Here is a 144,179-nt window from a genome sequence, read left to right as displayed (position 1 = left end):
CTGATGATTTTTGATGAAGAAGAAGAATCGAGTGGTTCTCAACACTCCACCTCCAAACCGAAAACAAAGAAGAAGAAGAAGAAGAAGAATGCAGTGACCAGAAAGGAATTTTTAAGTCCGCAAGCTAAAGTCGACCAAATCCTTGCTGCGGTAAAGCCCACTCAACCGCAACCAGAAGACATTCCCGGACTGCAGTCCTTAATCGAAAGAATTGAAAGACTGGAAACCCGTGAAAGATTGGCTGCTGAGCGCATCTCTCTGAAGGTTGAAATGGGAATCCGTGTCACACCCCTGAATCGTCAGAACGAACGGCAGAAACGTCTGGGGGCGGGCGACGTCATATGTAGTATCACAACAATCGTATCATAGCAATCAAAGTAAACACAACCATTAGATTAGAATATGAATATTTACATCTGTTTGAAAGCATAGTTTGTACATATCAGTATATTCAAAAGCAACAAAAGATAAAGACGAGACTTCAAGAATGCTCCGTCTTCTCCAAAAGCTGACATATGTACCTGTCTATAGTTGCCCTGAGAATACAAGCGATTTTAAAAACGTATAAGCATAAAGCTGCTGAGTTCATAAGCATGTTTTTGTATTGAAAACTAGTCACTGACTTTGTAAAATTGATTCCTTTTCGTTATAAGTAAATATCGTTTGTAACGAAAACCTTCGTTATCGAGTTCTGAAATATGTATGCATGCTTCCCAAGAAAATCCAATATTTTCTAACATGTTCGTTGAGTACTATATGAAAAGTATGTTTCGTTTGAAAATCCTAGCTACCGCCAGTAAGTAAGGTATGTTTCGTTTGAAAACCCTAGCTACCGCCAGTAAGTAAGGTATGTTTCGTTTGAAAACCCTGGCTACCGCCAGTAAGTAAGTAGTTTTATTACTCAAATAAAACCAAGAGTTAAATCCCTGGAATACACTCCAGTAAGTAGATAGGTAGTTTCATTAGTTAAAACAAAACTATTGAAGAAGAAATCCCGTAAACAAAGGTTAGTTTATACTTATTATGAGTCGTATAACCATGCTAATATGACCCGTGACCTCCTTGACGTTTCTTCAGGCGTCGTACGATTACAAAATTTGTCACCCCAGGCGTGCCCTCCTAACTGTAGCTAACAGTTCAGGTGTGGGATTGTCAATCCCGAATAGATCTATTCACAAATTCCACGCTCTCCCTCCAGGAGACTCTGGTTACACTTCCGGTGAGGATTTATTGGTACCCCGAAGGGCATAACGAAGATAGGTCTCACAATCCGATATTAACTAGTTTACGTGTAGTTTGGTTGTTCTCGAGTTTGAAATCGTTGTATACGTTGTAGAGTATAAATAATTATACACAAAATAATTATTTAGTAAGATACTCTTGTTATTTGTATGGATAAACTAAATCTGCCATAGTTTATATGTTTGACTTTGCATGGAGTTTGATTCTGTAAAACCGATAATGAAATCCCCAAACTATACCTATTATAGTTTGATTGATAAGTTGTGTTCATGTACTGTTCTGAAAACTATGCAATTATGTTTAGAAAACGTCCCTTATGCTCTGCATATTACAAAAGGGATAAAGTGTCTAAATGTTTAACGTAAAACCATTGTAATTGCATCAGTTTTTAAGTTGTGAAAACCTTTATGTTTGGCTTGTATTCCCCCCTGAAAACGTTATAAAAACTTATAAAAGCGTAGGGGTATGAACTCACAGTTTAACGTAGGATTCTGGTGCACGATCAGTTACGAGAGCTGAGTGTCAACTGAAGTTTCGTACGCAAGTGGATCCTATTAACATATAATAACAGATATATGTATTAGATTAAGGTATTCCATGACAAAACATGACGGGAAAACCACCCTCAATACTTGGAAATGCTTGAACTAAGTGTCGGAGCCATAAATGATCTAACGAGGGAGATGTATGGCCATTAGAGTGTGTGTGCGGACGGGGTGTGCGACCAGCATGTGTGTGCAGTTGAACACAGGAGTGTGCGGCCGTACAGAGGGTGTGTGCGGCCGTACACAAGGGTGTGCGGCCGTACACTCCTCATTTGTACCCTAAATGTCGATTTGAGGTGTTTCTATGCTAATACCAAGTCCAACTAGCAGATGGAGGCCAAACTCTCACTTTGGAGAGTCTTTAAGGTGTGTATGGCCACCTTATGAAGGTGTGCGGCCGTACACCTTCAAGTGATGAAGAACACGAAGAACATGAAGAGTTTTAGGCTCAGATCAAGGTGTCTTACCAGTATAACAAGCTGAATGATGGAGTAATTCATGTTTTTGAGGCCCTTAGAGTGTTCTTGGATGAAATTTCTAGAGAGAGAAAGTAGAGAGGGAAAGTAGAGTGCAGCCAAAAGGGGGTCACTCCATACATATATGGATGAGTGTGCGGCTGGAAGATGGGTGTGCGGCCGCACACTCTTGTGGAAGGCCCTGAGGCTGCTAAATGGAAAGAGGCTATGGACAGCGAGATACAGTACATGTATGCCAATCAAGTTTGGAACATGGTTGACAATGTACAGGTCGTAAGACATTCGGGTGCAAATGGATCTTCAAGAAGAAGACCGACATGGATGGTAATGTACACACTTATTGTTGCATATAGTGTCTAAGTCCATAACTTTATTTGGTATGTACTTGACTCGACCCGGCATGGTCCATTTGGGTTGCATGGCATTGCAATACTTGGATAGACTAAATGAGAGAAAGGACACTTGTGATTATTAATATATTATAAGTTCTAATATATTAATAATAGTATTATTTAATTACTGTTGATCAAGTATTAATTTAGAATTAATTTGGTGATCAAAATGAGACTAATTAAATATATAGGGTTGATTATGAAAATCATCTAATCTTTTATGGTGGATTTATGATCCATGGTTTATGGTGTTGGGTTATAACCATTTGGAGCTCCATGGATATGGGAGTTACAAACCCATGGATCATTAGAAATGAAGAGTCATGACAATTAAGGGCATTCATGTGTAAACCCTAATTGTGACAACACTATAAAAGGAACCCTATAGCTAGCAAAATCTGCCACTAGTTGATTCTAAGAGGGCATAACCGATTTTTGAGTGCAAGTATATTCTCTCAAGTTATTCCAAGTCTTGTAGTGTTGTGTGAAGCATTTGAGGCACAACATTTGGGGTGCTAGGCTCACAAAGTCTTCAAGGAATCCAGGCAACAAGAAAGGTATGTACTTCTACTAGTTTTATATTACATATTCCCCATGCCATGCTAGTTAGGGAGTAAACCTTGAAAAATCAAAATTACATGTATATTAGAGAAAACATATATTTAAAGTTTATAGGGTTGCATGTACACCATAGGAGTGTTAGAATGCTCAAAACCCATCAGTGGTATCAGAGCCTAGGATTGTTTTTTGTATATTTGATGCAAACTGCTTGAAAAATCGAAAAACTGTTCACTGTTCGACTGGACTCGCCGAGTGTAAGGGGAGAACTCGACGAGTCCAAGACAAAATTCATCCTACTCGTCGAGTAGGATAATGCACTCGACGAGTAGGTGCGTGCTGGGCAGTTTTCCGAATTTTGTTGCTGGAAATGGGCTAGAATCATTATCCCAAACTGTTTTGGACTTGTAAAATCTGTTTTTTAAAGTGGTAATGATTATGTTAACCCATTTCAAATGACTATTATCAATTTTCAAGTTTTATATGTGTTAATATGATTTCTTGAAATTGTTTGATATTAATATTTGTTCTTATGAGTTTTAGAAGATCATAGGAATTGTGTGTAACCTACATGCTTGTTTAATTCATGATCTTAATGTTAATGATGGTGTCCATAACTTGTCCTCAAGTTATGGATAACCAAAAGTCACTTCTTTAAAAGTTGTCATTAAAGAATAGGAGGTTTCATAAAATGAAGAGTCTTCAACTTTATGAACCATTAAAACTCATAAGTTACAAATTGAAGAGTCTTGAAATAGTTTCAAAAAACTTGCCCTGAAGTTTTGGAATTTGTAAAGTTTTACACTTAAATACTTTAGTTCCAAATTAATCCTTTTTTTTTAAAAGGTTAAAAATTCAAACATTATGGACTTCATTAAATTAATTAAAGTGTTTAATTAAAAGAGTTAATAATTCCATAAAGACATGGTTTAAGTTTAATTAAATTAAGAGCATAGTTTAATTAATAGATTAAACCACCAAGTATTTTAAATGTTTAAAATACACCCTTATACTATTATTATAATTTTAATTATATAGATATGTATAAGAATAAGTCAATCTTACCATTAGTAGGCCTCATTCACGAAGCCGGTCTATAAGGGGGGTATAAGGTTATTGCCTATAAAATGACGTTTAATGGGTGTCCACTCTCACCACCGCTTCCTTGACTGGTGGAGGGTCGTTAGCCGAAAAAGGTAGGATAGGACCTTAATCCTCATTAAAAGTATAATGAAATTATAAAGTAATTATACCTTAATAATTCCCAATCTTAGTTACTTTAGGAAAATGTGAAATTGGTGCTAACCCATAAAATTACACTTTGTACCTTACGAAGTCGTTAGTGGAGCGTGTGTGGTTAACCGGCACACTAACAAGGACTAGTAAGTGTGGCAAGGGGTAACTTGACCTTATTATAGATCGGTGGAGCTGTGTGGCTAACCGGAACATCGATTAGGTGATAAAGTTAAGGGTACCAAGTCAATTTGTATGGTTATTCACACCTTGTTTGTGATCCTCGGCATCCCAGTCACAAACTTGAGAGGGCACAATCGATATTCAAACATGCCATTGAAAGTTAAATGTATCTCAAAAGATCTAGGAGTTTCAAATCCAATTAAAACTTAATTATATTTCGTTTTTTATGGTGGAAATTGGTAAATCGTCATTTACCTACCTACAACTATTTTATAACTCGGATTACGGCATCCCTCTTCCAGTTATAAATAGGTTGTTAGATCCTAGCCTTAATATTTCATATTGGGTGTTATACTAAGGACTTTAAATCAACTAACTTGAATTTCTCCCTTATAGATGTCTCCTTCAGACAACTATGGTCTTCCCAAATCTCAAGGAAATGATTTCCTACAATTGATTCGTGGAAATCATACTTCTCTTCCTCCACCTCCTTCAATTATTCTCCCTGACCCACAAGCTCAAAGACTTGAAAAGTTCAAAATCAATCAAACCCTGCTTGCAATGAAACATAAAGATGGAAGTCCTGTGTGCACTCATGTCTTAGGGATGAAGTCAAAGATTGACAGGTTGAGAATGTTGGGTGTCGATGTCCCAAGGAAGTTGGCTATTGACTGGGTTCTTCAGTCTCTTCCTGAGTCATATAATTAGTTTATTAATGACTACTACGTGACAGATCACGACATGACCCTTATAGATCTTTCTTATTTGCTTATTGTTGTTGAATCAGAAACGATGTGGTGCAATAGTCAAGCAAATATGGAAGGAAGGTCTATTTCTCAAACCTGCATGGACATGGGCAATGGTAACATTGGATGTCCAGAAAACCTTTCTCTTCCCAATCCAAAGGGATAGACCTTGGTCAACCCGGTTGACCGGAAGGTAAGGAGAAGGTTTAAGTTTGGGATAGCTTAAGGAATATGCTGAGTCTGATTGCGAAGATGGATTTCTACCGCATGGTTGAAGATCAGATTCTTGAGCTACTATTTAGAGTTATGATAGATTGCTAGAAGATATGTAATAGCATAGTTTCATTAAAGTTGCATTGTAAGGAAAAGTTTATTCCACATTTATAAATAAATAAAATTTTTGTTTTATTTTATATTTCCTTGCAATGATATTTATGAAAATGATGTTTGTATGTTTCTAGCAATAATGGAAAGGTAAATTTGATTCTTTCGTTTGTGGTAGTGTCATAATTTATCAAATAAGGAAAGATTCTCATCACCCAAGTTTCAGTTGGATAGAAACTTGGAATCATGCAAGTTGTATTGTGTGATGAATGAGATTTTTCATCTTTGGTAAATTAAGACTAATTCCTTGTTCACATTCGCATGTGAGTCAAGCGAAGGACTAAAGGATCGGGTACATTAGGTTGTGCACTAGTCAGGTCCACCACAAAGGTTGATAAGATTATTCGTTATGATTTACTAAAGTTTAGTAAATATGATTATGCTTACAAGTTTAAGTGTAATTTTGAAATATTAGAAGAATCAAATAAGGCAGAAAGATAAAAGTTTCTCCAATCTGAAGAGATGGGAGAGTACTTGTGTATCTTGTTTTATGATTATCTTAGTGATTATGGAACCATATTACAATTGATCCTCTAAGGACACCTTAGTGCATTTGTTGGCTAAGGAGAGGAATCATGAATTGTGGAAATGGTTAAATCAAAAGATAAATCATACTTCGTTCCAAAATCAAATCTTAGAGTCATACTCCAAGATTGATCCTTGAGTGACATAATCTTAAGAAAGGTTTAAACACTTGTCAAATGTAGAGTAAAATGTTTTCTTACTCTTATACATTTGAAATTGGTAAGTTGTGATGTTTTGGATAAAACAAAGACCAACTAAGGCCAATTGTGTGAAGTGTTTGTAAAAGATTCCGCACTATCTCTTGAATATTTGGCAAGAGAGTCTTATATGTCAAGAGGACAGTGGGAGTCTAAAAGATCTTAAGATAGGTTCAAGAACTAATCAAGAGTTTTGGTAATCACTAGCCCACGACTTGAGGTTTGTAACCTATCGTGTTGACATATTCTTATTTCTGTGTCTATTCCAGTTAAAAGTTGACTATGTTTGTGAGTTCTATGAGTTCTCAATTGTTTGCATGACAACCTGGAAGCAGTGGTAGGCCCTTGTGCTGCCGGGTGGCAAGAAATTAAGATTGAACAAGTTCAGTCCACATGTGTTGGGATTTGCCACTAACCTTGTCTTATGATTATGGTTTTGACAAATTCACATGGATAGGAACACATACACCATAAAAAAATCTAAGTGTCATAAGGTTTCTCTTCGATTCATGGAAATGATGGTGAGGAAACGCTTTCACTAAATGGATTTTAAGTAGATAGCAGTTGTGAGAATGACAAAAGGTCTAAACATTATGATTACGGCATCCCTCTTCATAATTGTTTAGACACACAAGTGAGCTATCTAAGGAAAGGTGTATGATTTTGATAGAGTCTTATCAAAGCAATTGCGTATCAGAAATCTGAACTTTGGTAAGAAAGTCAATAAAGTGTTGGTTTCTAAAAGTCCAGCTGATCTTTGGATACATGTCAAAGCTAATGGGAGCATAAGTGTTATGCTAGTAAGATAATAATCATTGTGCTAGTGGGAGCATGATTATTATGTTAAGTGTTTCCAGTCAGCAATATTAATTATAGAAAACAAAAGTTTCAATTTGCCTTGAAAAAGATGTTTTGCTATAATTAAGGGAGAGGATTTTATACTTCATTCCAATTCTACAAGCTTAGATTGATATTTTAATCTACTTTAGTCAAGAATATATATGAATGTTATGCTGGAATGGTTCAACATAAGGAAATTCTATATATGTTGCGTTCTCAAAATTCGTTTATGATTACGACATCCCTCTTCATAGTTCGAATTGTGAGAACATGGAAAATAAAAAAAATTTATAGCATGAATCATGTCCCATATGCTTCAGGTATAGGATCGATTACATGAGATATAATAGTTATCCTTTCTAAATTTTCCTAATGCTTAGGGCATTAAGAGGGGAAAAGGGATTAGAACTGGATATGACTAAAATGACTAAGCAATTGTCGAGGACAATTTGAGGTTTACCAAAGATTGGTTACTCATGGACAATTGGAAGTATAGAGTAAGGACCATATTGACATATTTTGAAAAGAGGCTACTCTTGTTCAAAAGTGATGGCCAAAATAGGAATGTGGAATTGTTTCCATAGGTGGAAGTTATTCTTTGAATCTGTGTAAGATTAGAGAACTTAATGCAAGAAGGATGTTCAAAGGAATGTACTTTGAATTTGAGACTTTGTTTCCTTGGAATTGATCTCCATTGGAATACTTTGTAATGTCTATTGCCAAGTCTTTGTGACTTGTGTGCATATTCATTACAAGAGGACCATTGCATATAAGTTTAGAATCTAACAAGATTATGGTAAATGACAAGAGGGTTGGGATTATGAAATGAGCATCATTGAAATGCTGTCAATCGATCTGTTTCACAAAGAGAGGACCACATGTAAACATAGTGTGCATACTTGGAGTATGGCATAGCTATTGTTTGGACGAACATAGTGTGCATGCTTGGGGCATGACATGACTATTGTTTCAATTCAAGTATTAAGTTGATTAATCGAAACATGAATAATGAGTAATCAATATGGTGCTTAGACAAAAGGTGTTTTTATTTACCCTCAAAGTGTTGGGGCCTTACAAGATTAATATTATTTTTGTGTTTCACTTTGCATTTTTTGACTTCCAGAATAACTAGGTCATTCTTCCCGACTGACTAAGTTATTCAAACCATCCACAGTCGGTCATATGTTGGAAGTAGATATGAATCAAGACTGTCATGAATTTGGTTTGTATGATATGTCTGAAGGGTATTAGACATAGCAATAGTTGATGCAACATTCATAAGTACTCATAAGTTCTGAGTATTGGATTCAACCCATGCTCACTTGCATCACTTCATGGAATTTATCTCGAGTGATCGTGAGACGGTAATATCATATAAATCTTCAAACCTAGAGATATGAGTTGTTGACTATGAGTTGGTTATCCATTGATTGTACGAAAACACATTGGTAACTCGATGTTATAAAACGTGCTTTTGTGCATAATTCAACAAGTAGTCAGTACAAGCATATGAGTCGAAGTTTATCTGTTCCTTCTAGAAATAGAAGCGATATCTGGGCCCCTCGATGATTTGGTTTTGACTTATGTACCGGGCCCGGTCAGAACCTAATTGATGTGTTCAATTTAGTTCTATGTCGAAGCAAATCAGAGATCGAGAAACAAATGCTTGAAAATAAGTAAGACCATGTTCCATGTGTTTGTCCGACTGATATCTTGAGAGCAGAGGATTATATGATCACTTATCTTAAATGGCGTATCATTATTATCTCAGTTCCGAGAGACTTTGAAAGAGCTATGATTGCTAGTCGGATTCTGAAGTCATATTTTCAAATATAGTTATTAGACTTATCCAAGTGGGAGACTGTTGGATATAGTGTCTAAGTCCATAACTTTATTTGGTATGTACTTGACCCGACCCGGCATGGTCCATTTGGGTTGCATGGCATTGCAATACTTGGATAGACTAAATGAGAGAGAGGACACTTGTGATTAATAATATATTATAAGTTCTAATATATTAATAATAGTATTATTTAATTAGTGTTGATCAAGTATTAATTTAGAATTAATTTGGTGATCAAAATGAGACTAATTAAATATATAGGGTTGATTATGACAATCATCTAATCTTTTATGGTGGATTTATGATCCATGGTTTATGGTGTTGGGTTATAACCATTTGGAGCTCCATGGATATGGGAGTTACAAACCCATGGATCATTAGAAATGAAGAGTCATGACAATTAAGGGCATTCATGTGTAAACCCTAATTGTGACAACACTATAAAAGGAACCCTATAGCTAGCAAAATCTGCCACTAGTTGATTCTAAGAGGGCATAACCGATTTTTGAGTGCAAGTGTATTCTCTCAAGTTATTCCAAGTCTTGTAGTTTTGTGTGAAGCATTTGAAGCACAACATTTGGGGTGCTAGGCTCACAAAGTCTTCAAGGAATCCAAGCAACAAGAAAGGTATGTACTTCTACTAGGTTTATATTACATATTCCCTATGCCATGCTAGTTAGGGAGTAAACCTTGAAAAATCAAAATTACATGTATATTAGAGAAAACATAGATTCAAGGTTTATAGGGTTGCATGTACACCATAGGAGTGTTAGAATGCTCAAAACCCATCACTTATAAGGCGCGACTGTTTGCAAAAGGCTTTTCTCAAACTTCGGGAGTTGATTATGATGAGACCTTTTCACCAGTAGCAAATATTAAGTCTATTAGGGTTATGTTAGCCATTGCTGCATTTTAATGACTATGAAATATGACAAATGGATGTGAAAACCGCTTTCCTTAATAGGAAGTTGGCTGAGGATGTTTACATAAGTCAGCCAGAGGGTTTTGTCAGTATAGAGTACCCTGTTAGAGTGTGTAAGCTTGAGAAATCCATCTATGGATTAAAGCAAGCACCTCGCAGATGGAATCTTTGTTTCGATGAGAAAGTCAAAGTGTTTGGGTTCTCGAGGAGCGAAGATGAGTCCTGTGTATATGTCAAGGCTAGTGGGAGTATAGTTAGCTTTTTGGTATTATATGTAGATGACATACTACTCATAGGAAATGAGATCCCAACTCTGCAGGAAGTGAAGTCCTGGCTTGGGAAGTGTTTCGCTATGAAGGACGTTGGAGAAGCTGCCTATATCCTAGGGATAAGGATTTTGAGAGACATGAGTAAAAGACTAATTAGATTTAGTCAGAGTACCTACTTGGATAAGGTGCTGAATAGGAAGAATTCCAAGAAAGGAGAGTTACCTATCCAGAGTAACGCCAGACTGAGTAAGACTCAGAGCCCGAGTACAGAGGCTGAGATAGCAGAGATAAGTCGAGTGATGTATGCTTCCGCTGTTGGCTCGATCATGTATTCTATGACTTGTACTCGTCCCGATGTGGCCTTTGCGGTGAGCCTGGTCAGCAGATATCTGGGGAACCCGGGCAAGGCTCACTGGACGGCGGTAGAGAACATTCTCAAGTACCTGCAGAGGACTAAGGACTGGGTCCTTACCCTCGGTGGGAGTGATGGCTTGAAAGTATTAGGGTATAGCGATGCCAGCTTCCAGACTGATAAGGATAATTTCCGCTCTCAGTCAGGCTGGGTCTTTACCTTAAACGGAGGTGCAATTTCTTGGAAAAGTTCCAAGCAGGAGACAGTGGCTGATTCAACTTGCGAATCAGAGTATATAGTGGCAAGCGAGGCAGCAAAGGAGGCTATATGGCTAAAGAACTTTGTTGGAGACCTTGGAGTTTTACCATATATAAAGGAGCCTATAGAGATTTTCTGTGATAGTGAAAGTGCAGTTTCCTTAGCCAAGGAACCAAGGGATCACGGGAGATCCAGACACATCGACAGAAAATACCATTTCATCAGACATCGAATAGAAGAAGGACTCCTCGTGGCAAAGAGGGTATATTCGGATGAAAACCCGACAGATCCCCTCACGAAGGGACTGGGCAGGGTTAAGCATCTCCAGCATGCGAGGTGCATAGGGCTGAAGGATGATATTAGTTTTAGTAGTTAGATAGCTTTGAAATGTGTAAAATGTAATTGACATTTGATGATGAATAAAAGTTGTTGTTTCTTTATGAGTAAAGTGTTGCTATCTTTTGTCAACCATTTACTATCGTTTCATTTTGCATGTTTTGACTTCCAGAATAATTATGTTACGGTATTTCATATTATTCAAATTCTCCACAGTCGGTCATATGTTGGAAGTAGATATGAATCAAGATTGTCATGTAGTTGGTGGTAGATGTCTAAGATGTTGGACATAGCAAAGTGTTTCTACAACACTCATGAGTGCTCATAAGTTCTGAGTAATAGATTCAACCCACGCTCACTGGTATCACTTCATGGAATTTAATTCGAGTGATCGTAAGACGGTAATATCATATAAGTCTTCAAACCTATAGATATGAGTTGTTGCCTATGAGTTGGTTGTAGATTGATTGTACGAAAACGCATTGGTAACTCGATGTTATAAAACGTGCATTTGTGTATAATTCAACAAGTAGTAGAACAAGCATATGATTCGAAGTTTATCTGTTCCTTCTTGGATTAGAAGCGATATCTAGGCCCCTCGATGATTTCGTGTTGACCCATGTACCGGGCCCGGTCAGAACTAAATTGATGTGTTCGATTAAGTTCTATGTCAAACAAATCAGAAATTGGGAAACAAACTGCTGGACAATAAGTAAGACATTGTTCCATGTATTTGTCTGGCTGATATCTAGAACAAAGGATTATATGATCACTTATCTTAAATGGCATATCATCATCATCTCAGTTCTGCGAGACCTTGAAAGAGCTACGATTGCTGATCGGTTCCTGAAGTCATACTTGCAATTATAGTTATTAGACTTATCCAAGTGGGAGATTGTTGGATAAGGTGTCTAAGTCCATAACTATTTCTGGTATGTACTTGACCCGGTTGGCATGATCCATTTGGGTTGCATGGCATTGCAACACTTGGATAAACTAAATGAGAGAAAGGAGACTTAAGGATTATTAATATATTATAAGTTCTAATATATTAATAATATTATTTAATTAGTATTGATCAAAGAATTAATTTGGTGATAAAAAAGAGACTAATTAAATATATAGGGTTGATTGTGTAAATCATCTATTCTTATATAGTGGGCTAATGATCCATGGTTTGTATAGATTGGGCTAAAACCCATAAGGTGCTCCATGGATAGTCCATGGAGGTTACAAACCCATGGATCAAGGAATATGAAAAGCCATGAGAATTAGGGTTTACATGGTGTAACAACTATATAAAGACCCCTTGTCTAGCAAAATTGCACTACTAAAAACAAGTAAAGAGGGCTATCCGATTTTGAGGTGTTAGTGAACTTCTCTCAAGGTTATTCCAAGTATTGTGGTGTTGTGTGAGACATTTGAGGCATCACGCTGGAGGTGCTAGGCTCACAAGGTTCTCAAGGAATCCAAACAACAAAAGGTATATTATTCTTCTAGCATTTATGTTTAAAAGTTCCCCCATGCTATGCTAGATAGGTTAAGAACCTTGGACCATTTAGCTACGACCAAGGATATTGTTGTCCACTTAAATTCAACAGCGAGATCTACAGACAACCTTTTAAATTGTTCAATTTTAGATGTACTAGAATGTGTTCCCCACTTCCCGATATATCCCGATAATCAAGAAGTCCTTTTTAGGTGAGTATTCAATCATTTAGAGAGAAGTCAGATATAGAAATGCATATGTTGTATCCCTGGTCGGATGTCTTCCAATCACGCAGAGGGAACAACATATGACTAACATAGACAAAGGGTTATAGAGATAGTCGGGTGCATATGTTGTGTCCCAGGTCGGATCTTCCGATCACGCAGATGGGACAACATATGGCTAACAGATAGAAAGAATTGCATAGATAAGAAGATGCATAGAGATAGAGTTGCATATGTTGCATTCGAGGTCGTATATGTTCCAATCACGCAGAGGATGCAACATATGACTGACAGATACAAAGCAAGAAAATAATTTCGTACAGACCTACCTTATCAGAACCCCCCAGTCGCGCTATCAATACCAGAATTAATGACATAAGTCCATACATCGAGGAAATGTTAAGCCATAATTCTAGATATATATGACTTTTAGTGTATCCTGCAGGTTCCCATGTTTTTCTCACTACTCAATCTACCCAAGCGTCATATGTCAGTCCAAATAGAACTATCTAAGTCCATATTGTCAAGTCCTTGCATTGTCAATCAATGTCTAGTCCTTTTTAATCCTTGGTGCCTACCAACACATTGAACACAGAGTCTAGACAATCCAGTTTCAGTGCCTTACACTTGTTTAAACTGCCCGCTATCACTCAATCTTGATATCACTTCCCAAATAATACTTAAAAACAAAAAAACTATAAGGTCATATTTTTGTATTTTTGATTTTATATATATTTTTTTGTATTTTGATTTCTCCCCCTTAATTTGGGCATGGGGAAGAAAGAAAATAAAATAAATGCGCAAAACCAAAAAAAAATGTCTTTGAAACGAATCACTTTAAGAAAAAAACTCAGGAGTATCGAGCAGAAAACTCAAACCATAATTCACCAATGGAAGTTGCAACTAGATGATATGAGAACAACACACATATTTCAATCTCAGAACAGATCCAAAAAATTCTTCACATCGTTAAGTACAAACCCCATTTGTGATCCTTTCCTTTTTTTTCTTTTCCCGCAAAGAACACATAGTCTCAAACAAAGTTTTGAATGTTGTACAGTTGAGAGATGTCTCCTATCATGTGCCTAGAACAACCATTATGAACAAACCAAAGTCTGATGATATATCTCCATAGCTGGTCCAACACAGAGTGCAGGATTAGTTGGTCTTTGGAACCTAGTCCATTTTTTAAATTTGTTTGACCTTTGTCATCTTTGCAAGGTACTCTCTCCTATGACATATCCTGTTTGTAACACACAAAAGATGAAGAAATGTTAGAATCATTAGGTGATTTGGTACCCATCTGTAGTCAGGTTTAACCGATTTCTTGTTCGATCGGATGGATGCCTTAGCACTTGCTTTTAAATTTGAAGCTCATTGATGAGATGACTTTGACCTAACCGATCTTGGTTTCACTGGAGCATCTCTTGAATTGGACGTCTTGGCAAACATTCCCTTCTTGTCGTAGAAATTTTGATGCTTGGCCTTCTTGGCATTCCAGTCACCGTTATTTGAACGTGGCCTCGAAAGGTTTCTTTTGGAAAATCTCCCTCTTGGCGCATTCTGCCATCCTTGTACATACTAGGGAACATATGTGTGATTTGGAAAATTTATGGCAATGTGTCCAGGTGTTCCACAGTGAAAACATGTATGTTTCTTCACGTATGAGTTGTTTCTTCCTGCCCCTGGTGGCGTGTACTTGCCTTGTCACTGATTGTTCCCAAAAGCACACTTGCAGCAAGCAGTCTGTTTCGATTGTTTTAGTGGCCTGTATTTACCAACAGCAGGTTGATTAGAGGTGACATAATTACAAGCAACATATTCAGAATTCAAGGAGACATTTGTTTGATAGTCAACAGAATCAACAGAACAAGAATTAATTTTGTTCTCCTTGTTCTCATCTTCCACTACTTGACCTGCACATGAAGTAGAATCATTAGTATCCTTCATCTCAACACCCTCAGTTGGCCCTGATTGTTCAGTCTTAACTAAAATTGGTTCTGGGGTTTGGCCACACTGAGTATGTGTCCCTTCCTCATTGATTTCAAAGGGTGGGGTATAGTTGTCATTGAAGGGAGGTAGAACACTATGATACCCTAGACCCTTAGTTTGATTATCTTTAAATGTTAATTTTTTTCTATCATGGATGCAACTACCTCACTTGACACGTCAAATTTCTTAAAGTTGAATTCAAAATCTTTATATTTAGGTTTTAATGCATCAAGTACGACAGTCAAGTTAGCAAGCTGTTCTTTAACATATTTATAATTCACACATTTGTTGCTATATTCCTCTTAAAGTTTTCTAAAGTCCTTGGTTTTGGCCTCTATTTGTGATTTTAAGAGTTTTTGGGCCTTCATAAGAGTATATCCTTCATATTTAAGGCCCTCAACTTCCCTTTTTAGTAAATCATGTTGATCACAAACAAACTTAATTGTAGCTTCACAAGATTGAGAACATGAAACTTCATCGACTTTGGTGTTTGAGGAACTCATTGTTTACAAAAATAGCCTTTGACTATAAACCTCAAAAGTCAACCTTAAAAGTCAAATTTAAAAAGTCAAACTTAAAAGTCAAACTTGAAAAGTCAGACTTGAAAGTCAAATCGAAAAGCCAAACGTGAAAACTTGAAAGTTAAACGAGAAAGTCAAAGTTTAAAGTCAAAGGTAAAACTTGAATGTCAAAGACAATTTTTAAGGTCAAAAGTCAAAATTGATAGTCAAAAGTCAAACTTGAAAGTCAACAATTGAAAGTCAAAACCTTTGATTGAAAACGAGACTTTAAAATTCGAAATATCAATTTTTAGGCTAAATTTACAAGGCTTCTCATGTGGACTGAGAAGCCTCGCACCAAGAAGGTTCTAACCGAAAATGAAACTGAAAACCGTGGACCGAAAATGCGAGACCGAACACCGAGACCGAAAATGTCTGAAGTCGAAAACCTGCAAAGCCACGCTCCACCGAAAGCCTCGCACCCCGCTCCACCGCAAACCGTTTCCGACCGCAAACTTGCTTCGGACCGCAAACTTCACTTTCGGCCATGAACTCCTTGGAAACGCTAACTGCTGACCGAAATTAGCCGCCACACCCTCGCAAATTACGTCAGAAAAACACAAATTTTCACCTTTTTGAAGCTAAAATCGATCTAAAACATCCCAAAAATACAACCCAAAATTTTTTTCGTTTCAAAACTTAACTAAACCATAATATTAAATATTAAAAGATAAATCCATGGATCATACGTCTCAAAATGTCATAATAAGTTAATCAATTCAACTGATGTCAAAACATATCAAAATGTCTGAATAAAACTCCCAGGATAAACTGAAGCTGTGGTGTGTGCCATGCCATCATCCCGAGCTCTTCCCCTTACTAGCGGAAGTACCTGAAACCAAAACTGAAACTGTAAGCACAAAGCAACTACTGGGCCTTACCCACTGCATCAGACCGAAGTCCAGAAACTGCATCGGATCAAAGTCCGGAACTAACCAGGGCATTGCCCTCTGCATCGGACCGAAGTCCGGAAACTGCATCGGACCGAAGTCCGGAAACTGCATCGGACCGAAGTCTGGAACTAACCAGGGCCTTGCCCTCTGCATCGGACCGAAGTCTGGAAACTGCATCGGACCGAAGTCCGGAACTAACCAGGGCCTTGCCCTCTGCATCGGACCGATGTCCAGAAACTGACTGAACATAGCATAGCATAATCATAACTACTAGCATAAACACATATACTGTATACTGCATCGGACCGAAGTCCGGAACACATAACACAAAGACATGCTTGAATCACAAAGACATCAAGCACAATGAACTACTGCATCGGTGTCACACCCCAAAACCAGAACGGCGGAAACGTTCAGGGATGGAGGACCTCATGTACAGTATCACAACAATGCATAATAGTAAACAAGCAACAACATCATCCATTGCATTAATAATATAATTTAATACAAGTGTGTTCTGTGAAGTTTAAAAGACACCAAAAATGTAAATCAAAATAAAAGAAGAGCCTTGAATGAGCTCCATCTTCTCAAAACCTGGCACCGGTACCTGTCTACTGGTGACCTGAGAATACAAGTTATTTTGAAAGAGTTTATCAGCTTTAAAGCTGGTGAGATCATAAGTATTTTAGTGTCATTTCTTGTATGAAAGTGTTTGTAGGTATATGATGTATAAGTTTGTAAATGTTTGTATTTGTTTGTAAATGTTTGCACTCTCCTAGAAAACCCTATGTTTTCTACTAAAGGTAGCCTTCTACCAAGGCATCAAATGTTTGTATGTGTGTCTCTTGTAAAGTGTGTATTTTCCCAAGTATGACTATCATTAACCAAAAATATAGTTTTACATTACCGTTCATTGTGTGAAGATCACAAAGTGAATGCAATGGGGAAATAATAAAGTATTGTAGTGTTGTATTAAGTAACTACTGCTGTACTAATTACCTTAAACCGATATGTTATTTAAAGTAACATGTGATCAGCCTGTACCATACTACCGACTAAAAACACGACGATGAAAGACGTCGGAAGAAATGACATTTGGCACACGTAGACTTGCAAGTCCCACTGTAGCGAGCAGCAAGGTGTAGGATAGTCAATCCAGTATAGATCTATACACAAATTCAACGCTCCCCATTTAAGGAGATTCTGGATACAAAACGAGCCATGACAGTTGATGTCATGCCCCGTTACGTGGCTCACATAACTGTTGTAATGTTCTTGTATATGTATTGTATGTACTAGCTGTATTGTATGTTCTCTCTGTCTACTATGTATGTATGTTCCCTCTGTATGTTATTGTTTGTTTCTCGTTATAGTGTTCTCTATCTATATGTTATGTTTGTTTCTCATCATAGTGTGTATTGACTCGTGTATGAACTGACTCATTGTATGTTTCACTGTTCTAGTAATAGTACTGTATCTTCCTAAACTATACCTATTATAGTTTACTAGTAATGTTGTTTGTATACATGAACATGTTTGTGTACCTTTGCTACCTAAAGGTATTGAAATGAAAGAAGGAACTTTAATATCTATATACATATACATAATATATAACTAGGATTCAAACGACCTTCGGACAAACAACCGATACCCTAAGTCCACAACCAAACAAGGAACAGGAGGTAAGGTGAGCTATCAGTCGTAAGTCCTTTCAATCCCATTTATATAACTATATCTATATAGATACATATTTGACATAGTATAAGTTTAAAAGAGTTTGATAATAGTATTTAACATGCAAAAGAGTTTGTAAAACAGTTTGAAGTAGTTTGTTTGATAACACAGTTTGAAAAGTAAGAAATCCACTTGTTTGGTAGTTATTAATCACATGTGATTGATATAATAACTATAATAGTTCAACTTGTATTCCCCCCCCCCCGTAAAAGCATTTAAAATCATTTAAAAGGTTGATTAAGGGGTATGAACTCACCTGTAGTGAGTGGTTTGGATGAACGGATGGTATAGGATGTTAAGTGTCAAGTGAGGACTTGAGCGCACACACGGATCCTATTTAACATATAATGACACATATATGTATCCAATTAGTCAATTAATAACTAATTAATCAAGTAAAGACACCTAAAACCTAGATAACACTTTGATTCAAGTGCTAGTAGTACCAAAGGGTTGTATCTAATGGGAGTATGGCCTTACATTTGAGCTTATGGCCATTATGGTCATAACACTTGAGTTTACGACCATTGGTCATTTACCCATGAGTTTACGATCGTAAACACATGGTATAATGTACAATTTTGTGCTTAAAGATCTTACAAGTCATGCATTAGCATCTTATAGTCAAGTCCAAGCCTTAGGAAGTCATAGTGGCACAATTTCACCACCTTATGGAGTTTACGGCCCATGGTCATTTCCCCATGGGTTTACGGCCGTAAACTCCATATGTTCTTGATCTTTTGTTGTTTAAGGTCCTAAACACTTCAAGGAAGTGATCTAGGTTAGTATCCAAGGCTTAGGAAGGGACTAGGTCTCACTATGCCCCATCTACTAGGGTTTACGGCTCAAGAACATGTCTTGGCCGTAAACACCTTTTGATCTTGTGTTTCTTTGTGTTTTCTTGTAGGATAAGAAGTGAATCAAGCCTTATAACAAGCTAGGGTAAGAATACTTACAATATAAGAGCTTGTAAGGGTGTTCACGGCCCAAGAACACTAGTGTGTGTTCTTGGTGAAGTGAAGAACTCTTGAAGATCTAAGCAAATGGAATGATTTCATGGGTGAAATCATGTAAGATCACTAGATTAAGGAACTGATAAACTAAACAAGGAAGGAAACACTTACAATCTTGAAGATTTTGACAAAAATTCGGATGATACTTGAGAGAGAATTGTTCTTGGCTTGGAAATGGGGAAAAAGACTAAAAATGACTAAGTGTCACTTTTATACCCTTTAGGGTTTACGACCCTAACACTATTTGGGCCATAAACTCCAAACTCTTGGAGTTTTGGAACTTAAATGTTGCACACTTCTACCCTAAAGTATACTCCCTCCAATTATCTCTTGAAGTACTAGGCTTTAGAACACTCAAACTGACACCAAACAGCTTAAAAATTAGCAGAAATGAATCGGACTTCTATTGAAGTGAATGGTTGTACAAGATAGAAATTTCGGGTTGTCACATCATCCCCCCGTTAGAAGGAATTTCGTCCCGAAATTAGAGTTTAAGCAAATAAGTAGTTAAAAATAACTAAGTAAAAAGAAGAGGATATTTCAGTTTCATCTGATCCTCGCGCTCCGAAGTGAATTCAGGTCCTCGCTTGGCGTTCCAGCGAACCTTCACTATCGGGATACGGCTTTGTTTCGTTTGCTTGACCTCCCGGTCCATGATCTCTACAGGTTCTTCCACGAAGTTGAGGCTCTCGTTGATCTCGATCTCGTCGAGTGGGATTACAAGAGTCTCGTCGGACAGACACTTTTTCAAGTTCGAGACGTGGAAGGTAGAATATATGTTACTGAGTTCGCGAGGTAAGTTAAGTTTGTAAGCTACAGGGCCGATTCTAGAGAGAATCTCGAAAGGCCCTATGTACCTTGGATTTAGCTTTCCACCCTTTCCGAAGCATAACAAGCCTTTCCAGGGTAAGACCTTCAATAGAACACGGTCGCCCACCTGGAATTCCAACGGTCTCCTTCGTTTATCTGCGTAGCTTTTCTGTCGGTCTCTAAATGCTTTCAATCCTTCACGAATCTGAACGATCTTCTCTGTCGTTTCCCGAATGATCTCCGGGCCCGTGAGAGTGCTGTCAGGAACTCGTCCTTTAGCTAACTGAGTATCACCCACCTCAGCCCAGCACAGAGGGGATCTGCACTTTCGGCCATAGAGGGCCTCGAATGGAGCAGCCTTTATGCTCGTGTGATAACTGTTGTTGTAGGAAAGTTCGAAAAGGGGCAAATGAGTATCCCATGCCTTCCCAAATTCGATCACACAGGCTCACAACATATCTTCCAAGGTTTGGATAGTCCTCTCACTTTGTCCGTCGGTCTGTGGATGGTAGGTTGTACTCGAAGTGAATCTACTATCTCTGTCCGAGATAATGGATATGGGAACACCGTGCAGTCGTACAATCTCCTGTATGTGGGTTCTTGTAAGCTTCTCCATCTTACCGGTCTCTTTGATAGGCAGGAAGTGTGCGGACTTGATCAATCTGTCGACGATGACCCATATGGTATCAAGTCCGCCCGTTGTCTTGGGCAACTTGGTTATGAAGTCCATAGTGATCCGCTCCCACTTCCCTTCTAGTATCTCCGGTTGTTGTAGTAGACCTGAGGGTTTCTGGTATTCGACCTTGACCTTGGAGCAAGTAAGGAATTTACTTACGAAGGTAGCAATCTCTGCTTTCATGTTAGGCCACCAGTATAGCTTTTTAAGATCCAGATACTGTTTGGTTTTGAGCATTCTAACACTCCTATGGTATACATGCAACCCTATAAACCTTGGATCTATGTTTTCTCTAATATACATGTAAATACTTAATATTCCAAGGTTTCACCCCACCTAGCATATTATGACGTACCTATGCTACAAAGTTCTAGTTAGATGACATACCTTTTGATGTAGCTTGATGTCTTCAAGCTTTAAGAGCTTAGCCCCAATAGTGTGGAAGCCTCAAGTGGAATCACAAATCACCAAAACACCTTGGAAGAACTTGAGAGAATATGTATGCACACTAAAATCAGCCCACTCTTAATTCCATACACTAGTGCACCCTTTGTGAGCCAAGGACCCCATTATATATATTATGGAGGATTAGGGTTACATCCATGTAAACCCTAATACCCATGACCTTTCATTTACATAGGATCCATGGGTTAAAAGCTCCATGGACTATCCATGAAAGCTTAGCCCAACCTAAATGAGCTTGGCCCATTCCATATGTATAAGATTCCATACTTAATTAGTTACATTTGATCACTTAATTAATTCCAAATTAATTCGTGATCAATACTAATTAAATAATATGATTCCATATTAATATATTAGAACTTATAATATATTAATATTAATCATAAATATACTATTCTCAAAAGACTATCCATATAAATTGTGCCGGTGAAGTGCAACCCAAATGGACAATGCCGGGTCGGGTCAAGTACATACCAAATATAGTTATGGACTTAGACATTAATCCAACAGTCTCCCACTTGGATAAGTCTAAAACTATTATTGAGTATGACTTCAAAACCTAACTGGCAATTGTAGCTCTTAAAGCCGCTGTAGAACTCTGACCTTGTCAATGACTTGTCCATTAGATAAGGGATCGTATAGTCCTCCATTCTAGATATCATATGGACTGAGACATGGATTATAATCATTCTCTTTGTCCATTTGTTGTTTCCCGATTTCCGATTTATGAGGACTGACTGATTGAACAAATCAAATCAGTCCTAGCTTGGCCAAGCACTCACATGTGTCATCACTGAATCATCGAGGGGCCCACAGATATCGCTTTTATCCTGAAGGTAAAAGGAATGGATAAACTTCGACTCATATAGCTTGTTCTGCTACTTGTTGAATCATACATAAAGGCACGTTTTATAACATCGAGTTACCAATGCGTTTTCGTGCAATCAATGTACTATCAACTCATAGTAACAAGTCATATCTCTAGGTTTGAAGAATATAAGATATTATCGTCTCATGACCACTCGTGATAAAATCCATGAAGTGATTCAAATGAGCGCGGGTTGAATCCAATACTCAGAACTTATGAGCACTCATGATTGTTGTAGCACCACTTTGTCCACCAGCTTGGACCTCTACAAGCCAACTCATGACAGTCTTGATTCATATCTACTTCCAACATATGACCGACTGTGGATGGTTTGAATAACTTAATCATTCAGGAAGAGCGACTTAGTTATTCTGGAAGTCAAAACATGCAAAGTGAAACACAAGAATAAATGAATCAAATATGGTATCAAACCATATGAATATAAACAAAACACTTTTATTTATCACCATACTGATTACTCATTATTCATTGTTTCGGCTTTATCAACTTTATACTTGAATTAAAAACACTAGTTGTTCCATGCTCCAAGCATGTACACTATGGTTTTCTTAAACAATATGTCACACCCCAAAACCGAGAACGGCGGAAACGTTCTGGGGCGGAGGACGTCATGTAAAGTATCACAACAATGCAAAGTAGTAAACAAGCAACAACATCATCCATTGCATTAATAGTATAATTTTAAATACAAGTGTGTTCTTTCATAGAATAAATCAATATAACGAATATTCAAAATAAAAGACGAGTCTTGACAGCTCCGTCTTCACAAAACCTGGTCGTCGTACCTGTCTACTGGTGACCTGAGAATACAAGTTGTTTTGAAAGCGAGTATCAGCTTTAAAGCTGGTGAGAACATAAGTAATTTTAGTGTCATTGCTTTGTAAAACTGTAAAGAAAAGCTTTGTAATTGTTTTATGAAAACTTGGTATAAGTATGAAAAACCCTAGAAAATCCCATATTTCCTACTAGTAATAAAAAGTAGTCTTCTACCAAGACCCGACTGTTTTGAAGATTTGCACCTCTGTAAAAATCAAGGTTTTTCCCCTAGTCTAGCTATTATTATCTAAATATAGCTATACATAAACGTGTGTGTGATAAATTCACAAAGTAATTGTAATAGGGAAAATAATATTTTACCTCAGCAGTAATACTGCTGGCTATAAAGTGAATAAGAAACATAGACTCCAGGTGGTATTGAATGGACAATACGCCTCGAAAAGTCTGAGTGAAAGAAGGGTAGACTCCAGGTGGTATCGAATGGACAATACGCCTCGAAAAGTCTGAGTGAAAGAAGGGTAGACTCCAGGTGGTATCGAATGGACAATAAGCCTCGAAAAGTTTGAGTGAAAGAAGAGTAGACTCCAGGTGCTATCGAATGGACACTACGCCTCGAAAAGTCTGAGTGAAAGAAGGGTAGACTCCAGGTGGTATCGATTGAACAATACGCCTCGAAAAGTCTAAATTAACATTTAATTCTTAATTGGATAAATAAAGGGTTGAATGTGAACTCGTATGTAACCATGCTGATTGACGATCGAATAACTGATGACCCTCCAGGTCACACGTAGTATGGTGACATTTTGTCACCCCTAGGCCTAGTCGGCTCGGACTGTAGCTAGCAGTCGGGATGTGGGAGTGTCTGTCCCGTATAGATCTATACACATAATGCCCGCTCTCCCTCCAGGAGACTCTGGTTACAAGGTGATACCACTAAGAAGTGTCGTATCGAGAAGTAGTATGTCACATTCTATTTATAGTATTTAAAATAATTGTATAGACTCATGAATGAACTGACTCTGGTGCGATTCCTTGTAGTAGGAATAGTAATTAGTATCTCCTTAACTATACTTATTATAGTTACTATTAATGTACGTGCATAACCGAAGGTATACCTTTGTTATGACTATATACGTATGCAAGATATATAACTAATATTTAGACGACCTTCGGACGGATAACCGATACCCTAAAGCCACATCCAAACAAAGAAAAGGAATTAAAGCGAGCTAGCCTTCCTAAGTCCTTTAAACATTACTTATATAACTATACATATATAGGCATGCATTTGACAATATAAAAGTATAAAAGGAGTTTGTAAAACCTTTGAAAAGTTTAATAAATAAGCATCGATGACTTGATGTCAGTTTATAAAAATGATTTGAAAGCAGTTTGTTTGATAAGAACATTTTAAAGTATAAGAAATCATTTGTTTGAAACACAATTGTAACAGAAATCATTTTGAAGTAGTTTACTTGGTAAAACAGCTAAAAGTGTAGAAAATCCATTTGTGTACTAGTTATTAATCACATGTGATAGATATAATAACTAGTATGATTCAACTTGTATTCCCCCCATAAAAGCATTCAAAAACATTTAAAAGGTTAATTAAGAGGTATGAACTCACCTGTAGTGAGTGGACCGGATGGAAGTGTCGGACAAGTGCTTGGTGTCAAGTGAAGACTTGAACACACACAAAGATCCTAATAACATATAAAGACATATGTATGTAAACAATTAGTGATTATAACACTAGTTGGACAAGTATAAACACCCTAATGTGTGGAAAACACTTTGGTCAAAGTGTTAGGAGGCCATTGGGTTGCAACAAAAGATTGCAAGGCATTGTAAGTGAGTTTATGGTCAATGGACCATACTTAATGGAGTTTATGGCCCAGGGGAGTTTACTCCTGGCCGTAAACTCTCTAATGGGTCTCCATTTGAGGCTTAAAGGTATGATATCTTAAGTGGTTAAGTGTTCCAAGGCTAAACAAGAGGCTAGGTGAGTTTAAGGTCCAAGAATTGACCTTAACATGAGTTTACGGCCAAAGGACCATTCCTTCATGAGTTTACGGCCGTAAACTCATGGTACTAAGTGCCATGTGGTGTTTTGAGGTCTTATAAGTCATAAAGAAGCATCCTTACTTCAATCTAAGCCTTAGGAAGTCATGGAGGAACAATTTCACCCCTTTATAGAGTTTACGGCCCATGGACCATTCCTCATGGGTTTACGGCCGTAAACTCTATATGTTCATGGCCTTTGATGTTTAACATCACTAGTTCATGTAAGATATCAACTAGTTAGGGAAAGAAACTCACGAGTTTTGAAGATCGGGGACGAAGATCGGGATGATAGTCGAGAGGATTTGGGAGGAAATCAGCCAAGGGAAAGAAAGAAATGAACAAATGGCCTTCACTTGATCATATAAGGTGGAGTTTACGGCCCACATGGAGTTTACGGCCGTAAACTTCCATGTGGTGGCCGTGAACTCCAGGTCAAGGTCTTTCAGGCTCGTTCTTTGTACTATAGATCCAGCAGATAAACCCCGACACTTATCCCTTAAGTGTACAAGGCTCAGGACATTCAAACAGGTTCCAAATTGTGCTAAAAGTTAGCAGGAATGAGTTTGACTTCCAATGAAGTGTTTGACTGTACAAGATAGAAAATTTCGGGTTGTCACATCATCCCCCCGTTAGGGGGAATTTCGTCCCGAAATTAGAGTTTAGGTAATGAAGTAGGTATGAGTAATCGAGCAAAGAGATGGGGATACTTCCTAATCGATTGAGTCCTCACGCTCCCAAGTAAGTTTAGGTCCTCGCTTGGCATTCCAGTGAACCTTCACTAATGGGATGCGGCGTTGCTTCGTTCGTCTGATCTCTCAGTCTATGGTCACTACGGTTCTTTCACGAAGGTGAGGCTCTCGTTGGACTCGATCTCGGCGAGTGGGATTACAAGAGTCCTGACGGAAAGGTACTTTTTCAAGTTCGAGACGTGGAGGGTAAAATGTACGTTACTGAGTTCGCGAGTAGGTTGAATTTGTGAGTTACAGGGCCGATTCTGGCAAGAATCTCGGAGGTCCTAACTATCTTGGATTTAGCTTTCCACGCTTTCCGAAGCGTATTAAGCCTTCCCAGGGTGAGACTTCCAAAAGAATTTGGTCTCTCACTTGGAATTCCAAAGGTTTCTTCCTCTTGCTTCTCTTCCCAGTCAAGGGCCGCTCCCTTCTGGGTCAAAGTCGTAAGAGGTTCCGTAATTTGCGAGGAGTTCTAATTGAACTACGACAGTAGGTTAGCGAGACCTAGAATTTGGCGAATTCCCGTCGGCGTCTTCGGTGCTGACAAATTCTCAACGGTTTTGATTATTTGAAGGGTCCTCAAGAATTCCCACATTACTAATAGTGTGCCTTAGAAATTCGACTCTTCAATTCCAAAACTCGTATTTAGAGAACTTCGCGTAAAGCTTCTCTGGTCGTATTGTTTCCATGGTTTGTTGTAGATGCTCTTTATGATTTCCTTCTTACTACGAGAGTAGATAAGTAAGTCATTTACAAGGACAATGACGAACTGATCCAAGTAAGAATGGCGTACCCTATTCATTAAGTTCATGAATACTACGGGCGTATTCGTCCTATCCGAGGGGTATCACTACGGACTCGTAGCGTCCGCATCGAGTTTGGAAGATTGTCCTCGGGACATCCTTCTCTAATACTCACAACTGGTGATATTCGGATCTCAGGTCCATTTGTTAAGGGTACGTCTTTCCTTGCGGTTGATCGGCCAATTCATCTATGCGAGGCAGATAGTAATGATTTCTACTGGAGATCTTGTCGAGGTCTCTGAAGTCGATGGACCTACGAAACAATTCGTTTTTCTTCTTGAAGAACAAGACCGGAGCTCTCCATGGTGAGGAGCTTGGTCTTTCAATTCCATTGTTGAGTAGTTCGTTAGGTTTGACCTGACAGTTCTTGCAGCTCTGTGACACCCAAAATTTTTTTTTTTTTTTTTTTTTTTTTTTTTTTTTGCAACAATTTTAAACTTTTAAAACCCATCTTAAATTAAATTAAAACAACTGAAATAGTCATAACATAATCCATCAGCTTAATAACCATATAAAATAAGTGCGGAAGTAATAATAATAATAAGGTCCCAACAAAATAACTAGTAGCGATGTCCCGATGCTCCATGTCAAGCCTTAGCCTCTTTAATCTTAACACCTGAAAAGTTATAAGGGAAAAACGTAAGCACAAAGCTTAGTGAATTCAAACACAGACATTGTACCAACGTTCATATTTACTAGCCCTAATCCATTTTCCAATTATAACGATAAAGACAAAGAACGAATCAATGTCTATATTACGAGAAGGACTTGTAGGTTTGAACCGCACCGGGAAGATCCCGTATCATTTGGCCCTAATCACCGCACCTCACGAAGAGTATTACGTTGGTGATCTTACCTACCCACCGCACCGGTAAATCCGTATCCTTTGGTGGTGTCCCCATATCCATAATTAGTTACATACAGTGCACATGTACGAATTAAAACAATACTTATATAGCATGCTTTTATAATAAATTCAAATAATCACACACGAGCTAACTAGCAACCACAATCATCAATACAACGGTGTGAGAGAACTCACCTTGAGTGAGTATTAAGGATGGCTAACAATCAAATAATGCTACCAAGCTTGAGCAAACTTCAAAACCTCGCCTAAGAAGGACTAAAGGTTAGAAACGAGAAGTAATGAAGCTATGAGTTGAGAAAAGAGTAATCACAGCAAGGTCTCTAAAACAGACCTGCTGTTCAAAACGGATTTACTCCAAAATCTAAAATAGAAACATAGCTTTAACTAAATTTTATAGGAAACTATGATTGCTCAGGATTCCATAACTATAAAGAACTCATTCTAACTCCAAAAGATGAATTAAATATGAATTTTACAAAATGGTGTATCACTTCTGTCTCCAACAATACAGTCAAGTGATGTTGGCCAATTCTACCCAACTTGTGAGTAGAATTCGTCCAAAAGAAAATTAAGAGAAGTAAAGGACATACAAGTGAAAGTCTCAGAGTTGGAATTGAATGAAAAGTATCTCTCAAACTCCAGATATAAAATTCACATTGTGGACAATCACAGCACTAGCAAAAGCTGGTGACTGCCCACTGACCTGGAGTGTGGATCAATTCTAACCAATTTATAATTGGAAATAACACCCCATATTCTCCAGATCTTAAATTCATAATATAAGGAACATATAGAAACTTGGAATCACTCTGGATCCTTTTCCAAGCCTTAGAAATGATGAAAACAAAATGACATATTAGAACAGACCCGGATCAGACCTAACAGAAACGATGCCATTCTTTCACATAGATAAAGCCCTTATCAGTGAGGTTGGCCTTCTTAAGAAAGTTAGCCAACTCAATGTGTGAACTTTTGGAACTGGTTTGGGGTCCGTTTGAGTTCTAGAGCTCCAGATATGATTTTTACAAAATGACTACAGATCTGATGGAAAACAGAATCGTAGCCACCCGTGATTCCTTTTTGGCTTATCCATCCTTCTCCTTTTGAAACACATTTTAAGATGTGTTCATCATCCCAATTCAGTCCCCATGATAATGGTGGTACTAAAAAGGGTTAGGGATCATTAGGATTTCATTTAGCCTCAAGGATGTAATAATAATCAACATGAAAATAAACATAAGCACATAAAATCATCATTCTCCCTTTTAGGGTTTCCATGATCTTTTGCCACATGTAATCCCCTAGATCCATCATCCACCATATATGGGGTGAAGATAGGATCTTGAGATGATGTATAACATATAATTACAAATAAAATAAGAAGGAGAAGAGGTGAAGATGAAATCATAAAACTAGAACAAGGTTATGAATCAAGTTGTAAGAAAGGATAAGGAGGTTCATACCAATACGAATCAAGGGTGGAAATGAACAAGAATTAAGCTCCAAACAACAGCCCTTTGGCTGCTCTTGATCCCAAAGAGAGAGAGAAGGATGGCGTGAGGGCAGTGGCGGAGCCAGGATCAAAGTAAATGGGTATCCCAATTTTATTTTTAAGGTAACCCAAAAACTTTTTCCGGGGTACTTGGGCTTCCCCGATTCAAATTCGGTTTTCTAAACCCAAACCTTAATCGAATCTTTAGATAACCTCAAGTCTTGTTATATAAACATGAAGTTGAAGTATATTTTGATACTTGAATCGATGTGGGATTCAAAGTAGATATCAAATGAAGTATGAGGATAACAAGCTTATATAATAGACAAAAATGGTTGAGTTTACATATGTTTGGCGATGTGGGATAGAATAGGCCCATAGCCTATGGACTTCAATAAAAGGAGTTTACAAGATGATCAAAAGAGTCCAATAACATAAGAAAATCAGACATTGGTTAAATAAATTAACCCAAGGTTACAAGAATAATTGAATTAAAATAACTAAACGTATCGAGAAAAATCGGGGCGTTACAACTCTCCCCCACTAAGAACGGACTTCGTCCTCGAAGTCAACACCTAAAAACAGATCCAGATAGTGAGCCCTCATCTCGCCTTCCGGTTCCCAAGTCCATTCCGAACCCTTCCTATGTTGCCACTGCACCTTAACCAGGTTTATAGTCTTGTTGCGGAGAGCTTTCGTCTTTCGTTCTAAAATAGCGATTGGTTTCTCAACATAATTGAGACGCTCGTCAACCTGTATGTCCTCCAGTGGTATCACAGTGGTCTCATCAACAAGGCATTTTCATAACTGATACACGTGAAACTTATTATGAATTAGACTAAGCTCTTCAGGCAGCTCTAAACGGTAAGCCACCTTTCCCACACGGGCTATGACCTTGTAGGGTCCAATGAGTCGGGGTCCGAGCTTTCCCCGTTTTCGAAATCGAATCACACCTTTCCAGGGGGAGACTTTGAGCAACACATAATCTCCCACCTGGAACTCAAGATCGGAGCATCTTTTGTCGGCATAACTTTTCTGACGACTTCTCGCTGTAACCAAATGATCCCGAATCACGTGGATTTTCTCTGTAGTCCGAAGCACGATATCGGTACTCCCAAGTACCCTCTGCCAAACCTCACCCCAACAAACGGGCGCCACGAATCATATCTAACAAAGACGACACCATCGTCATCCGGAGACACTTAGATCGAATCGGTTCGGCAAATTGTTTACGACTGAGAGCATCAGCTACAACATTAGATTTACCGGGGTGGTAGTGAATTTCACAATCATAATCTTTTACCACATCCAACCATCGGATCTGCCTCATGTTCAAATCCTGCTACTCGAACAAATATTTCAGACTCTTATGGTCAGTGTATATGATACACTTCACTCCATAGAGATAGTGTCTCCAAATCTTAAGAGCGAACACAATAGCCCCAAGCTCCAAATCATGAGTGGGGTAGTTTCGTTCGTGGGGTTTCAGCTGTCGGGAGGCATAGGCTATCACCCTGTCCCGTTGCATTAACACAACACCAAGACCCTGAAGCGATGCATCACAGTAAACCACCATATCCTCAACCTTATCAGGTAAGGCCAAAATCGGAGCATCACACAATCGCTTCCTCAGCTCATCAAACGCAAATTGTTGCTCCGGGCCCCAAACGAATTTCACTGATTTCTTGGTCAATCGGGTGAGTGGCAAGGCGATTTTAGAGAAATTTTCAATGAACCTACGATAATAACCGGCTAAACCCAAGAAACTGCGAATTTCAGAAGGTGTTTTTGGAATCTCCCATTGTTTAACCGCATCAACCTTGGCTTGATCGACCTTAATACCGTGTTTGTTTACCACATGCCCCAAGAACTGAACTTCTTCTAACCAAAATTCACATTTTGAGAATTTCGCATAAAGCCTTTCTCTTGCCAGAGTTTCCAGAATCTCCCGAAGGTGTTGCTCATGCTCCTCTTTGGTCTTAGAATAGACCAAGATGTCATCAATGAACACTATGACCGAACGGTTAAGCATCGGGCTACACACCCGGTTCACGAGATCCATAAACGCCGCGGGTGCATTGGTGAGCCCAAAAGGCATCACCACGAACTCAAAATGCCCATAACGAGTACAGAATGCTTTTTCTCAATGTCTTCTTCACGAACCCGCATCTGATGGTAACCGCAACGTAAATCAATCTTGGAGAACCAAGACGCTCCCTGAAGTTGATCGAAAAGATCGTTAATACGTGGAAACGGGTACCTATTCTTTATCGTGTACTTGTTTAGCTCCCTATAATCAATACACATTCGCTGGGATCCATCTTTCTTCTTCACAAAGAGAATAGGAACACCCCATGGCGAGCAGCTTGGCCATATAAACCCTTTATCACTTAGTTCCTAAAGTTGATCTTGGAGCTCTTTCATCTCAGGTGGTGCCAAGCGGTAAGGAGATTTAGCTACCGGAGTCGCACCCAACACCAAATCAATGCGAAACTCCACTTGCCGAATAGGTGGCAAACCAGGGAGTTCCTCCGGAAAGACATCACTAAAGTCGGAAACGATAGGAACGTCGTCTAGTGCTATAGTAGAAGAGCAAGAAGCGATGGCCACGCGGGGAATGTCCCCCTGAATGATAAGTTCTCCACCTCTAGGGTTTTGAACACGAACTTGCTTCTTACGACAGTGGATTTCCACATCACACGCATCAAGCCAATCCATGCCTATGATAACGCAGAGCTCTCGCATCGCAATAGGGATAAGATCAATGGGGAATTCAACTCCAGAAAACTCGAGATTGCAACCCCGATAAACATCGGTGACATAAATAGTGCGGTTGTCGGCAACTTCGACAACCATTGGGTGAGCCAATTTTCCGATACTACGCCCCAAACAATTAATAAACATGCGAGATACAAAAGGATGGGTAGCACTGCTATCAAACATAACAACATCGAGCTCGGAATCTAGCAAATAAGTGCCTGCCACTGTCGCTGTAATCACCGACTCCTCCGCAGTCATCTGGTGAGCACGACCTCGTGTCACCATAGTGGGTCCCTTAGAGGACGATGCAATTGCAGGATTTGTACCCCCGTCTCCTTTACCAGTCTTCAACTTCGGGCATTCGGGCTTCTTGTGTCCCGTCTCGTTGCAGTGATAGCAGACGGGAACAGCAGAAGTAATATGAGGTGCTGCACTCGCAGGGGGATCCCTACAATTCTTCCAATGATGCCCTGGCTTTTTGCAGTTGTAGCATATCAATGGATTTTTCTCGCCCTGAAGACGTCCTATACTCATACCTTGACTTACTACCCTGCTTTCGCTTTTTCTGGGCATCTCTGGATGTCTTGGAAGAGGTGTCATTGGCCTCCCTCTTGGACTGGGTCTGCAACTCGATTTCCCTCCTCCTCGCTGCATTCATGATCGCGGATAAGGTCGAGAACTCCTGCATGCTAACAAATTCCCGAATCTCGGTACGTAGGATGGCCATGTACCGGCTGACCAACCAGGCCTCGTTCCCAGCAAACAAGGGGCAAAAAGATAGCATCTCCAAGAACTTGGAGTTCAGTTCGCTAACGGACTCGGTAGTCTGCTGTAAGGCCATGAACTCTTGCTGCATCCACTGCTGCTCCACCTTAGGCACCTATTGTGCCTCGAACCTCTCCACAAATTGGGCCCAAGACATGGTCCTCACTTCTTCTTCGCTTAATAGAGCGGTGATGGTGTTCCACCATGTCTTTCCCCTTTTCTGCAGCTGATTCATGGCGATCACAACTTTGTACTGGTCCGGACACCCAACAGTCATGAAGGCGCCCTCACCATCTGACACCCAGTGCTTAGCAGCAACTGGGTCGGATTCACCGTTCCAAAGAGGAGGGCTACACTTGCTGAACTTCTCGAAGTAGTATGTCGAATCCCGAACGGGCGGAGCCGGTAACGCTCCCCCGGGAATAGCTGCGAGGCGCTCATCCAGAAGAGTACCGACTTGGTTGATTATGTCATTGGTCACACCCGGGATTAGTTCGTTGAAAGCGTTATTGAATTCCTCAACGACAATATCCCTAACTTGCTCCATTTGGAGCTGATTAAGTCGAGCAGGCGGAGCCATTGGTATCCACAGAAGAAGGAAAATCTTAGAAACAATTCAGCCTAGATATTTCTAGGAAGACAAAACACTCAGCTTGCCGAAAATTTTTCAACCTTGCCCCGACCCGAAACCGGCACCGATGTTTCAAATAGTAGGGGCCCTTCTACTACCTTCCACACAAGTTCCAATTTCGCATTCGCGTCTAGTTTCAAAATTTCCAGCTCGCTCTAGCCGTTAATTTTACATCTCTCTCACATGTTAACATTAAATAAGTGTGTAATCTAGCATTTTAAGACTAGTAGAATCCAATTCATAGTCAACAATTTAACATAAACATTTAACATAAGAAATAAGGCTTACTTGGCTGGCCGACTGGCACACCGCGACATCTTTCACTACTAGTCTTCAGAAAATTTGAAAAATCTTTTAAAAAAAAGAGAATAAACTATTATAGAGCCTCAAATTTGAGTCTAGAACATCCACAAGAATGCCTAGTTCCCTCAAACTGTGGCTCTGATACCAACTTGTGACACCCAAAATTTTTTTTTTTTTTTTTTTTTTTTTTTTTTGCAACAATTTTAAACTTTTAAAACCCATCTTAAATTAAATTAAAACAACTGAAATAGTCATAACATAATCCATCAGCTTAATAACCATATAAAATAAGTGCGGAAGTAATAATAATAATAAGGTCCCAACAAAATAACTAGTAGCGATGTCCCGATGCTCCATGTCAAGCCTTAGCCTCTTTAATCTTAACACCTGAAAAGTTATAAGGGAAAAACGTAAGCACAAAGCTTAGTGAATTCAAACACAGACATTGTACCAACGTTCATATTTACTAGCCCTAATCCATTTTCCAATTATAACGATAAAGACAAAGAACGAATCAATGTCTATATTACGAGAAGGACTTGTAGGTTTGAACCGCACCGGGAAGATCCCGTATCATTTGGCCCTAATCACCGCACCTCACGAAGAGTATTACGTTGGTGATCTTACCTACCCACCGCACCGGTAAATCCGTATCCTTTGGTGGTGTCCCCATATCCATAATTAGTTACATACAGTGCACATGTACGAATTAAAACAATACTTATATAGCATGCTTTTATAATAAATTCAAATAATCACACACGAGCTAACTAGCAAACACAATCATCAATACAACGGTGTGAGAGAACTCACCTTGAGTGAGTATTAAGGATGGCTAACAATCAAATAATGCTACCAAGCTTGAGCAAACTTCAAAACCTCGCCTAAGAAGGACTAAAGGTTAGAAACGAGAAGTAATGAAGCTATGAGTTGAGAAAAGAGTAATCACAGCAAGGTCTCTAAAACAGACCTGCTGTTCAAAACGGATTTACTCCAAAATCTAAAATAGAAACATAGCTTTAACTAAATTTTATAGGAAACTATGATTGCTCAGGATTCCATAACTATAAAGAACTCATTCTAACTCCAAAAGATGAATTAAATATGAATTTTACAAAATGGTGTATCACTTCTGTCTCCAACAATACAGTCAAGTGATGTTGGCCAATTCTACCCAACTTGTGAGTAGAATTCGTCCAAAAGAAAATTAAGAGAAGTAAAGGACATACAAGTGAAAGTCTCAGAGTTGGAATTGAATGAAAAGTATCTCTCAAACTCCAGATATAAAATTCACATTGTGGACAATCACAGCACTAGCAAAAGCTGGTGACTGCCCACTGACCTGGAGTGTGGATCAATTCTAACCAATTTATAATTGGAAATAACACCCCATATTCTCCAGATCTTAAATTCATAATATAAGGAACATATAGAAACTTGGAATCACTCTGGATCCTTTTCCAAGCCTTAGAAATGATGAAAACAAAATGACATATCAGAACAGACCCGGATCAGACCTAACAGAAAAGATGCCATTCTTTCACATAGATAAAGCCCTTATCAGTGAGGTTGGCCTTCTTAAGAAAGTTAGCCAACTCAATGTGTGAACTTTTGGAACTGGTTTGGGGTCCGTTTGAGTTCTAGAGCTCCAGATATGATTTTTACAAAATGACTACAGATCTGATGGAAAACAGAATCGTAGCCACCCGTGATTCCTTTTTGGCTTATCCATCCTTCTCCTTTTGAAACACATTTTAAGATGTGTTCATCATCCCAATTCAGTCCCCATGATAATGGTGGTACTAAAAAGGGTTAGGGATCATTAGGATTTCATTTAGCCTCAAGGATGTAATAATAATCAACATGAAAATAAACATAAGCACATAAAATCATCATTCTCCCTTTTAGGGTTTCCATGATCTTTTGCCACATGTAATCCCCTAGATCCATCATCCACCATATATGGGGTGAAGATAGGATCTTGAGATGATGTATAACATATAATTACAAATAAAATAAGAAGGAGAAGAGGTGAAGATGAAATCATAAAACTAGAACAAGGTTATGAATCAAGTTGTAAGAAAGGATAAGGAGGTTCATACCAATACGAATCAAGGGTGGAAATGAACAAGAATTAAGCTCCAAACAACAGCCCTTTGGCTGCTCTTGATCCCAAAGAGAGAGAGAAGGATGGCGTGAGGGCAGTGGCGGAGCCAGGATCAAAGTAAATGGGTATCCCAATTTTATTTTTAAGGTAACCCAAAAACTTTTTCCGGGGTACTTGGGCTTCCCCGATTCAATTTCGGTTTTCTAAACCCAAACCTTAATCGAATCTTTAGATAACCTCAAGTCTTGTTATATAAACATGAAGTTGAAGTATATTTTGATACTTGAATCGATGTGGGATTCAAAGTAGATATCAAATGAAGTATGAGGATAACAAGCTTATATAATAGACAAAAATGGTTGAGTTTACATATGTTTGGCGATGTGGGATAGAATAGGCCCATAGCCTATGGACTTCAATAAAAGGAGTTTACAAGATGATCAAAAGAGTCCAATAACATAAGAAAATCAGACATTGGTTAAATAAATTAACCCAAGGTTACAAGAATAATTGAATTAAAATAACTAAACGTATCGAGAAAAATCGGGGCGTTACAAGGTCGGTGGGTGTTAGACTGTAGGGCGATCTGGTTACGGGAGTCGTACTGGGTTCTAAGTTTGTTCGCATGATGATGCAATTACTCGTAGTCTTGGGCAGTCTCCATCCTGAAGTTCATATTAGAAATCATACATGGTTCATCAATCACAGTCTCGTGTATACGAGTCAGATATATAATTAAGATTGAAAAGGTAGTCGAATAAATGATTCTTCTTTAAGCTCACATCCAAACAAGGAAAAGAAGTTAAAGCGGAATCATCAATTCTAAACCTTTAGAACCTTGATTATATACCACCCTTGTGTATACATTCTTCAGCGATGGATCAACCGTAAGGGTCTTTGGATTGAACTTGACGTACAGTACGAGTGGTATCCCGGGGAGGTTTGCTGAGGTTTCTTCGGGAAGGATACGAAACATAAGGTACTCTATGCATGAGTACCTCGGAGTTCCGGAATGAAGGCTTTGCTAGAAAGGCGATTACGGAGAAAGAGATGTACGCACGAACTGGTATTGTGAGGGTCGAATTGACTCAAGTTATCTGATAGTATCGGACTCACTTGGAAAATAAAGGCATTAGATTAGATCATAAAGGCGTTACAGACAAAAGATAATAGTGCAACGTTTAACAGAGTTTCAATACTTCAGATTAACTACAAGAATACTAATGCGAAGAAGTTATACTATAAGAGGCAAGTATACACAGCACGAGGGTCCCTTTGACTGACGGGATCTCGTAAAAGATAAGACTCGAGTTGCACTAGTTTTAAACAGTTTAGGAGTCTGTTACAACGAAACGCCTTAATTACTTTAACGTGGGTCCGGAGTAGTCTCTCCTGCGGCAGTGATCCTTAGTATCTTCCCGTCTGCGCCGGAGTTCTTTGTTATTGGACAATCCTTCTTGAGGTGTCCAATCTCAACGCATTGGTCACATATCTAGCTAGCACCAACATCGGTGGTGGAGGTGATGTGTCGGGTAGGAGTTATGTGGACATGGTTGCTTTCGTTGTTCCTCCTTTTCGAACAATTCCTCTTAAAGTGTCCGATTTCGCCGCAACTATAGCAAGCCTGGTTGACTCCGATGTCAGGGACTTGAGTGATGGGTCGTGCCGGTGCTCTACAGCTACGAGCATGGTGCCCTATTTTGTGGCAATTGCAGCATTACATTTCATGGAAAGCCCCATTATGATGAAAGCTACACTTGTCACACTTTGGAAGTTTTCCTTCGTATGGTCTGATCGGTGCTGGGATGGCAGGCGTTGCTACCTGTTGCTACTGCATGGCAAGCCTTTGGGATCGCTTGCACTCCTTTTGGGCTTGGCGCTTTCGTTTCCTACTCTCAGTTTTATGACTTTGCAATGGGACTGTTATCATTTGTTGGCTTCCCGGATCGATACAACAATCGGAATTGTCAACTCCTTTGCCAGTCATGTTTGCGTTGCCAGAGTTGAGGTTTGCAAAGACAGCTGTCACAGCAGTTGTTACCGCGGCTTGGAATGTAGCGGCGTCGATATGAAGGATAGGGGTTTCGTTGTTCGGCTGACTATTTCTGGATGACGACATGGTTCTATTATATGAAAGAAAAGGAGTTCGTGAGCGATTATGGTTGAACCTAGATGTATTCCGATCATTCATGTAAAGAGTAAAAATATGTTCTCGAGGGTTTAACCTACATCCCTATGATACAGTCTTAATAAAGAATAGAGTTAAGTTCATAGAATGGTTACAAGACGTTTGTCGTCCAAACCGGGGTGCCATTGGTTGGTGGATAACATGATCCAACATTTGAAAGAGAATTAGGAATGATCCCTGAGCTAAATTTCCCTAGTCCAATAACTTGACTAGAGTGAGTTTCAAATAGACTCCAACGACAGTATGACGAAAGTATTTGAACAAAGGGTGACACAGAAATTTGCCGACTGTCAATATCATTGATATTTATGATGTAATAAGTTAAGGAAAATTGACCTTGTAGTAGGTCTTACATCATTTCCGGAGTAGAAAAACCTTTGACAGCATAAAGGCCTACTAAAAGTACTTGCAGTACAAGGTAGTTACATAGAAAAATGCCACATAGGATATAGACAGGAACACGGTCCTTTAAAACGAAGAAGGAAAGTAAAGCATCTCTTACTGGCGGCGGTCACCCCTATGGTGAACCCTTAGTTCAGCTAGTTGACGTTCCATATCGAGCACGTATCTTTCGTACACCCTCTGGCGTACTCGGAGCTCTATGACTTCTGCTCGTGTTTCAGTTAGTGCTTGCAGCAGGGTCTCATGGTCTCTCTCAGATCTCTCATGAGTGTTTTCAAGGCAATTGGTGTGAATGGTATGCATTCTTGCATTGGCATCAACTTCTGCGATATGATGGAGAGCTGTCTTGCCCTAAATTTCGTTTCGGGCAACTCTACGGACAAGGATTGGCAGAACTATGTCTGCTGATTCCCCTTCGCTTAAGTTGTAGAAGCTTCGGTCTCCATTAAACGGCATAGGTTGATCTTGCTCTTCGCTCCATGTATCCAAACATTCTACCCAAGGAGGCGTCGGGCCTTGAGGAGTCGGACGAGGGTTGGGATTTGGGACAGGAGTCATCGGGGGTAGGTTCTCAACCTCAGGTTCGGAGTAAGAACCATTTGCAAAGCCTTCAGCCTGGTGATCACCCACAGGGATTAGGTGATCATTTTCTGGCTCTGCTTCAAACCCTCCTTCATTACCTTGGTTAGGGAAGTACAAATTGTCGTGGGGATGGAATCCAGCCATATTATCTATGCGAGAAAAAGGATATAAGAAATAATCACATAAGTAATTTATAGTAACACAAAATACTCCTATAGTATTTTAGGTTTATGTTTTATTGTTCTCATTGTGGTATTGTGGCTAAGTTTTTAGACTTGTTGCAACCCTACAACCACACTTAGGCACATGCTAGTCAACCCTCGGATAATATAGTTGATCAGGCTATATCTTCCCAGTTTTGACTATATGTCTCTAAGTCTACTTGTGCTGCCCAACAATCGTAATACTTTTCTTCTGTCCTAGTGACATGGATTTTAGTATGAATGCAGGCATGTATACTTAACTAAATATTTTATTATTTAAAAGTATAAACTCTTGGTCAGAGTATTTTAATCCCATTGTATTTATAGTCTGTATATCTTTTATGGGTTGATATACTCAATTCACTATAAACAATGCTTTGATACCAATCTGTCACACCCCAAAACCGAGAACGGCGGAAACGTTCTGGGGCGGAGGACGTCACGTAAAGTATCACAACAATGCAAAGTAGTAAACAAGCAACAACATCATCCATTGCATTAATAGTATAATTTTAAATATAAGTGTGTTATTTCATAGAATAAATCAATATAACGAATATTCAAAATAAAAGACGAGTCTTGACTGCTCCGTCTTCACAAAACCTGGTCGTCGTACCTGTCTACTGGTGACCTGAGAATACAAGTTATTTTGAAAGCGAGTATCAGCTTTAAAGCTGGTGAGAACATAAGTAATTTTAGTGTCATTGCTTTGTAAAAATGTAAAGAAAAGCTTTGTGATTGTTTTATGAAAACTTGGTATAAGTATGAAAAACCCTAGAAAATCCCATATTTCCTACTAGTATTAAAAAGCAGTCTTCTACCAAGACCCGACTGTTTTGAAGATTTGCACCTCTGTAAAAATGAAGGTTTTTCCCCTAGTATAGCTATTATTATCTAAATATAGCTATACATAAACGTGTGTGTGATAAATTCACAAAGTAACTGTAATAGGGAAAATAATATTTTACCTCAGCAGTAATACTGCTGGCTATAAAGTGAATAAGAAACATAGACTCTAGGTGGTATCGAATGGACAATACGCCTCGAAAAGTCTGAGTGAAAGAAGGGTAGACTCCAGGTGGTATCGAATGGACAATACGCCTCGAAAAGTCTGAGTGAAAGAAGGGTAGACTCCAGGTGGTATCGAATGGACAATACGCCTCGAAAAGTCTGAGTGAAAGAAGGGTAGACTCCAGGTGGTATCGAATGGACAATACGCCTCGAAAAGTCTGAGTGAAAGAAGGGTAGACTCCAGGTGGTATCGATTGAACAACACGCCTCGAAAAGTCTAAATTAACCTTAATTCTTAATTGGATAAATAAAGGGTTGAATGTGAACTCGTATGTAACCATGCTGATTGACTATCGAATAACTGATGACCCTCCAGGTCCCACGTAGTATGGTGTCATTTTGTCACCCCTGGGCCTAGTCGGCTCGGACTGTAGGTAGCAGTCGGGATGTGGGAGTGTCTGTCCCGTATAGATCTATACACATAATGCCCGCTCTCCCTCCAGGAGACTCTGGTTACAAGGTGATACCACTAAGAAGTGTCGTATCGAGAACTAGTATGTCACATTCTATTTATAGTATTTAAAATAATTGTATAGACTCATGAATGAACTGACTCTGGTGCGATTCCTTGTACTAGGAATAATAATTAGTATCTCCTTAACTATACCTATTATAGTTACTATTAATGTACGTGTATACCCGAAGGTATACCTTTGCTACCCAAAGGTACTGAATTGACCGATAGAACGTTTATGACTATATACGTATGCAAGATATATAACTAATATTTAGACGGCTTTCGGACGGATAACCGATACCCTAAAGCCACACCCAAACAAGGAAAAGGAATTAAAGCGAGCTAGCCTTCCTAAGTCCTTTAAACATTACTTATATAACTATACATATATAGGCATGCATTTGACAATATAAAAGTATAAAAGGAGTTTGTAAAACCTTTGAAAAATTTAATAAATAAGCATCGACGACTTGATGTCAGTTTATAAAAATGATTTGAAAGCAGTTTGTTTGATAAGAACATTTTAAAGTATAAGAAATCATTTGTTTGAAACACAATTCTAACAGAATTTGAAAGGAAAGATTTAGTAAATAAAACAAGTTTGATAACGAGTTCAACATGTAAAAACGTTTGAGAAATCATTTTGAAGTAGTTTACATGGTAAAACAGCTAAAAGTGTAGAAAATCCATTTGTGTACTAGTTATTAATCACATGTGATAGATATAATAACTAGTATGATTCAACTTGTATTCCCCCCATAAAAGCATTCAAAAACATTTAAAAGGTTAATTAAGAGGTATGAACTCACCTGTAGTGAGTGGATCAGATGGAAGTGTTGGACAAGTGCTTGGTGTCAAGTGAAGACTTGAACACACACAAAGATCCTAATAACATATAAAGAGATATGTATGTAAACAATTAGTGATTATAACACTAGTTGGACAAGTATAAACACCCTAATGTGTGGAAAACACTTTGGTCAAAGTGTTAGGAGGCCATTGGGTTGCAACAAAAGATTGCAAGGCATTGTAAGTGAGTTTATGGTCAATGGACCATACTTAATGGAGTTTACTCCTGGCCGTAAACTCTCTAATGGGTCTCCATTTGAGGCTTAAAGGTATGATATCTTAAGTGGTTAAGTGTTCCAAGGGTAAACAAGAGGCTAGGTGAGTTTAAGGTCCAAGAATTGACCTTAACATGAGTTTACGGCCAAAGGACCATTCCTTCATGAGTTTACGGTCGTAAACTCATGGTACTAAGTGCCATGTGGTGTTTTGAGGTCTTATAGGTCATAAAGAAGCATCCTTACTTCAAGTCTAAGCCTTAGGAAGTCATGGAGGAACAATTTCACCCCTTTATAGAGTTTACGGCCCATGGACCATTCCTCATGGGTTTACGGCCGTAAACTCTATATGTTCATGGCCTTTTTGATGTTTAAGGTCCCTAGTTCAATGGTGGTTGGTTCTAGACTAAGGTCCAAGGCTTGGTAAGGGACTAGGGTGCAATTTGCCCCACTTATAGGGGTTTACGGCCCAAGAACATGTCTTGGCCGTAAACTCCTTTGATCTTGTGTTTCTTTGTGATTTCTAAGCTCTAAACATGTTAAACCTAGTGTACAACGAGTTAGAACAAGAGTACTTACGATCTAGGAGCTTGAATGGTCGTTTTTGGCCAAGAACACTAGTGTGTGTTCTTGGTGAAACTTGAAGATCTACACAAATGGAATGATTTCACGGATGAAATCATGTAACATCACTAGTTCATGTAAGATATCAACTAGTTAGGGCAAGAAACTTACAAGTTTTGAAGATCGGGGACGAAGATCGGGATGATAGTCGAGAGGATTTCGGAGGAAATCAGCCAAGGGAAAGAAAGAAATGAACAAATGGCCTTCACTTGATCATATAAGGTGGAGTTTACGGCCCACATGGAGTTTACGGCCGTAAACTCCCATGTGGTGGCCGTGAACTCCAGGTCAAGGTGTTTCAGGCTCGTTCTTTGTAGTATAGATCCAGCAGATAAACCCCGACACTTATCCCTTAAGTGTACAAGGCTCAGAACATTCAAACAGGTTCCAAATTGTGCTAAAAGTTAGCAGGAATGAGTTTGACTTCCAATGAAGTGTTTGACTGTACAAGATAGAAAATTTCGGGTTGTCACACAATAGCTTTGCCATACACCAAGTATGCACTCTATGTTTGTCTATGATCCTTTTCTTTGTGAACTAGTGTTGGATTAGTGTCTAAGTCCGTAACTATCATTGGTATATTCTTGACCCGACCCGACATGGTCCATTTGGGTTGCATGGCATCATGCATTTGGATAGACTAAAATGAGAGAAATAACACTGAAGGTTTATTAATATATTATAAGTTCTAATATATTAATAAGATTATTTAATTAGTATTGATCAAGAATTAATCTAGAATTAATTAAGTGATCAAAAGAAGACTAATTAAATATATGGGTTAATTGTGTAAATCACCCATACTTGTATAGTGGGCTAAGACTCCATGGATTATCAAGTTGGGCTAAAACCCATAGGATGCTCCATGGTGTATTTGAACCCATGGATCCAAGGAAATGGAAAGCCATGACAATTAGGGTTTACCCTAATTGTGACACTATATAAAGATCATATTCTTGGGAAAAATCGGTCACTAGAAAAAACAAGTGAGGGCAAACCGATTTTAGGAGTGTTCTACTTTCTCTCAAGTTATTCCAAGTGTTCATGATGTTGTGTGAACCATTTGAGGTGTCACACTTGGGGCACTAGGCTCTTGAGCTCCATGGAATCAAGCACCAAACAAGAGGTATGTAATTCTACTAGAATTTATATTATGTATACTTTATATTATGCTAGTTAGAATAATACCTTGGAATTGATATTTGCATGTATAATAGAGAAAACATAGATCCAAGGTATTTAGGGTTGCATGCACACCATAGGAGTGTTAGAATGCTCAAAACGCAACAGTGGTATCAGAGACTAGGGTTGTTTTCACTTATACTTGATGCAAACTACTTAAAATCGTAGTTTTTTTTGCTACTGGGACAGTGGAATCGCCGCGTTCACTGATGGACTCGACGAGTCCAAGACAAGATGCATCCAACTCGCCGAGTCGGTTCATGCGCTCGACGAGTTGAACCCCCAAACAGCATATCTTCGAGTTTTGGTGCTGGAATTGGTCTAGAATCATTACCTTTGATTGTTTTGGTCTTATAAAAGTTGTTTTTAATATGGTAATGATTGTGTTAAACCAATTTCAATGCTATAATCGAAGTTTCAAGTTTATGTATGTTTATGTAATTCTTGAAAAATGTTGATTATGAATGTTCATGCTTATCAGTTTTGGTAGATCAAAGGAATTATGTGCAAATTGTTTGTCAGTATAATTTTTGATCTCAATGAAATTGTATGGAGTCCATAACTTGTCCTCAAGTTACGGATTACCAAAAGTTTTTTGTGTTACCTTGTTTACGAGTTAATTTAGCTTAATAAAAAAAATTATGTGTTAGTTGTTTTCAATCCATATTGATCTAAAAGAAGTTCATAACATATGTTTTTGTAACTTTTCTTCAAGTTATATGAAAAGTAATATTTATGAATCTTAAAAATCATAAAAGTGCCATAGGTTACATAAAAATGAAGAGTCTTTTTCATTTAATTATTTTATGACTCTATAACTTGTCTTCAAGTTATGGATGTTTAAGAGTCACTTCTTTAAAAGTGTTATTAAAGAATAAGAGGTTACATAAAAATGAAGAGTCTTCATTTTAATGAACCATTAAACTCATAAGTTATGAAATGAAAGGTTTTGAATAGTTTCAAAACTTGCCCTCAAGTTTTGGAATTTATAAAGTCTCACATACATTAATGCTTTAATTCCAAACTCTACAATTTTAAAAGTTAAAATTCAAACTTTATGGACTTCATTAAATTAATTAAAGTGTTTAATTAAAAGAGTTAATAATTCCATAAAGACATGGTTTAAGTTTAATTAAATTAAGAGTATAGTTTAATTACTAGATTAAACCACCAAGTATTTTAAATATTTAAAATACACCCTTATACTATTGTTATAATTTTAATTATATAAATATTTATAAGAAAAAGTCAATCTTACCGTTAGTAGGCCTCATTCACGAAGTCGGTCTATAAGAGGGGTATAAGGTTACTGCCTATAAAATGGCAGTTTAATGGGTGTCCACTCTCACCCACCGCTTCCATGACTGGTGGAGGGTCGTTAGCCGAACGGGTAGGAAAGGTCTATAATTATCCCATCATTAAAAGTATAATGATAAATACTAAATAACTAAACACTTATTAATTCCCAATCTTAGTTACTTTAGGAAAATGTGAAATAGGTGCTAACCCATGAAATCACACTAATAAGGACTAGTAAGAGTGGCAAAGGGTAACTTGACTTTATTATAGATCGGTGGAGCGTGTGTGGTTAACCGACACATCGATTAGGTGATAAAGTTAAGGGTACCAAGTCAATTTGCATGGTTATTCACACCTTGTTTGTCATCCTCGGCATCCCAGTCACAAACATGAGAGGGCATAATCGAGATTCAAACATGCCATTGAAAGTTCAATGTATCTCAAAAGATCTAGGAGTTTCAAATCCAGTTAAAACTTAGTTATATTTCGTTTTTCATGGTGGAAATTGGTAAATCGTCATTTACCTACCTTCAACTATTTTATAACTCGGATTACGGCATCCCTCTTCCAGTTATAAATAGATTGTTGGATCTTAGCCTTAATATTTCATATTGGGTGTTATATTAAGGACCTTAAATCAACTAACTTGAATTTCTCCCTTATAGATGTCTCCTTCAAACAACTATGGTCTTCCCAAATCTTTAGGAACAAGCTATCCTAATGGAGATGATATCCCAAATGGCAATCAAGGTGAAAGATCAATCCCTTTGTTGTGCATTAGTGGGACTGGAAATCATACTTCACTTCCTCCACCTCCTCCAATAATTCTCCCTATCCCACAAGTTTCAAGACTTGAATAGTTCTAAGTCACTCAATCCCTATTGGCAATTAAAGTCTATATATGCTTACATCTTAGAGGTTGAGCCACGTATTGACAAGCCGGGAGAGTCGGGTGTCAAAGTCTTGAGGAAAGTTGGCTATTGACTGGGTTCTTTAGTCAATTCCTGATAACAGACCACGACATGGCCCTTTAATGATCTTATCTATTTGCTTGGTGCTGCTGAATCAGCAATGATTTGGGGCATTTGTAAAGCAAATTAGATTGGAAGACCTACTTCCCAAACCCATTTGGACATTGACAATGGTAACATTGGATATCTAGAAAAGAGAAAGGCTAAGTCTGAGATAGTCACATGTACCATTCCCAAAGAGTCCATATGTGCCTATTGCCAAATGAAAGGGGCATTGGTTGCGAAGCTGCCGAATTTACCTAAAACCTCAGAAGGATGGTAAAGTCAAACGTTTGACTCTACTTCAGGTAAAGTCCGTTATCTAACTCTATTAAGTCTCTTTTGGAGATTTTTAATACATGATGTAATGTAATTACATTTTGATGTTTTTGAAGAATCAAAGGAATCTTAAAGAAAAAAGTGTGCTGATTCTGATCGCATGGTTCGATGACATGAATTTTGAGCCACTGCATAAGAGTTACGAGATATTGCTTAGGAATAGATAACAACAAAGTTTTCATATGAATTTGCATTGTAAGGATAAGTTTTTCCGCAAGTGTTAAAATAAAAGAAAAGTTTTGATTTTATTTATTTTAAGTATCCTTACAAAGGCATTTGTGAAAAATTGTTGTTTATATGTTTCCATTGATAAGCAATATTGGAAAATTAATTTGATTCTTTCGTTTGTGGTAGTGTCATAATTTATCAAATAAGGAAAGATTCTCATCACCCAAGTTTCAGTTGGATAGAAACTTGGAATCATGCAAGTTGTATTGTGTGATGAATGAGATTTTTCATCTTTGGTAAATTAAGACTAATTCCTTGTTCACATTCTCATGTGAGTCAAGCGAAGGACTAAAGGATCGGGTACATTAGGTTGTGCACTAGTCAGGTCCACCACAAAGGTTGATAAGATTATTCGTTATGATTTACTAAAGCTTAGTAAATATGGTTATGCTTACAAGTTTAAGTGTAATTCTGAAACATTGGAAAGGTTTCAATGTATGACAGAACGGATAAGAAGAATCAAATAAGGCAGGAAGATAAAAGTTTCTCCAATCTGAAGAGATGGAAGAGTACTTGTGTATCTTGTTTTATGATTATCTTAGTGATTATGGAACCATATCACAATTTATCCTCTAAGGACACCTTAGTACATTTGTTGGCTAAGGAGAGGAATCGTGAATTGTGGAAATGGTTAAATCAAAAGATAAATCATACTTCATTCCAAAATAAAATGTTAGAGTCATACTCCAAGATTGAGCCTTGAGTGACATAATCTTAAGAAAGGTTTAAAACCCTTGTCAAATGTAGAGTAAAATGTTTTCTTACTCTTGTACATTTGAAATTGGTAAGTTGTGATGTTTTGGATAAAACAAAGACCAACTAAGGCCAATTGTGTGAAGTGTTTGTAAAAGAATCCGCACTATCTCTTGAATATTGGGCAAGAGAGTCTAATATGTCAAGAGGACAGTGGGAGTCTTGAGATAGTTTCAAGAACTAATCAAGAGTATTGTTAATCACTAGCCCATGACTTCAGGTTTGTAACCTATCGTGTTGACATATTATTATTTATGTGTCTATTCCAGTTAAAAGTTGACTATGCTTATGAGTTCTATGAGTTCTCAATTGTTTGCATAACAACCTGGAAGCAATGGTAGGCCCTTGTGCTGTCGGGTGGCAAGAAATTAAGATTGAACAAGTTCAGTCCACATGTGTTTGGATTTGCCACTAACCTTGTCTTATGATTATGGTTTTGACAAATTCACATGGATAGGAACACATACACCATAAAAAAATCTAAGTGTCATAAGGTTTCTCTTCGATTCATGGAAATGATGGTGAGGAAACGCTTTCACTAAATGGATTTTAAGTAGATAGCAGTTGTGATATTTGCATTCTCATGTCGTTAGTGGAGCGCGTGTGGTTAACCGGCACACTAACTAGTGAAAATGGCAAAAGGTCTAGACAAACATGTGAGCTATCTAAGGAAAGGTGTATGATTTTGATAAAGTCTTATCAAAGCATCTCGTATCAGAAATCTGAACTTTGGTAAGAAAGTCAATAAAGTATTGTTTTTCTAGAAGTCCAGCTGATTTCTAAGTACATGTCAAAGCTAGTGGGAGCATAAGTGTTATGCTAGTAAGATAATAATCATTATGCTAGTGGGATCATGATTATTATGTTAAGTGTTGCAAGTTAGCAATATTAATTATAGAAAACAAAAGTTTCAATTCGCCTTGAAAAAGTTGTTTTGCTATAATTAAGGGAGAGGATTTTAGATTGAGATTTTAATCTTCTTTAGTCAAGGATACGTAAGAATGTTATGTTGGAATGGTTCAACATAAGGAAATTATATATATGTTGCATTCTCAAAATTCATTTATGATTACGGCATACCTCTTCATAGTTCGAATTGTGAGAATATGGAAAATAAAAATTTATAGCATGAATCGTGTCCTATATGCTTCGGGTATAGGTTCGATTATATGTGATATAATCCATTCTAAATTTTCCAAATGCCTAAGGCATTAAAAGGGGAAAAGGGATTAGAACTGGATATGACTAAAATGATTAAGTAATTGTCGAGGACAATTTGAGGTTTACCAAAGATTGATTACTCATGGACAATTGGAAGTATAGAGTAAGGACCATATTGACATATTTTGAAAAGAGGCAACTCTTGTTCAAAAGTGATGGTCAAAATGGGAATGTGAAATTGTTTCCATAGGTGGAAGTTATCCTTTGAATCTGTGTAAGATTAAAGAATTTAATGCAAAGAAGGATGTTCAAAGGAATGTACTTTGAATTTGAGATCATTTCCATGGGATTGCTTTCCATTGGAATACTCTGTAATGTATGTTGCCAAGTCTTTGTGACTTTTGTGCATAGTCATTACAAGGGGATCATTGCATATAAGTTTAGAATCTAACAAAGATTACGGTAAATGACAAGAATTTGGTGTTCTTACATTTATTGTAAAGGATTTGGGATTGTGAAATGAGCATCATTGAAATGTTGTCAATCGATCTATTTCACAAAGAGAGGACCACATGTAAACATAGTGTGCATACTTGGAGTATGGCATAGCTATTGTTTGGACGAACATAGTGTGCATGCTTGGAGCATGGCATGACTATTGTTTCAATTCAAGTATTAAGTTGATTAATCGAAACATGAATAATGAGTAATCAATATGGTGCTTAGATAAAAGGTGTTTTTATTTACACTCAAAGTGTTGGGGCCATACATGATTAGTATTATTTTTGTGTTTCACTTTGCATGTTTTGACTTCCAGAATAACTAGGTCGTTCTTCCCGACTGACTAAGTTATTCAAACCATCCACAGTTGGTCATATGTTGGAAGTAGATATGAATGAAGACTGTCATGAATTTGGCTTGTATGATTTGTCTAATGTGCATTAGACATAGCAGTGGTTGCTACAACATTCATGAGTGCTCATAAGTGCTGAGTATTGGATTCAACCCACGCTCATTTGAATCATTTCATGGATTTTATCACGAGTGATCATGAGACGATAATATCTTATATTCTTCAAACCTAGAGATATGAGTTATTGACTATAAGTTGGTTATACATTGATTGCACGAAAACGCATTGGTAACTCGATGTTATAAAACGTGCCTTTGTGTATGATTCAACAAGTAGTCAGTACAAGCATATGAGTCGAAGTTTATCCATTCCTTTTATCTTCGGGATAAAAGCGATATCTCTGGGCCCCTCGATGATTTAGTGATGACAAAATGTAAGTGCTCGGCCGGGCCTGGACTGATTTGATTTGTTCAACTGGTCAATCGTCATAAATCAAAAATCGGGAAACAACAAATGGACAGAGAGAATGATTATAATCCATGTCTCAGTCTATATGATATCTAGAATGGAGGAATATATGATCACTTATCTAATGGACATGTCATTGATTCGTTCAGAGTTCGGCAACAACTTTTAAGAGCTACGATTGCTGGTCAGGTTGTGAAGGCGTACTTGCAATAATAGTTATTAGACTTATCTAAGTGGGAGACTGTTGGATTAGTATCTAAGTCCGTAACTATAATTGGTATATTCTTGACCCGACCCGGCATGGTCCATTTGGGTTGCCTGGCATCATGCATTTGGATAGACTAAAATGAGAGAAATAACACTTAAGGTTTATTAATATGTTATAAGTTCTAATATATTAATAAGATTATTTAATTAGTATTGATCAAGAATTAATCTAGAATTAATTATGTGATCAAAAGAAGACTAATTAAATATATGGGTTGATTGTGTAAATCATCCATACTTGTATAGTAGGCTAAGACTCCATGGATTATCAAGTTGGGCTAAAACCCATAGGATGCTCCATGGATGCTCCATGGTGTATTGGAACCCATGGATCCAAGGAAATGGAAAGCCATGACAATTAGGGTTTACCCTAATTGTGACACTATATAAAGATCATATTCTTGGGAAAAATCGGTCACTAGAAAAAACAAGTGGGGCAAACCGATTTTAGGAGTGTTCTACTTTCTCTCAAGTTATTCCAAGTGTTCATGATGTTGTGTGAACCATTTGAGGTGTCACACTTGGGGCACTAGGCTCTTGAGCTCCATGGAATCAAACACCAAACAAGAGGTATGTAATTCTACTAGAATTTATATTATGTGTACTTTATATTATGCTAGTTAGAACAATACCTTGGAATTGATATTTGCATGTATAATAGAGAAAACATAGATCCAAGGTATTTAGGGTTGCATGCACACCATAGGAGTGTTAGAATGCTCAAAACCCAACAAGTAGATCAATTGAACATAATTTCAATGATTCTCTTTTCACACTCCCAAATCCTTGTCTTAAATGTAAGAATTCCAAATTTCTATCATTTTTCGAAATCTGTTTAGATTTTAAACTTATATGTACTGACCCTCTTGTAATGAATGTGTACAAAGTCACAAAACTTGTCAACATTCATTACAGAGCATTCCAATGAAGATCAACTTCATGGAAATTAAGTCTCATATTCAAAGTACATAGCTTTGAACATGCTTCTTGCATTAAGTTTTTCTAATCTTACACAGACAATTTCCACCTATGGAGACAACTCCATATTCCCATTTTGACTACCCCTTTTGAATAAGAGTTGCCTCTTATCAGATTATGTCAATATGGTCCTTCTAAAGTTAACACTATACTTCCAATTGTCCTTGAGCAACCAATCTTTGGTAAACCTTAGGTTGTCCTCGACAATTGCTTAATCACTTTAGTCATATCCAATTCTAAACCTTTTCCCTCCTTTATGCCCCAAGGCATTTGGAAAATTTAGAAAGGATAAATATTATAGCACATGTAATCGATCTTGTACCCAAAGCAAATGGGACAGGATTCATGATGTCTCACATAAAGACATGATTCTAAACCAGTCTTTTGCTACAATATTTTTATTTGCCATGTTTTCAAAATTTGACTATGAAAAGGGATGCCGTAACCATAATCGAATTTTGAGAACGCAATATATAGAATTTCCTTAAGTTGAATCAATCCAACATGAAATTCATATATATATATATATATATATATATATATATATATATATATATATATATATATATATATATATATATATATATATATATATATATATATATATATATATATATATTCTTGACTAAAGGTGATTAAAATATCAATATAAGCCTTTTAGAATTGAAAATGAAGCCTTTTAGAATTGACACGAAGTATAATTTCCTCTCCCTTAATTATAGCAAAACAACTTTTTCAACTCCTGCAACCTTACGAATTCAAACTTTTGTTTTCTATAATTAACATTGCTAACTTGCAATACTTATCATAATTATCATGCTCCCACTAACATGATGATTATTAGCATAACACTTATGCTCCCACTAGTTTTGACATGTATCCAGAAATTACTGGACTTGTAGAAATCAATACTTTATTGACTTTCTTACCAAAGTTCAGATTTCAGATACTAGATTGCTTTGATAAGACTTTATAAAAAACATACACCTTATCTTAGATAGCTCACATGTGTGTCTAAACAATTTCAGAACTATGAAAAAGGGATGCCGTAATCATATTCTTAATCGTTTAGACCTTTGCTATTTATCATCAGAACGACTTTGAGAATGCAAAGATTGCTATCTACTTAAAATCTACTCGGTGGAAGTGTTTCCTCACCATCATTTTCATGAATCGGAGAGAAACCTTATGACCATTAGATTTTATGGTGTGTGTGTTCTTATCCACGTGAATTTGTCAAAAGCATAATCACAAGACTAAGTTAGTGACAAATCCTAACTCATATGGATCGAACTTGTGCAATCTTAACTTCTTGCCACCTGGCAGCACAAGGGACTGCCATTGCTTCCAAGTAGTTATGTAAACAATTGAGAACATGTAGAACTCAAATGTTCTAGACAACTTAACTGGAATGGGCACAGAAATGTCAACACAATAGGTTATCAACCTCTAGTTGTGTGCTAGTGATGAAATACAGGTTTTATTCTTGATTAGTTCTTGAAACTCTATCAGGATCTTTTAGACTCCCACTGTCTTCTTGACCTATAAGACTTTCTTGTCAAATATTCAAGAGATAGTGTGGATTCTAATCAAGACAAACACTTCACATAATTGGCCTTAGTTGGTCTTTGTTTTATCCAAAACATCACATCTTACCAATTTCAAATGTACAAGAGTATAAAACTTTTACTCTTACATTTGACAAGTGTTTTAAACCTTCTTTAAGACGTGTCACTCAAGTTACAATCTTGGAGTATAACTCTAAGAATTGTTTTGGAACTAAGTATGACTCATCTTATTGATTTAACCACTTCAACAATTCATGATTCCTCTTCTTAGCTATCAGAATGCACTTAGAGGATGAATTTTGATAAGGTCTCTTAATCATTAAGATGATCATATATACATGATACTAAAGTACTCTCCCATCTTTTCAGATTTGAGAAACATTTATCCTTCTGCCTAATTTGATTCTTCTTATTCGCTCTGCCATACATTTGAAACTTTTTCCAATGTCTCAGAATTATACTTAGGCTTGTAAGTATAATCATATTTACTAAACCTTAGTAAATCATGACGAATAGTCTTATCCATCTTTTTTGGTGGACTTTGGCTAGTGCACAAGAATGTGTACTTGATCCCTTAGTCCTTTACTTGAGTCACATATACATGTGAACAAGGAACTAGTCTTAATTTTCCAAAAATGAAATTTCTCATTCATCATACTAAACAACTTGCATGATTCCAAGTTTCGCTCCACTTGAGACTTGGGTGATGAGAATCTTTCCTTATTTGGTAAATTTAGACACTACCACAAACGAAAGAATCAAACTCATATTTCCAATATTGCTAGAAACATACAAACATCAAGTTTTCATGAATGCCATTGTAAGGAGATATAAAATAAAGTAAAACAAACTTTTATTTATTTTTCAAAATTGCGGAAAAACGTTTTCCTTACAATGTAACTTGAAATGAAAACTATGTTGTTACATGTTTCCTAGCAATCTATCATAACTCCTAAGAAGTAGCTCAAGAATCCGATCTTCAACCAAGCGATAGAAATCCATCTTCGCGATCAGATTCAGCATACTCTTTCTTTAAGTTTCCTTCCCTTTGCATGATCCTACTAAATATCAAAATGCAACCGAGTCACATTTTGTATTAAGAATCATCAACTGGGAGCTTAATAGAGTTAGATAGTGGACTTTCCTAAAGTAGACTCCAATTTTTGATTCTGCTTTCTTTCAGGTTAGGAGGGCAGCTTTGATTCCAATACCCCCTTTTCTTCACAATGAAAACATATAGACTCTTTGGGAATGGTATAAAAGGCTATTCCAGTCTTAGACTTTCTCTTTACCTTCCGGTCAACCGAGTTGACTAAGGCCGATCCCTTTCCATTGGGAAGAGAAAGTTTTCCTGCACATGGACAATGTTACCATTGTCCATGTCCATGGAAGTTTGAGAAATAGACCTTCCATCCATATTTGCTTGACTATTGTACCAAATCATTTCTGATTCAGCAGCAATAAACAAATAAGAAAGATTCATTAGGGTCATGTCGTGACCTGTCACATAGTATTCTTTCTATATGACTCAGGAAGTGACTGAAAGACCCAGACAATAGCCAACTTCCTTAGGACAATGACACCCAACATTCTCAACCTGTCTATCTGTGACTTCGGTCCTAAGACACGAGTGCACACAGGACTTCCAATTTTATGTTTTATTGTGAGTAGGGATTGAGTGATCTTGAACTTTTCAAGTCTCTACACTTGTAGGTCAGGGAGAATGATTGGAGGAGTTGGAGGAAGAGAAGTATGACTTCCATGAGACAAACTCGGGAAGTCATATTTATTAGGAAAGCTTGATTTGAGAAGATCATTGTTGTCTAAACTAGACATCACAATGGGAGAAATTCAAGTAAGTTGATTTAAGTCCTTAATAGAACACCCAATATGAAATATTAAGGCTAGGACCCAACAAACTATTTTATAACTTGGAAGAGGGATGCCGTAATCCAAGCTATAAAATATTTGAAGGTAGGTGAATGACGATTCACCAATTTCCACCAAGATAAACGAAATGTATTATTAGGTTTTAATTGGTTTTGAAACTCCTAGATCTTTTGACATTCATTGAACTTTTCAATGGCATGTTTCAATCTCGAGTGTGCCCTTCAGGTTTTGTGACTGGGATGCCGAGGATCACAAAACAAGGTGTCCAGATCTGATCCATGATATATAAGGCTCCACCACCCTTGACTTCCAAGTTCTTATCCATCCCTCTCAGGGATTCATCCGCCACATTTTCAGGTTTCAAAGCGTCGAGCTGAGCCTCCTTAATTTGCATGGACAGGTGTGAATGGATAGTCATAGTCAGCTACTACATTGGCTTTACCAGGATGATAACGAATTTCGCATTCATAGTCACTGAGTAGCTCGACCCACCGTCGTTGTCTCATTTTGAGCTCCTTCTGGTCGAATATATGTTGTAGGCTTTTGAGGTCTGTAAAGATCATGCTTTTTGTACCGTACAGGTAGTGTCTCTAGATCTTCAGAGCAAACACAACTGCTCCTAGCTCAAGATCGTGAGTGGTGTAGTTGACCTCGTGTGTCTTCAGCTGTCTCGAGGCATAGGCGATGACCTTACCTCGTTGCATCAGAACACATCCGAGCCCTTGATTTGACGCATCGCAATAGACAACGAAGTCTTCTATCCCTTCGGGGAGGGATAGTATTGGTGCGGTGCACAAGGATCGCTTGAGCGTTTGGAACGCTCTCTCCTGCTTCTCTTCCCAGTCAAAGGCTACACCTTTCTGGGTCAAAGTCATAAGAGGATTTGCGATTCATGAGAAGTTCTGAATGAACGTGCGATAGTAGCCAGCGAGGCCTAGAAATTGATGAATTTTGGTAGGCGTCTTCGGTTCTGACCAGCTCTCAATGGCCTTGATTTTGGAAGGGTCCACGTGTATTCCCTCTTCGCTAACCACGTGCCCTAAGAATTCGACGCTTCGGATCCAAAATTCGCATTTCGAGAACTTCACATAGAGCTTCTCTGAACGCAGCGTTTCTAAGACTTGTTGTAGGTGTTGACTATGCTCCTCCTTACTACGAGGGTAGATAAGTATGTCATCGATGAAGACAATGACGAACTGATCCAAGTAAGGACGACACACCCTATTCATTAAATCCATGAATACTGCTGGTGCGTTTGTTAATCCAAACGGCATCACTACGAATTCGTAGTGCCCATAACGAGTTCGGAACGCTGTCTTCAGAACATCCTCCCCTAGCACTCGTAGTTGGTGATATCTGGATCTTAGGTCAATTTTTGAAAAGAAGTTCGCCCCTTGCAGTTGATCAAATAAATTGTCTATGCGAGGCAGAGGGTAACGATTCTTTATGGTTAGCTTGTTGATCTCCCTGTAGTCGATGCTCACGCGAAACGATCCATCTTTCTTCTTGACGAACAAGACAGGAGCTCCCCATGGTGAGAAGCTTGGTCTTATAAAGCCCTTGCTGAGCAGTTCGTTAAGTTGACCAGGCAATTCTTGCATCTCTGCAGGTGCTAAACGATAGGGCGACTTAGCTACTGGGGTAGCCCCTGGAACTAAATCGATTCTGAACTCGACTTGACGTTGCGAAGGTAATCATGGTAGTTCTTCTGGAAAGATGTCGGGAAAGTCGCGTACTACTGGAATGTTCTTAATGACTTTTGTTTCTTGGCTCACATCGACAACATGAGCGAGAAATGCGCGACATTCCTTTCACAAGAATTTTTGGGCTTGAATGCTCGAGACGAGGCGAAGGTTCGTGCCGGGTTTGTCGCCATAGACTACCAGAGTTTCGCCAGACGGTAGATTAAGGCGAACAGCATTTTCATAACACATGATGTCGGCACGATGTAGACTCAACCAATCCATGCCGATAATGATGTCGAAACTTTTAATTGAGACTGGCATGAGGTCGATCGAAAATGAATGGCTATCTAGAGTTAGGGTACACCCTATGAATATACTACTAGTGCTTTCTGTCTTTCCATTATCCATTTCTACAGTGAACGGTTCTTTAAGTGCTCGTGATTTTTGCTTAAGTAAATGAGCAAATTTTTGGTTCACGAAACTCCTCTCCGCTCCACTATCAAATAGTATGCATGCATAAGAGTTATCGTGGAGAAACGTACCAGTGACCACTGTGGGGTCAGCAACCGCTTCCTCATGGCCTATATCCAGAACCCTTCCCACTCCACCGACGTTCCCTGCCTTAGGGCAGTTCCTCTTGTAGTGGCCCACCTCGCCACAACCGTAGCAAGCTTGGCCCACTCCTGCGCCGGGGACTTGATTGATTGGCCTCGCCGGAGCTTTATAGAAACGGGCAGTGTGCCCCTTCCTATTGCAGTTTGAACACTTCATTTCCCGGCAGGCTCCTATGTGGTGGAAGTTGCACTTGTTGCACTTAGGCAAACTTCCAGCGTACTGCTTGACTGGAGCAGCAGCGGCAGGTGCTATTGCATCATGAACTGCCACGACCTGCTGCTTTTTGGTAGCCTTCTGCTTCTTCTTGTCATCCCAGAACTTCCGCTTGGAATCAGCGGTTTTGGAGGGTTCTGAGATAGCCAGGGTTGTTGTTGACGGGGTACGGAAACCATGGTCAATAAGCCGTTGTGCCAACCGTTTGGCACTATCGAATGTAGTGGGGTTTGAAGCCAAAACATTCCCCTGGTATGGAGGCACCAGCCCCCATATGTATCTCTCTATCTTCTTTCCCTCTGTAAGAACCATGTTGGGACAGAGGGCCACCAGTTCGCAGAACCTGGCGGTATAGGTCACGATGTCGGAGCCCTTCATGGTCAGGCTCCAAAGTTCCTGCTCCAGTTTCTGCATTTCGCCCCTCGGGCAGTATTCTTAGATCATTAGCTCCCTTAGAGCTTCCCAACCCATAGCATTAGCCGCTATGAGAGATAGCGACTTGACATGGCTATTCCACCATGTCAGGGCTTTTGCCTCGAAGGTGCACGCAACAAATTTTACTTTGCTTCCTTCCGGGCATGAGCATATGTCGAAGATCGACTCAGTCTTTTCAAACCATTGCGAGAGAGCAATGACTCCACCAGTCCCTTTAAAGGATAGTGGCTTGCAGTTGGTGAAGTGCTTATAGGAGCACTCTCTCAAGCGCACAGGAGCTTCACCATGGTTGGAATGAACAGGCGTTCCAGCACCGCTGGCGCTGGTAGAATGATATTGAGCCATGGATGTAGCCACAGCCGCAGCTACAACAACATTTAGGGCTGTCGTATCGATTTGAGGAGCAGGCGGTGTTGGTGTTGGAGTTACTGAAGGATTGTGTCTTGTTGATCGACGTGGAGGCATCTTTCAACTATAAGTTTATAAAGATGAAGATATTGATAAGAATAAAATAAGGATAAATGATGAGAGTGACTCATCGACTAACTCTCCATAGCCCAACAGCACAATTGAATAGCACGATTGAATGTAGATCTAGTACTAAAAGATGAAAGCATTTGGATAATAATTTCCATGAGATTAGATATCTGTCAATAAAACTGGAATTACAGATGTAAAAAGTTCGGGAAAAATGACCTAAAAGTAGGTCTTACATCAATCAAGATGGGAAAATTTTGACAGAACTATGACCTAATCAAGACCTATCAGGTCTAAGTTTTAACAAAGATAGGAAATTAGATGAGAGTTTTTTTACATAAACTAAGTTATATCCAAAAGAGAACTTGCGGAGACTCTATCTGCGACGAGAACTACTGGAGTGAGTTCTTGATTCAGACAGAAGGCGTTCTATGTCCCTCATGCGCCTTTCAGACCTGACTTGCTGAGCTCGAAGTTCCCTGACTTTGGCTCGGGTTTCAGCAAGTTCTCTCTGCAGAGCTGAATTCTGATTCTGAGTCCTCGCATGAGCAGACTCCAGCTGGCGGATGCGGACAATGTTGACTCCAGTGTCAGCATCAACCTGCAGGATTTGATGGATAGCCGCTCTACCCTGCTCATCAGTACGAGCAACCCTGCAGACTAGAATAGGAAAGATTCTGTCCGCTGAGCCTCCCTCGCTCAAGTCATAGAAACTTCGGTCTCCATTGTAAGGTAACGGCTGACCTTGCTCGTGACTCCATCTGTTCAAGTTTGTTGCCCACAGAGGTTTGGGACCTTGAAATGCTGGACGAGGGTTAAGATTTGGGTTTGGGTTTTGATCTAATGGGGGTAGGTTGTTGACTTCTGGCTCTGAGTCAGAACCATCAGAAAAGCCTTCAGCTTGGTGATCATCCAAAGGGATTGGGTGATCATCTTCTGGCTCTTCTCCCAGCCATCCTGCATTGCCGTTGTTGGGATAGTACGGGTCTCCGGGAAGGTGGAATCCAGCCATGATATCTACGCGAGAAAAGGGGTAAAGAAATAATTAATAGACGAACTAATTAGATAATTATAAGATGATCTTTATTAGTTACTTAAATACTTGCTTAATGCATACTGTAACGACGTAATTTTTCAAAACAATTTTTCATTTTTAAAACATACTTTCATTCACATGGTAATCACAAAACATAACGTATCACTGTATCAATACAAAACATATTCCCAGAATCTCAATGACATAAAATCTGCAAGTGTGTACGGATCACGCCGGCGCCTTCCCGCGATCCTCGCTAGTACCTGAAACACATATCATAACAACTGTAAGCATAAATGCTTAGTGAGTTCCCCAAAATACCACATACCCCACATACGCCTTTCCATGACATACTCTATAGGATCTTCCGATCCATGTGTCTCAGGGGACTTCCGTCCCAAATCCCGGTAGACCTTCCGGTCCTACCCGTATCGACCTTCCGGTCCGTAACCTCTTGACCTTCCGGTCCATATCATCCTGACCTTCCGGCCCATATCATACATATTCATACATAGCACATACATGTCACATAACCGCATATAGCACATACATCATAGCATACAAGACCTTCCGGTCACACATAGGTACCCTTCCAGGTACAGTATAGTGATAAGACTCACCTCGTAAGATGTCTAGAACTCACGTGCTCGATATCCCTGAATCTCGAAACAACAAACTAGCCCCGCCTAATCACATAAGGTAATTATTTCAAATCATGGACGGCTCTCAAGGCTAGACTACATTCCTTCCTACAATCTCACAGAAGGGTAAAAGACCACTTTACCCCTCCTTGACCCAAAAGTCCACATGTTGACCAAAACCCTAAAATTCAACAAAAGTCAACAGCAAACAGTACGCGGGGCACACCAACTCCTGTACGCGGGGCGTACACCAGCAATCCAGAATCGGGGAACGCGACCCCCTACGCGGCGCGTACTGGAGTTACGCCCGGCGTAAATCCCAGTTTCCTTCTTTCTTCCTTTTAGGTCTTAAACAGTTAAGACATAATCCCATATTTCAGATCTAGCCATTCTAATACTTCTTAATCCATAAAGTAGAAACCTTTAAGCCTTTGCACGGCTGTAAAGGTCACCAATCCCTCCAAACATCTTTCCTCTTTTCTCATTAAGCCCTAATCTCATGCATGACTTAATCTCAATGTCCAAGATTGGATTTTTATGAACATACAACTCATAATACTCTGAAATATGGTAGATCTAGGTCAATGGAGACCCTTTTGCTCATAAAGTCTCCACCTTGGGACCAAAAACCCTAAAAGTTGGTCCATGGAACATAAAACAAAAATAACAAGGAAAGCTTTGAGCTTTATACCTCCAAGTGAAGCTCCTTCCTCTGTAGAACTCAGATCTAAGCTGGTACTCCAACTTCTAGCCTCCACAAGAACCTTCTCTTCTTTTTTACTAACACACAAAGGCACTTTCTAGCTCAAGAACACACACACTAGCTTTAGAACGAAGGAAATGCTCTCTTAGGGTTTCTCTCTGTGAAATGGTGGCTGAGGATGAGGCCATAGCATTCCTTATATAGTGTACAAGTCTAAGATTTAGGGTTTGCATCTGGGCCGGTTACGCCCGGCGTAACCTTGGGTACGCCCAGCGTACCCGGATGAGTCCGCGTCCATATTAAGCATGCGAGTACGCGCAACGTACTCCTCAGTACACCCAGCGTACTCACATACCTAGCATCTTTTCATATAGGGACTTAACTTGACAACTTGGAAAAGAAGAAGGGTTACATAGTTGTACCTGAATTTCGGGATGTTACATATCTCCCCCACTAGAACCAGACTTCGCCCTCGAAGTCTCATGCTGCAAAAAACTCCGGATGCTGCTCCCGCATCTCTGACTCTGTCTCCCAATTCAACTCAGACCCCCTCCGATGTTGCCACTGAACCTGAACCAGGGGCACCTCCTTGTTCCTCAGAACCTTGATCTTCCGATCCATAATTGCGATTGGTCTTTCAACATAATTCAGGCTCGCGTCCACCTGAATATCCTCTAGTGGTACCACCGCCGACTCGTCGGCTATACACTTCCTCAACTGAGACACGTGGAAGGTATCATGAATCTGGCTCAGCTCCGCAGGTAGCTCTAACCGATTAGCTACCTTGCCCACCCTCGCGGTCACCCTGAAAGGACCGATGTACCGGGGCCCCAGCTTGCCCCTCTTCCTGAATCGGATCACTCCTTTCCAAGGATATACTTTCAGGAGTACGAAGTCCCCTACCTGGAACTCCAACTCGGATCGTCGCCGATCCGCGTAACTCTTCTGACGACTCTAAGCCGTCAGTAGCCTCTGTCTAACCTGCTGTATCTGCTCTGTCGTCTGCAGCACTATTTCAGTGCTACCCATCACACGCTGCCCCACCTCTCCCCAGCAAATGGGAGTCCGACACCTCCTACCATACAACAACTCGAAGGGAGGCATCCTAATACTAGAATGGTGGCTGTTGTTGTAGGAAAACTCAGCCAATGGTAGATACGTGTCCCAGCTTCCCCCGAAGTCCAACACACATGCTCGAAGCATGTCCTCGAGCGTCTGGATCGTCCGCTCACTCTTTCCGTCCGTCTGGGGGTGGTAGGTGGTACTGAAATGCAACCTCGTACCCAACTCCTCGTGGAATTTCTTCCAGAACCTGGAAGTGAAACGTACATCTCGATCTGACACGATCGAGATCGGTACCCCATGACGCGATACCACCTCCCTCACATACAACTCTGCCAACCTCTCGGCAGAAGAGCTCTCACTGATAGCAAGAAAATGCGCACTCTTCGTCAGCCGGTCGACCTTAACCTTACATACAGGGCCACCAATAATCTTTCTTCAGGTCCAAATACATCTTCGTGGCCCCGGGATGGATCGAGAACCTCGATCTATGCGCCTCCTCCAACAAAATGGTACGTGCCCCTCCTGCATACGGCACCCAAATCTGACCCTGAAAGGTCATCATCCCTCATCTATCGGTGACAAACTCGGACACCTGCCCGATCACCCGCTCCCTTTTGCGTTTCTCCGGTATCACGGCCTCTGCCTGGGCCTCCCGAATGGTATCCAACACTGGAGTCATCACAGTCAATCTCATACAAGTGCCTCGAATCGGGGCATTCTCCGCCCTACGGCTCAGCGCATCGGCTACCACATTAGCCTTGCCCGGGTGGTACAGGATCTCACAATCATAATCCTTTACCACATCCAACCATCTCCTCTGTCGCATATTCAGGTTGGGCTGATCCATCAGATACTTCAAACTCTTATGGTCCGTGTATATGGTACACCGAACCCCATACAAATAATGACGCCATATCTTGAGGGCGAACACCACTGCCCCCAACTCCAGATCGTGGGTGGGATATCTCGTCTCATGAGGCTTCAGCTGCCTCGATGCATACGCTATCACATGCCCTCTCTGCATAAGCACCGCACCCAACCCCGATATCAATGCATCACAATACACCACAAAATCCTCCATCCCTTCCGGGAGGGCTAACACAGGGGCTTCGCATAATCTCTGGCGAAGTGTCTCAAACGAGGTCTGCTGATCCGGACCCCATGAAAAAGCAACACCCTTCCGGGTCAACTTGGTGAGTGGCACGGGGATCTTGGAGAAATCTCTGATAAATCTCCGATAGTAGCCGACCAATCCCAGAAAACTCCTGATCTCGGTGGGAGATCTCGGCACCTCCCAACTCATAACCGCCTCAATCTTGGCCGGATCGACCAATATCCCCTTCTGATTAACGAGATGCCCCAAGAACTGGACCTCTCGCAACCAAAATTCACACTTGGAGAATTTGGCATAAAGCCTATCCGTCCTCAATACCCCGAGAATCTCTCAGATGCTCCTCGTGCTGCTCTCTAGATCTCGAATACACTAAGATATCGTCGATGAACACGATCACCGAACGATCCAACATCGGTCTACACACCCTGTTCATGAGATCCATGAACGCTGCTGGTGCATTGCTGAGCCCGAAAGGCATCACCACGAACTCGTAATGCCCATAACGACTCCTGAACGCTGTCTTCTGGATATCCTCATCACGTACTCTCATTTGGTGATATCCAGACCTCAGATCAATCTTGGAGAACCAAGACGCTCCCTGTAACTGATCGAACAAATCGTCGATCCTCGGCAATGGATAACGGTTCTTGACCGTCAACTTGTTCAACTCCCGGTAATCAATACACATCCGGTGTGAACCATCCTTTTTCTTGACAAAAAGGATCGGCGCTCCCCATGGCGAGCTACTCGGTCGAATAAACCCTTTCCCCAACAGCTTCTGAAGCTGCGAGGATAACTCCTGCATCTCCGGCGGCGCAAGGCGATAAGGCGCCTTGGCGATAGGCGCTGCCCCCGGAACCAAATCAATACGGAACTCTACCTGCCTCTCGGGAGGCACACCCGACAACTCCTCGGGAAAAACATCCGGGAACTCACGCACTATTGCAACGTCATCCACCGAACTTGGCCTCCCAGCGGCCTCTCGTGTGTCCATCACATAGGCTACAAACCCGCTGCAGCCTTGCTGTAAACTTTGTCTCGCTCTGGCAGCCGAACAGAACGCTGACCCACATCGGGTACCCTCGCCGTACACCATAAGTACTCCCCCACTAGGGTCTCGTATCGTCACCAACTGTCGCTCGCAGTCTATCACAGCCCCAAATCGGCTCAACCAATCCATGCCCACTATGACACACACGTCCCACATCGCTATCGGGACCAGATCTATCGGGAACTCAACGCCGAAGATCTCGAGTACACATCCTCATATCACCTGCGTAGCATATACCGCTCGCTCATCAGCTATGGAAACTCGCAGAGGTCGACTCATCGCCTCTCGTCTGCTACTGATGTGTCGACTAAACGCTATCGACACAAAAGATCGACTCGCACCCGAGTCAAATAACACTAAGGCAGGTACATAACTCACAAGAAAAGTACCTACGCATATCATCATATAAGCATAATATCTCAATTCAACACAAATAATAAAGAATACATACCGGCCACAACATCGGGCGCTGCGCGGACCTCCTCCGCTGTCAATTGGAAAGCTCTCCCGCGAGCCTTCGGTGCTTCGACCTTCGCCGGCCGAACCTCGGTAACCCTAGCAGCAGGCGCAGATCCCTGTGCTGATCCCTGATGTAACTGCGGGCACTCAGCCTTCCGATGGCCAGTCTGGTTGCAATGGAAGCAAACCATAAATCCCTTGGGGCAATCCTTGGCGATATGCCCCTCCTTGCCACACTTATAGCAAGCACCTGATCGACAAACCCCATCATGTCCCTTGCCGTACTTCCCGCAAGTGCGGCTCTTCTGGCCTCCAGATCTCGTATCCGCGGACTTGGTCCGCTTGGCTGCCGGCTGAGACTGTACCGGCCGCCGATCCATCCTCTGAGACTCGGCCTCCTCCCTGGCCTGAGTCTCCAACTCAATCTCCCTCTTCCGGGCATTTTCCTGGAGCTCAGCAAATGTCCGGTACGTCGAGTTCGACACGAACTCCCGAATGTCTCTCCTCAGAACGCCCAAATACCGGCTCATACGTTCCTGCTCAGTAGACACCTGCTCAGGGCAAAACACCGCCCCCTCATGAAACTTCCGGGTAACCACAGTAACCGAATCAGTACCCTGCTTGAGGGTCAAGAACTCCTGAACCAACCGTTCCCTCTCCACCGGGGGAACATACTCATCTCTGAACAAAGTGGTAAACCTCTCCTAGGTCACCGCTGAGATCTCCTCAAGAGTGAAGCTCGCCATTACAAACTTCCACCAATCCTTCGCTCCCAATCGAAGCTGGTTCAATGCAAACCGTACCCTCAGATGCTCCGGACATGAACACGCGTAGAAGCATCCCTCGATATCAGCAATCCATCTCATCGCAGCGATCGGATCCTAAGTCCCATCAAACTCTGGTGGCTTCGTGTTGCTGAACTCCCGTAGCAACAACCAATCACCTCCCTGAGGTCTGGCAGCAGCCACAGCTGCAGTAGCTGCAGCAGCAGCAGCCTCAGTCACCGCGGCGTACCGCTCATCGAACGTCTCAAGCATTGTGGTCTTGATAGACCCAAACATCTACGGGATCTCGGCCCTGATCGCCGCCGCCACCTCATCGTGGATCATCTAACGAAGCTCGTCGTCACTCACGCCACTCGGCTCAAGTCTGTGACGTGTCCCAACCATGATGTCTCTGAATATAACATAAACATATTAGAAACTCGCTCGAGTATACTCGCACTCGATAACTCAACCCTACTCGTTCCTTAGTACCCAATGGATTCTTACTTAGGGTGCGCACTACTCTGGTGTCTTCAGTAGTACGGGCCCTATACTACCGTCCACACTGCATCAGCATTCACTCTAGGTCCTCCTCCTTGGATTCCATATCACAAGTACACTATATCTCACTGGCATAGGCTACCCTTCGGTAAGCATCTCATCAGCTCCTCACTGCTACCTACTCGCTGGCTGATCGTACACACTCAAACTGACACCAAATAGCTTAAAAATTAGCATAAATGAATCTGACTTCTATTGAAGTGGATGGTTGTACAAGATAAAAATTTCGGGTTGTCACAATCGGATCGAAGTCCGAAACTACTGCTAACTAAACGGGCCGGCATTGTGGTCGTAGACCCATTCCTACTGGAAGGAAACTCACCTCGTAACGTTGGCTGCTGAGGTGCTAAATCTGAAACTGTCTGACTGCCGCTCCAGAACTCCCCGGCTACAAATCCCATAAACACTAAATTAGATACTGATAACTAATCTCAGGGTAAAATGACTATTTTACCCCTGGTCAAAGTCAACTTCCTGGTCAAAGTCAACGTTCAGTTGACCGGACTCGCCGACTTGGGACGCCAACTCGCCGAGTCCCTTTCATCCTCTCTGATCCTCTTGTTGGGTTTTGAGCATTCTAACACTCCTATGGTGTACATGCAACCCTAATACCTTGGATCTATGTTTTCTCTATTATACATTCAAATATCAATTTTCCAAGGTATTGTTCTAACTAGCATAATATAAAGTACACATAATATAAATTCTAGTAGAATTACATATCTCTTGGTTGGTGCTTGATTCCATGTAGCTCAAGAGCCTAGTGCCCCAAGTGTGACACCTTAAATGGTTCACACAACATCATGAACGCTTGGAATAACTTGAGAGAAAGTAGAACACTTCTAAAATCGGTTTTCCCTCCACACAAAGACTTAGTAGCCGATTTTGACAAGAATGATATGTTTATATAGTGTGACACTATTAGGGTAAACCCTAATTGTCATGGCTTTCCATTTCCTTGGATCCATGGGTTCAAATACACCATGGAGCGTCCTATGGGTTTTAGCCCAACTTGATAATCCATGGAGCATTAGCCCACTATATAAGTATAGATGATTTACACAATCAACCCATATATTTAATTAGCCTTCTTTTGATCACTTAATTAATTCTAGATTAATTCTTGATCAATACTAATTAAATAATCTTATTAATATATTAGAACTTATAATATATAAATAAACCTTAAGTGTTATTTCTCTCATTTTAGTCTATCCAAATGCATGATGCCATGCAACCCAAATGGACCATGCCGGGTCGGGTCAAGAATATACCAATTATAGTTATGGACTTAGACACTAATCCAACAGTCTCCCACTTGGATAAGTCTAATAACTATTATTGCAAGTACGCCTTCATAACCTGACCAGCAATCGTAGCTCTTAAAATTTGCTGCCGAACTCTGAACAAATCAATGACGTGTCCATTAGATAAGTGATCATATATTCCTCCATTCTAGATATCATATGGACCGAGACATGGATTATAATCATTCTCTCTGTCCATTTGTTGTTTCCTAATTTCCGATTTATGACGACTGACTAATTGAACAAATCAAATCAGTCCAGGCCCGGCCGAGCACTTACATTTTGTCATCACTAAATGATCGAGGGGCCCACAGATATCGCTTTTATCCCGAAGGTAAAAGGAATGGATAAACTTCGACTCATATGCTTGTACTGACTACTTGTTAAATCATACACAAAGGCACGTTTTATAACATCGAGTTACCAATGCGTTTTCGTGCAATAAATGTATAACCAACTCGTAGTTAACAACTCATATCTCTAGGTTGAAGAATATAAGATGTTATCGTCTCACGATTCACTCGTGATAGAATCCATGAAATGAATCCAAATGAGCGTGGGTTGAATCCAATACTCAGAACTTATGAGCACTCATGAATGTTGTAGCAACCACTGTTATGTCTAATGCACATTAGACAAATCATACAAGCCAAATTCATTACAGTCTTGATTCATATCTACTTCTAACATATGACCTACTGCGGATGGTTTAAATAACTTAGTCATTCGAGAAGAGTGACCTAGTTAAATCTGGAAGTCAAAACATGCAAAATGAAACACAAAAATAATATTAATCTTGTATGGCCTCAACACTTCGAGTGTAAATAAAAACCCTTTTATCTAAGCACCATATTGATTACTCATTATTCATTGTTTCGATTTATCAACTTAATACTTGAATTGAAATAATAGTCATGCCATACACCAAGCATGCATACTATGATTACCTATGGTCTCTTCTTTTGTGAAATAGATCAATTGAACACGACTCCAACGATGCTCATTTCACAATCCCAATCCCTTTTGTAAATGTAAGAATACCAAACTCTTGCCATTTACTATAATCTGTTAGGCTCTAAACTTATATGCAATGATCCCCTTGTAATTACTATGCACACAAGTCACAAAGACTTGGCAACAGACATTACAAAGAATTCCAATGAAGATCAATTCCATGGAAATGAAGTCTCAAATTCAAAGTATATTCCTTTGAACATCCTGCTTTGCATTAAGTTCTTTAATCTTACACAGATTCAAAGAATAACTTCCACCTATGGAAACAATTCCACATTCCCATTTTGACCATCACTTTTGAACAAGAGTTGCCTCTTTTCAAAATATGTCAATATGGTCCTTACTCTATACTTCCAATTGTCCATTAGTAACCAATCTTTGGTAAACCTCAAATTGTCCTCGACAATTGCTTAATCATTTTAGTCATACCCAGTTCTAATCCCTTTTCCCCTCTTAATTCCCTAAGCATTAGGAAAATTTAGAAAGGATAAGTATTATAGCTCATGTAATCGATCCTATACCCGAAGCATATGGGACATGATTCATGCTAAAAAAAAATTATTTGCCATATTCGCACAATTCGAACTATGAAGAGGTATGCCGTAGTCATAATCGAATTTTGAGAACGCAACATATATAGAATTTCCTTATGTTGAACCATTCCAACATAAAATTGTTATATATCCTTGACTAAAGTAGATTAAAATCTCAATCTAAGCTTGTAGAATTGGAATGAAGTATAAAATCATATCCCTTAATTATAGCAAAACAACTTTTCAAAGCGAATTGAAACTTTTGTTTTCTATAATTAACATTGCTAGCTTGCAATATAATCATCATGCTCCCAGTAGCATAATGATTATTATCTTACTAGCATAACACTTATGCTCCCACTAGCTTTGACATGTACTCAGAAATCAGCTGGACTTTTAGAAATCAATGCTTTATTGACTTTCTTACCAAAGTTCAGATTTCTGATACGCAATTTCTTTGATAAGACTTTATCAAAATCATACACCTTTCCTTAGATAGCTCACATGTTTTTCTAGACCTTTTGCAATTCTCACTAGTTAGTGTGCCGGTTAACCACACACGCTCCATTAACTACATGAGAATGCAAATATCACAACTGCTATCTACTTAAAATCTTCTTAGTGAAAGCGTTTCCTCACCATCATTTTCATGAATTGAAGAGAAACCTTAAGACACTTAGATTTTATGGTGTATGAGTTCCTATCTGTGTGAATTTGTCATAACCATAATCACAAGACGAGGTTAGTGGCAAATCCAAACACATATGGACTGAACTTGTTCAATCTTAATTTCTTGCCACCCGACAGCACAAGGGCCTACCATTGCTTCCAGGTTGTTATGCAAACAATTGAGAACTCATAGAACTCATAAGCATAGTCAACTTTTAACTGGAATAGACACATAAATAATAATATGTCAACACGATAGGTTACAAACCTGAAGTCATGGGCTAGTGATTAACAATACTCTTGATTAGTTCTTGAAACTATCTCAAGACTCCCACTGTCCTCTTGACATATTAGACTCTCTTGCCCAATATTCAAGAGATAGTGCGGATTCTTTTACAAACACTTCACACAATTGGCCTTAGTTGGTCTTTGTTTTATCCAAAACATCACAACTTACCAATTTCAAATGTACAAGAGTAAGAAAACATTTTACTCTACATTTGACAAGTGTTTTAAACCTTTCTTAAGATTATGTCACTCAAGGCTTAATCTTGGAGTATGACTCTAAGATTTTATTTTGTAATGAAGTATGATTTATCTTTTGATTTAACCATTTCCACAATTCACGATTCCTCTCCTTAGCCAACAAATGCACTAAGGTGTCCTTAGAGGATCAATTGTGATATGGTTCCATAATCACTAAGATAATCATAAAACAAGATACACAAGTACTCTCCCATCTCTTCAGATTGGAGAACCTTTTATCTTTCTGCCTTAATTTATTCTTCTTATTCATTCTGCCATAAATTGAAACTTTTCCAATGTTTCAGCATTACACTTAAACTTGTAAGCATAATCATATTTACTAAACTTTAGTAAATCATAACGAATAATCTTATCAACCTTTGTGGTGGACCTGATTAGTGCACAACCTAATGTACCCGATCCTTTAGTTCTTCGCTTGACTCACATGCGAATGTGAACAAGGAATTAGTCTTAATTTACCAAAGATGAAAAATCTCATTCATCACACAATACAACTTGCATGATTCCAAGTTTCTATCCAACTGAAACTTGGGTGATGAGAATCTTTCCTTATTTGATAAATTATGACACTACCACAAACGAAAGAATCAAATTCATTTTCCAATATTGCTTATCAATGGAAACATATAAACAACAATTTTTCATAAATGTCTTTGTAAGGATACTTAAAATAAATAAAATCAAAACTTTTCTTTTATTTTAAAACTTGCGGAAAAACTTATCCTTACAATGCAAATTCATATGAAAACTTTGTTGTTATCTATTCCTAAGCAATATCTCATAACTCTTATGTAGTGGCTCAAAATTCTGGTCATCGAACCATGCGATCAGAATCAACACACTTTTTCTTTAAGCTTCCTTTGATTCTTCAAAAAACATCAAAATGTAATTACATTACATCATGTATTGAGAATCTCCAAAAGAGACTTAATGGAGTTAGATAACGGACTTTACCTGAAGTAGAGTCAAACTTTTGACTTTACCATCCTTATGAGGTTTCAGGTAAATTTGGCAGCTTCCCAACCAATGCCCCTTTCCTTTGGCAATAGGCACATATGGACTCTTTGGGAATGGTACATGAGACTATCTCAGACTTTGCCTTTCTCTTTACCATTCGGTCAACCGAGTTGACTATGGTCGATCCCTTTCATTGGGAAGACAAAGTTTTTTCTGGATTTCCAGTGTTACCATTGTCAATGTCCATGAAGTTTTGGGAAGTCGATCTTCTAATCAAATTTGCTTTACCAGTGTTCTAAATTTGGTGATTCTGAAGCACCAAGCAAATATGTAAGATCATTAAAGGGTCATGTCGTGATCTGTCATCAGGGAGTGACTGAAGAACCAAGTCAATAGCCAGCTACCTCGAGACTTCGACACCCAACTCTCCCGACTTGTCAATATGTGACTTAATCTCCAAGACCTAAGCACATATAGACTTTTTTTGCCAATAGGGATTGAGTGACTTAGAACTTATCAAGTCTTGAAACTTGTGGGATAGGGACATTTATTGGAGGAGGTGGAGGAAGTGAAGTATGATTTCCAGTACCACTAATGCACAACAAAGGGATTGATCTTTCACCTTGATTGCCATTTGGGATATCATCTTCATTAGGATAGCTTGTTCCTAAAGATTTGGGAAGACCATAGTTGTCTGAAGGAGACATCTATAAGGGAGAAATTCAAGTTAGTTGATTTAAAGTCCTTAATATAACACCCAATATGAAATATTAAGGCTAGGATCCAACAACCTATTTATAACTGGAAGAGGGATGCCGTAATCCGAGTTATAAAATAGTTGAAGGTAGGTAAATGACGATTTACCAATTTTCACCATGAAAAACGAAATATAATTAAGTTTTAACTGGATTTCAAACTCCAAGATCTTTTGAGATACATTGAACTTTCAATGGCATGTTTGAATTTCGATTGTGCCCACTCAAGTTTATGACTGGGATGCCGATGATCGCAAACAAGGTGTGAATAACCATGCAAATTGACTTGGTACCCTTAACTTTATCACCTAATCGATGTGCCGGTTAACCACACACGCTCCACCGATCTATAATAAAGTCAAGTTACCCTTTGCCACTCTTACTAGTCCTTATTAGTGTTCCGGTTAACCACACACGCTCCACTAACGACTTGGTAAGGAACAAAGTGTAATTTCATGGGTTAGCACCTATTTCACATTTTCCTAAGTAACTAACATTGGGAATTAATAAGTGTTTAGTTACTTAGAATTTATCATTATAGTTTTAATGAAGGGAGAATTATAGTCCTTTCCTACCCGTTCGGCTAACGACCCTCCACCAGTCAAGGAAGCGGTGGGTGAGAGTGGACACCCATTAAACTGCCATTTTATAGGCAGTAACCTTATACCCCCCTTATAGACCGGCTTCGTGAATAAGGCCTACTAATGGTAAAATTGACTTTATCTTATACATATCTATATAATTAAAATTATAATAATAGTATAACGGTGTATTTTAAACATTTAAAATACTTGGTGGTTTAATCTATTAATTAAACTATACTCTTAATTTAATTAAACTTAAACCATGTCTTTATGGAATTATTAACTCTTTTAATTAAACACTTTAATTAATTTAATGAAGTCCATAAAGTTTGAATTTTAACTTTTAAAATTGTAGAGTTTGGAATTAAAGCATTAATGTGTGTGAGACTTTACAAATTCCAAAACTTGAGGGCAAGTTTTGAAACTATTCAAAACCTTTCATTTCATAACTTATGATTTTAATGGTTCATTAAAATGAAGACTCTTCATTTTTATGTAACCTCTTATTCTTTAATAACACTTTTAAAGAAGTGACTCTTAAACATCCATAACTTGAAGACAAGTTATGGAGTCATAAAATAATTAAATGAAAAATACACTTCATTTTTATGTAACCTATGACACTTTTATGATTTTTAAGATTCATAAATATGACTTTTCATATAACTTGAAGACAAGTTACAAAAACATATTTTATGAACTTCTTTTAGATCAATATGGATTGAAAACAACTAACACATAATTTTTTTCATTAATCTAAATCAACTCATAAACAAGGTAACACAAAAAACTTTTGGTAATCCATAACTTGAGGACAAGTTATGGACTCCATACAATTTCATTAAGATCAAGAATTATACTAACAAACAATTTGCACATAATTCCTATGATCTACCAAAACTAATAAGCATGAACATTCATAATCAACATTTTTCAAGAATTACATAAACATATATAAACTTGAAACTTCGATTATAGCATTGAAATTGGTTTAACATAATCATTACCACATTAAAAACAGGTTTTATAAGACCAAAACAATCAAAGGTAATGATTCTAGACCAATTCCAGCACCAAAACTCGAAGATATGCTGTTTAGGGGTCCAACTCGTCGAGTGCATGAACCAACTCGGCAAGTTGGATGCATTTTGCCTTGGACTCGTCGAGTCCATCAGTGAACTCGGCGAGTCCACTGTCCCAGCAGCAAAAAACTTCGATTTTAAGCAGTTTGCATCAAGTATAAGTGAAAACAAGTCTAGCCTCTGATACCACTGTTGGGTTTTGAGCATTCTAACATTCCTATGGTGTACATGCAACCCTAAATACCTTGGATCTATGTTTTCTATATTATACATGCAAATATCAATTTTCCAAGGTTTTGTTCTAACTAGCATAATATAAAGTACACATAATATAAATTCTAGTAGAATTACATACCTCTTGGTTGGTGCTTGATTCCATGTAGCTCAAGAGCCTAGTGCCCCAAGTGTGACAGCTCAAATGGTTCACACAACATCATGAACACTTGGAATAACTTGAGAGAAAGTAGAACACTTCTAAAATCCTTGGATCCATGGGTTCAAATACAAGTATGGATGATTTACACAATCAACCCATTGTCATGGCTTTCCATTTCCTTGGATCCATGGTAAACCCTAATTGTCATGGCTTTCCATTTCCTTCGAGCATCCTATGGGTTTTAGCCCAACTTGATAATCCATGGAGCATTAGCCCACTATATAAGTATGGATGATTTACACAATCAACCCATATATTTAATTAGTCTTCTTTTGATCACTTAATTAATTCTAGATTAATTCTTGATCAATACTAATTAAATAATCTTATTAATATATTAAAACTTATAATATATATATAAACCTTAAGTGTTATTTCTCTCATTTTAGTCTATCCAAATGCATGATGCCATGCAACCCAAATGGACCATGCCGGGTCGGGTCAAGAATATACCAATTATAGTTATGGAGTTAGACACTAATCCAACACCTCTACCCGCTTCTGCTCGTCGAGTTTGGCAAAGGCTCGACGAGTTCTTCTTCGATACTAACATCTAGTTCATCTTCATCGGACTCACCGAGTTGTATGAACAACTCGTTGAGTCCTCCTTCATCATATGAATAAGGTCGATCCTCAACTCGCCGAGTTGTATGAACAACTCGTCGAGTCCCTTCACTACTAGATCTGAGCCTTAACTCACCGAGTCCATAACCTACTCACAGATTCCACTTTAGACTCTCAAATGGGGAAAAATGGGCACTCGGGACTCGACTCGTCGAGTCTGAAGAACGAGTCGCCGAGTCCCATGCATGCCATTACTAAGCAGTCGATTATACTCGAATCCAGTGCATTCCATTCATAGATCTGGGCTCCTAGGGCTGTTCTTTCACGTAAAGTTTCTAACTTTACGTGCATGCATGCTAATATGAAGCTCAAAAGCCCAAAACAAGCTAAAGGAAGGGAGCTAAGCTTAGAATGGAAACTTGGCTCAATAAAGTTGGCAACTGAAACATCCCAAAAATACAACCCAAAATTTTTTTGTTTTAACATTACTAAAAACATAACTTTGAATATCATATAATCAAGGCATGTGTCGTGTATCTCAAAAAGTCATAACAACGTATCAAATCAAAACTGATATGATGAACATGTGGAAAATATCTGAATAAACTCCCAGGATAAACTGAAGTTGTGGTGTGTGTCATGCCATCATCCCGAGCTCTTCCCCTTACTAGTGGAACTACCTGAAACCAAAAACTGAAACTGTAAGCACAAAGCTTAGTGAGCTCCCCCAAACTACCACATACCATACAATAGCATATACAACAACTACTGGGCCTTGCCCAGTGCATCGGACCGAAGTCCGGAAACTGCATCGGACCGAAGTCCAGAACTAACCAGGGCCTTGCCCTCTGCATCGGACCGAAGTCCGGAAACAGCATCGGACCGAAGTCCGAAGTCCGGAACTAACCAGGGCCTTGCCCTCTGGATTGGAACGAAGTCCAGAAACTGACTGAACATATCATAGCAAAATCATAGCTACTAGCATAAACACATATACTGCATACTGCATCAGACCGAGGTCTGGAACACATAACACAATGACATGCTTGAATCATAAAGACATCAAGCACACTGAACCACTGCATCGGACCGAAGTTCGGAACTACTGCTAACTAAACGGGTCGACATTGTGGCCGTAGACCCGTTCCTACTAGAAGGAAACTCACCTCGTAACGTTGGCTGCTGAGGTGCTAAATCTGAAACTGTCCGACTGCTACTCCGGAACTCCCCGGTTACAAATCCCGTAAACACTAAATCAGATACTGATAACTAATCTCAGGATAAAATGACTATTTTACCCCTGGTCAAAGTCAACTTCCTGGTCAAAGTCAACTGCCAGTTGACCTGACTCGTCGAGTTGGGCCGTCAACTCGCCGAGTCCGTATCCTTTCTTCCAAATCTCTATACGCTTCTACTCACCGAGTTTTAGCACAGACTCGACGAGTTCTTACTCGATACTAACACTGAGTCCGTCTTCATCTGACTCGCCGAGTTGTATGAACAACTCGTCGAGTCCTCCTTCATCCGAAGAACGTGTCCAGTCTACGACTCGCCGATTTGTATGAACAAGTCGTCGAGTCTGTTCTTGGGTAAGAAGATTGCCTTGGACTCGCCGAGCCAGGGCGTTGACTCGCCGAGTCCCTCCATTACTAGATCTGTGACTCAACTCACCGAGTCCAATACCCACTCATTGATTCCACTCCTAAACTCTCAACGGGGAAAAATCGGGGACTCGCGGCTCGACTCGCCGAGTCTGAAGAACAACTCGCCGAGTCCCATGCATGCCATTACTATACAGACGATTTTTCTTGATTCCAATGCATCCAAAAGATATATATGGGTTCCTAGGGTTGGTTTTGCACGTAAAGTTTCCAACTTTACCTGCATGCATGACATTATGAAGCTTAAATACCCAAAATGAGCTAAAAGATGAGATCTAGGTTTGGAATGGGATTTTAGCTCAACAAAGGTGGCAACCTTGAGCTTAAGGAGCTCTGAAATGCTTAGATCTGAAGCCCATTCATCTTAACTACCCTTAAATCGACCTCAAAATCTAGAAATGGCTCAAGAACAACAATAGCAAGCTTATAAGGAGATCCAAATGATAATAAGCAAAGATTCGAGATTTATACCTCAATGGAAACTGAAATGACACCAGAAACTCGAATCTTCTTTACTCCTCTTGAATGCTCCTCCCCTCTCTTCTTCTTCTAACTCCAAAATGCACCAAAATCCTTCACAAGGTGAGAAACACTCCAAAAATGCTCAAGGGAAGGCTAGGTTTTAGCAAGGGACGTTTTGTGGGTGATGGAGGCTGGTTAGGGCGCATAAAGTTGTTTAAATAGGGTGCAAACCCTTGAAATTAGGGTTTCATCCAGACTGCGAGACTCGCCGAGTCCGAGAATATGGACTCGTCGAGTCGCCAACTTAAACCGCATGCAAATCCCGTCTCTACTCGACGAGTCGGGCTACTGACTCGTCGAGTACCCTTAAGAAATGAAAATTGCTTTATTTAAATCACATACCAGAAATGGGGCGTTAAAACTCTCCCCCACTTATCTTAGACTTCGTTATCGAAGTCTGCTGCTGCTGAACCTATATATAACTCTGGATAATGCTCCCTCATTTCCTCCTCGGCCTCCCACGTCCACTCGGAACCCTTCCGGTGCTGCCATTGCACCTTCACCAACTGAACCACCTTGTTCCTCAAGGTCTTCGTCTTCCTATCTAGGATCGCAACTGATCTCTCAATATAATTCAGGCTGCTATCAACCTGAATATCCTCCAATGGTACCACTGCTGACTCATCCACCAAACACTTTCGCAGCTGAGAAACGTGGAAAATGTTGTGGATCTGGCTAAGTTCTGCTGGAAGGTCCAACCGATAGGCAACCCGACCCACCCGTGCCAAAACCCTAAAAGGACCAATAAACCTGGGGCCCAGCTTGCCCCTCTTCCGGAACCTGATAACACCCTTCCAGGGTGATACCTTCAGGAGGACCATATCGCCCACCTGAAACTCCAAATCCGAACGCCTCCTGTCGGTGTAACTCTTCTGCCGACTCTGCGCAGTCTACAGTCTACTACGGACCTGCTGGATCAACTCTGTGGTCTTGAGCACCACCTCAGTGCTCCCGATGACCCTCTGACCGACCTCGCCCCAACAAATCGGGGGTCCTACACTTCCTCCCGTAAAGCATCTCGAAAGGAGGGCGGTCAATACTGGCGTGGTAACTGTTCTTATACGAAAATTCCGCTAATGGAAGATACGTATCCCAACTGCCACTAAAATCTAGAACACATGCCCGCAGCATGTCCTCAAGAGTCTGAATCGTCCTCTCGCTCTGCCCCTCCGTCTGGGGGTGGAAAGCGGTGCTGAAGTGAAGACGAGTCCCCATCTCGTCATGAAACCGCTTCCAAAACCTGGAAGTGAACCGGACGTCTCGATCTGATACTACTGATATAGGCACTCCATGTCGTGCCACTACCTCGCACACATAAACATTGGCTAGCTTCTTGGCCGATATGCTCTCCTGAATCGGTATGAAATGTGCGCTCTTAGTCAGCCGATCCACTATGACCCAAATCGAATGAACTCCACGTGCGGTCCTGGGAAGCTTAGTGATGAAATCCATGGTGATATCCTCCCATTTCCACACGGGAATGTCTAACGGCTGCATCTTTCCGTGGGGTCTCTGATGCTCCACCTTGACCTTCCTGCAGGTCAGGCATCTCTCCACGTACCAAGCTACGTCCCGCTTCATGTAGGGCCACCAATAATCGGGCTGAAGATCTCTATACATCTTCGTCGCCCCTAGGTGGATGGAGAACCGAGACTTCTGGGCCTCATCCATCAGTACTTGCCGTACTCCTCCCCAGTACGGTACCCAAACTCTCCCATGAAGGGTCAATAGTTTCGACTATCATAGTCAAAGGAAGCTACTCGGTCCACAATCCTCTCACACTTCTGCCACTCCTCCTTCATGCCCTCCACCTGAGCCTCTCTGATCTGCTCCAACAATGGTGTAATCACTGTCATCCTCAGACATACAGCCCTGATCGGGGCTGCTACCGCCTTGCGGCTCACAATCATAATCCTTTACCATGTCCAACCATCGGCGCTGCCTCATCTTCAGATTCGGCTGATCCATGAGGTACCTCAAACTCTTGTGATCCGTGTAAATGATACAGCGGACCCCATAGAGGTAATGTCGCCAAATCTTGAGGGCAAACACTACTGCCCCCAACTCCAAGTCATGTGTCGGATAGTTAGCCTCGTGTCGCTTCAACTATCTAGAGGCATAAGCTATCACGTGCCCTCGCTGCATCAACACTGCTCCCAGCCCTGTGATCGAAGCATCACAGTAGACTACAAAATCCTCTACTCCCTCTGGCAGGGTGAGAATCGACGCCTCGCACAATCTCTGTCTGAGGGTCTCAAATGCTGCCTGCTGCTCAGGCCCCCAGCGGAACACCACCGACTTCTTGGTCAGTCGGGTGAGCGGAACTGCTATCTTGGAGAAATCCTGGATGAATCTCCTGTAGTACCCTGCCAGTCCTAGGAAGCTCTGAATCTCAGTTGGAGACCTCGGGACCTCCCACTGCATCACGGCCTCTATCTTGGCCGGATCCACTAGAATACCCTTCTGGTTGACGAGGTGACCAAGGAATTGCACCTCGCGCAACCAAGACTCGCACTTGGAGAACTTCGCGAAAAGTATCTCCCTCCTCAAAGTCTCTAGTACCTCCCTCAGGTGCTCCTCATGCTGCCCCTGAGTCTTGGAATAAACCAAGATATCATCAATGAACACTATCACTGACCGATCCATCATCGGTCTGCATACGCGATTCATGAGATTCATGAATGCGGCTGGAGCGTTGGTGAGCCCGAATGGAATCACCACAAACTCATAATGACCATAGCGGGTCCTAAAAGCGGTCTTCTGCACATCCTCATCCCTGACCCGCATCTGGTGATATACTGACCGTAGATCAATCTTGGAGAACCAAGATGCCCCCTGAAGCTGGTCAAACAAATCATCTAGCCTCGGGAGCGGGTAACGGTTCTTCACCGTCACCTTGTTCAGCTCCCGATAATCTATGTACATACGGTGCGCCCCATCCTTCTTCCTCACAAACAAGATCGGGGCTCCCCATGGTGAACTACTCGGCCTGATGAAACCCTTGTCTAGCAGCTCCTGTAGCTCTGTACACAACTCCTGCATCTCTGGAGGAGCCAACCGATATGGTGCCTTGGCTATCGGAGCCACACCCGGAACCAGGTTAATCCGGAACTCAACCTGTCTTTCCGGAGGTATTCCAGGGAAATCCTCTGGGAATTCGTTCAGGTACTCTCGCACTACTGGTACATCGTCTACTGTCGCCTTACCCTTCTCCCGGGCATCTATAACATAGGCGATGAACCCTGCGTAACCCTGTTGAACGTAGCGCCTCGCTCTCGCTGCTGAACAAAGTACTGGTCCGCGCCGTGGCCTCTCGCCCTGAATCACTAACTCTCCCCCACTGGGAGTGCGAACCCTCACTAACTGCAGTTCACAATCAATCACTGCCCCATTAGGGCTCAGCCAATCCATACCCACTATAACCTTATTCCCTCGCAGGGGAATGGGAACCAAGTCCACTGAAAACTGCTCATCAAATAACTGCAGCGAACACGCCCTATGAACTCTCGCGACCCTGACGGTCCAGTCATCAGCGATCTCAACCTCTAGTGGGCAATCCAGCTCCCCCAGAGCTCTGCTAAACCTCTTGCTAAGTGCAAGAGACACAAATGATCGGGTAGCCCCCATGTCAAACAATACTGTAGCTGAAATGCCGTTCACTAAGAACGACCCTATACAAAAACATATAACCATGAGAAACAATCAATATCAATAAGGAGATAAGAGGAAAAATATATACCTGTCACCACATCAGGAGTCGCTCGCGCCTCCTCTACTGTCATCCGGAAAGCTCTACTCTTCGCCATTAGCGTCTCACCCCGGCCCTGACGGCCGTCTGTGATCCTCAAGGTAGCAGGGGCAGGTGCTGCCACCTTCCCTGCTGCTCCTAAACTCGGGCACTAGGACTTTTTATGTCCCCTCTGATTGCAATGGATGCAAATAAGATCAGCTTCTGCGGTGGCGGTAGTAGTAGATGTACAATCTCTACTCATATGCCCGGTCCGGCCGCATTTATAGCAACCGACACTACCTGCCTTGCACGCCCCATCGTGCAATCTCCCACACTTGCCACACCGACTGTGGCTCTGCTGCCCTCTAGATCTGTGATCTGACACTTTGGGCTTTTTGCCCGAACTCCCTGTACCATAAGCCACCTCTGGGTTCCTCTTCCTCTCCATCTCCAGATCTATCTCCCTCTCTCGAGCCCTTGCAATCATATCATCCAGCGTTTTACAGCTGGAGTGGCTCACAAACTGGCGGATATCACTCCGCAACATCTCATGATAATGGGCCTTCTTCATTTCCTCATCAGCTGTGTACTGAGGAACAAGAAGAGCCCTCTCCCTGAACTTGGCGGTAATCTCTGCCACTGTCTCTGTAGTCTGGGTGAGATCATGAAACTCCCTGGCTAACTGTTGCACCTCAATAACCGGTGCAAACTCGGCTCTGAATCTGGTAGTAAAATCAACCCAAGTAATAGCATCAAGCGCTGCGTCATCCCCGGTGACATGTCCGATCTCCTCCCACCAATCTCGTGCCCTGTCCTTCAGAAGACAGGTTGCTAGTCTGACCTTGTCCCCCTCGGGACATCTGTTGGTGCGGAATGCATTGGCGACATCCGCCAACCACCTGGTACTCGCAATAGGATCCCGCGCTCCATGGTAATCTAGAGCTCCACAAGCCCAGAACTCCCTGAAGGTGAGTGTGCGCGACCCCATCATAGCCGCCACCTCGGCACGGAAGGTACTCAACCTCTCATCCATCAGCTCTAAAATACCCTCCTTGATCGAACCAAAGATCACAGGAGTCTGATCCAGTATGATGCGAGTAACCTCTGAAGAGAGGAACTCCCTAGTCTGCTCGTCCAACTGCCCGGCCCCCGAGCCTGATCCTGATCCCTCCCCGGCACCTGAACTGCCGACTGCTGGTCTAGGGCGTAAAACCACCATTCTGAAAACACACCATGACAAAACATCAGAAACATGGATATATCTCGAGGGATCGCTACTACTACAAGTTTCCTGGTTTCATCTCAGCTTTACTCGATTCAAGTACGGATCCTCTACTTTCAGTGGTACGGGCCCATACTACCTTCCACATCTATCCGTACTTTCCTCAAGTATTTCCTCGACTCCACCAAGTCACTTCTACTACCACTGATCTCTGCTACTCTCATCCTAGGCTTGCCCTAGGGAAACCTCTGACTCCACCCAATCCAGTCCTCAGTTGTTGAAGGCCTCCTTGTAATGCCAATTATCCATCACCTGAACACCATCACATGTGATGAGGCTCAGATAATCCTTCGAGTAAAAGACTCGTCCCTACAACGGTTAGACTCATACAAGAGTTGCACAATTGGGCCAAATCCAACACTCTGAGATTATTCGACCCTGATCACATGTGACGTGACGTATTCACCTAATGGCTAACTCCCATCACTTAGAGTCATACAGAGCGCAAAGCAAGCAACATTCGGACAGAGGAAGCTACTCAAGCAAATCTATTCTTATAACGAGAAACTGTACTAGCATACAATGCTAAGCTCATACTATCAGGCATAACCTAAACAGGCTATCCTACTACTGTCTACTCAATACTAGCATGCAATTCTCATGAAGCTGAAACACATATAGCAGGCACATAAGGCATCCTCCTAGATCCTTAGTCCTATTCTAGCATGCTGTTCTACTGAAATTGAAACTGATAATCATAACATAAACTTGTATGGGTAATTTGGGAGTACTTACTTGAGCTCGGCTGATCGCATGCACCACACCCTTTTCCTTTTCTCAAAACTCTTTTCTTTTTAAGTTCCTTTTTCAAAAGTTCTTTCGAAAACATTTTTCTTTTGAAAATCTTTCACCACTTCCTTAGTTTGAGTCCATTCATACTCAAAAGTGTGGCTGAATCCCTCAAACCAAAGCTCTGATACCAACTTCAAACATCCCAAAAATACAACCCAAAATTTTTTGTTTTAACATTACTAAAAACATAATTTTGAATATCATATAATCAAGCCATGTGTCGTGTATCTCAAAAAGTCATAACAATGTATCAAATCAAAACTGATATCATGAACATGTGGAAAATATCTGAATAAACTCCCAGGATAAACTGAAGCTGTGGTGTGTGTCCTGCGATCATCCCGAGCTCTTCCCCTTACTAGCAGAAGTACCTGAAACCAAAAACTGAAACTGTAAGCATAAAGCCTAGTGAGCTCCCCCAAACTACCACATACCATACAATACCATATAAAACAACTATTGGGCCTTGCCCACTGCATCGGACCGAAGTCCGGAAACTGCATCGGACCGAAGTCCGGAAACTGCATCGGACCGAAGTCCGAAACTAACCAGGGCCTTGCCCTCTGCATCGGTCCGAAGTCCGGAAACTGCATCGGACCGAAGTCTGAAGTTCGGAACTAACCAGGGCCTTGCCCTCTGCATCAAAATGAAGTCCAGAAACTGACTGAACATAGCATAGCAAAATCATAGCTACTAGCATAAACACATATATTGCATACTGCATCGGACCGAGGTCCGGAACACATAACACAAAGACATGCTTGAATCATAAAGACATCAAGCACACTGAACCACTGCATCGAACCGAAGTTCGGAACTACTGCTAACTAAACAGGCCGACATTGTGGCCGTAGACACGTTCCTACTGGAAGGAAACTCACCTCGTAACGCTGGCTGCTGAGGTGCTAAATCTGAAACTGTCCGACTGCTGCCTCGGAACTCCCCGACTACAAATCCCATAAACACTAAATCAGATACTGATAACTAATCTCAGGGTAAAATGACTATTTTACCCCTGGTCAAAGTCAACTTCCAGTTGACCTGACTCGTCGAGTTGGGCCGTCAACTCGCCGAGTCCCTGTCCTTTCTTCCAAATGTCTATACGCTTCTACTCGTCGAGTTTTAGCACAGACTCGACGAGTTCTTACTCGATACTAACACTGAGTCCGTCTTCATCTGACTCGCCAAGTTGTATGAACAACTCGTCGAGTCCTCCTTCATCCTAAGAACGTGTCCGGTCTACGACTCGCCGAGTTGTGCGAACAATTCGTCGAGTCTGTTCTTGGGTAAGAAGATTGCCTTGGACTCGCCGAGCCAGGGCGTTGACTCGCCGAGCCCCTCCATTACTAGATCTGTGACTCAACTCATCGAGTCCAATACACACTCACTGATTCCACTCCTAAACTCTCAACGGGGAAAAATCGGGGACTCGCAACTCGACTCACCGAGTCTGAAGAACAACTCGCCGAGTCCCATGCATGCCATTACTTTATAAACGATTTTACTCGATTCCAATGCATCCAAAAGATAGATATGGGTTCCTAGGGTTGGTTTTACACGTAAAGTTTCCAACTTTACGTGCATGCATGACATTATGAAGCTTAAATACCCAAAATGAGCTAAAAGAGGAGATCTAGGTTTGGAATGGGATTTTAGCTCAACAAAGGTGGCAACCTTGAGCTTAAGGAGCTCTGAAATGCTTAGATCTGAAGCCCATTCATCTTAACTACCCTTAAATCGACCTCAAAGTCTAGAAATGGCTCAACAACAACAACAATATCAAGCTTATAAGGAGATCTAAATGATAATAAGCAAAGATTCGAGCTTTATACCTCAATGGGAACTGAAATGACACCAAAAACTCGGATCTTCTTTGCTCCTCTTGAAAGCTCCTCCCCTCTCTTCTTCTTCTAGCTCCAATATGCACCAAAATCCTTCACAAGGTGAGAAACACTCCAAAAATGCTCAAGGGAAGGCTAGGGTTTAGCAAGGGACGTTCTGTGGGTGATGGAGGCTGGTTAGGGTGCATAAAGTTGTTTAAATCGGGTGCAAACCCTTGAAATTAGGGTTTTATCCAGACTGCCAGACTAGCCGAGTCCGAGAATATGGACTCGTCGAGTCGCCAACTTAAACCGCGTGCAAATCCCGTCTCTACTCGACAAGTCGGGCTACGGACTCGTCGAGTACCCCTTAAGAAATGAAAATTGCTTTATTTAAGTTACATACCAGAAATGGGGCGTTACAGCAACCTTGAGCTTAAGAGGCTCTAGAAAGCTTAGATCTGAAGTCCATTCAACATATTAACACTCAATTCGACCTTAAAGTCTAGAAAGGGCTCAAAATCCACAAACGTAAACTTCTCAAGAGATCTAGTTGATAAAAAGCAAAGATTCAAGCCTGATACCTCAAAGAGAACTGAAATGCAACCAGAAATCCGGATCTACTTGCTCCCCTTGAATACTTCTCTCCTCCCCTCTTCCCCTAGATCTCCAAAATGCACCAAAGCCTTCACAAGTGAGAAAATGCTCCAAAAATGCTTAAGGATGGCTAGGGTTTCGTATGGGACTCTTTGTGGGTGAGGGAGGCTGGTCTTGGGGCGCATAAGGTGATTAAATAGGGTGCAAACCCTTGAAATTAGGGTTTCATCCAGACTGGCAGACTCGCCGAGTCCGGAATATGGACTCGTCGAGTCGCCAACTTAAATCCCGTGCAACTCCCGACTCTACTCGACGAGTCGGGCTACTGACTCGTCGAGTACCTCTTAAGGAAATCAAAACTACTTATTTAAATCACATACCAGAAAATGGGGCATTACAATTCTCCCCCACTTATCTTAGACTTCGTCCTCGAAGTCTGCTGCTGCATCTATAAATATCTCTCGGTAATGCTCCCTCATTTCTTCCTCGGCCTCCCACGTCCATTTCGAACCCTTCCGGTGTTGCCACTGTACTTTCACTAGCTGGACTACCTTGTTCCTCAAGGTCTTCGTTTTCCGATCCAAGATCGCAACTGGCCTCTCAATATAATTCAAGCTGCTATCAACCTGAATATCCTGCAAGGGGACTACTGCTGACTCGTCCACCAAACACTTCCTCAACTGAGAAACATGGAAAGTGTTGTGGATCTAGCTAAGCTCTGCTGGAAAATCCAACCGATAAGCAACCTGACCCACCTAGGCCAAAACCCTAAAAGGACAAATGAACCTGGAGCCCAGCTTGCCCCTCTTCCGGAACCTGATAACACCCTTCCAGGGTGATACCTTCAGGAGGACCATATCGCCCACCTAAAACTTCAAATCTGAACGCCTCCTGTCGGCGTAACTCTTCTGCCGACTCTGCGCAGTCTGCAGTCTGCTACGGACCTGGTGGATCAACTCTATGGTCTTGAGTACCACCTCTGTACTCCCCATCACCGACCGACCTCACCCTAACAGATTGGGGTCCTACACTTCCTCCCGTAGAGCATCTCGAATGGAGGTCGGTCTATACTGGAGTCATAGCTGTTGTTATACGAAAATTCCGCCAACGGAAGATACGTATCCCAACTGCCACCAAAATCTAATACACATGCCCGAAGCATGTCCTCGAGAGTCTGAATCGTCCTCTCGCTCTGTCCATCCGTCTGAGGGTGGAAAGCGGTGCTGAAATGGAGACCAGTACCCATCTCGTCATGGAACCACTTCCAAAATCTGGAAGTAAACCGGACATCCCGGTCCGATACTACTGATACATGCACCCGATGCCGTGCCACTACCTCGCATATTTAGATATCGGCTAGCTTCTCGGCCGATATGCTCTCCTGAATCGGTATGAAATGCACGCTCTTGGTCAGCCGATCCACTATGACCCAAATCGAATCGACTCCACGTGCGGTCCTGGGAAGCTTAGTCATGAAATCCATGGTGATATCTGTTGGATTAGTGTCTAAGTCCATAACTATATTTGGTATGTACTTGACCCGACCAGGCATGGTCCATTTGGGTTGCATGGCATCATGCACTTGGATAGACAAGATGAGGAAAAAGGATACTAGTGATTTATATTAATATATTATAAGTTCTAATATATTAATATATAATCATATTATTTAATTAGTATTGATCAAGAATTAATTTATAATTAATTAAGTGATCAAAAGGAGCTAATTAAATATGGACTCTAAGATATATGTGTGTGATGGGCCAAGTTCAGTTAGGTTGGGCTAAGCTTTCATGGATAGTCCATGGAGTGTTTAACCCATGGATCATATGAAATGAAAGGTCATGGGTATTAGGGTTTAACCCTAATCTCCACACTATATAAAGATGTCCTTGGTTGGTGAAATGGGCACTAGTGTGTGTACACAAGAGGAATAGATAACAACAATTTTCCATGTGGATTGTAAGGATAAGTTTTTCCGAAAAGTTTTAAAATAAAAGAAAATTGTTTAATTTTATTTATTTGAAGTATCCTTACAATGGCATTTGTGGAAAATTGTTGCTTATATGATTCCACTGACAACAATATTGGAAAATGGATTTGATTCTTTCATTTGTGGTAGTGTCTAAATTTACCAAATCAGGAAAGTTCCTCATCGCCCAAGTTTCAATTTGGACCGAAACTTGGAATCATGCACGTTGAATAGTATGATGAATGAGAACTTTCAAGCATTGGAAAATCAAGACTAATTACTTGTTCACATGGATGTGTGAGTCAAGTGAAGGACTAAAGGGATCGAGTACACATTCTTGTGCACTGGTCATGTCCACCACAACGCTCGTTAAGACTATTTGATTTACTAAAGTTTAGTAAATATGGTTATACTTACAAGTTTAAGTATAATTCTGAAACATTGGAAAAGTCTCAATGTATGGCAGAACGAATGGGAAGAATCAAATTAGGCAGAAAGATAAAAGTTTCTCAAATCTGAAAAGATGAGAGAGTACTTTAGTATCATGTTTGTGATCATCTTAATGATTTAGAAATCATATCACAATTAGTCCTCTAAAGGTCATCTTAGTGCATTCTTATGACTAAGAAGAGGAGTCATGAATTGTTGAAATGGTTAGATCAGGAAGATGAGTCATACTTCGTTCCAAAACAATTCTTAGAGTCATACTCCAAGATTGTAACTTGAGTGACATATCTTAAAGACAGGTTTAAAACACTTGTCAAATGTAAGAGTAAAAGTTTCCTACTCTTTTACATTTGAAATTGGTAAGTTGTGATGTTTTGGATAAAACAAAGACCAACTAAGGCCAATTGTGTGAAGTGTTTGTCTTGATAAAGAATCTGCACTATCTCTTGAATATTTGGCAAGATAGTCTTATATGTCAAGAGGACAGCGGGAGTCTTAAAGATCCTAAAAAGAATTTCAAGAACTAATCAAGAATAAAACCTGAGGTTCTTCACTAGCACACGACTTGAGGTTTATAACCTATCGTGTTGACATATTTTGTGCCCATTCTAGTTAAAGTTGGCTGTGCATAGGAGTTCTAAAAGTTCTCAATTGGTTGCATAACAACTTGGAAGCAATGGCAGGCCCTGTACTGCCAGGTGGCAAGAAGTTAAGATTGCATAAGTTCAGTCCATATGAGTTTGGATTTGTCACTAACCTTGTCTTGTGATTATCGTTTTGACAGATTCACATGGATAAGAACACATACACCATAAAATCTAAGGGTCATAAGGTTTCTCTCCGATTCATGAAAATGATGGTGAGGAAACACTTCCACCAAGTAGATTTGAAGCAGATGGCAAAAGGTCTAAACAATTGAGACTATGATTACGGCATCCCTTTTCATAGTTCTGAAATTGTTTAGACACACATGCATGCTATCTAAGGAAAGGTGTATGATTTTGATAAAGTCTTATCAAGGAAATCTCGTCTCAGAAATCTGAACTTTGGTAAGAAAGTCTGTAAAGTATTGACTTCTAGAAGTCCAACTGATTTCTGACTACGTGTCAAAGCTAGTGGGTTCATAAGTGTTATGCTAATAATCATCATGTTAGTGGGAGCATGATAATTATTATTAGTGTTGCAAGTTAGCAATGTTAATTATAGAAAACAAAAGTTTCAATTTGTGAGGTTGCAGGTGTTGAAAGAGTTGTTTTGCTATAATTAAGGGAGAGGAAATTATACTTCATTACAATTCTAAAAGGCTTAGATTGAGAATTTAATTATTTTAGTCAAGAATATATATATGAATTTCATGTTGGATTTGTTCAACTTAAGGAAATTCTATATATTGCGTTCTCAAAATTCGGTTATGATTACGACATACCTCTTCATAGTCAAATTTTGAAAACGTGGCAAACAAAAATTATTGTAGCAAAAGACTGGTCTAGAATCATGTCTTTATGTAAGACATCATGAATCGTGTCCCATTTGCTTTGGGTACAGGATTGATTGCATGTGCTATAATATTTGTCCTTTCTAAAATTTTCCGAATGCCTGGGGCATTAAGAAGGGAAAAGGTCTAGAATTGGATATGACTAAAAGGATTAAGCAATTGTCGAGGACAATCTAAGGTTTACCAAAGATTGGTTGCTCGGGGACAGTTGGAAGTATAGTGCTAATTTTGGAAGGACCATATTGACATATTCTGAAAAGAGGCATCTCTTGTTCAGAAGTGATAGTCAAAATGAGAATATGGAGTTGTCTCCATAGGTGGAAGTTATCTGTGTAAGATTAGAAAACTTAATGCAAGAAGCATGTTCAAAGCAATGTACTTTGAATATGAGACTTAGTTTCCATGGAGTTGAACTCCATTGGAATACCTTATAATGACTGTTGACAAGTCTTTGTGACTTTGTACATATTCATTACAGGAGGGTCAGTGCATATAAGTCTAAAATCTAAACATATTTCGATAAATGATAGGAATTTGAAATTCTCACATTTTTCGATAAGGATTTGGAGGTGTGAAATTAGAATCATTGAAATTATGTTCAATTAGTCTATTTCACAAAGTAAGGATCATAGACAAACATAGAGTGCATACTTGATGTATTGCAAAGCTATTTTTTAGAAAAACATAGTGTACATGCTTGGAGCATGGGACAACTAGTGTTTTCTAAATTCAAGTATAAAGTTGATAAAACCGAAACAATGAATAATGAGTAATCAGTATGGTGATAAATAAAAAAGTGTTTTATTTATATTCATAGTTTGATACCATATTAGATTCATTTATTTTTGTGTTTCATTTTGCATGTTTTGACTTCCAGAATAAACTAGGTTATTCTTCCTGAATGACTAAGTTATTCAAACCATCCACAGTCGGTCATATGTTGGAAGTAGATATGAATCAAGATTATCATGGGTTGGCTTGTAGACGTCCAAGTTGGTGGACAAAGTGGTGCTACAACACTCATGAGTGCTCATAAGTTCTGAGTATTGGATTCAACCGGCGCTCATTTGAATCACTTCATGGATTTTATCACGAGTGATCATGAGACGATAATATCGTATATTCTTCAAACCTAGAGATATGAGTTGTTACTATGAGTTGCTGGTACATTGATTGCACGAAAATGCATTGGTAACTCGATGTTATAAAACGTGCATTTGTGTATGATTCAACAAGTAGTAGAACAAGCCATATGACTCGAAGTTTATCAATTCCTTTTACCTTCGTGATAAAAGCGATATCTGTGGGCCCCTTGATGATTTAGTGATGACACATGTGAGTGCTTGGCCAAGCCAGGACTGATTTGATTTGTTCAATCAGTCAATCGTCATAAATCGGAAATCGGGAAACAACAAATGGACAGAGAAAATGATTATAATCCATGTCTCAGTCCATATGATATCTAGAATGGAGGAATATATGATCCCTTATCTAATGGACAAGTAATTGACAAGGTCAGAGTTCAGTTACAAGGTCAGAGTTCGACAGCGGCTTTTGAGAGCTACGATTGCCAGTTGGTTCTTGAAGTCATACGAAATAATAGTTTTAGACTTATCCAAGTGGGAGACTGTTGGATTAGTGTCTAAGTCCATAACTATATTTGGTATGTACTTGACCCGACCAGGCATGGTCCATTTGGGTTGCGTGGCATCATGCACTTGGATAGACTAAATGAGAGAAATAAGACACTTATGGTTATTAATATATTATAAGTTCTAATATATTAATAATAAGAATAATAATATTTAATTAGTATTGATCAAGAATTAATTTAGAATTAATTATGTGACCAAAAGAAGACTAATTAAATATATGGGTTGATTGTGTAAATCATCCATAACTTATATAGTGGGCCAAAGCTCCATGGATAATCAAGTTGGGTTAAACCCATTGGATACTCCATGGATGCTCCATGGAGGTTACTTAACCCATAGGTCATGGAAATGAAAGGTCATGACAATTAGGGTTTACATGGTGTAACCCTAATTGTAACATACTATATAAGCATCATATTATTCACCAAAATCGGGACTATGTGTGAAAAAGAAGGGCTAGCCGATTTCTTGAAGTGTGGATTTCTCTCTAAGTTATTCCAAGAGCATTTGATGTTGTGTGAGCCATTTGAGGTGTCACATTTGAGGCTCTAGGCACTCAAGCCCCATGGAGTCAAGCTACACTATAAAAGGTATGTATTCTATCTATATTATTACCCAAGTATCTATGATTGTATGCTAGATAGGGTAATACCTTGAAATATTAGCATTTGCATGTATATTAGAGAAAACATAGATCCAAGGTATTTAGGGTTGCATGTACACCATAGGAGTGTCAGAATGTTCAAAACCCAACAATATCCTCCCATTTCCACATGGGAATGTCTAACGGCTGCATCTTGTCTTGGGGTTTCTGATGCTCCGCCTTGACCTTCCTGCAGGTCAGGCATCTCTCCATGTACGAAGCTACGTCCTGCTTCATGCAGGGCCACCAATAATCGGGTCGAAGATCTCTGTACATCTTCATCACCCCCTGGGTGAATGGATAACCGAGACTTCTGGGACTCATCCATCAGTACCTGCCGTACTCCTCCCCAGTATGGTACCCAAACTCTCCCATGAAGGGTCAACAATCCTCAACTGTCATAGTCAAAGGAAGCTACTCGGCCCCCAATCCTCTCACACGTCTGCCTCTCCTCCTTCAGGCCCTCAACCTGTGCCTCTATGATCTGCTCCAACAATGGAGTAATCACTGTCATCCTCAGACATACATCCCTGATAGGGGGTGCTACCGCCTTGCGGCTCAAGGCGTCGGCCACTACATTGGCCTTGCCCGGATGGTAAAGGATCTCACACTCATAATCCTTTACCACGTCCAACCATCGGCGCTGCCTCATGTTCAGATTCGGCTGATCCATGAGGTACCTCAAACTCTTGTGATCCGTGTAAATGATACAGCGGACCCCATAGAGGTAATGTCTCCAAATCTTGAGGGCGAACACCACCACCCCCAGCTCTAAATCGTGTGTCGGATAGTTAGCCTCGTGAGGCTTCAAATGTCTAGAGGCGTAAGCTATCACATGGCCTCGCTGCATCAAAACCGCTCCCAAACCTGTGATTGAAGCGTCACAGTAGACTACAAAATCCTCTACTCCCTCTGGCAGGGTGAGAATTGGCGCCTCGCACAATCTCTATCTGAGGGTCTCAAATGTTGCCTGCTGCTCAGGCCCCCATCAAAACACCACTGACTTCTTGGTCAGTCGGGTGAGCGGAACTGCTATCTTGGAGAAATCCTGGATTAATCTCCTGTAGTACCCTGCCAGTCCTAGGAAACTCCGAATCTCAGTTGGAGACCTCGGGACCTCCCACTGCATCACAGCCTCTATCTTGGTCGGATCTACTAGTATACCCTTCTGGTTGACGAGGTGACCAAGGAACTGCACCTCGCGCAACCAGAACTCGCAGTTGGAGAACTTCGCGTAAAGTCTCTCCCTCCTCAGCGTCTCTAGCACATCTCTCAGGTGCTCCTCATGCTGCTCTTGAGTCTTGGAATAAACCAAGATGTCATCAATGAACACTATCACTGACCGATCCAGCATCGGTCTGCATACGCGATTCATGAGATCCATGAACGCGGCTGGAGCGTTGGTGAGCCCGAACGGCATCACCACAAACTCATAATGACCAAAGCGGGTCCTAAAAGCGGTCTTCTCCACATCCTCATCCCTGACCCGCATCTGGTGATATCCTGACCGTAGATCAATCTTGGAGAAACAAGATGCTCCCTAAAGCTGGTCAAACAAGTCATCTATCCTCGGGAGCGGGTAACGGTTCTTCACCGTCACCTTGTTCAGCTCCCAATAATCTATGCACATACGGTGCGAACCATCCTTATTCCTTACTAACAGGATCGGGGATCCCCATGGTGAACTACTAGGCCTGATGAAACCCTTGTCTAGCAGCTCCTGCAGCTGCGTAGACAACTCCTGCATCTCTGGAGGAGCCAGCCGATATGGTGCCTTGGCTATCGGAGCCGCACCCGGAACCAGGTCAATCCGAAACTCAACCTGTCTTTCCGGAGGTATCCCCAGCAAGTCCTCCGGGAATACGTCCGGATACTCTCGCACTACTGGTACATCGTCCACTGTCGCCTTACCCTTCTCTCGGGCATCTATAACATAGGCGATGTACCCTGCGCAACCCTGCTGAAAGTAGCGTCTCGCTCTCGCTGCTGAACAAAGAATCGGTCCGCGTTGTGGCCTCTCGCCCTGAATCACTAACTCTCCCCCACTAGGAGTGCGAACCCTCACTAACTGTAGCTCACAATCAATCACTGCCCCATTGGGGCTCATCCAATCCATACCCACTATAACCTTATTCCCTCGCAGGGGAATGGGAACCAAGTCCACTGAAAACTGCTCATCAAATAACTGCAGCGAACACGCCCTATTTACTCTCGCGACCCTGACGGTCCTGTCATCATCTATCTCAACCTCAAGTGGGCAATCCAACTCCCCCGGAGCTGTACTAAACCTCTTGCTAAGCGCAAGGGAAACAAATGATCGGGTAGCCCCCAAGTCTAACAATATTGTAACTGAAATGTCGTTGACTAAGATCGACCCTATACAAAACATATAACCACGAGAAACAATCAATATCAATAAGGAGATAAGAGAAAAATACATACCCATCACCACATCAGGAGTTGCTCGCACCTCCTCTGCTGTCATCTGAAAAGCTCTACTCTTCGCCACTGGCGTCTCACCCCGGCCCTGACGGCCGTCTGTAATCCTCAAAGTAGCAGGGGCAGGTGCTGCCACCTTCCCTGCTGCTGCTAAACTCGGGCACTAGGACTTTTTATGTCCCCTCTGATTGCAATGGAAGCAAATCAGATCAACTGATGTGGTGGTGGTGGTAGTAGCTGTACAATCTCTACTCATATGGCCGGTCCAACCGCACTTATAGCAACCGGCACTACCTGCCTTGCACGCCCCATCGTGCAATCTCCCACACTTGCCACAACGACTGTGGCTCTCCTGTCCTCTAGATCTGTGATCTGATACCTTGGGCTTTTTGCCCAAACTCCCTGTACCAGAAGCCACCTCTGTCTTCCTCTTCCTCTCCGTCTCCAGGTCTATCTCCCTCTCTTGAGCCCTCGCAATCATATCATCCAACGTTTTACAGCTGGACCGCCTCACAAACTGGCGGATATCACTCCGCAACATCTCATGATAACGGGCCTTCTTCATCTCCTCATCATCTGCATACTGAGGAACAAGAAGAGCCCTCTTCCTGAACTTGGCGGTAATCTCTGCCACTCTCTCTGTAGTCTGGGTGATATCCTGAAACTCCCTGGCTAACTGCTGCACCTCAATAACCGGTGCAAACTCGGCTCTGAACCTGGTAGTAAAATCAACCCAAGTCATCGCCTCAATCGCTGCGTCATCCCCGATGACATGTCCGATCTCGTCCCACCAATCTCGTGTCATGTCCTTCAGGAGACAGGATACTAGTCTGACCTTGTCCCCCTCGGAACATCCACTAGTGCGGAAAGCTTGGCAACATCAGCCAACCATATGGTACTCGCTATGGGGTCCCGCGCCCCATGATAGTCTAGAGCTCCACAACCTCTGAACTCCCTGAACGTCAATGTGTGTGATCCCATCATGGCCACTACCTCAGTACGGAATGCGCTTAGCTTCTCATCCAGAAGCTCTAGGATACCCTCCTTGACCGAACCGAAGATCACAGGAGTCTGCTCAAGTATGATGCGAGTAACCTCTAAAGAGAGGAACTCCCTGGTTTGCTCATCTAGATGATCGGCCCCCGAGCCTGATCCTGATCCCTTACCGGCTCCTGAACTGCCGACTGCTTGCCTAGGGCGTAAAACCACCATTCTGAAAACACACCATGACACACGTCAAAAACACTGATATATCTCGAGGGATCGCTACTACTACAAGTTCCCTGGTCTCATCTCGGCCTTACTCGATTCAAGTATGGATCCTCTGCTTTCAGTAGTACGGGCCCATACTACCTTCCACATCTATCCGTACTTTCCTCAAGTAGTGCCTCGACTCCACCAAGTCACTTCTACTACTACTGATCTCTGCTACTCTCATCCTAGGCTTGCCCTAGGGAAATCTCTGACTCCACTCGATCCAGTCCTCAGCTGCTGAAGGCCTCCTTGTAATGCTAATTAGCCGTCACCTGAATACCATCACATGTGACGAGGCTCAGATAATCCTTCGAGTAAAAGACTTATCCCTACAACGGTTAGACTCAAACAAGAGTTGCGCAATAGGGCCAAATCCAGCACTCTGAGATTATTCAACCCTGATCACATGTGATGTGACGTATTCACCTAATGGTTAACTCCCATCACTCAGAGTCCTACAAAGCACAAAGCAAGCAACATTCGGACACAAGAAACTACTCAAGCAAATCTATTCTCATAACGATAAATTGTACTAGCATACAATGGTAAGCTCATACTATCATGCATAACCTAAAGAGGTTATCCTACTACTGTCTACTCAATACTAGCATGCAATTCTCATGAAGCTGAAACACATATAGCAGGCACATAAGGCATCCTCCTAGATCCTTAGTCCTATTCTAGCATGCTGTTCTACTGAAACTGAAACTGACAATCATAACATAAACTTGTATGGGTAATTTGGGAGTACTTACTTGAGCTCGGCTGATTGAATGCACCACACCCTTTTTCTCTTTTCAAAGTTCTTTTCCTTTCTAAAAATTCTCTTTGCTTTTCTAAAACTCTTTTCTTTTTAACTTTCTTTTTCCAACAATTCTTTCGAAAACATTTTCTTTTGAAATTCTTTTATCATTTCCTTAGTTTGAGTCCAGTCATACCCGAAAGTGTGCCTGAATCCCTCAAACCAAGGCTCTGATACCAACTTAAAACATCCCAAAAACACAACCCAAAAAATTTTTCGTTTGAAAATTTAACTAAACCATAATATTAAATATTAAAAGATAAATCCATGGATCATACGTGTCAAAATGTCATAATAAGTTAATCAAATCAACTGATGTCAAAACACATCAAAATGTCTGAATAAAACTCCGAGGATAAACTGAAGCTGTGGTGTGTGCCATGCCATCATCCCGAGCTCTTCCCCTTACTAGCGGAAGTACCTGAAACCAAAAATGAAACTGTAAGCACAAAGCTTAGTAAGCTCCCCCAAACTACCACATACCATACAATAGCATATAAAGAAACTATTGGGCCTTGCCCACTGTATCGGCCCGATGTCCGGAAACTGCATCAGATCGAAGTTCGAAACTAACCACGACCTTGCCCTCTGCATCGGACCGAAGTCCGGAAACTGCATCGGACCGAAGTACGTAACTAACCAGGGCCTTGCCCTCTGTATTAGACTGAAGTCTGGAAACTGCATCGGACCGAAGTCCGGAACTAACCAGGGCCTTGCCCTGTGCATCGAACCGATGTCCGCAAACTGACTGAACATAGCATAGCATATGTTGGGTTTTGAGCATTCTAACACTCCTAAGTGTACATGCAACCCTAAATACCTTGGATCTATGTTTTCTCTATTATACATGCAAATATGAATATTCCAAGGTATTACCCTATCTAGCATACAATCCTTAATACTTGGGTAATATAACAAGTTAGAATACATACCTTTTAATGAAGCTTGAAGTCTTGAACTTTAAGAGCTTAGCCCCAATAGTGTGGAAGCCTCAAGTGGAATCACAAATAACCAAAACACCTTGGCAGACGTTAGAGAATATGGATACTTGGCTCACACTTATGAAATCGGTTATTGCCCTCTTTAGTGTATCCACACTAGCCACTAGCCTAATTTCATGAACCATAAGACCCTTTATATAGTGTGGAGGACTAGGGTTAAACCCTAATACCCATGACCTTTCATTTCCTAGGATCCATGGGTTAAAGCTCCATGGCCTATTCATGAAGACTTAGCCCAACCTAAATGAACTTGGCCTACTACACATATATATCTAAGAGTCCATATTTAATTAGTTCCTTTTGATCACTTAATTAATTATAAATTAATTCTTGATCAATACTAATAAAATAATATGATTATATATTAATATACTAGAACTTATAATATATTAATATAAATCATAAATATACTATTCTCAAAAGACTATCCATATAAATTGTGCCGGTGAAGTGCAACCCAAATGGACCATGCCGGGTCGGGTCAAGTACATACCAAATATAGTTATGGACTTAGACATTAATCCAACAGTCTCCTACTTGGATAAGTCTAAAACTATTATTGAGTATGACTTCAAAAACCAACTGGCAATCGTAGCTCTTAAAGCCGCTGTCGAACTCTGATCTTGTCAACGAACTTTGACCTTTGTCAATGACTTGTCCATTAGATAAGGGATCATATATTCCTCCATTCTAGATATCGTATGGACTGAGACATGGATTATCAATCATTCTCTCTGTCCATTTGTTGTTTCCCGATTTCCGATTTCTGATGACTGACTGATTGAACAAATCAAATCAGTCCTGGCTTGGCCAAGCACTCACATGTGTCATCACTAAATCATCGAGGGCCCCACAGATATCGCTTTTATACCGAAGGTAAAAGGAATGGATAAACTTCGACTCATAAGGCTTGTTCTACTACTTGTTGAATCATACACAAAGGCACATTTTATAACATCGAGTTACCAATGTGGTTTCGTGCAATCAATGTACAACCAACTCATAGTAACAACTCATATCTCTAGGTTTGAAGAATATAAGATATTATCGTCTCATGATCACTCGTGATAAAATCCATGAAGTGATTCAAATGAGCGCGGGTTGAATCCAATACTCAGAACTTATGAGCACTCATGAGTGTTGTAGCACAACTTTGTCCACCAACTTGGACCTCTACAAGCCAACCCATGACAGTCTTGATTCATATCTACTTCCAACATATGACCGACTGTGGATGGTTTTGAATAACTTAGTCATTCCGGAAGAATAACCTAGTTATTATGGATGTCAAAACATGCAAAGTGAAACACAAGAATAAATGAATCTAATATGGTATCAAAACCTATGAATATAAATAAAACACTTTCTATTTATCACCATTCTGATTACTCATTATTCATTGTTTCGGTTTTTATCAACTTTATACTTGAATTAAAACACTAGGTGTCCCATGCTCCAAGCATGTACACTATGTTTTCTAAACAATAGCTTTGCCATACACCAAGTATGCACTCTATGTTTGTCTCTGATCCTTACTTTTGTGAAATAAACCAATTGACCAAACTTTGAATGATTCTAATTTCACACTCCCAAATCAAAATTTGTTAGATTCTAAACTTAAATGCACTACCCTCTTGCAATGAATGTGTACAAAGTCACAAAGACTTGTCAACAACCATTACAGGGTATTCCAATGAAGACCTACTCAATGGACACAAAGCCTTATGTTCAAAGTATGCATTGCTTTGAACATGCTTCTTGCACTAAGTTTTTTCTAATCTTACACAGATTGCTTCCATCTATGGAGACAACTCTATATTCCCATTTTGACTACCACTTCTGAACAAGAGTTGCCTCATTTCAGACTATGTCAATATGGTCCTTCCAATATTAACAGTATACTTCCAACTATCCTTGAGCAACCAATCTTTGGTAAACCTTAGATTGTCCTCGACAATTGCTTAATCACTTTAGTCATATCCAATTCTAGACATTGTTCCCCTTAATGCCCCAAGGCATTTGGAAAATTCAGAAAGGATAAATATTATAGCACATGTAATCGATCTTGTACCCAAAGTAAATGAGACACGATTCATGATTTTCACATAAAGACATGGTTCTCGACCAGTCTTTTGCCATAATAATTTTTTGTTTGCCATATTCTCAAAATTTGACTATGAAAAGGGATGCCGTAATCATAATCAAATTTTGAGAACGCAATATATAGAATTTTCTTAAGTTGAACCGATCCAACATGAAATTCATATATATATGCTTGACTAAAGGTGATTAAAATCTCAATATAAGCTCTTTAGAATGATTATAAACTCAATCTAAGCTTTTTAGAATTGAAATGAAGTATAATTTCCTCTCCCTTAATTATAGCAAAACAACTTTTTCAACCCCTGCAACCTCACGAATTGAAACTTTTGTGTTCTATAATTAACCTTGCTAACTTGCAATACTTATCATAATTATCATGCTCCCACTAAAATGATGATTATTAGCATAACACTTATGCTCCCACTAGCTTTGACATGTATCCAGAAAACAGCTGAACCTCTAGAAGTCAATACTTTATTGACATTCTTACCAAAGTTCAGATTTCTGATACTAGATTGATTTGATAAGACTTTATCAAAATTATACACCTTATCTTCGATAGCTCACAGGTGTGTCTAAACAATTTCAGAACTATGAAAAGGGATGCCGAAATCATAGTCTCAATTGTTTAGACCTTTGCCATTTCTCATAAGTCCATGTTAGTGTGTCGGTTAACCACGCACGCTCCACTAACGACTTTGAGAACTGCAAATATCGCAGTTATTATCTACTTAAAATCTACTTAGTGAAAGAATTTCCTCACCGTCAATTTCATGAATCGGAGAGAAACCTTATGACACTTAGATTTTATGGTGTATGTGTTCTTATCCATGTGAATTTGTCAAACCATAATCACAAGACTAGGTTAATGACAAATCCTAACTCGTATCGATTGAAGTTGTGCAATCTTAACCTCTTGCCACCTAGCAGCACAAGGGCCTTCCATTGCTTCCAAGTAGTTATGCAAACAATTGAGAACATGTAGAACTCAAATATATATAGCCAACTTAACTGGAATGGGCACAGAAATGTCAACACGATAGGTTATAAACCTCTAGTTGTGTGCTAGTGATGAAATACAGGTTTTATTCTTGATTACTTCTTGAAACCCTTTCAGGATCTTTTAGACTCCCACTGTCTCCTTGACCTTTAAGACTTTCTTGTCAAATATTCAAGAGATAGTGTGGATTCTAATCAAGACAAACACTTAACACAATTGGCCTAACTTGGTCTCTGTTTTATCCAAAACATCACAACTTACCAAATTCAAATGTACAAGAGTAGAAAACCTTTTACTCTTACATTTCACTAGTGTTAATGAACCTTCTTTAAGATGTGTCACTCAAGTTACATTTGTGGTGGGCTTGATCAGTGCACAAGAATGTGTACTCGACCCCTTAGTCCTTTACTTGACTCACACATCCATGTGAACAAGTAATTAGTTTTAATTTTCCAATGCTTGAAAGTTCTCATTCATCATACTATACAACTTGCATGATTCCAAGTTTCTATCCAACTGAAACTTGGGTGATGAGAATCTTTCCTTATTTGGAAAATTTAGACACTACCACAAATGAAAGAATCAAATCCATATTTCCACTCTTGCTATTAATGGAATCATATAAGCAACAATTTTTTTCCTTTTCACAAATGCCATTGTAAGGATATTTTAAAATAAATAAAATCAAATTTCTTTTCTTTTATTTTAAAAACTTTACGGAAAAACTATCCTTACAGTGCAAAAGCACATGAAAAACTTTGTTGTTATCTATTCCTAAGCAATATATCATAACTCCTAAGCAACAGCTCAAAATTCTGATCACAGAACCATGCGATCGAGATCCATCTTCGCGATCAGAATCAATATATACTTCTTTTAAGTTTCTTCACTTTTCTTTGATTCTTAAAACATCAACATGTGACCCAGTCACATCATGTAACAAGAATCTCAGAATAAAAACTTAACAGAGTTAGATAGTAGACTTTACCTGAAGTAGAGTCAATCTTCTTGACTTGATCAACCCTATGATCTTTCAGGTAAATAGGCTGCTTCGCAATCAATGCCCCTTCCTTTGGCAAGAGAAACAAAGGGACTCTTTGGGAATGGTACATGGGACTATCGTAGACTTATCCTTTCTCTTTACCATTTGGTCAACCTAGTTGACTATGGTTAATCCCTTTCCTTGGGAGGAGAAGGCTTTTCTAGATATCCAATGTTACCATTGTCAATATCCATGGTAGTTTGGGAAGTTGATCTACTAATCAAATTTTCTCTCCCAGTGCTCCAAATTATTGCTGATTCAGCAGCACCAAACAAATAGATAAGATCATTAAGGGTCATGTCATAGTCTGTTTCATAGTACTCCCAAAGGAATTCACTATGTGACTTAGAAAGTGATTGAACCACCAACTTTCTCAAGAGTTTGACACCCAACTCTCCCGGCTTGTCAATATGTGACTTCATCTCCAAGATGCGATCACACATAGACCTTGCTTGCCAATAGGGCTTGAGTGACCTTGAACTTGTGGGTTAGGGAGAATAATTGGAGGAGGTGGAGAAAGTGAAGTTCCAAGAGATTTGGGAGGATCATAGATGTCTGAACCAGAAATCTTTTTGGGAGATATTCAAGATAGTTGATCTAAAGTCCTTAATATAACACCCAATATGAAATATTAAGGCTAGGACCCAGCAAACTATTTTATAACTTGGAAGAGGGATACCGTAATCCAAGCTATAAAATATTTGAAGGTAGGTGAATGACGATTCACCAATTTCTACCAAGATAAACGAAATGTATTATTAGGTTTTAATTGGTTTTGAAACTCCTATATTCTTTTGAGATTCATTATACTTTTCAAAGGCATGTTTCAATCTCGAGTGTGCCTTTCAGGTTTTGTGATTGGGATGCCGAGGATCACAAAACAAGATGTGAATAACCATGCAAATATACTTGGTACCCTTAATATTTACCCCTCAATTGATGTGCCGGTTACCCACACACGCTCCACCGATACTATTAAAAACATTAAGTTACCCTTTGCCTACCTTGTTAAATCAAGCTAGTGTGCCGGTTAACCACACACGCTCCACTAACTGACTTAAGCAAAGTGCAAAGTGTAATTTCATGGGTTAGCACCAAATTCACATTTTCCTAAGTAACTAAGATTGGGTATTATGAAGAGTTTAGTTACTTAGTATTTATCATTAATACTTTTAATGAAGGGAGAATTATAGTCCTTGTCCTACCCGTTCGGCTAACGACCCTCCACCGGTCAAGGAAGCGGTGGGTGAGAGTGGACACCCATTAAACTGCCATTTTATAGGCAGTAACCTTATGCCCCCCTTATAGACCGGCTTCGTGAATGAGGCCTACTAATGGTAAGACGATTTTACTCTTATACATATATATATAAATATTATTAACTTATAATATTATAAAGTATAAGGATTGAATTTTAACTTATAAAATTCTAAGGGCTTAACTTGGAATTAAAATATTCATAAGTGAAAACTTTACAAATTCCAAAACTTGAGGGCAAGTTTTTGAAACTATTCAAAAAATTTCATTTCATAACTTATGAGTTTAATGGTTCATTAAAATGAAGATTCTTCATTTTTTATGTAACCTCTTATTCTTTAATAACACTTTTAAAGAAATGACTCTTAAACATCCATAACTTGAGGACAAGTTATGGAGTCATAATACTATTTAATGAAAAAGACTCTTCATTTTTTTTATGTAACCTATGGCACTTTTATGAGTTTTAAGATTCATAAATGTGACCTTTTATGTAACTTGAGGACAAGTTTCAAAAACACATTTTATGAACTACCTCTAGATTAATTAGGATTGAAAACAACTAAAACACAATTTTTTTTTTCAATTAATCTAAACTAACTCATAAATCAAGGAAACATAAAACTTTTGGTAATCCATAACTTATGGAGTTAAATGCTTGTTTTATGATGAAGCTTTTCATGTTCCATAACTTAAGAATAAGTTATGGAATTCTCTAAAACATTAACACAAAATTTTGTAACTCCATAAAAACTTTGAATCAATTTTTTTTAAAACCTTTTCATATCCATAACTTATGGAGGTTTCAAAACACTTAAGATCACAACTTTTAAAAAAACTTTTGAGCTCCAAAATTTTATGACAAAATTTGTAACTCCTTAAAACATTTAGATCAAACTTTTAAAACTAATAAAATAATCATATCATTTTATCTTTTACTAAATTTGACCTAATTCAACTCATATAGCAAATGATTCAAATTTTACAAATAATTAGTTTTTCACAAAACAAGTAATTATCTTAAAATTTGACAAACTTCATGTTTTTTTTTTCAACTTTGAAAAACAAACATTTGCATGAATATAACAGAAAACAACCCATGGCTCTGATACCACTGTTGGGTTTTGAGCATTCTAACACTCCTAAGTGTACATGCAACCCTAAATACCTTGGATCTATGTTTTCTCTATTATACATGCAAATATGAATATTCCAAGGTATTACCCTGTCTAGCATACAATCCTTGATACTTGGGTAATATAACAAGTTAGAATACATACCTTTTAACGAAGCTTTAAGTCTTGAACTTTAAGAGCTTAGCCCCAATAGTGTGGAAGCCTCAAGTGGAATCACAAATCACCAAAACACCTTGGAAGACTTTAGAGAATATGGATACTTGGCTCACATTTATGAAATCGGCTATTGCCCTCTTTAGTGTATCCACACTAGCCACTAGCCTAATTTCATGAACCATAAGACCCTTTATACAGTGTGGAGGATTAGGGTTAAACCCTAATACCCATGACCTTTCATTTCCTAGGATTCATGGGTTAAAGCTCCATGGACTATCCATGAAGACTTAGCCCAACCTAAATGAACTTGGCCCACTACACATATATATCTAAGAGTCCATATTTAATTAGTTCCTTTTGATCACTTAATTATTATAAATTAATTCTTGATCAATACTAATTAAATAATATGATTATATATTAATATATTATAACTTATAATATATTAATATAAATCATAAATATACTATTCTCAAAAGACTATCGATATAAATTGTGTCGGTGAAGTGCAACCCAAATGGACCATGTCGGGTCGGGTCAAGTACATACCAAATATAGTTATGGACTTAGACATTAATCCAACATCATAATCATAACTACTAGCATAAACACATATACTGTATACCGCATCGGACCGAAGTCCGGAACACATAACACAAAGACATGCTTGAATCACAAAGACATCAAGCACACTGAACTACTGCATCGGACCGAAGTCCGAAACTACTGCTAACTAAACGGGCCGGCATTGTGGCCGTAGACCCGTTCCTACTGGAAGGAAACTCACCTCGTAACGCTGGCTGCTGAGGTGCTAAATCTGAAACTGTCTTACTGCCGCTCCGGAACTCCCCGACTACAAATCCCATAACACTAAATCAGATACTGATAACTAATCTCAGGGTAAAATGACTATTTTATCCCTGCTCAAAGTCAACTTCCTGGTCAAAGTCAACTTTCAGTTGACCGGACTTGCCAAGTTGGGACGCCAACTCGCCGAGTGCCTTTCATCCTTTCTGATCCTCTACCCGCTTCTGCTCGTCGAGTTTGGCAAAGGCTCGACGAGTTCTTATTCGATACTAACATCTAGTTCATCTTCATCGGACTCGCCGAGTTGTATGAACAACTCGTCGAGTCCCTTCACTACTAGATCTGAGCCTTAACTCACCGAGTCCATAACCTACTCACTGATTCCACTTTAGACTCTCAAATGGGGAAAAATAGGGACTCGCGACTCGACTCGTCGAGTCTGAAGAACGACTCTCCGAGTCCAATGCATGTCATTACTAAACAGTCAATTCTGCTCGAATCCAGTGCATTCCATTCATAGATCTGGGCTCCTAGGGCTGGTCTTTCATGTAAAGTTTCTAACTTTACGTGCATGCATGTTAATATGAAGCTCAAAAGCGCAAAACAAGCTAAAGGAAGGGATCTAAGCTTAAAATGGAAACTTTGCTCAATTAAGGTGGCAACCTTGAGCTTAAGAGGCTCTGGAAAGCTTAGATCTGAAGTCCATTCATCATATTAACACTCAATTCGACCTTAAAGTCAAGAAAGGGCTCAAAATCCATAAAAGTAAACTTCTCAAGAGATCTAGTTGATAAAAATCAAAGATTCAAGCTTGATACCTCAAAGAGAACTGAAATGCAACCAGAAATTCGAATCTACTTGCTCCCCTTGAATACTTCTCTCCTCTCCTCTTCCCCTAGATCTCCAAAATGCACCAAAGCCTTCACAAGTGAGACTCTTTGTGGGTGAGGGAGGCTGGTCTTGGGGCACATAAGGTGATTAAATAGGGTGCAAACCCTTGAAATTAGGGTTTCATCCAGACTGGCAGACTCGCCGAGTCCGGAATATGGACTCGTCGAGTCGCCAACTTAAATCGCGTGCAACTGCCGACTCTACTCGACAATTCGGGCTTCTGACTCGTCGAGTACCTCTTATGGAAATTAAAACTACTTATTTAAATCACATACTAGAAAATGGGGCGTTACACGATCAAAAAGTCATTTTTATGAAGAACACGAAGAACAAACACCCAATATTTTTATAAAAACAAATCAAAAACGCCAAAACTTTCAAGAAAAAGTACATAAACATTTAAAATCTTGCCAATTTAATTGATACCATCCAAGCTCTTTATACCAACTATAAGTCCCCAAATTTGCTTGACGTATCAATCTGATCCACTTGATGGTACGGAATCCCAATCAAGTGGATGATGCAGGATAGAATGGAGAAGAAGAAGAAGAAGAAGAAGAAGAAGAACAAGATGAATCTTCAATGTCTTCAATGATTTGAATGATGATCCGGTTACATAAGATTCATACACACACTTATACCTTCTCTCTACTTTCTCTCGCTAGAACACACTCCCTCTATATTGGCAGCCCCAAAACGTCCTACCCTCTCTAAAATGCTTTCTAAAACACGCCTCTTCCACCCTATTTATACATATGGACTAAATCCCAAGCCCAAAACCCAATAGCTAGACCGAAATCACATGTGATTTCGGTCCATGCTACAACTAAACCCAATAATGTTTTCGGCCCTAGACCAAAAACTACAAAAGCCTAGAAAAGCAAAGTATAAACCATATTTTAGACCCAACAACGTCATTGATGCCTTGAAAGAAGCTGACTAGATGAAGGCTATGCAGGATGAGCTGAATGAATTTGAACATCATCATGTGTGGACTCTTGTTCCCATGCCTCAAGGAAAAACTACCATTGGCATTCGTTGGGTTTTCAGGAACAAAATGGATGAATATGGGAATGTTATTAGAAACAAAGCCAGACTTCTGGTTTAGGTTTTATGTCACCTGAAAGGGTTAGACTATGATGAAACATTTACTCATACTGATAGACTTGAAGCAATTACCTTGTTTCTTGCCTTTGTTACCTTTAAGAACTTCAAAGTCTATCAAATGGATGTCAACATTACCTTCTTACATGGAGATCTTCAAGAAGAACTATTTCTAAAACAACCGCCAGGTTTTGAAAGAGAAGAGTTTCCAAATCATGTGTATCGTCTTGATAAAGTTGTTTATGGTTTAAAGCAGGCAACTAGAGCTTGGTATGACACGTGGGCAAGTTATCTTCTTACAAGTGGATACAATCGACGAAAAATTGACAAAACCTTGTTCATCAAACATTCATGATCTCACATCATTCTAGCTCAAGTGTACGTTAATGATATCATCTTTGGATCCACTAATGAGAAATAAGTTCCGAATTTGTTGCGGTCATGGCAAGGAAGTTCGAAATGAGCATGATGGGTGAAATAACTTTCTTTTTGGGATTGCACGTTAAACAACTAACTAATGGTATTTTTGTTTGTCAAGCCAAACACATTGCATATATGCTAAATAAGTATGCTTTCTCTGATGGCAAGCCGACTAAGACTCCAATGTCCACATCCACGTCTATTAGAGCTGATTCAAATGGCACTGATGTGAATGCAACGCTGTATCGAGAGATAATAGGCTCTCTGCTTTATCTTACTGCTAGTTTCCCTGACATTATGTTTGCTACTATATTGTGTACTCGTTATCAAGCCAGTCCTGAGGAATCTCATCTACTCACTATGAAAAGAATCTTTTGTTACTTAAAGCATACACCCAATCTTAGGTTATGGTATCCTCATGATTCTGAGTTCAAGCTGGTGGGATACACTGAATCCAATCATGGTCGATGTGGCATTGATCGTAAAAGCACTTCAGGAGGAGATCAAATGATTGGATATAGATTGGTAAGCTGGTCCCGCAAAAAGCAAACATATGTGGCTTGCTCTACCGCTGGAGATGAATATGTAGCCGCTGGAAGGTGTTGTGCTCAGATTCTATGGATTTAAAATCAGCTTGTGGATTATGTTCTAAACTTCTCAAAGACTCCCATCTGCTGAAACAATACCAATTCCATTTAGATGATACAGAATCCAGTACAACATTCTGTTGAGAGAAAAACTTCTAAGAAACACACTTAAACAAACGTTAGAACAAGTTATAATGTGGAATAAGTTTAACTCAAAGGATCATAAAGCTCAACAATAATAAGAAGTTTAGAGTTAGAAAGTTAGATAGTTAGATGCGGAAATATAATGACGAAAATGTAAGGAAATATAAATGACAACAAGTATTATATCAAGTAAACACTAATTTGATTCTTAACAAGGATTGAATTCAAACCAAGTTAGTAAGTGTGATCAGCTTAAAGTGATTAAGTCAAGAATGACTTGCTCCGAAGGAGAGATTACGATCTTAAGGTAAGAATTTAAGTTCTGCAAGATCTTTGAGAGTAAAGAGAGAAGTGAGATGTAAGAGATAAGAGATATGTATGATAAGAGATGTGTTTTTCATTAGAAGCGGAACACTCTATTTATACAGTTCCGAGAACATACAAAAGATATAAACAAAGACTAAAGAAGTGTCCACAGAAGGCACACTGGACAATACATTGTAAATACATAAGTTAAAAAACTAAGTCTTTGTTTCAGATGAGGTTGTTGCGGATGGCTTCACCATTTCTCGTTGCAGTAGCAGAAGCAACATTGCGGTAAAGAGGAGGACTTCAGACTGAGGTTTAAGATGGTCACTTTCTTGATTCAACAAGTTCCCCCTAAGTGACCTCTTCAACCTTTTCACTTGTTCAGTTTCAGAAACTTGATCAGCATCCACAAAATTTTTTTCACTTCACCCAGCGAGGATATCCTTCTAGTGATCTCGAATTTTACTTCATCAGTAGTGTTCTTCGACCTCTGTACCGAAGTCAAAGTGACTTCCAGTTGTTTGCGGGTATAGTGGTGCATGACTGTGATGGGGACGAAGTACTTCACATCGCTGTTGATTCTCTTGAACACAACTCCCAGTTTCTGGAAACTTGGTTGCACCTAAGGATCGATCTTAATATCCTTCAGTAAAGACAGGTGCGGGTTTAAGTGTTGGAAGGTTAAATTTTTGAACAAGGGTTGGATGAATATCAACATCTATCTTGGCAAAGGCGCACACTACGGATCTCAGGTACTCACAAGCTTTTTCATAGGCATTCTTCATTTTGGGATGTTTCTCCGACTTGAGCTGAAACACCCTAGCAATTAAGAATACATGTTCCAGATTCATACAGGGAAAATCAGCTTGAGTTCTGATATAATCACGACCTTTTCGCATTAGAGTATATTGGATGAACTCTGACTTCATGAATTTTCTGATTTTGTAGTTCTTAACTCCTGAAGGTCTGTCGTTGGACCATATGTTTTCAAAGGCTGGCCCGTGCTTGACATGAAACTTGCTTAACCTTTCAAATTCAAGTGGAAGCCTCTTCTCATCTAGGAGACCGCGGTCAAATGGTTCAAAGACCGTGAAAAATTTAGCATTTGGTCAGATGAGAATGTCCCAGTAACCATCTTCCGGAGGTTCAGCATATGTCAAGACTGGCATGTAGTCTTCATCGAGTAATCTTCTTGTAGGATTGACCCAGGAGTTAATCATAGATTCATCCATAGTTGTATCATAACCATGGTCTCTCCAAATTTGTTTGGCGAATTTCGCAGCTCGCCAATCCTTATTCCTTTGAATGGTTGCGGGAGAGTCATTGGAGTGTTCGGATGACATGTCTGGCTCTAGATTCTTGAAGTGAGGTGAGGTTTCTTGACGAGGTGGAGATCGCTGCGGAGAAGGAGGATGTTGCAGTTGAGATTGGTGAGATTACACCGGAGAGGGAAGTTTCACTTGTTCTTCAGTTACAACTGGGGAGGATTGATGAATTTCAATCCTTGGCTGATCAGATGCAAAGTGAGATGGACCGAAGTTTGGTATGGGGATTGCTATACGAGATTGATGGAGCTGCAGTTCTGATGTATGAGATTGATGGAGCTACGGTTCTGATCGTTCACTCCCCCTTTTGAGGAAGTAACTTCTTGCTCCTCAAACCATTGACAGAGGCCATCAATCTTAGTGAAAACATTATTGAATTGAGACTTGGGAAGATCAGATAGTTGCAGATTGTCGGGGATCTTTATGTTGAAAAGCAGTTGATGGATGTATTTTGTGAGCTTCAGAAGTTCATGACCATGAAAGCTTGCGGTCAAGGAGCGTCGGAGGTTATTGATCGTGGATTGAAGCACTGCAATGGTTGATTCATAAGCATTGTGATTTTCCTCAACAAGCTTCTTGGATTGAACAGCTTAATCCGCAATTGTTGATTGAAGTTCTGTTTTGATTCCTGAGACTTCTGTGATGAGATGTTCAGCAGTAGCTAGGAATGCTTGGTGATCTGCAGTTCTATTGTTGTCCAGGGCTCGAATACCCGTTTCAACTTTGAGCGATATCCTTTCAGCAGCCAGTCGTTCCCTTATCTCTAATCGTTCAAGGCATTCAGCAATGGATTGCAGACTAGCAGCTTCTGTTTGTTGCGGGGTTGTGACTGAGGCTAAGATCTTGTCAACTCTCTCCTGAAGACTTAAGAATTCTTTTTGAGTAACAGCCAGCTTCTTCTTTTTCTTCTTCCCCTTCGTCTTGGAAGTGGAGTGTTGAGAACCACTAGATTTCTTCTTCATCAAATACCATCATAAAACCATCTGATTGAGTTGGTTGATTTACTTCAGTCATATCCAGATCATCCAGACCAAAGGTTGGTCTGGAGCTAACTTCAATCGTTGTACCATCATCATCTGATCCGTGGAGTTCAGCAGTTGGACAGGGATTGGAAGGTCCTGCACCACCTTGAAGATTCTGAGCTTTCTGGATTGTTTCGGCCATGGTGGTCATCCAGTCTAGAACTTTGAGGATGGTGGCTACAGTGTTAGCGTTATTGATTGCATCCGCCCAATATTTAGCAACTGTTTGTATATCCTTCTCCTTCTGTTGTTGTTGTATGGTTTGTTGATCCATGTGGGCCTGGAAAGCCCTGCAGAAAGCTTCATACTTTTTGATTTCGGATTTAGTATTTGGGTTATACCGAATCCAAGAGTCATCAGAGTCATAACCGTCAAATCCTTGATGTCGCACCGGGGTGTCCCCCGGGTTCATGGATCCTCTCACAATTGTGCTCACCACGCCTAAACCACCTGATGGTAAGGTAAGCAGAGTAGGATTTCCTGAGCTTCCTTGGTCTCCTCGACCCGTAGTCAAGTATGGCATTGGCTCAGTTCTGGCAAGGGCTGAAGAAGTGCCCTGCGATTGGGAAGGTGTATCAAGTGTTTGAGTGTCATGCCATTTTTAAAAATCCCGCACACCCAAACTGGTATCAGAGACTTGTTAAAAATGGCATTACGTATTTATTGACTGGTATCAGAGCCTCTGATACCAGTTTGGGTGTGCGGGATTTTTCATATAATTTTTTGAAGAAGAAGGGAATAAATGCAAAAATTGTAAAGAGAAAACTCATTAATCAATAAGTGTTTTGGAGTAGGAGTATTACTTACATAGATAGAAACTATTCAAACCAGCCTGTGTCATCCTTTGGTCTGTGTGGTTGCTTTCCATGTTGGCCTCATGCCTGCGGTACTGTTGACCATCGTCGACATGACACTCTGTCACTTACAGGTTTCATGACTCTATTTTGTATGAACACTCAAGTATAACAAAACATGGATTTATTGATAAAAGAGCTCCCAAAATGGGAGTACTCTTACAATATTTTACATCTTCTCCCTTCTAAGGGAGATTTTACACACGAGACATTAAATTGAAAATTTACAGGATAGAGAGTGTTTTTCTTGCAGTCGTTGTTGCGATGCCCTCTAATCAAAACATAACTCTCAATTTATAGATACATTGAGAGGGTCTGATAATTGCCTATTATGTCAGGCATGACGTTTCTATCCACTCACGATTACATTATTGTGGACAGCTGGAAAAGCTTTTTAATAATGTAGGAGGCATTATTTTCTTGAGTGACGGGGGTCATTTGGCGCATGAAGCATCTTTCTTTTAAGATGATGAAGATTTGTCATCTTCAGAGAACGGACCCTCCTTTGTCATGGAATCACTGTAATTGCAGTAGTTGCAATGATGGTCTTCAAACAACTGCTCTGCATGCCTACAAAAAATTTGTTTTGTAGTGGTAGATGCGTCAAAGTTGTTGTTCATGAACTGTTCTCTGAATTTGGATGCTCGTTCAAGGTCTTCGTTATTGGTGTTTCCATAGCTCCAGCTGGTGATTATACAGTGTGAATTTATATAATTAACTTTTTTCTTTGATCCTGAGATTATCTCAATGATCTTTTCAGAAATTCTTCTAAGGCTGTTGATACGATTTTGATGAAGGATTTCTTCGAACGGGAGATCTTTGTCTTCCGTGGGTCGAGATTGTTTGATGTCTTTTTTAGCTTTTGCTAAGCCAATTTCTAAATAGTGATAAGGGGCAAGTGTTGCTCCTTGAATCCATTCTGGAAGAGAGGAGATGACTCTGATATAAATTGGATCATCTCTTGCTTTGAGAACTTTCTTTCGGAAGTTCTTAATGGTTTCTATCATACTGGTTGGGAAGAACTTTAGTTCTTGCAAATTGCAGCTTGGATAGATGTTTTCTATTAATCCTGCCGAAAAGGCTTGTTGGATTAATCTTGAATCTGCTCCTTCTAGGAAGTTGTATAGACTTTTGGTTTTCTTATCAGTTGTGAAAAATCTTTCATGGATAAGATCTTCTGGGCATGCCGCTCTAGCTTTACTCCAGATTGTTCTGAAATCTTCAAAGGATATTGCAGGGTTGTTGACTTCATATTCGACATCATTTGGGATGTCAAATCTTTGGTCTCTGTGTTCTTCTTTAATCTTCCGGACTTTCGGCTTTAGAAGAGGTTTTTTGGTTTGATTGGCTTCGTCATTGAAGGTGGCAAAACTAAGTCGTGCACTTGTTTCATTTCTAAACTTCTTGCATGTTAATTTATCGACCTTGCAGAAGGTCTCTGTAATTCCCCAACTGTATGTATTCCGGCGTGTGCCCTTTGTAGGTTACATAGAATCTTTCAGCTTCTTTGTTAAGAGCCTTTTTGTAATCTGGTTTAAACTCCTGCACAGATTTGTTAGTAGGTGACAAAATTGTCATTTTACTGATTCCTTCAGTACAAGGGTCGAAATTAACCAACAAGCTAGTTTTCCATCTGGAAGAGGAGTAGCTATCTCCTTTATTATGCTTTTAAGCAAAGCATCAGCTTTCAACGGATTTGTTGTTTCTTTACCAGGTGCCGTTTACACTGGAATAGCCTTTGTTTCTATGCTTTCACTTTCCGATACATCGGTGACCGTTGTTACTTGTTCCTTTTGCACTGGAATAGCCTTTGTTTCTAAGCTTTCGCTTTCCGGTACATCGGTGACCGTTGTTACTTGTTCATACAAGTTGATTTTTTGTTCGATTGCTGATAGCTCTATGAGGAGCATTTGTTTCTTCATCCTCAAGGATTTGAGGTCTTCTATTTTGTAATTTTTTAAACTCTTTTATCTCCCCCTTTTTTTTTTGTGAGTGAAGTTTGTAAGGAATATGTCGTGGGGATCATATCCTTATATAGGGCTCGAGAGGAGCAAGTGAGATCATGGATGATGTAAGACATACCTGAAGTCACGGGTGACACAGTCTGCCAGCACATTTTTATCTCCTGCAAGATATTCTACAGTAAAAGTATATCGAGAGAACCACTCTTGGCAACGTATTAGTCGGCCTAATTTGTTATCTCTTGCGATTTTTGTTCGGTGAAAATAAGTAAAATTTTTATTATCTATACGGACCAAGAATTTTACCGGTGTTAAATATACATAGAATTTTGTAATAACTCTTTTTACAGCGAGTAATTCTTTTTCATTGCTATGATAGTTTTTCTCGGCTGCTTTGAAACTGCCAGAGGTGTACCTGCAAATTTGCTCTTCGTTTTTGGAATTTTTGGCCTTTAAAACTCCTCCCCAAAATTCATCAGAAGCATCAGTCTCAATAATTAAACTATCTTCAATGTTCGGGAGATAAAGTTTTGGAAAATTGATTAAAATTTTCTATATCTTTTTGATGTAATCTGTATCAGTATTTGACCAATTCCAAATGACATCTTTTTTTAATTTTGCCTGTAAGGGCTTTCTCATGGCTGCAAGTTTTTCAATATATGTTTCAGCATAAGTTAAAACACCAAGAAATCTTTGCAGTTGTTTTTTGTCTTCTAAAACATTTGGAAAATCATGTAAATGTTCAAGAATATGTTTTTGAGGACAATGAGTGTCTTCATTTATTTCTAAACCCAAAAAATTGATTTTTTTTTGAAAAGATGAGCTTTCTTTTGTGAAAGTATTATTCCGTATTTCAAAATGGTTCTGAGAACTTGGGTAACATGAACATAGTGTTCTTGTTCATTTTTGCTGAAGACCATGATGTCATCAATGTATACAGTACAAAAACTTTCAACACCTCGAAGGGCGTTCTGCATGTGTCTTTGAAAAATACTAGGAGCTTGTTTAAGCCCAAAGGGTAGTACCTTCCATTGAAAGAGCCCATCATGACATGTAAAAGCAGTGAGTAGCTGCGATTCTTCATCAAGTAGGACATGCCAGAAACCAGATTTGCAGTCGAAACTTGAATAAATATTTTTTCCCCGTAGTAGAGTTAAGAGCTCATGCATATTGGGGAGATTATGGGAATCTCCAATGGTTGCATCATTGATTGCCTTGTAGTTGACAACCATGCATTTCTTTCCTCTTCTTTTCTCTGCTTCTTTGTTAACTAGAAAAGCAGGGACATATGAGGAGATTTTGATTCTTTGATTAATCTCATATCAAGTAATTCTTTGATTTGTTTGGAGAATTCTTCTCTATCTTGTGGAGAATAAACCATAGGCTTTTCTCTGACAATTGTTTTAGGATTAATGAGCTTGATTGAGGCCTTCATCCATCCTTTGGTTTTTTCTGGATCAATAGGATTTTCAGAACAAACTTTTTCAAGAAGATCTTCTATCTGTTTGAAAATGGTGGTTTGGACAGAAACAATCATTTCTCCAATAATTCCTTCTTGGGTTATATTGGTACCCGAAATTTGTTTTTCTTTAGTACCCTTTTTCTGGGTTTCAAGAAAACCTGGTTTTCCTTTACTAAAAGCTTCAGTAACCTTTTTTACAATTACCATATCGTTGTTAAGATGAAAGGCAATTCTGTCTATCCATTGTATAAATGGTCCATAGACTTGGCAGAAGTTGTTGCCAATTACAACATCAATTCCTGAGTCTTGTTGATAAATAGTAGGAACGTTGAAATGTTCACCTGAAAGCTCGAGATTAATGTTTCTGCAAACTTTATTAATTTTTATAGTGTCACCATTTGCAATAGTAGCGATAATTTCTTTGGGAGCATTTTCCCATAGTTCGTCTGGAATGATGAACTTGCTTGCAAGACATAAAGATGCACCTGTGTCTACAAAACAGTGTACTCTAAATTTCTTATATCCTTTGAAGTTAAGGAAAGCAGAGACATAAATAGAGTTTGGATTAGTGAGATTCATGAGGGAATCATTACTTTTCTGGAGGTTTGCGCAAAAATGGTTAACCTCTCCCGTCTTAAAAGGTGGAATCTATTTAAGGCTAATCTGAGTCATCAGTAGTTGTTTCTTCTTCATCTGAGGATGACGAGGAATTAGTATCAACATGTAAAACGAAAACACGTTGTATACCGTCGTATTCTTCTTCAAGAGCTTCATAGCCTCCGTTATTAGCAGCTTGTAATACCTTAACCTTGTCAGGGTACTTTTTCCTATTAGGACATTCATTAGCGTAGTGTCCTTCTTCGTTGCAGATCCAACACCTATCTTTTTTCTTTCCTTGTGGGCAGGAAGTATTCTTTTTAGGTGTTTCTTTCAAAGATTTTTTGAAGTATTTTCCTGGAGAAAATCTTCTCTTTTTCTTCTTCCAAAAAGATTTGTATTTCTTTTTGTTTTTATCTTTATACTTCTTTTTAGTATAAGTTTTTCTTCCGATATCAAAATCTTTGAAATCAGACAGAATGTTACAACAATCCTTGCGTATAGTTTTAAGCTTTTGTTGTTTATACCTGTCTTGACATATTCTGTCAATTTCTTCTTTTGCAATTTTTGTTGCATAAGAAAGACTGGTTTGCTGAATTTCTCCAATGGCTTCTTTTTTCCATCTTTCAGTACAGATTTCTCCAATGATTGGTATTTTCATAAGATAAGCAAATATCCATTGTGAATATTCACTTCTCTGTGGAATATCATAAAGATATGATTCATATCTACATGTATATTTGTCAAGGAGACAAATATCATGTAACTGGAGTTTTGTCATTGAGACTCTTGCTATGTCGACTTTCTTATATTTTAGTGAAGTCTTTATTGGAGACATAATCTAGTCCTAAGAAGGTAGTGTAAATGACATTTATAAGATTATCAAAAAGATCTAATCCATGTAATTCTTCATTCCAATTATTATTTCTAAAGAATTTTTGCACAATTCCATCAGTATTGTGTTATAAAAGTAGGAGAACATTTTTTGCATTTCCAAATTCATCTGGGTTTGTTTGTAAGATTAATGAAATCTCAGTAACCCATTTTTCTATAACTCTTTCTCTGAGTTTTAAGTCTTGGATACAATCAATATTGAGGACATTGATTGTATTGGGTCCTTTACCACTATTTGGAATACCATTGTGCACAGGCATTTTGAACTCATACTTCTTTTTCTTCTTTCTCTCGCCTCTGTTTGTGGCCATACATGAAGATTCTGCTTCCATTTCTTCGTTGCTATCTGAATATTCGAACTTGACAGCGTTTATGTTAGGATTGTCTTCCTGTTCTGATTCGGTATCAGGTTCGTTTACTTTAGCTATTTTAAAGTATTGATCAAAAAGTTGTGGTTCTTTTTGATATAGTTCTTCGCATTCTTCAGTTTCCAAGGATAGAAGCTGAATGAGTTTTTGGTCAGGTTTATCATAGTCTTCATACTGAAGATTAAAGAAATATTTCTCGAGCTGCTCCGAGACTTTTTCTGTCATTGTTTCTCCTTTCTAAAGATATCAATCTTCTGGGAGTCTTTTGAGCTACCTAAGTCTGGGTTTCCAATACTAGGATTAGGAGGTGAGTATTTCTTAAGACCTGAGTATTTTCCAGGTTTGGTTTTTTGCTCTACAATGGAAATATTCTTGATGTGTTCAAGAATGTCTTTATTACAAGGGCAAGAATCAATCTTTTCAGATAACTCTTTAGTAATGTCTGCAATAATTTTTGCAGATGCAACTTCTAACTGGTTAGTGGTTACGTATTTATTGACTGTTAAGTCAAGGTTTATGATCAGCCCAGCTATTTTTTTTCAAGGAGGTTGATCGATCTATTGAGCTCGGTTAAGCTCATCCTATCAGTTGTTTTAAATAGTCTTGTATATTAGTGATCTTAAGGTTGGTTTCCTTAAGAGTGCCTTCAATATTTGCCCTTCTGGCAACTTCTTCCATAAACTGATTAATTTTTAAAGAGTTTTCTTGGAGGATAGAATGTTTATCAATAGATTGGGTTAATTTAATAGTCAACCTATTTTGTTTTTCGATTGTTTCGAATAATTTTTCAAAATCTTTTTTGTCAAAATCATTTTTAAGGAAAGCTAAATCACTTTTAAATTGGTTAAAAGGCATTTTATTTTTTGAAATATTTTTAGAAATATCTTTTGAAACACCAAGGTAATGGCTTATTTTTGAAGTCTTTAAAAGACATCTTGCAATGATCTGGTTGAGATTATTGCAATGATTTACAATTGTTTGAATACCAGCTTTTCCAGAAGTAGAGAAAACGTATTCTTTCTTTTTTCAGTATTGTCGTCAAGAATATTAATTTTGACTGTTTTACCTTTTTTATAAAAATGAGGAAAATCTATTTTATTACTCATTTATAATCTCAGTGATTTGTTTGATATTCTGACGTAGACTATCAATTTTTAAAGACATGTTTCTTATTAAGTTACTATCTTTTCTTTCTAAGCTTTCTCCTATGTGAAGTGAATCCATAGAAATTCTTGGTCTAAGAGTTTCTCCTAGAGCTTTTTTGTTTCTGGCTATGTTTAAAACCCAAGAGTTTTCTTGAGGATTTATGTCGCAGAATTGCTTATCTTTGACATGGCCGATTTCTGAAAAGACGTCGTCAAGTTCGATATACTCGTCTTTCTTGTAGTCTATGCTATGGTGACTATTGGTCAGGGCATATCCTATGAGATAGGTTATTGTAAATGGTTTATCACCTGGACTCATAAGGTCACTTCCCTCAAAGTGATGTATGAAAGATAAGGTTTTATCTATATTAAAGATTTTAAATCCAGAGCGAACTTTGGATAGACTGAAAACATAAACTTTTGGTAAGCAAGGTTTCCTTTGGCCGCACCTAAGATGCACTCCTGTCGGTCAGTGATTCTGTTGTCAATTAAGGCCATTTTTATGGGAGAATTTATTTCTGCTTGGTATTTGGGATTTTATCAAAAATTGTACAGCCCCGATATGGACCATTCTTATTTTTGATCTAATCTCAACTGGAATACTTTTCAAGTTATTGTTTATTTGCTCCTTACTTAAAAGGGGTAGAAAAATAGCTCATATTGTGTCTTTTATGTCTATAGACATTTCTTTAGTACTAACAAAGTAGAAATTTTCATTTTTCCTTTTGAGAGGGTTTAAAATACTAAGTTTAGAAGGAACATTTTTGAAAATGTTTTCTTTCTTTATTTTTAAATCTGTTTTCTTAACTCGAGAGAGAAGGTCTTGTTTTATTAAGAGGTTTGCATGAAATCCGTCTTCATCCTCAACATAAGTTAAGATTTGTTTTTCTTCTGAATTATTTTCTTCAGAATTGTTGAAAATTTCTTTATTCATTTTAAGAAATGTTAACAAGTTAAAATCCTGTTTCTGAGTTCTGAAACTGAGTTTAAAGCTCTATCAAGGTGTTCTTGATGTATTTTTTGCCTGTGAAGGAGATACTTACGTATCATAACCATGGTTGGTATATATTCGTGAGTATGTTTATTTTGTGCTTATAGAATTCTAAAATTTATATGCACTAAATCTTTCTTATTATTGAAAATTATTTCTTTATGATGAGAAATTTCAACCTCTTTCCTTTATATTCCTTCAAACACTTCACTGTAAAGTGTTTTATTATAATGTAATGCCATTTTTAACAAGGCTCTGATACCAGTTTGGGTGTGCGGGATTTTTTATATAAACCTTGACTTAACAGTCAATAAATACGTAACCACTAACCAGTTAGCTGGGCAAAGCCTTGAATAGTTTTATTATAATGTAATGCAAATACGTAACCACTAACCAGTTAGAAGTTTGCTCTACACATACCAGTTAACAAGGCTCTGATACCTGTTTGGGTGTGCGGGATTTTTTATATAATTTTTTGAAGAAGAAGGGAATAGATGCAAAAATTGTAAAGAGAAAACTCATTAATCAATAAGTGTTTTGGAGTAGGAGTATTACTTACATAGATAGAAACTATTCAAGCCAGCCTGTGTCATCCTTTGGTCTGTGTGGTTGCTTTCCCTGTTGGCCTCATGCATGTGGTACTGTTGACCATCGTCGACCTGACACTCTGTCACTTACAGGTTTCATGACTCTATTTTGTATGAACACTCAAGTATAACAAAACATGGATTTATTGATAAAAGAGCTCCCAAAATGGGAGTACTCTTACAATATTTTACATCTTCTCCCTTCTAAGGGAGATTTTACTCACGAGACATTAAATTGAAAATTTACAGGATAAAGAGTGTTTTTCTTGTAGTCGTTGTTGCGATGCCCTCTAATCAAAACATAACTCTCAATTTATAGATACATTGAGAGGGTCTGATAATTGCCTATTATGTCAGGCAAGACGTTTCTATCCACTCACGATTACATTATTGTGGATATCTGCAAAAGCTTTTTAATAATGTAGGAGGCATTATTTTCTTGAGTGGCGGGGAACATTTAACGCGTGAAACATCTTTCTTTTAAGATGATGAAGATTGGTCATCTTTAGAGAAAGGACCCTCCTTTGTCGTGGAATCACTATAATTGCAGTAGTTGCAATGATGGTCTTCAAACAACTGCTCCGCATGCCTACATAAAATTTGTTTTGTAGTGGTAGATGCATCAAAGTTGTTGTTCATGAACTGTTCTCCGAATTTGGATGCTCGTTCAACATCTTCGTTACTAGTGTTGCCATAGCTCCAGCTGGTGATTATACAGTGTGAATTTGTATAATTAACTTTTTTCTTTGATCCTGAGATTATCTCAATGATCTTTTCAGAAATTCTTCTAAGGCTGTTGATACGATTTTGATGAAGGATTTCTTCGAACGGGAGATCTTTGTCTTCCGTGGGTCGAGATTGTTCGATGTCTTTTTTAGCTTTTGCTAAGCCAATTTCTAAATAGTGATAAGGGGCAAGTGTTGCTCCTTGAATCCATTCTGGAAGAGAGGAGATGACTCTGATATAAATTGGATCATCTCTTGCTTTGAGAACTTTCTTTCGGAAGTTCTTAATGGTTTCTATCATATTGGTTCGGAAGAACTTTAGTTCTTGCAAATTGCAGCTTGGATAGATGTTGTCTATTAATCCTGCCGAAAAGGCTTGTTGGATTAATCTTGGATCTGCTCCTTCTAGGAAGTTGTACAGACTTTTGGTTTTCTTATCAGTTGTGAAAAATCTTTCATGGATAAGAACTTCTGGGCATGCCGCTCTAGCTTTACTCCAGATTGTTCTGAAATTCAAAGGAGATTGCAGGGTTGTTGACTTCATATTCGACGTCATTTGGGATGTCAAATCTTTGGTCTCTGTGTTCTTCTTTAATCTTCCGGACTTTCGGCTTTAGAAGAGGTTTTTTGGTTTGATTGGCTTCGTCATTGAAGGTGGCAAAACTAAGTCGTGCACTTGTTTCATTTCTGAACTTCTTGCATGTTACTTTTTCGACCTTGCAGAAGGTCTCTGTAATTCCCCAGTCTGTATGTATTCCGGCGTGTGGCCCTTTGTAGATTACATAGAATCTTTCAGCTTCTTTGTTAAGATCCTTTTTGTAATCTGGTTTAAACTCCTGCACAGATTTGTTAGTAGGTGACAAAATTGTCATTTTACTGATTCCTTCAGTACAAGGGTCGAAATTAACCAACAAGCTAGTTTTTCCATCTGGAAGAGGAGTAGCTATCTCCTTTATTATGCTTTTAAGCAAAGCATCAGCTTTCAACGGATTTGTTGTTTCTTTACCAGGTGCCGTTTGCACTGGAATAGCCTTTGTTTCTAAGCTTTCGCTTTCTGGTACATCGGTGACCGCTGTTACTTGTTCCGTTTGCACTGGATTAGCCTTTGTTTCTAAGCTTTCGCTTTCCGGTACATCGGTGACCGTTGTTACTTGTTCATACAAGTTGAGTTTTTGTTCGATTGCTGATAGCTCTATGAGGAGCATTTGTTTCTTCCTCCTCAAGGATTTGAGGTCTTCCATTTTGTAATTTTTTAAACTCTTTTATCTCCCCCTCTCTTTTTTTTGTGAGTGAAGTTTGTAAGGAATATGGCGTGGGGATCATATCCTTATATAGGGCTCGAGAGGAGCAAGTGAGATCATGGATGATGTAAGACATACGTGAAGTCACGGGTGAGACAGTCTGCCAGCACATTTTTATCTCTTGCAAGATATTCTACAGTAAAAGTATATCGAGAGAACCACTCTTGCCAACGTATTAGTCGGCCTAATTTGATATATCCTGTGATTTTTGTTCGGAGTAAATAAGTAAAATTTTTATTATCTGTACGGACCAGGAATTTTACCGGTGTTAAATATACAGAGAATTTGGTAATAACTCTTTTTACAGCGAGTAATTCTTTTTCATTGCTATGATAGTTTTTCTCGGCTGCTTTGAAACTGCCAGAGGTGTACCTGCAAATTTGTTCTTCGTTTTTGGAATTTTTGGCCTTTAAAACTCCTCCCCAAAAATCATCAGAAGTATCAGTCTCAATAATTAAACTGTCTTCAATGTTCGGGAGATAAAGATTTGGAAAATTGATTAAAATTTTCTTTATCTTTTTGATGTAATCTGTATCAGTATTTGACCAATTCCAAATGACATCTTTTTTTAATTTTTCCTGTAAGGGCTTTCTCATGGCTGCAAGTTTTTCAATATATGTTTCAGCATAAGTTAAAACACCAAGAAATCTTTGCAGTTGCTTTTTGTCTTCTAAAACATTTGGAAAATCATGTAAATGTTCAAGAATATGTTTTTGAGGACAATGAGTGCCTTCATTTATTTCTAAACCCAAAAAATTGATTTTTGTTTTGAAAAGATGAGCTTTCTTTTGTGAAAGTATTATTCCGTATTTTAAAATGGTTCTGAGAACCTGGGTAACATGAATATAGTGTTCTTGTTCATTTTTGCTGAAGACCATGATGTCATCAACGTATACAGTACAGAAACTTTCAAGACCTCGAAGGGCGTTCTGCATGTGTCTTTGAAAAATACTAGGAGCTTGTTTAAGCGCAAAGGATAGTACCTTCCATTGAAAGAGCCCATCAGGACATGTAAAAGCAGTGAGTAGCTGCGATTCTTTATCAAGTAGGACTTGCCAGAAACCAGATTTGTAGTCGAAACTTGAATAAATATTTTTTCCCCGTAGTAGAGTTAAGAGCTCATGCATATTAGGGAGATTATGGGAATCTCCAATGGTTGCATCATTGATTGCCTTGTAGTTGACAACCATGCGTTTCTTTCCTCTTCTTTTCTCTGCTTCTTTGTTAACTAGAAAAGCAGGGGACATATGAGGAGATTTTGATTCTTTGATTAATCTCATATCAAGTAATTCTTCATTCTAACTATTATTTCTAAGGAATTTTTGAACAATTCCATCAGTCTTGTGTTCTAAAAGTAGGAGAACATTTTTTGCATTTCCAAATTCATCTGGGTTTGTTTGTAAGATTAATGAAATCTCAGTAACCCATTTTTCTATAACTCTTTCTCTGAGTTTTAAGTCTTGGATACAATCAATATTGAGGACATTGATCGTATTGGGTCCTTTACCACTATTTGGAATACCATTGTGGATAGGCATTTTGAACTCATACTTCTTTTTCTTCTTTCTCTCGCCTCTGTTTGTGGCCATATATGAAAATTCTGCTTCCATTTCTTCGTTGCTATCTGAGTATTCGAACTTGACAACGTTTATGTTAGGATTGTCTTCCTGTTCTGATTCGGTATCAGGTTCGTTTACTTTAGCTATTTTAAAGTATTGATCAAAAAGTTGTGGCTCTTTTTGATATAGTTCTTCGCATTCTTCAGTTTCCAAGGATAGAAGCTGAATGAGTTTTTGGTCAGGTTTATCATAGTCTTCATACTGAAGATTAAAGAAATATTTCTCGAGCTGCTCGGAGACTTTTTCTTTCATTGTTTCTCCTTTCTAAAGATATCAATCTTCTGGGAGTCTTTTGAGCTACCTAAGTCTCGGTTTCCAATACTAGGATTGGGAGGTGAGTATTTCTTAAGACCTGAGTATTTTCCAGGTTTGGTTTTTTGCTCTACAATGGAAATATTCTTGATGTGTTCAAGAATGTCTTTATTACAAGGGCAAGAATCAATCTTTTCAGATAACTCTTTAGTAATGTCTGCAATAATTTTTGCAGATGCAACTTCTAACTGGTTAGTGGTTACGTATTTATTGACTGTTAAGTCAAGGTTTATGATCAGCCCATCTATTTTTTCTTCAAGGAGGTTGATCGATCTATTGAGCTCGGTTAAGCTCATCCTATCAGTTGTTTTAAGTGGTCTTGTATATTAGTGATCTTAAGGTTGGGTTCCTTAAGAGTGCCTTCAATATTTGCCCTTCAGGCAACTTCTTCCACAAACTAATTATTTTTTAAAGAGTTTTCTAAGAGGATAGAATGTTTATCAATAGATTGGGTTAATTTAATAGTCAACCTATTTTGTTTTTCGATTGTTTCGAATAATTTTTCAAAATCTTTTTTGTCAAAATCATTTTTAAGGAAAGCTAAATCACTTTTAAATTGGTTAAAAGGTATTTTATTTTTTGAAATATTTGTAGAAATATCTTTTGAAACACCAAGGTAATGGCTTATTTTTGAAGTCTTTAAAAGACATCTTGCAATGATCTGGTTGAGATTATTGCAATGATTTACAATTGTTTGAATACCAGCTTTTCCAGAAGTAGAGAAAACGTATTCTTTCTTTTGAGTATTGTCGTCAAGAGTTTTAATTTTGACTGTTTTACCTTTTTTATAAAAATGAGGAAAATATATTTTATTACTCATTTATAATCTCAGTGATTTGTTTGATATTCTGACGTAGACTATCAATTTTTAAAGACATGTTTCTTATTAAGTTACTATCTTTTCTTTCTGAGCTTTCTCCAATGTTAAGTGAATCCATAGAAATTCTTGGTCTAAGATTTTCTCCTAGAGCTTTTTTGTTTCTGGCTATGTTTAAAACCCAAGAGTTTTCTTGAGGATTTATGTCGCAAAATTGCTTATCTTTGACATGGCCGATTTCTGAAAAGACGTCGTCAAGTTTGATATACTCGTCTTTCTTGTAGTCTATGCTATGGTGACTATTGGTCAGGGCATATCCTATGAGATAGGTTATTGTAAATGGTTTATCACCTGGACTCATAAGGTCACTTCTCTCAAAGTGATGTATGAAAGATAAGTTTTATCTATATTTGTAGATTTTAAATCCAGAGCAAACTATGGATAGACTGAAAACATAAACTTTTGGTAAGCAAGGTTTCCTTTGGCAGCACCTAAGATGCAGTCCTATCGGTCAGTGATTCTGTTGTCAATTAAGGCCATTTTTATGGGAGAATTTATTCCTGCTTGGAATTGGGATTTTATCAAAAAATTTACAGCCCCGATATGGACCATTCTTATTTTTGATCTAATCTCAACTGGAATACTTTTCAAGTTATTTTTTATTTGCTCCTTAGTTAAAAGGGGTAGAAAAACAGCTCCTATTGTGTCTTTTATGTCTACAGACATTTCTTTAGTACTAACAAAGTAGAAAATTTCATTTTTCCTTTTGAGAGGGTTTAAAATACTAAGTTTAGAAGGAACATTTTTGAAAATGTTTTCTTTCTTTATTTTTAAATCTGTTTTCTTAACTCGAGAGAGAAGGTCTTGTTTTATTAAGCGGTTTGCATGAAATCCGTCTTCATCCTCAACATAAGTTAAGATTTGTTTTTCTTCTGAATTATTTTCTTCTGAATTGTTAAAAATTTCTTTATTCATTTTAAGAAATGTTAACAAGTTAAAATCCTTTTTCTGAGTTCTGAAACTGAGTTTAAAGCTCTATCAAGGTGTTCTTGATGTATTTTTTGCCTGTGAAGGAGATACTTACGTATAATAACCATGGTTGGTATATATTCGTGAGTATGTTTATTTTGTGCTTGTAGAATTCTGAAATTTATATGCACTAAATCTTTCTTATTATTGAAAATTATTTCTTTATGATGAGAAATTTCAACCTTTTTCCTTTGAATTCCTTCAAACACTTCACTGTAAGTGTTTTATTATAATGTAATGCCATTTTTAACAAGGCTCTGATACCAGTTTGGGTGTGCGGGATTTTTTATATAATTTTTTGAAGAAGAAGGGAATAGATGCAAAAATTGTAAAGAGAAAACTCATTAATCAATAAGTGTTTTGGAGTAGGAGTATTACTTACATAGATAGAAACTATTCAAGCCAACCTGTGTCATCCTTTGGTATGTGTGGTTGCTTTCCCATTTGGCCTCATGCCTGCGGTACTGTTGACCATCGTCGACCTGACACTCTGTCACTTACAGGTTTCATGACTCTATTTTGTATGAACACTCAAGTATAACAAAACATGGATTTATTGATAAAAGAGCTCCCAAAATGGGAGTACTCTTACAATATATTACATCTTCTCCCTTCTAAGGGAGATTTTAGTCACGAGACATTAAATTGAAAATTTACAGGATAGAGAGTGTTTTTCTTGCAGTCGTTGTTGCGATCTATTCCCTGTCTTCAATAAATACTGCAACGAAAAAATTAAAACTCTTGACGACAATACTGAAAAGAAAGAATACGTTTTCTCTACTTCTGGAAAAGCTGTACTCAAACAATTGTAAATCATTGCAATAATCTCAACCAGATCATTGCAAGATGTCTTTTAAAGACTTCAAAAATAAGCCATTACCTTGGTGTTTCAAAAGATATTTCTACAAATATTTCAAAAAATAAAATATCTTTTAACCAATTTAAAAGTGATTTAGCTTTCCTTAAAAATGATTTTAACAAAAAAGATTTTGAAAAATTATTCGAAACAATCGAAAAACAAAATAGGTTGACTATTAAATTAACCCAATCTATTAATAAACATTCTATCCTCCTAGAAAACTCTTTAAAAAATAATCAGTTTGTGGAAGAAGTTGCCAGAAGGGCAAATATTGAAGGCACTCTTAAGGAAACCAACCTTAAGATCACTAATATACAAGACCAGTTAAAACAACTGATAGGATGAGCTTAACCGAGCTATATAGATCGATCAACCTCCTTGAAGAAAAAATAGATGGGCTGATCATAAACCTTGACTTAACAGTCAATAAATACGTAACCACTAACCAGTTAGAAGTTGCATCTGCAAAAATTATTGCAGACATTACTAAAGAGTTATCTGAAAAGATTGATTCTTGCCCTTGTAATAAAGACATTCTTGAACACATCAAGAATATTTCCATTGTAGAGCAAAAAACCAAACCTGGAAAATACTCAGGTCTTAAGAAATACTCACCTCCCAATCCTAGTATTCGAAACCCAGACTTAGGTAGCTCAAAAGACTCCCAGAAGATAGATATCTTTAGAAAGGAGAAACAATGAAAGAAAAAGTCTTCGAGCAGCTCGAGAAATATTTCTTTAATCTTCAGTATGAAGACTATGATAAACCTGACCAAAAACTCAATCAACTTCTATCCTTGTAAACTGAAGAATGCGAAGAACTATATCAAAAAGAGCCACAACTTTTTGATCAATACTTTAAAATAGCTAAAGTAAACGAACCTGATACCGAATCAGAACAGGAAGACAATCCTAACATAAACGCTGTCAAGTTCGAATACTCAGATAGCAACGAAGAAATGGAAGTAGAATCTTCATATATGGCCACAAACAGAGGCGAGAGAAAGAAGAAAAAGAAGTATGAGTTCAAAATGCCTGTCCACAATGGTATTCCAAATAGTGGTAAAGGACCCAATATGATCAATGTCCTCAATATTGATTGTATCCAAGACTTAAAACTCAGAGAAAGAGTTATAGAAAAATGGGTTACTGAGATTTCATTAATCTTACAAACAAACCCAGATGAATTTGGAAATGCAAAAAATGTTCTCCTACTTTTAGAACACAAGACTGATGGAATTGTGCAAAAATCCTTAGAAATAATAATTGGAATAAAGAATTACATGGATTAGATCTTTTTGATAATCTTATAAATGTCATTTACACTACCTTCTTAGGACTAGATTATGTCTCCAATAAAGACTTCACTATAAATAAGAAAGTCGACATAGCAAGAGTCTCAATGAAAAAACTCCAGTTACATGATATTTGTCTCCTTGACAAATACACATGTAGATATGAATCATATCTTTATGATATTCCATAGAGAAGTGAATATTCACAATGGATATCCGCTTATCTTATGAAAATACCAATCATTGGAGAAATCTGTACTGAAAGATGGAAAAAAGAAGCCATTGGAGAAATTCAGCAAACCAGTCTTTCTTATGCAACAAAAATTGCAAAAGAAGAAATTGACAGAATATGTCAAGACAGGTATAAACAACAAAAGCTTAAAACTATAAGCAAGGATTGTTGTAACATTTTGTCTGATTTCAAAGATTTTGATATCGGAAGAAAAACTTATACTAAAAAGAAGTATAAAGATAAAAACAAAAAGAAATACAAATCTTTTTGGAAGAAGAAAAAGAGAAGATTTTCTCCAGGAAAATACTTCAAAAAATCTTCGAAAGAAACACCTAAAAAGAATACTTCCTGCCCACAAGGAAAAAAAAATGTAGGTGTTGGATCTGCAACGAAGAAGGACACTACGCTAATGAATGTCCAAATAGGAAAAAGTACCCTGACAAGGTTAAGGTATTACAAGCTGCTAATAACGGAGGCTATGAAGCTCTTGAAGAAGAATACGACGGTACACAACGTGTTTTCATTTTACATGTTGATACTAATTCCTCGTCATCCTCAGATGAAGAAGAAACAACTACTGATGACTCATATTAGCCTTAAACAGACTCCACCTTTTAAGACGCGAGAGGTTAACCATTTTTGCGCAAACCTCCAGAAAAGTAATGATTTGATATTCTGACGTAGACTATTAATTTTTAAAGACATGTTTCTTATTAAGTTACTATCTTTTCTTTCTGAGCTTTCTCCTATGTGAAGTGAATCCATTGAAATTCTTGGTCTAAGAGTTTCTCCTAGAGCTTTTTTGTTTCTGGCTATGTTTAAAACCCAAGAGTTAACAGTCAATAGATCGATCAACCTCCGTGAAGAAAAATAGATGGGCTGATCATAAACCTTTACTTAACAGTCAATAAATACGTAACCACTAACCAGTTAGAAGTTGCATCTGCAAAAATTATTGCAGACATTACTAAAGAGTTATCTGAAAAGATTGATTCTTGCCCTTGTAATAAAGACATTCTTGAACACATCAAGTATATTTCCATTGTAGAGCAAAAAACCAAACCTGGAAAATACTCAGGTCTTAAGAAATAATCACCTCCCAATCCTAGTATTGGAAACCCAAACTTAGGTAGCTCAAAAGACTCCCAGAAGATTGATATCTTCAGAAAGGAGAAACAATGAAAGAAAAAGTCTCCGAGCAGCTCGAGAAATATTTCTTTAATCTTCAGTATGAAGACTATGATAAACCTGACCAAAAACTCATTCAGCAAGAAGTATGGAGTGCAACTCCTATGATTCAAAGAAGTGAAGATGGGATGCCCTGGAGACCTTAGGGATTTTTGAGCCAATTAGATCCTCTTGGGATTCAACTGGGGTCGAGTCTCCATTATCAGATGAAACAGACACACTTGATGTGTCTGAGTAGCTAGAGAGGTTTGAAGCGAGTCGGTCTGCGGGGACCACAAGGACTACGAGAGTCTTTTGAGAGACTAAGATATCTGTCCGGGCACGCATATGGCTAGGACTTGGGTTGGTCTTTCGTATTTTGTGTGCAAGAGCTGGACCGGAGTCATCATCAGACTCATCATCAATATTGACTGGAGGGCATTGAGAATGAGTAGGAGCTTCATCCGAGGACACAACAGTTTTGCGTTACTTTGAAGTTTCACCTTTCTTGGATTTGCTGCGGCCGGCTTTCTTTAATGACACGAGCTTCTTTTTTCCTTCTGGCAAGAGGTTGATTTGAGAGTGTAGTAGTAGGAACTGCGATACTCACTGGACCATGGGGTTCTTTAGAGGCTAGTATGTTCTGACTACGTACAGGCGGGGTAGAAAGGTATGGGTCAATACCTTCTGTAGCCTCTATGTGATTTGTGACTTCTTTGGTTTCAAATCCAACAGATATCAAGACGTGTATAGGTAATCTTCGTAGAGGTCTAAAAATAGATTGGTCTTTTGAGAGTGTGTACCTTTTGAGATCGCAGGGGATGAAGAAATTGACGTCACTACCCATGCTAAGTCCGGCATCCTTGTGGAGGTCTGAGATGCACAGAGACCCGTAACGTGCGAAGGTGAGTTCAGTAGGGTCTGCTCGTGGATTTTCCTTCGGAATGTACTGAAGAAAGTCGTCCCATAAGATCTGCCCGTAGTTAACATCATTCCCTTTAAAGATGCTCCACACCAGTTCAAGTAGCTTGATACCCATGTTGTTTGTGCCTCCGGTTCTTACAGAGAAACTCCCGATGATGAAGTGACAGACAAATTGCCAGACCGCGGACAGTTGGTTTTTCTTAAATTCCCCAATGCCTTTGAGTTTCTTTTGATAACCCATCTGGTAGAGAGCAGAGGTGATATCATTCATGCTTAGTGTGTAAAATCGTGTTGAAGGAAGAACACGAAGATTTATTGCATTCAGGAACTTTTCTTTCATCAAGATGACCAAAGAATCATCAATCAAGTTCAGATGAACTTCTTGCAGGTTGTTGATTGGGAGAAACACATAGAATTCACATTTGAAAAGGGTTGAAAGTGGAACAACATCAGTGAATGAATCAAAAGCTCCAAACAGAGGGTGAGAAGATAAAAACTTGATCATCAGATGAATGGATTCGTTGTAGGATGGATGATCTTCAAATATTGCCCTAAAATTTCTCGAAGCAATTGTTTGCGATTGATTTCTTGTGGTGGATTCAGAACCAGTGGGTTGCAGTGATCCTGATGCTTTGGATTGCTTCTTCGATATACCAGACTTCACCATTTTTGAAAATATTTGAAGAACTTGCAGAAAACTATGAGTGCAAGAATATGAAGAAGATGAAGATCATCAAAGAGTTCAGAAAGCGTAAAGCTTTCTTGGGAGGGAAAAAGGGTTTATATAGTTCCAGATCTCAAAAGATTACTGAATTTACCCTATCTACAACTGTTAGTGGTAAAACCCTTGGGTTTTAACTATTATCAGCCACAAATAAAATAAATTAAACGAAATTGATTTTGATTTTTTAAGAAAATGGGGGCATTTAATGAAATGTCAGCCCACGTTGAGGATCATGTGGAGGGGGAGGGCTGAAAAACTGTTGGGTAATGGGGAAGTGGAAACAGATTAGACAGCTTGGGGAAGGTGATGTGATTGAGAAAAGGTAAAATATTTATTTTATGGGTAAAGCAAATTAAATGTCTTTTCACCTAAAATAGGTCTGACATGAAAAAGTGATCTTGAAAGAAAATGAAATGTTGTATGCTACAAAAAGAATATTTTGAGAATGTTTTTCTTATTTAATGAAGATCATTAAATAACACACAATGTTCCGGGGAATTTATGAAGTTGTTGACAAATCATTCAATGTGACTGCGGATTGACTCTTCATTGCTGATTGATTCTTCATTGTGGTGAATGGAAATGTGACTACGGTAGTAGGAACTGAGAAACACTTGACAAAAGAGTCATAAATAACAAACAATAAGGACCCAAAAATATAAGTATGATATATGGTTGCGGTATACGAGGTATACTGAAACCATGTATGATAGATATATTTATCTCGGACTGCAACGGAGACCAGAGGTGGTCTGCGGTACCTATCAATTTAAAAAGAATTGTGGGTCCAGATTCATCGTCCCTAACGTTTGTAGAAACTGTTGAGTTTTTTTGCATCAAGTGTCTTTGTAAACACATCTGCAGTCTCTTCGTGAGATAGGACAAAAATCAGTTCAATGTTACCTTTGAGTATGTGGTCCTTGATGAAATGGTACCGAACTTCAATGTGTTTCGTCTTTGAATGATGAATAGGATTGTGAGAAATTGCTATAGCACTCTCTGAATCACAATAAATCGGTATCGTAGAATTATGTATCCGTAGTCCATCAGTTGGGTTTTCATCCAAAGGACTTGAGAACAGCAGCTCGCTGCAGCCACGTACTCGGCTTCTGCGGTAGACAATGAAACACAATTTTGTTTCCGTGAAGACCAGCTAACCAGTCTTCCTCCAAGAAATTGACAACCACCTAAAGTGTTTTTCCTATGCAATCTACACCCGACATGATCCGCATCTGTAAAGGATTGAAGACTGAAGTCATTCCGTGCCGGATACCATAAGCCGAGCGTTGCTTCCTTTCAAGTATTTGAAGATCTGTTTGACTATAGTTAAGTGTGATACTTTGGGTCGGCTTGGTACCTGGCACATAAGTATGTTGCGAAGACAATATCAGGTCTTCTTGCGGTGAGGTACATCAAAGAACCAATCATTCCTCTATAAGATTTGTGGTCCACCGATTCTCCTGAAGGATCAGCAAAAATCTTATATCCGAAGGCCGTAGGAACCTTGGCTGAGGAACAATTATCCATCGCGTATTTCTTCAGCAGTTCAGAGGTATATTTTTCTTGATGAATGAATATCCCTTGAGGGACTTATTTTACTTGGAGTCCTAGAAAGAAGTTGATCTCTCTATTCATGCTCATTTAGAACTTGTTGGTCATGAACATTGCAAATTCATCCACCATACCTTCATCTGTTGACTCGAATATGATGTCATCCATATCGATTTCAACAAGCATAAGATGATTTCCATTTGCCTTTCGAAACAACGTGGGATCAATCACCCCTCTTTCGTATCCGAACATGACAAGAAACTCAGAGAGAGTCTCATACAATGCCCTCGGTGCTTGCTTAAGACCATAAACTGCTTTCTCAAGCTTAAAACAGTAATCTGGGAACTCTAGACTTTCAAAGCCTAGAGGTTGTTGCATGTAAACCTCTTCTTCAATTCACCATTCAGGAAGGCACTTGTTACATCCATTTGGTGTACTTTGATAATTTTACGTGCCGCATACGCTAAGAAGATGCGTATTTGTAACATCCCAAAAATACCAGCTAAAATTTTCATTTTTAAATTAGGTTAATTCATAAAAACATCGTTACAAAACATTCATAATATTAATTTATGTCTGAGAACCGGTAACATCAGAGTAAAATATTCAGAGTACATCCCAGAAAATCCATAGTGCGGAAAACATGAGAGTGTGTGATATGCCGCTACCGCGTCGGCTCCTTTCCCCTAGCTAAAGAGGTACCTGAAAACAAAACTATAAAACGTAAGCACGAAGCTTAGTGAGTTCCCCCATAATGCCACATACCATGCAATCATATAATGAACAGCTAAGGGATACGGGCCTCGCCCACACCCATAGAGATACGGGCCTCGCCCACACTCTACTAGCTAGGAGATACGGGCCTCGCCCACACTCTACTTTCTGAGAGATACGGGCCTCGCCCACGCTCTGCTATCCATGGAGATACGGGCCTCGCCCACACTCCGCTATCCATGGAGATACGGGCCTCGCCCACACTCCACTACTAAACCATAACATACGAGTATCACACAGACAACAAGTATAAGCAATTCTATCATACTGGCATATAACACAATCAAACTCAGCTATGAGATACGGGCTCCGCCCACACTCCGATACTAACATATCGTCTATACGGGCCGGCCTTGGTGCCTTAGACCCGTCCCTACTGGAAGGAAACTCACCTCAAGAGTAGCTGCCGAAAACCTGCTCAGACTACGCCTGGCTGCCGCACCGGTAATCCCTCCGGTCTATAAATCCGTAAACATGGATTAGGTACTCATAAATACACCTAAGGTCAAATGACCGGTCAAAGTCAACTCCTTGGTCAAAGTCAACCTTCTGATTGATTGGACTCGCCGAGTCCATATGGCGACTCGCCGAGTCCTTCTATGTCTAGCCCGACTCTGACTCATCGGGTCCCTGTTCCCACTCACTGAGTCAGCCTGACTCGCTAGACGGGGACAACTAACAAACCCGCGACTGGACTCGCCGAGTCCAAGGGGGTGACTCGCCGAGTCCGACGAACAGATCTAACAAATCGCTCCAATCTTCCATCAGAACATCAACCTTGGAGATTTGGAGATTCTGGGACTATAGCTACACGTTAAATTGCTAATTCCACGTGCGACTACGGAGGGTTGGACCTCCTACACTTAAACCCTTCTTATCCTAGTGACTGATCATATGACTCGCCGAGTTGGAAGAACAACTCGTCGAGTTCAAGGCTATATTCAAGGGACTCGCCGAGTTTGAAGAACGACTCGCCGAGTACCAGGCAATCTTCATAGGACTCGCCGAGTTGTTTATCCAACTCGCCGAGTCTAAGGCCATCTTCATGGAACTCGCCGAGTGCACTTTGGCACTCGCCGAGTACCCTTCGACTCTTCACCCATTCTGGCCAAAACTGAGACATGCAATGGTTCCAAACCATAAATCTAAGCTCCTAGGGCATAAACACACGGAGTTTGGGAGGTTTAAGGTCTTGAAATCCACATATAAGGGACAAAAAGGGAATCTATTATACTAAAGATTAAGAAGGAGTTTTCTTACCTGGTTAGGAGCTTCTCCCAGGGTAGATTTTGGATCTACCACACTTCCTTGCACCCCCCAACTTCCTCCTTCTTCTCTTAAGCTTCAAACTTCCTTCACCAAGCCAAAATCACTCTCAAGGATCAAAATGGGCTAGGGTTTCACTCTCCAGTTCTTCTGGAAGAGAATGGGACGAAATGGGTGTTTTAGAATGGGTAAAATAGGGTGCAATGTCTGAAAATAGAGTTTCTTCCAGACAGGTGGACTCGCCGAGTCCATGCATCGACTCGCCGAGTTCACCGCTCAAATCCCGTGTCCACCCTGCTGCTACTCGGCGAGTCGGGACGCAGACTCGCCGAGTTCGTGGCAAAATTAAGATAAAAACTTAAATAAAATCCTACCATGAACCCGGTGTTACAAATCTCCCCCACTTATTTTAGACTTCGTCCTCGAAGTCTGCCGCTCCCTTCCGGAACAGCTCCGGATAATGCTCCATCATCTCATCCGCGGGCCCCCAAGTCCATTCTGAGCCCTTCTGATGCTGCCATTGCACCTTCACCAGCTCCACCCTTTTGTTCCTCAGTTCCTTCGACGTCCGGTCTAGGATAGCCACAGGCCGCTCGATATAATTCAGGCTGTCATCAACCTGGATGTCCTCCAAAGGTACCACTGCTGAATCGTCCACCATGCACTTCCGCAGCTGGGAGACGTGGAAAGTGTTGTGGATCTGACTGAGTTCGGCTGGCAGGTCCAGCTGATATGCCACCTTGCCCACCCGGGCTGCAACCCTAAACGGTCCAATATACCTGGGACCCAACTTGCCCCGTTTCCTGAATCGGATGACGCCCTTCCACGGTGACACTTTCAGGAGAACCATATCCCCGACCTGGAACTCCAGGTCTGATTGGCGCCTATCGGCATAACTCTTCTGCCGACTCTGAGCAGTCTGAAGCCTGCTCCGGACCTGCTGAATCTTCTCTGTCGTCTTGAGCACTACTTCGGTGCTCCCCATGACTCTCTGTCCAACCTCGCCCTAACATATCAGGGTCCTGCACTTCCTCCCGTACAACATCTCGAAGGGAGGACAGTCAATACTCGCGTGATAGCTGTTATTGTATGAAAACTCGGCTAAAGGAAGATAGGTATCCCAGCTACCACCGAAGTCTAAAACACATGCCCGCAGCATGTCCTCTAGAGTCTGGATGGTCCGCTCGCTCTGGCCATCCGTCTGTGGGTGAAAGGTTGTACTAAAATGCCGACGAGTACCCAGCTCGTCATGAAACTTCTTCCAGAACCTCGAAGTGAACCGCACATCCCTATCTGAAATCACTGAAACTGGCACCCCGTGCCGTGCCACCACCTCTCTGATGTAGATATCGGCCAATTTCTCGGCCGAGATGGTCTCCTGAATCGGGATAAAGTGGGCGCTCTTGGTCAATCGATCGACGATGACCCATATCGAATCCACTCCCCGCGCGGTCCTGGGAAGCTTGGTGATGAAATCCATCGTGATGTCTTCCCATTTCCACAGCGGGATATCCAACGGCTGCATCTTGCCGTGTGGTCTCTGATGTTCGGCCTTGACCTTCCTGCAGGTCAGGCACCGCTCAACGTACCATGCTACATCCCGCTTCATGCAGGGCCACCAATAGTCCAGACGAAGATCCCTATACATCTTCGTTGCCCCTCGATGAATGGAGAATCGGGATTTGTGCGCCTCCTCCATCAGAACCTGGCGCACGCCTCCGAGGTATGGAACCCACACCCTGCGGTGTAATGTCAATAATCCCCTGCTGTCATGGTCGAAGGAGGAAACCTGTCCCACAATCCGCTCACTCTTCCAATGTTCCTCCTTTATAGCCTCCTGCTGAGCCTCCCAGATCCGCTCCAAAAGCGGAGTCACCACTGTCATCTGCATGCAAATATCCCTGATCGGCGCCGCCTTGCGGCTAAGCGCATCGGCCACCACGTTGGCCTTCCCCGGGTGATAAAGGATTTCACAATCATAATCCTTTACCACATCAAGCCACCGACGCTGCCTCATATTCAGATTTGTCTGGTCCATGAGGTACCGCAAACTCTTGTGGTCCGTGTAAATCGTACAGCGAACCCCATAGAGGTAATGACGCCAAATCTTGAGGGCGAACACAACAGCCCCCAACTCCAAATCATGCGTCGGGTAGTTCGCCTCGTGAGGCTTCAGCTGCCTCGACGCATAGGCGATGACATGCCCTCTCTGCATCAATACCGCGCCCAAACCTGAGATGGACGCATCGCAGTATACAACAAAATCCTCCATGCCCTCTGGCAAGGCTAAGATTGGCGCCTCACACAATCTCTGTCTCAGTGTCTCGAATGCTGCCTGCTGCTCAGGCCCCCAATGAAAGACCACAGCCTTCCTCGTTAACCTGGTCAGGGGTAATGCTATCTTGGAGAAATCCTGGATGAATCTCCGATAGTAGCCAGCTAATCCCAGGAAACTCCGAATCTCAGATGGAGACTTCGGAACCTCCCATCTCATCACGGCCTCCACCTTGGCCGGATCCACCAAAATCCCGTTCTGGTTGACAAGGTGCCCAAGAAACTGCACCTCGCGCAACCAGAACTCACACTTGGAGAACTTAGCATACAAGTTCTCCCTTCTCAAGGTGTCCAAAACCTCCCGCAAATGCTCCTCATGCTGCTCTCGCGTCTTGGAGTAAACCAAGATATCATCAATAAATACTATCACCGACCGGTCTAACATCGGTCTACACACGCGGTTCATGAGGTCCATGAACGCGGAAGGAGCATTGGTGAGCCCGAAAGGCATCACCACGAACTCATAGTTGCCATAACGTGTCCGAAATGTCATCTTCTGCACATCCTCCTCTCTGACCCTCATCTGGTGATACCCTGAACGCAAATCAATCTTGGAGAACCAAGATGCTCCCTAAAGCTGGTCAAAGAGGTCGTCAACCCTCGGGAGTGGGTAGCGGTTCTTTACCGTTACCTTATTCAGCTCCCTATAATCGATACACATCCGATGTGACCCGTCCTTCTTCTTCACAAACAGAATTGGGGCTCCCCAGGGTGAACTGCTTGGTCTAATGAAACCCTTGTCTAACAGCTCCTGAAGCTGTGTAGACAACTCCTGCATCACAGGAGGAGCCAACCGATACGGTGCCTTGGCTATCGGAGCCGCACCAGGGACTAGGTCGATCCTGAACTCCACCTGTCGCTCTGGAGGTATCCCAGGCAGCTCCTCGGGGAATACATCCGCGAACTCTCGTACTACGGGCACATCGCCCACCGTCGCCTTACCCGCCTCTCGGGTGTCCATGACATATGCGACATATCCTGCGCAACCCTGCTGAAGGTAATGCCTTGCCCTCGCTGCCGAACAGAAGGCTGGCCCTCGCTGTGATCTCTCACCCTGAATTACTAACTCTCCCCCACTTGGGGCTCCGACTCGTACTAACTGTTGCGCGCAATCTATCACTGCCCCATTGGGACTCAGCCAATCCATACCAATAATGACCTTGTTTCCCCGCAATGGAATGGGAACTAGGTCAACCAAATACCCCTCTTCGAACAACCTCAATACACAATCTCGGAAGACCTCTGATGCTCGCACCGACCGATCGTCCGCAATCTCGACCTCTAAAGGGCAATCCAACATGCTCGAGGACTCAGGAAACTTCTTGCTAAGTGCAAGAGAAACAAAGGATCGGGTAGCGCCCGAATCAAACAACACCTGGACTGGAATACCGTTCACATGGAACGATCCTAAACGTATATACACAGAGCACATATCAATATCATAAATCTCATATAAATAGGTCAGAGGGAAAGAATCATACCCGTCACCACATCGGGTGCGGTGCGTGCCTCCTCGGCTGTCAGCTGAAATGCCCGACTCCTCACCACCGGAGCCTCTGCCTTGCCCTGCCGGCCATCTGTAATCCGCAGGGTCGCTGGAGCTGGCGCCTGTACTGGCGCTGCTGCTGTCAACTGGGGGCAGTTGGCCCTCTTGTGGCCCCTCTGGTTGCAGTGGAAACACAGCAACTCAGATGTCTGAATAACCGGAGCAGGGGCAGTACAATCCCTGCTGAAGTGTCCCGTCTTGCCACATCTGTAGCAGCCTGTCGATCCTAATCTACACGCTCCCTCGTGCGACCTGCCGCACTTCCTGCAGCGGCCCGGTCCTGAATGGCCTTTCGGCCTACCATCTGATCCCTTGGGCTTCTTTCCCGAAGCCCCTATCGTCTGTCCCTCCTCTGCCTTCCTCTTCCGGATGTGCTCCAGATCTATCTCCCTCTCCCTCGCCCTAGCAATCATAGAATCCAGGGTAAGGCAAGCTGAAAAACTGACATGCTCCCGAATGTCGGCTCGCAGCATGTCATGGTAGCGGGTCCTCCTCATATCCTCATCACCTGCATACTGGGGCACCAGTAACGCCCTCTCCCGGAACTTGGCGGTGATCTCCGCCACAGTCTCTGTCGTCTGTCTCATATCCAAAAACTCTCTGGCTAACTGTTGGAGTTCCACTGCAGGTGCGAACTCCGCTCTGAACCGGGTCACAAAGTCCGGCCACGTAATAGCCTCAACAGCCGATGCTCCCAATGAGTCACCAACAGACTCCCACCAATCCCTAGCTCGGTCTCTCAAACATCCTGCTGCATACCTCACCTTCGACCCCTCGGGGCAGAAGCTGGTCAGCTGCGCAGACTCAATGTCTGCGATCCATCGTCTGGCCACAATGGGGTCCTTCGCCCCACGGAAATCCGTCGCACCGCTGCTCCTGAAGTCCTTGAAGGACAGTGTGCGAGATCCTGACTGGATAGTCGCCATATCACTCCTGAACGCCCTGAGGCGATCCTCCATCAACTCAACAATACCCTCCTTGATCGACCCGAAGATGAGGGGAGTCGAGTCAAGGATGCCCCTGGTAATCTCTGACGCGATGAACTCGCGTAGACCCTCATCAATTGGTTCGGGCCCTAAACCCGAACCCGATCCCGATCCTGAGCCTCCCGCTCCCTGTCGTGTGGTCACCATACTGAAAAACATAGCATAACCACCATCAAACGATATTCCACTAACGAGGCTCACATACATACCACTAGTCCCCGGTCTCGCCTCGGCCCTTTTTGAATCGAGTACGGATCCTCCGCTTTCAGTAGTACGGGCCCATACTACCTTCCACGTCTATCCGTACTTTCCTCAAGAATTGCCTCAACTCAACCAAGTCCTTTCTACTAATACTGCAGTTCTCGTGCTACTCTCGCCCTAGGCTTGCCCTAAGTAATCGCCATCCCACTCTCTGCCATCAGCTGCACAAGAAGTCCCTACTTTCTTTCCCTAACTAGCTCGCGAATACTATTACATATTACTCAGACTAGATAATTATTCGAATGAGAGGTCCTTCCCTACAACGGTTGGACTCAAACGAGAGCTGCGAAATAGGGCTAGACCCAACCTTCTGAAATTATTTAATCCTTGCAATATGTAACTTAGCATATTCGTTCACTAGTTAGTGAAAGACGACTAGAACTCCTAATAGCACAAAGCAAGCAGCATTCGGGCATTGAGTACACATAATCAAGTATATACTACTCTGGCTATCATACTGACTGATCTGTACTAGCATGCAGTTCTCAAAAAGCCGAAACGCATAAAGCAGGCACATAAGGCATCATTCCTATATCCTTAGTCCAATTCTAGCATGCTGTTCTACTGAAACTGAAACTGATAATCATAACGTAAACTTGTATGGGTACTTTGGGGAAACTTACTTGAGCTCGGCCGGTCGCGCACATCACACACCTTTTTCTTTTTAGAAACCCCTTTTACTTAGTCTTTAGAAAATCATTTCTTTATAAAAATCTTTTAATCCCTCGATTTGAGTCCAGACACCCCCGAAGGTGCGTCCGAATCCCTCAAACCAGGGCTCTGATACCAACTTGTAACATCCCAAAAATACCAGCTAAAAATTTCATTTTTAAATTAGGTTAATTCATAAAAACATCGTTACAAAACATTCATAATATTAATTTATGTCTGAGAACCGGTAACATCATAGTAAAATATTCAGAGTACATCCCAGAAAATCCATAGTGCGGAAAACATGAGAGTGTGTGATATGCCGCTACCGCGCCGGCTCCTTTCCCCTAGCTGAAGAGGTACCTGAAAACAAAACTATAAAACGTAAGCACGAAGCTTAGTGAGTTCCCCCATAATGCCACATACCATGCAATCATATAATGAACAGCTAAGGGATACGGGCCTCGCCCACACCCATAGAGATACGGGCCTCGCCCACACTCTACTAGCTAGGAGATACGGGCCTCGCCCACACTCCGCTATCCATGGAGATACGAGCCTCGCCCACACTCCACTACTAAACCATAACATACAAGTATCACACAGACAACAAGTATAAGCAATTCTATCATACTGGCATATAACACAATCAAACTCAGCTATGAGATACGGGCTCCGCCCACACTCCGATACTAACATATCGTCTATACGGGCCGGCCTTGGTGCCTTAGACCCGTCCCTACTGGAAGGAAACTCACCTCGAGAGTAGCTGCCGAAAACCTGCTCAGACTACGCCTGGCTGCCCCACCGGTAATCCCTCCGGTCTATAAATCCGTAAACATGGATTAGGTACTCATAAATACACCTAAGGTCAAATGACCGGTCAAAGTCAACTCCTTGGTCAAAGTCAACCTTCTGATTGACTGGACTCGCCGAGTCCATATGGCGACTCGCCGAGTCCTTCTATGTCTAGCCCGACTCTGACTCATCGGGTCCCTGTTCCCACTCACTGAGTCAGCCTGACTCGCTAGACGGGGACAACTAACAAACCCGCGACTGGACTCGCCGAGTCCAAGGGGGTGACTCGCCGAGTCCGACGAACAGATCTAACAAATCGCTCCAATCTTCCATCAGAACATCAACCTTGGAGATTTGGAGATTCTGGGACTATAGCTACACATTAAATTGCTAATTCCACGTGCGACTACGGAGGGTTGGACCTCCTACACTTAAACCCTTCTTATCCTAGTGACTGATCATATGACTCGCCGAGTTGGAAGAACAACTCGTCGAGTTCAAGGCTATATTCAAGGGACTCGCCGAGTTTGAAGAACGACTCGCCGAGTACCAGGCAATCTTCATAGGACTCGCCGATGTCACACCCCGCTAAAGCGGAAACACAGGGCGTGGCAGTACAAAGGGTTTCATCGCAAAAGTTAAAAGACAACACCAACCATAGTATTAAAAATCATTACAAATTCACAATGGGTTTGAACAACTTTTAAAAGAAATTACAATGTAAATTGAAATACAACACATGCGAATGCTCCTAAAAGTGAAGTGTCCCTAAGTGCCACTTACTCGATGATTCCTGAAAAAGCATGTAAAACGAGCGTCAACTATAAAAATAGTTGGTGAGTACTCACAGATAAACAAATAATACTGGTTCCATGAATTGAAATCAAAGTTTTGATAAAAGTTTCCAATAATAAAAGTATATTGTTAAGATGAGTAAATAAGTTTGTAAAAACAGAGTTCTTTGTCATCACGAGAGATAAGGTATGTTGCCCAAATAAGATGCAACATTCATATTCTCATGGAAGATAAAGTTCGTTACTCAAACGAGTAAACAAGTTTCATTGCTAAAATGAGCAATCAATTTCGTTGCTACAAGGAGCAAACAATTTCATTGCTAAAACATGTATATAAGTTTTCAGTAATAACAGTTTGTTGTTGTAATGAGAAACAAAGTTCATTGCTATAATTAATAAACAAGTTTATTGCTATAACAAGTAACGAGTTTGTATGTGTATGAGCAAACAATGAGTCTCAACCAAACCTATGACTGAAGCCCTATCAAGCTCTATGCTTATCGTTCCATAGATGAATATGGTATCATGCACTCCAGCAATAGGGCGAGTGAGGAGTTGTCAATTCCTAATAGCGTTATCCATAATGACCATTGGCTCAAAGAGTTAATGGTTAGAGATAAGGGAAGGGCCTTAGTACGATAAGTTCTCATGTTTCGTGTTGCATAGACATACATAGAGAGACATAGCAATAAAATAGCAATCATGTTTGATACAAATCAATTTAAATACAACATTCAAATAATAGTTTTTCGGGACATGCTTTTCCACCCCAAAACATAAGAACTGAAAATAGGGGAGTGCGTGAATACTCACAATACATTTAGATGATGCAAATGGTGCCTTGAACTACGTTCCACGTGTACCACTACCGATTCCTACAATAATGGTATTCGGTAGTGAGTTTCTAATCGAAATCTAACACTAGTATACTTACTACTACAATAGAATTATGCCAATAATGTGTCAAAATTTAATATTGATAAGTTACAAACATTTTTCTGTGGAAATTAAGTTTCAAAGAATCAATTGTTATATAACAATTTAAGTGGAAAATTTCCATTATTGAAATGTTAATATTTAACATTTTAGAGGTGTTGCAATGATTAAATATTCAAAACTAAATCAATTTAGTTCTAAACTTTCCCAAACTTTGCATTTAAGTTTTAATTGAAGTCAAAGACCTTAAGATAAATTTTCTTGAATTTTTGATTTGTCTGACTATTTTTCACGATTTTAGTTTCTTGAACAACCATAAAATCATGAAAAATACTAAACAGTTAATAAAAATTACCAAACTTCAGATTTTGGTTCTAAATGTACTAAAAGACTTCTAGATAAATTTTCATGGATTATGAATATGCATAACCATTTTTCATATATTTAATTCTCTAAATATATAAAAATTCATGAAAAATAGAAATCGGTTAAGAAAATGCCCCAAACTTTTTATAGTATTGTTATTACACATACTTAACCTGGGAAAAATAGAAAAATAGATTTCTAAACTATTTATCCCAATTTTATGATTTTTGTGTATTTATTCTAATAAAAATTGAAATAAATAGAAAATAGTTTCCAAAATTGCCCAAAATTTTTGTAACGCTGTTATTAGTCATTATTAAGCTAGAAAAAATATAAAAATGAATTTCTAAACTGTTTATCCCAATTTTATGATTTTTGTGTATGTATTCTAATAAAAATTGGGTTTAAGTGTATTTAATCTTGGGAAAATAGAAGAAAAATAGTATACAGAAGAGAAAAATCATCAAAATTTTTATGTAGCATCCTAATGTACTACAAGGTGTTCTGGTAAATTTTCATATTTTTTGGATGAGTAAACCTATTTTTCCTGTTTTTAGTCCATTATAAATACAAAAATCGGAGAAAAATAGGGATACATTATAAAAAAATTCTGGAAATATTTTTCTAAGTCTTCCACAGAGAGTATAAGCTGCGAAAATTATTAGATACCATTTTTATATTCCCTAATGTGGTTTTATGATTTATTAGAGCTAAACAAAAAGAAAATTCAAAACCATATTAAACAGTAACAAAAATCGATGAAACTTAATGGAAGATGTTTATCAACTTAAAGGATCATCCAAGAATTTTTCCAGAATTTATTTACTAGTTTAAGTATTTTATATGATTTAACACTCTATTTTCTTATTATTTTCATGTAAAAATAAAGAAAATATATATTGAGCTGAAAATTTTCAGAACACATCTTCATACAATTTAATAACAATGAAAAATTGTTTTCTTATTTTTGATGTCGAAAAAATGCCTAAAGGCTCAATAAATTATAGAGAAAACTTGGTTCTTGTGATTTTGGTAAAGATTATTGATGTTACTTTGAGAATTTTTGCAACATGTTCCAAAGACTTTTAAATCAAGATCTTTTTGTACCTCTTAATATATGATGTTAAGAGTTCAAAATAATTTTTGAATGATTTTTAGTGATGAATAAGTCCTTTGAACATGCAACACAAAACACATGTTCATAAGGAAAGTGCTGTTTGAGCAACAGTTTTGTAAAAATTGGTAAAACTCGAAATATTGGAATTATCCAGTGAGGTCAGATGGGTTTGAAAGCTAACTCAAAATATTATATTTCAGAAAACGAATCACGAATTTTGGCTAAGAAATGAGTGAGATATGACAGTTTAAATTCAGGTAAAGAAATCTAGCACATTGCATGCATGATGATTGGTTAGAAAAGTGGGTTTTCATCATTTCCTTGAGTAAATCTTTTCAAGTATTTAAAATATATCATGATTAACTCATATTTTAGTCATGTTTCCAGAGATCAAAAGATTAAAACTTATCAAAATGTATACATGCATTTATGAACAAAATTTTGTTTCTCAAAAACTCTTAACTTGAGTTTGATGTTTTAATCCTTAAAATCGATTTTTGCACTAAGATCATGAACATGCAACCTTGTTTATCATACATGCATGGTGTTAAAAAACATCCATCATGTTTTAAAAACCATTTTAACAAAAAGAAAACAAGTTTGAAGAAGATGAAGAAGGAGAAAGTGTAAGAAAAGAGCAAAACTTGAAGGAAAAGTGAAGTAGAAATCGATTTTACCTTCAAGAATACCACAAGATGATGAAGATTTCGAGTTTGAGGAGTGTTCTTGGGTTTATTTTCTGGAAAATTTCTTGGTTCTTAGAGGGAGTAAGAGAGAATGGAGTGGTGTTTGGAGAGAAAAAGTAGAGAGAAGGTAGAGAGAGTTTTCTAAAGAGAGAAAGAAGAGAGATGTGTGTGTGTTGGAGAATGAGAGTGTGAGAGAGATATGGGGAGAGAGGGATCCGATTTTAGGGAGGAGAGGCTCTCTCTCTCTTGTTTCTTTTATAAAAATTCAAATCTTTTATAAAAATATCCAACTTTTTATAAAATGTGCACCTTAACCTAGTTTTTATGCATAAAACTCTTGATTTTTGACTTATAAATCAAGGGTAAATGTTAATAACTAAATCTTTATTTTTCATTAAAGTTTATAAATATGAGTTTTTAGGGCTTTTAGGGCTTTGGAGTTTAATAAACTTTGAATATCAAAATAAATAGAATATTTGAGACTTTAAATTATCTTATGGTATTATAACTCTTTTATAGTTATAAATAATGTTTGTAATTTATTTTTATCGGTTTATTGGCATTCTATGTAGTGATTCCGAGATTCAAGCGAAATTGAGGAATCGAGTATACTAGTCCTAGTCTTCAACTTTGACTTAAGTTCCTACGAGACTCAGACCTAATTTATACCACTAGGTCAAGTGCATGATGTGTGTATATGATTCATAAAAAGGTGTTCGATTCAAAGAGCGACCCGAATATGGATAGTCACTACAGTTAAGTAGTTGTAGAATTCACATATCAATGTGAAATCTAAGTACACCATCCATTGTTTCTATCTGTTTCGAAGTTTCTACTATGTTATAACTTAGCTTCTAATTACTAAGTCTAATATGTGTTGTGCCTATATGTGCAACTAATTCTAGTCAAATCCAGAACCGACTCGAATTTTGACGGTTGTCACAGCCGAGTTGTTTATCCAACTCGCCGAGTCGAAGGCCATCTTCATGGAACTCACCGAGTGCACTTTGGCACTCGCCGAGTACCCTTCGACTCTTCACCCATTTTGGCCAAAACTGAGACATGCAATGGTTCCAAACCATAAATCTAAGCTCCTAGGGCATAAACACACGGAGTTTGGGAGGTTTAAGGTCTTGAAATCCACATATAAGGGACAAAAAGGGAATCTATTATACTAAAGATTAAGAAGGAGCTTTCTTACCTGGTTAGGAGCTTCTCCCAGGGTAGATTTCGGATCTACCACACTTCCTTGCACCCCCCAACTTCCTCCTTCTTCTCTTAAGCTTCAAACTTCCTTCACCAAGCCAAAATCACTCTCAAGGATCAAAATGGGCTAGGGTTTCGCTCTCCAGTTCTTCTGGGAGAGAATGGGACGAAATGGGTGTTTTAGAATGGGTAAAATAGGGTGCAATGTCTGAAAATAGAGTTTCTTCCAGACAGGTGGACTCGCCGAGTCCATGCATCGACTCGCCGAGTTCACCGCTCAAATCCCGTGTCCACCCTGCTGCTACTCGGCGAGTCGGGACGCAGAATCGCCGAGTTCGTGGCAAAATTAAGATAAAAACTTAAATAAAATCATACCATGAACCCGGTGTTACAGTATTGCTTCCATCCTGGCTACGGGGCATATGTTTCA

The sequence above is a fragment of the Lactuca virosa genome, chromosome 9 (genome assembly GCF_052849685.1).
Source record: "Lactuca virosa cultivar CGN04683 chromosome 9, Lactuca_virosa_CGN04683_v6, whole genome shotgun sequence".
In the NCBI taxonomy this organism is placed as follows: Eukaryota; Viridiplantae; Streptophyta; class Magnoliopsida; order Asterales; family Asteraceae; genus Lactuca; species Lactuca virosa.
Note: the sequence above shows the minus strand (reverse complement) of the source record.